This window comes from Oenanthe melanoleuca, chromosome 26 (assembly GCF_029582105.1).
Source record: "Oenanthe melanoleuca isolate GR-GAL-2019-014 chromosome 26, OMel1.0, whole genome shotgun sequence".
Classification (NCBI taxonomy): Eukaryota; Metazoa; Chordata; class Aves; order Passeriformes; family Muscicapidae; genus Oenanthe; species Oenanthe melanoleuca.
This window is the reverse complement of record NC_079359.1, coordinates 298,089-439,196: the sequence shown is the minus strand read 5'-3', so window position 1 is coordinate 439,196 and position 141,108 is coordinate 298,089. Positions and strand designations below refer to the sequence as shown.

General features: G+C 51.6%; 2 protein-coding genes and 1 long non-coding RNA gene across 6 annotated transcripts; 2 read left to right on the top strand and 1 right to left on the bottom strand.

Annotated features, from left to right (window-relative positions):
- The first annotated feature begins 72,404 nt into the window (after window positions 1–72,404).
- Window positions 72,405–93,897, top strand: CTTNBP2NL (CTTNBP2 N-terminal like). Of its 4 annotated transcripts, none has more exons than XM_056511214.1 (5): window positions 72,405–72,481; window positions 77,815–77,922; window positions 87,190–87,420; window positions 89,477–89,584; window positions 90,255–93,897. In XM_056511214.1, exons 2-5 carry the CDS (start codon window positions 77,824–77,826, stop codon window positions 91,662–91,664), a joined length of 1,848 nt encoding a protein of 615 aa, XP_056367189.1. In that variant the 5' UTR covers window positions 72,405–72,481; window positions 77,815–77,823; the 3' UTR covers window positions 91,665–93,897. The 4 variants fall into 4 exon arrangements, with proteins under 4 accessions (XP_056367189.1, XP_056367186.1, XP_056367187.1 ...); XM_056511211.1 differs by having other exon boundaries at window positions 72,475–72,618; XM_056511212.1 differs by lacking the exon at window positions 72,405–72,481 and adding an exon at window positions 73,078–73,454.
- Window positions 93,898–99,654: 5,757 nt separating this feature from the next.
- LOC130263604 (uncharacterized) lies at window positions 99,655–116,314 on the bottom strand. The gene is made up of 2 exons (XR_008842358.1): window positions 116,158–116,314; window positions 99,655–99,854 (listed from the first exon to the last, which is right to left on the bottom strand). It is a non-coding gene; the product is annotated as an uncharacterized LOC130263604 (long non-coding RNA).
- A 2,870-nt stretch (window positions 116,315–119,184) lies between these two features.
- Window positions 119,185–134,359, top strand: WNT2B (Wnt family member 2B). The gene is made up of 5 exons (XM_056511210.1): window positions 119,185–119,686; window positions 129,828–130,048; window positions 131,552–131,829; window positions 132,230–132,494; window positions 133,367–134,359. Exons 1-5 carry the CDS (start codon window positions 119,523–119,525, stop codon window positions 133,594–133,596), a joined length of 1,158 nt encoding a protein of 385 aa, XP_056367185.1. The 5' UTR covers window positions 119,185–119,522; the 3' UTR covers window positions 133,597–134,359.
- The last annotated feature ends 6,749 nt before the right edge of the window (window positions 134,360–141,108 follow it).

Below are 141,108 nucleotides of genomic sequence, written 5' to 3'. Positions count from 1 at the left end.
CCTGGCCTGGAATAGGGGATGGAAATGGAGAGGCCAGCCCTGAGGGAATCCAGAGAACAGAAAGACAGTTGGATTCAAGAAGAAAGTTCAAACAGAAAAATAGTTCATCTATAATTCTGCTATAATGTAGGAAAAATAAGGATAAGCCAAAGTTTTATCTCATTCCTGTTTCATTTCTTGGACTCTGACTGTCTCACAGGAGTCTCTGTGTGCTCTACAAACTTTGTATAAAAAAAAAAAAAAAAGAAAAGGCACCTGCTGGGTACATGAGAGACTTGATGTTTCAGTGGAAGTGTGTTTACCAGGGGTGTCACCTGCCTTGCAGCAATGGAATCACTTCTATCCTTAGTTCCACGACCTATCTATATAAGTGGGGATTGATTCTTTAATAAATTGGCTTTTTGCTTCTCTTCTGCATGAAAGAAGTGCTGCTGCTGCATCCTCCCACAGCCTGACAGCAGGGGCCAAGAGGGGCTGAGAGCAGACCAGGGCAGGAAATGGGATGTTTTTGATTTTATTGCCAGCATCCACACTGGCAGCTTTAACACAGAGCAGCCACTGGGACACACCAAGCCCAGGCTCCCCTGGTTTTACTGCTGGGCAGGAGGAGGATGGATTTTTTACTCCATGATCTCCAGGAAAAAATATTGATTTGGCACTAGAGACATCAATAGATCCAAGTAACTGAATAAAGATTCTGAGGCCAGTCTTAAAAAAACAAACAAACAAAAAAAAACAAACAAAAACAAACAAACAAACAAACAAAAAAAAAACCAAAAAAACAAAAAAAACCCAAAAAAAACCCAAAAAAAAACCAAAAAAAAAAGTGCAGCTGATAAGTGAAATGAGCCATTTATTATCCTGAAAGACACATTGGTTGAACCATTTGAATTCTTTGCTGAGTGTTTCCTTCCATACAGTTTTCTTTTCCTCTCTCCCTATGAAATAAAACAGAGAAGGGAAGGAAGGGTAAAAGCTGTCTTTGTTATCTGCCTGTGTTTCTGGAGAATACTCAATGCATTTCTGTCTTCATCCCTAGGTATTTGAGCTCAGAAATTCCAATGGTGTGTTCTGGAAAATTCATAATTTCGATGAAACAGAAAGAGCATTCTCCTTTTCATACCATTTCATTTCTGGTTTTCATCAAAATTTTATTCTTTGAAGCTTTCTGTTCATCTCCACAGCTTGCAGAGAGCTCTGGCAACTGCAGCTCTGCTCTGCTCCCAGTTCTCAGCCTGGTGTGAAACAGAGTGTAGGAAGAAGTCAGGAAAACATCTCGGTGAGTTTGCACTATTGCTGCCTGGGTGTGAGTGCAGAGCAGCCCATCTCAGTGAGTTTGCACTATTGCTGCCTGGGTGTGAGTGCAGAACAGCCCATCACAGTGAGTTTGCACTATTGCTGCCTGGGTGTGAGTGCAGAGCAGCCCATCAGTGTGAGTTTGCACTATTGCTGCCCTGGGTGTGAGTGCAGAACAGTCCATCAGTGTGAGTTTGCACTATTGCTGCCTGGGTGTGAGTGCAGAACAGCCCATCAGTGTGAGCTTGCACTATTGCTGCCTGGGTGTGAGTGCAGAACAGCCTATCACAGTGAGTTTGCACTATTGCTGCCTGGGTGTGAGTGCAGAGCAGCCCATCACAGTCTGTGCATCCTTCACACTTCACCCAGCCCACATCAGCTCTCGGCACGTTTGTGAGCTCAGGCTGTAAAGCAGTGACATGGAATGAGTGATTATTGGGATAATCTGTTGTAATCTGTGAACCAGGGGGCTCTGGCCAGCTCTGGGTGTTAAACCTGAGCTCTGCTGGTCCAGAAATGCTCACTCCATTCCCTGGGATTCCTTGTGCTCAATCCATTCCCTGGGATTCCTGCTGCCTCCCCTTCAGCTCTTCTGCATCTCCACCTCTCCTCTGACCTCCCAGCTGGGACCAGCTGCCCTGCAGAACCCACTTCATTTCGATATTTCATTGATGGAAACTCTGAGGGATGTGCCCCTGGTCAGCCTGGGGGCTAAGGCTGGGATGGGCTGGGATGGGATAATGGGATGGGATGGGATAATGGGATGGGATGGGATAATGGGATGGGATACAGGGATGGGATACAGGGATGGGATGGGATACAGGGATGGGATGACTCTTGCAGTAATGTATCTGAATAGTCTAGGCACAGCCCCCCTGCCTGGAGCACCCTGTCCTCTGCCAGCCCCAGGCAGATGCAGATTGTAAACCTCATCCTGCCAGATTTTATGCAAGATGTTTTATTTATACACTCTTCCTCCCTGATTATACCCTGCTGGAAATAGAGCAATGCTTTTTATTTCCACCAGTGCTCACCAGTGCTCTGTGCTGGCTAATTTGCCTTCAGATGGTGAAAAGAAATGAAAGGGATAAAGATGTCCTAGGCCATGGCTGGGGTCTGCAGGCAGGTAGGGAGTCATCTGTCCCTGACAACTGTACAAGTGTCCCCAGGGCAGGAACAGAACAGATCCCTGCTGCAAAGGAGAAGGGTCAGATGGGCACAGAAGGACCTGGGTGACAGCCCATCCCATCCCATCCCATCCCATCCCATCCCATCCCATCCCATCCCATCCCATCCCATCCCCATCCCATCCCCATCCCATCCCTGTATCCCATCCCTGTATCCCATCCCTGTATCCCATCCCATCCCTGTATCCCATCCCATCCCATCATCCCATCCCATCCCTGTATCCCATCCCTGTATCCCATCCCATCCCATCCCCATATCCCATCCCTGTATCCCATCCCTGTATCCCATCCCATCCCATCCCTGTATCCCATCCCATCCCATCCCTGTATCCCATCCCATCCCATCCCTGTATCCTATCCCATCCCATCCCTGTATCCCATCCCATCCCATCCCTGTATCCCATCCCCATCCCATCCCATCCCTGTATCCCATCCCTGTATCCCATCCCTGAATCCCATCCCATCCCATCCCATCCCATCCCATCCCATCCCATCCCATCCCATCCCTGTTCCCATCCCATCCCATCCCATCCCATCCCATCCCTGTATCCCATCCCATCCCTGTATCCCATCCCATCCCATCCCATCCCATCCCATCCCATCCCATCCCATCCCATCCCATCCCATCCCATCCCATCCCATCCCTGTATCCCATCCCATCCCATCCCATCCCTGTATCCCATCCCATCCCATCCCTGTATCCCATCCCTGTATCCCATCCCTGTATCCCATCCCATCCCATCCCATCCCATCCCATCATCCCATCATCCCATTATCCCATCATCCCATCATCCCATCATCCCATCCCTGGATCCCATCCCATCCCACCATACCAGTAGCCCTTACCTTCCCATCCCATCCCATCCCATCCCATCCCATCCCATCCCATCCCATCATCCCATCCCATCCCATCCCTGGTGTCACTGTGCCAGCCTCTGGTGGCTCTGACTGGCAGGACCAGGCAGGGCTTGCTAAGATCTCTGCTCATTCACTCTGTGGGTGGAATTTTTCCATTCCTCTCCAGTGCTACCACAGACTTTTGAAATCCAAACATCTTCATTAATGCCTGCTTTACCCCCTTATAAATGTACTAAATATAAAGGGGAGAAACAAAAGGAATATAGGCTGGGGGAAAAAACAACCCTGTAATTAAGCAGTGTCAGATGCCTGCAGTGCGAGTGGGAAATCTGAATAGAGACAATGGCTGTGTGAGTTAAGGGTGTGAGTCAGCCCAGAGTCAGCAAGGATTGTGAGAGCTGCCTCTGGATTGTCTCCAAGGCCTGGAGCTGTACAAAAATAGGCTTCTCTTCGTGTTACAGTAGTGAGGGACATCCTACACTGCAATTTGGCCTCAGAGACAGTTTACACTCATTGACTGTGAGCATGAGATGTTTCTCTGTGTAATATCCATGAACTTTGAAGGCTTTGAGTTTTGACTCTGAGTTAAATGTTCAGGCGTACTCAGATGTGAATTTAATGAAGGACATGATTTTGTACCATGAAAAGTTGCAGCTGGAGTACCAAAGCAAACAGGTTTGAAGAGAAACTTTGATGTTTGTTGAGATTTTCTTTTCATATTTCCAAATGTTTCCTGAGAGCCTGGACTCTGGACAGAGCCCTGGGGCATGGACAGAGCCCTGGATACAAGGACAGAGCCCTGGATACAGGGACAGAGCCCTGGCTGCAGGGACAGAGCCCTGGATACAAGGACAGAGCCCTGGATACATGGACAGAGCCCTGGATACAGGGACAGAGCCCTGGATACATGGACAGAGCCCTGGCTGATGGACAGAGCCCTGGATACAAGGACAGAGCCCTGGATACATGGACAGAGCCCTGGCTGATGGACAGAGCCCTGGATACAAGGACAGAGCCCTGGATACATGGACAGAGCCCTGGCTGATGGACAGAGCCCTGGATACAAGGACAGAGCCCTGTATACATGGACAGAGCCCTAGCTGATGGACAGAGCCCTGGATACAAGGACAGAGCCCTGGCTGATGGACAGAGCCCTGGCTGCAGGGACAGAGCCCCGGATACAAGGACAGAGCCCTGTATACATGGACAGAGCCCTGGCTGCAGGGACAGAGCCCTGGCTGCAGCAGAAGCAGCCCTGGATGCAGCAGAAGCAGCCCTCGATGCATGGACCAGCCCTGCTGAGCACAGGAGCCGGTGGGATGATGATCTTTGATGAACTGTCACAGAAACCACAGGAGGAAGCAGCTGCACTGCAGCAGCTGAGTACAGAATCCTCCCTCGGTGTGTGCAAGAAAATTGGATTGTTTAGCCCATGGAATGATTCCTCCTGCTTCTCTAGAAGCCTCCAGTGAGCTGGTTTCTTGTCTCATCAGCTGAAAATGAGCTGACATGTTTCAAAGTCCCTGTGACATCTTGACAGCTGCAGTGTTGAGGTCCTTGGGCTTTTTCAATGATCGCTGTCTCAAAGGGGCCAAGGAGCCACTTTGTCTTCAGATTAGAGGAACATTTGTGTGGTGGATGCTCTGGTGGAGAAGTCTGCAGGAGAGAACAAGCAGAAAAAGCAATCAGGTCATAACTGAACCAAAGAAGCCTGAGTGGAACCAGGAGAAGAACTGACCCAAGGGACAGCAGGGAGAAGGGGCAGCACCTGCAGTCACAGAATCACAAAATCACAGAATCACAGAATGACTGGGTTGGAAGAGACCTTCAAAGTCATCAAGTCCAAGCCACGGCCCCAACCAGACCATGGCACCCAGTGCCACATCCAGTCTGTTTTTAAAGATCCAGTTGGAGGGGATGCTGAGACCCACAGGGAAACCCCTCAGAGACAGGCTGGGAGCCTGGGGTGACTCCAGGGCACTCAGACACCAAAGCTTCTTCACCCAAGAGTCATCTGAAAAATTCCAAAAATCCCCTTGGTTGTTGTAAAAGAGCTGCTGCCATTCCAACCTCCCTCTTGGGCACTGCAGGGCACAGGAGGGAAGCAGGAGGAAGCTCAGGGAGCCAGGGGTGGTTTCTGTGGCTCCCTGGTAACAGCTGAACCTTTCCTGGCTCAGGTGGCCAAAGGAAGGGATTCAGAAGCCAGAAAGCCCAAATGTTTTCCTCCAGTGTTTGCTCCTTCCCAGTGTCTGCCAGGGCAGAAAGAGCTGAACCTGCTGCTCTGAGGAGAGCCCCAAAATTAACCCCAGGGACCTTCCCCATCTCGAGGCAAAGCACAGAACAAGAGGTTTGTAAATAAAGCAGCAGACAGAGCCCCCTCAAATCCCAGCCTGTCACGATGTGGAGCTGAGAACTGCAAACAGATCCTGGCTGGGAGAGCAGCAACAGGCAGAGGCAGAGCTGAGGCTTTGCACAGACACTGAATTATCTCTGCCATCTGCTTTTTGCTAACACCCATTTATAGAAGAAACTAACATTTGGAAACACTGAGTGCTGGTTGTTGTGCCTGTGGGATAATCTTCCACTGGGTACAATTAATCATTAAGCCAAGAGCAGACTGGTCCCAGCTGCAGCCAGAGCACCTGCTGGAATGTCCGAGTGCAGCAGCAGGAATCTCCACTTAAACTCCCCTAAGAACGGAGAGGGAAGCTGGGATGATGATGTGAGCTCTGGGAGGAGTGGAGGAATTTTTAGAATGAATGCGTGCATTTCTGCTGCTTGTCCCAAAAGTCAGGCTTGGCTGGGGGAATGAGGAAGGCAGGGATGAAGAGGATGAAGGAACCTCACACACTGAGCAAAGGAACCCCTGCTTTGAGCACCTGCAACAAGCCAGGCAGGCTGGAGAGCAGCTACAGGTAATCACAACTAATTACAGTTGATTAAAAGCCAATATATTGCAAAGAAAAACAAATAGCAACTCTGCAAAAAAAAAAGTTAATCAATAACTAGCCAAGCAGCGAACAATTAAAAGGGGGGAATTTGCTCATTCTCCCTGAATTGTGTAACATTCCTTCCTCAGCCTCTCAGGATGAGAAATTCAAATTTCTGATTTTGGATTTTTGTCCTAAATTGGGCTGCTGTTATTGGGGCTGTGCATGGCCATGGGTCACTATGGGAGGGATGCTGAGTTTTGAGGTCACACAAAACACCCCCACAGAGGTTTCTACCCAAAAGCCTGGGCTGCCTTGCTAAATTAATGTGATAGAAGAGTCTACTCTCTGGCACGAAGTGACAAAGAGAATTTTCTATGAAGAAAACTGAAAGTGAACAAGACATTATACAAACCATTAAAAATTTGCCTTTTTTTTTTTTTTTTTTTTTTTTAGTTAGCAACAGCTTCTGGCAAGACAAATAATTTGGAAGTGAAAGTCATATTTTGAGACAGAGTGGGAGCCCTTGATCTGAAACTAATTTGTTGTCAAAAAGAGTTAAGGGATTTTAAGCTGGGCTTTATCTCAAGCAGAATAATGCAATGTAAATACAAAAACCCGCTCAGCTCCTTCACTGCCACAACAACTTCAGGCTGCTGCGAGTCCTCTCTGGGATGGTGTGAAGGCAATGAGGCAGCTCCAGCTCCTCAGCTGTGCTGAATATCTCCAGGGGCAGCTTTGGAGCAGAGGGAAATGAGCTGAGCAGAGGGGGGAATGGGGAGCAGCAGGGATAGGAGAGGCAGGAACCCCAAGGCTGACCCCCCTGAGTCCTTTGGGGGTTCTGTGCCCCTGAACCCCCTGGGCAGGGCAGCAGGGCTGAGCTGGGGGGCACTGAGCACTGGGACAATGCTCAGGCTGAGATTTGGGGGGTCCTGTGCAGGGCTGGATTTGGATGATCCTGGCTGGTCCCTCCCAGCTCAGGGGATTCTGTGATTCTATGAAAAGAGCAAAGGAGCTCAGAGGGGTTGCTCAGATAATTTATTGCCAACGCTTTACACAAATAACTCAGGTGGTTTTGGTCAATACATAATTTGTGTTGTTTTTCTGTCGTTACTGTTCAACTACTGAGGCACTGGCACAATCCTTTGATGTGGGGATGCAGATGGGGGGTGTCCTTGGAGCAAAGGGAATCCCTGGAGGGCAGCAGAGGGGAGGGATGAGATGGGATGGGATGATGGGATGGGATTTGGGATAGGATGGGATGGGATTTGGGATGGGATGGATGGGGCTGCACTCAGTGCCAGCTCCATATCAGGGTTATTTTGTGTTTCCTGCTGAATTTGCCTCCTCCTGGCCCAAGAGGGATCTCTGGGGCTGTCAGAGCAGCTCAGCCATCGTTTGGAAGTTGCCCTGTGACACAAATGCACTTCTGGCCTGGCACCACGGGGCTGCTGTCAAACCCCAGCGTGTGCTGAGCAAACAGGATCACCTAATAAAGACCTAATTATAAACCCAATGCTGTAAGACTATTCTGATTTGTGGCAAATTGGTCATTAACTGCAGGAGTATGAAAACCAAACATTTTCCCTCACACTTCCTCTCAGCCACATTGAGCAAACACATGCCAGACAATTTGGAAAGATCACACATTGCTCCAAGTGGTTAAACACCACGGGCTGGATTTCCCTGGGCTGGTTTCTGGTTGTGGATGGAGTTTGGCTGCCACATGTGCAGGGCTCCACAGTTCAGCCACTCTTCCACACAGCAAGGCAGGGAGCTGGGGGCAGAAAAATCACTTAATGAGGAGCCAGAGCTTCACCTCTCTGATCCCAAACACCTGTGCCCTGCCATGAGAGTGGGAAACCAGCACCTCCTTCCCCCAGACAAAGCAGGAAAATTCCCAGCTGCCCTCAGCTGGGGCCACACGTGCCCATGGTCCCAATTAGCCTCCCAGATTCGAGTTTGTATCCAATAAAAAAGATTATTAATGAGAATTAGGTCACTTTTAATTAGCTGCTGGTAGCACAGCAGCTTCCCCTCTCCCAAAGACATCACTTTTTCTCCTGTTAACCATCAAGTAGTCTTTCTCCCAGCAATTATCCCATCCAAAGTGGTTGCTCTCACAGTTAACAATTTTCATGCTAATGCATTAATTGCCCCTGGCTTACCCACTGTCTAATCAGCAAGGTGGGTATTAGTTTCTGGAAGTGATTGATTTCAAGGGACTTTGTGCTTAATTACATTTGAGCAAACTCTGTTTTGAATCCTTAGAGAAGAGAGGCATTTTCTGCTTGCTTTGAACTCGCTGTGTCGGAGGGATCCCAGTATCTCAATTATTCCATTCATTCCTAAGCTTGCCATGGGATGGTGGAGTTTTGTCACTTCTGATTCATCTCTGCCCAGAAGAACTCACCCCAATTGTAGGGTTTGCATTAATAAGTGAGTTTGCTTTAAAAAATAATGATTACATTATATATATATCTGCATGTCAGGCATGGAGAGAGGAGTGATCTCTCAAAATGGAATTTGTGTATCAATCGCTCAACTCGATGGCTGGGGATGAAATGTGCTATATAAATGCAAGGCCATAATTTATCTTCTTTCTTCTTGTGTCTCAATTTAATTGCACCCTTATTGGCCACTCTCAGTCCCAGAGCCTTGAGCTGAAGGCTGGGGCAGAGCAAGGCCCAGCTCAGGCAGTGCCTGGGTTCAGGGTGCTGTGGAATTTCCATGGAATCACAGAATTCCAGGAAGGTTTGGGTCAGAAGGGACCTTAAATCCCATCCCGCCCCTGCCATGGCAGGGACACCTCCCACCCTGTGCCAGGAAAGGATTTATTCCCAAATCCCACCCAAACCTGCAGCCCCAGCCCTTGGCTCCATCCCACAGACACCTGGGGTGTTGATTTTCCAGTGGTAGAAGATGATCTGCAGGGGCTGATCTCTGACTCCTCTTTACTCCTAAAACTCATATTTGTTGTGAGTAGAAAGACTTTGGTATTCTCTGCAACCCCAAAGCAGGAGATCTCCAGTGACTGCATTGATTTCTGGTGGAGGTGGCCTGGGGAGGAGGGACAGGGAGATGGGAGGAAGAAAACCACTTTGTTTATAACCTTCAGGAATTTCTTTACAGTTGGGGCCCTTTATGAGGATGTACAGACAGATCTCACTGTTCCTGTCATATTTTTGCCACAGGCTCATTATTTCTGCTCAGAAATGGTCTCATTAATCAGATGTTCTGGGAACACACATGATCAGTAGTATCAAAACCACTAATCCTCACTAAGAAGCAATGAAAATTCATTTTTGCCTGCGGTTTTCTAGACCTTCCTTGCAGCAGGAGACATTTTCCCACCTTCTCCCCAGCTCTGAGCCAAGGGCTGGCAGGAGCAGCAGGCAGCTGCAGGCTCCAGCTCAGGGCTGCCAAAATTGCAAAGAGAAGACCAAGAACAGCAGGTCGTGGGCTACACCAGAAAAGCTGGAAATAACTGCAAGGCTCAGTGTGGAGGGAAAAATGTCTGGGAGCAGCTGATCCCAGCCCAGCCCCAGCTGCAGTGCCCTGTGTCCATCCAGGTGAGCAGCCCCACCTGAATTCCCTCTGGCTGAGCTGCTCCAGCAGCTGGAATTATTTGGATCAAAGAATTAACAAATGTACAAGTGCAGGAGGAGGAGAGCACGAGGAATTCAGCAATTTCCAGCATCCTCCCCATGCACCCAGCACCTAGAGCACACCCTGGGGTGGTGGGGGGACATGGAGCTGCCTGGGTTTGGGGCTGTGGAGGAGCTCAGAGCATCAGCAGAGCTCCCCTGCCTCACCTGAGCCTGCAGAGCTCTTCCCAGTGCCTTGAGCATCAGCAGAGCCTCCCCACCCTAAACCCTGCAGAGCTCTTCCCTGTGCCCTCCCAGCTGGGACAGGCAGGAGCAGACCCAGCGCACCCAGCAGGGCAGGAACTGGGGCTGGGGCTCTGCAGGCTGGAGGAAAATGCTGGAACTGGGCTGGGGGGTGCAGAGGGGGGGCTGGAGAAAGTGTTTTTCTACTGGAAAAATGATAAAATTTTGATAAGTTCAAGCCAACTGAAGCAGCAGACAGGCAGCTCAGACAAATGTATAAAACATCAAAAGGCACAGGATGGAGAGCTCCAGATTTAGAGCCTGCAGTGGAATTCATTCCTGGAGCAGAAAGGGAAACTTTGCCATAACGTGTTGTGGTGCAGCCCCATTTCCACGTGTGCAACCAGCCAGGATGAAAGGATTGCAGAGACCTGTGCATCAGCCTCAGAGACTGAATGAAAAGCCCCACAAAAATTAAACATGTGCATGAGAAGTTAACAGGAGGATATGCTCAAAGTGTGCTGAAACATTTTACAGCTTGTGAAAAGAGAGAGAGAGAAAAAAAAAACCCACCCCAAATTCAATCATGTGAAGACTTTGAAATCATGACAAAAATAGAAAGGATGGATTTGAAATTCAGGTTCTGCAGCTCTCAGTAGAAGGTGTTTAACTGTCCCATTTGTTGCAGTTCAGCTGCAAGGGGGATGTTTCACTGCTGCGGGGGCAGGGCAGAGCCCTTCTGGAGGGATAAACTCTGCTCCTGGAAAAGCAGGAATGCTGCGGGGGCTGTGGGACTCGGGGCTGGATTCCTGAGCTCAGACTCAGGGGGCCTCGAGTCCTCTCAGCATCCACTCCTTAAAGGGAAAAAATAAAAATAAAAATAAAAAATGAAAATAAAAATAAAAATCAGTGGAACTTGAAGAAGCTCTCCCAGCTCCTTTGCCCTCAAAGGTGCTTGAGTGTTTTTTTTTTTTCTGAGCTCACCCTGCAGCTGAAGAAGAGACCCCAGTGCTGCTGGGAGCCCCCCAAGGGCCATGGCCTCTGGCAGCATAACTGCACACTGGGCTTCTCTGGACTTACCAGAATTCTGGAATTTCCAGCTAATTTACTCCTCCTGACTCAGGCAATCTTTTTCCATAAACTCTAAATATTACTGATTCATCTGGCTCTGATTTCTGTATCCATCAACAGCAGAAGTTCTCTGGATAAGCCAGTGGGTGTAGGGAGAATCTCATGATTAGTCAATGCTAATTAATGTCCACTTCGAGTAATTGTTAGCAAGGTTTAATGATTTGTACATCTGCTCTCACTAAATAACCAGAAATGATTACAAGGAATGCTCAGCTGAGAACTCAGTTAACCCTTGGTGGAATGAATCTTGTTTGGGAGTGGTGAGGCACCCACAGGATCCCAAAGGCTGCCAGCAAACAGCACTGCTTTGCTCCTTCCATCCATCTGCAGATATAAACACTACTAATCTGTTACTAATTCCAAATTAAAGGCTTAATTAGGCAATTTATAATACTGCTGTGTATTTCACAGGATCACAAACTGGTTTGGGTGGGAAGGGACTAAAGCTCACCGAGCTCCACTCCTGCCAAGGCAGGGACACCTTCCACTGTCCCAGGCTGCTGCAAGCCCCCTCCAACACCCCCAGGGATGGGGAACCTTGATCCCAAACCAAGGCAAATGTCCCAGGGCAGAGTCCCAGAGCTGTGCCTGGGGCAGCTCCAGCCCTGCAGGGCTGGGTGTCCCTGGGACACAGCAAATTCCTGCCCTGGGCTGCTGCCTCCATCCCCAAACTGCAGCAGAGGTGCAAGTGCTGCCACCCACAGCAGCCTGGGATCCCTGTGTGCTCTCTGGAGGGTCAGGACACAATTCTTTCCCTGTTCCTGCGGAGGGGTGCCCAGGACACTCCAGCATCCCCCAGCCCTCTGTGCCTGGGCTCATTTGCTCAGTAAGGAGGCCAGGCAGCCCCAGCCCGGGAGATGATCTGTGGCACATCCCAACCCCCAGGGATTACAGGGCTTGATGTTCCAACTGATGATGAGTTAAACTGTGGCGTGTTCTTGCTGAGTAATTGCCATTCCCCAAATCCTCCTCCATCAGCAGCCTGTGCTGGAAATGCCATGCACCAGAAAGAAGGGCTTTAGTCTGGCTCTTTTCAGCAACCCCTGCAGACAGGAGAGCAATTGATAACAAATTTAAGAGTGGAAGGTCTCAGGCTGCTTGAGCTCCTGAAATCAGAGCCCCTGAACACGGGCTCTGAGACACCAAACTATGAAAATGTTGTTTCCACATCCACTTCACTTGGTGCAAGCTGGATTAATATCTCTCTGCTCTCACAGGTGTATGGGAGGTGCAGGCTCCAAACATTCTTTGTGAATTGGGATTATTCTGGTTTGGTTTGCCTGCAGAAGGTCCCTGCCTGTCCTCCAGCAGGATGTTGCTGCTATTTTAGGTCTGTTATCCTCCCCCTGCTCACACATTGCTGCCATCAGTGTTATAAATGGGCTGAGAGGAGAAGGGACCCCCAGGGTAGCAATTACCAGAACTGAATTGTCTGATGCACAAGGCAGCATCACCCTGATGTAATTTGATCATAAAATAAATTGCATTGCCCATAAACTTGCTGAATGCTGGAGTTTCCCCCCGAGTTGTTTCCATGCTTTTGGAGCCAGAAGGGCTGCAGGGCATAGCTGTGGCCACTGCTGTGCTAAAACTCCAAGGAAAACTGCCATGGAGCCAGTGAATATCCACAATAATTGCCATGGAGCCAGTGAATATTCACAATAATTGTCATGGAGCCAGTGAATATTCACAGTGACTGAAATGGAGCCAGTGGATATTCACAATAATTGTCATGGAGCCAGTGAATATTCACAATAATGGTCATGGAGCCAGTGAATATTCACAGTGACTGCAATGGAGCCAGTGAAAATTCACAGTGACTGTCATGGAGCCAGTGAATATTCACAATAGTTCTCATGGAGCCAGTGAATATTCACAGTGACTGTCATGGAGCCAGTGAATATTCACAGTAACTGCCATGGAGCCAGTGAATATTCACAATAATTGTCATGGAGCCAGTGAATATTAACAGTGACTGCAATGGAGCCAGTGAATATTCACAGTAACTGCCATGGAGCCAGTGAATATTCACAATAATTGTCATGGAGCCAGTGAATATTCACAGTAACTGCCATGGAGCCAGTGAATATTCACAATAATGGTCATGGAGCCAGTGAATATTCACAATAGTTCTCATGGAGCCAGTGAATATTCACAGTGACTGTCATGGAGCCAGTGAATATTCACAGTAACTGCCATGGAGCCAGTGAATATTCACAGTGACAGTCATGGAGCCAGTGAATATTCACAGGGACTGTCATGGAGCCAGTGAATATTCACAGGGACTGTCATTAAGCCAGTGAATATTCACAGTAACTGCCATGGAGCCAGTGAATATTCACAATAATGGTCATGGAGCCAGTGAATATTCACAATAATTGTCATGGAGCCAGTGAATATTAACAGTGACTGCAATGGAGCCAGTGAATATTCACAGTAACTGCCATGGAGCCAGTGAATATTCACAATAATTGTCATGGAGCCAGTGAATATTCACAGTGACTGCCATGGAGCCAGTGAATATTCACAGTGACTGCCATGGAGCCAGTGAATATTCACAATAGTTCTCATGGAGCCAGTGAATATTCACACTAATTGTCATGGAGCCAGTGAATATTCACAGTGACTGCCATGGAGCCAATGAATACTCACAATAATTGTTATGGAGCCAGTGAATATTCAGAATAATTGTCATGGAGCCAGTGAATATTCACAGTGACTGCCATGGAGCCAGTGAATATTCACAGTGACAGTCATGGAGCAAGTGAATATTCACAATAATTGCCATGAAGCCCGTGAATATTCACAGTAACTGCCATGGAGTGTCCTGGGTTGATGTTTTGACTGGCTCCTCACCCTGACCCCTTGGCCATGAAGCTGTCTGCTCCCGGGGGAGGGGCCGCCAGGGCTGCTCGCTTGGCTCTGGCTGCTGCTGCTTGTAGCTTTTCGTTGCTGTGGTAGTAGTTCGTTGCCTGGTTTGTTAGTTAGCTGGTTTTTTTTTCCTGATTTTTTGCCTTTATATTTCTTGAATTATTTGGTTTAGCTCGCTGCTGTTTAAGGCTTGCTGGCTATTTTGGCTGTTTTTTCTTTCTCTCTCTCCCCCTCTCCCTTCCCCCCACCTCACCTCCCGAGGATCAGCACCAGCTCGCTCTGGAGGAACCCTGCGGCCTGCCTCTGGACACCGGCCAGAGAAGCATCTCATCCTTCTAGTGAAGATCGAATCGTCCACATCTCTCTCTCTCTCTCAGTGAAAATTTTATTGTCATCTGGATTTGTGCTGGGAAGTGTTTCTCTTGTATGTGTTAATAAATAGGTTTTTTCCACTTTTCCCCCTGAGTGAAATATTTTTTCTTAAGTCCAGTGGGATAAAGAATTGGGGGTTTATTCCCTGGGGAGCTCTTCTGGGGGTTTTTTCCCCTAAGTTTGTCCAAACTAGGACATTTCTTATTTGGTGGCCCGTACGGGGAGGAGAAAGTGGAAAAAACTTTAATAACATCTTGTTTTTAATTTGCCTGTATTGATATCAGTATGTTTTTTGAAGCCATGATGTCTTTTGGATTGGAAACCTGCCTGTATGTTTGCTCTTTAGAGTTTTGTGAAATCTTAATACCCCTGTGGTCTTTGGGCCTGTTCTCTTACTCAGAGATAGCCCCAGTGTTGTCTCTAGCACGTAGTTTTTTCATGAAAGGGGTATTAACCAAAATACTCATTGGGCTAGGCTTGGTTGTTATGATCTGCCAGAAGTTTATGAAGGTGTTAGAATCCACTTCAGGGATGTACAAGTCGTGGTTTGTGTTGTGCACTCAATTCATTAGAGGAGAAGCAAGCAAAGAGGATCTCTTGCCTTTATTTTCCTTCTTCTCCCCTGAATTATTTACATCTCTGTTAGAAAATGTTCAGCTCTCCTTGAGTGTAAAGGAAACCATCTTTCTGGTATTTAATTTAGTAAGTTTTTTCTATACTGTCTGCAGTTTATACAGAATGAAAGCTGAGATTTCTAGGGATGCAGGTGTTACAACCCCTGATTTGGTAGCAAAGCAGAGTGGGAAGAATTCTGAGTGGTGTGGCAAATGGGAGGAACTGGGCCTAAAAGAGTTTTCTGAACCTATAATCTGGGATTTTTCATCTGAACAAATTCAAGACCCAGTCAAGATTGCAAAGTACTTAAAAGAAAAGTGTCAGGACAATTCTAAGGAAAAGAAAATCACTGCAGTGAGCTGGGCTCTGGCGTACGCTTATCGAACCCTGTTAGATAGTGTAGGACAACAAACAAAGGAGAAGGAACAGGGAGATAACGTAGCTACTATTCCAGTTACTCAGACTGCAGTTAACACCTCAGGCTCCAGGACAGGGGCAAAATTAGACAGCAAGCTTCAACCTATGGCTGTGGCTACCAGTACCAGGAGCAGAAAGTGCACAAAGAAAACAGATCGGCCGGGGGAGGATGATGATGAGGAGGATGCAGGAGAAGGACCTTCAACTCCCCCTGATTTAAAATCCGAAGTTAAAGTGACTGATGTGAGATCAGAAACTAATAATGAGTCCCTTTCCCTGAAAGATCTTCGTGGTCTAAGAAAAGATTATACAAGGCGACCTGATGAATCCATAATTAGTTGGCTGGTTCGGCTTTGGGATGCAGCAGGTGAGGCAACTATCCTGGATGGCACAGAAGCGTGACATTTGGGATCCCTGTCTCAAGATCCAGTCATCGATCAAGGTATGATGAGGGGAGCTAATGCTCAGAGCCTCTGGTCACGCGTATTGGACAGTGTGACACAAAGATATCTCTGCGCTGATGACCTGTACATGCAGTAGACCAGATGGAAAACCATCGAGCAGGGAGTCCAACGTTTGAAAGAGATGGCGGTGACAGAAATTATTTTCTCAGATGACGTAACAACTAGAAATCCAGATCTGGTACCATGCACACCGATTATGTGGAGGAAGCTGGTGAGGCTTGGACCATCTGAATATGCCTCAGCTCTTGCAATCATGAAATGAGAAGACATATACGAGACAGTGCTTGATATGGCAAAGAAGCTTCGGGCGTACACTGATGCTGTGCATGGCCCAACGCATGCCAGGATTGCAGCCGTAGAAACACGTTTACAGAAGTTGGAGGATAAGTTGGAGGAAAACCATAAGAAGCTGAGAGAGGAAATCAAGGAGGATCTCCTCCAAATCTCAGCTGTGCAAATCAGACGTCCTGGCAGTCAACGCAGACGCTCCTCTGCTGAGGAGAGAAGGTACACCCCACGTGCGGAGTTGTGGTTTTTCTTGTGTGACTGCGGAGAAAACATGAAGAGGTGGGATGGAAAGCCCACAGCTGTTCTGGCACGACGAGTGCGTGATTTGAAGGAAGACAAGGCTCAACAAGAAGGTTCCATCAGAAAGAGAGCAGCTCCAGTCGCCCGGAATCACAGTGCCATGTATGAGGAGGATGATGATGACATGTCTGATTCATTTGAAGGAACTTCTAAGACCTATGCCCCCGTCAAAAAGGTTAAACAGGCTTAGAGAGGCCCTGCCTCTAGCCAGGGTGAGGCCAGGGAAAACCGAGTGTTTTGGACCGTGTGGATTTGGTGGCCTGGCACATCGAAACCACAGAAGTATAAAGCTTTAGTGGACACTGGATCACAGTGTACTATATTTCCATCAGGATGTGTCAGAGAAAAGACCGTTTCTATTGCTGGTGTAACAGGTGGATCACAGGACTTTACCATAGTGGAAGCGGAAATGAGTCTAACCGGAGGAGAGTGGAAGAAATACCTGATTGTGACTGGCCCAGAGGCCCCGTGTATTTTGGGAATAGATTTCCTTCGAAGCGGGTATTTTAAGGACCCAAAAGGCTTCAAGTGGGCATTTGGGATAGCGGCTGTGATGGCGGAGAGAATCCAGCAATTGAACACCCAGCCCAGACTATGTGAGAATCCAATTGCCGTGGGACTCCTTGAGGGTAGAGGAGCAGAGGGTACCGATTGCCACTTCAATAGTACATCACCGGCAATATAGGACAACTCGGGATGCTGTGATCCCGATCCATAAGATGATCCGGGAGCTGGAGCACCAAGGGGTGGTGAGCAAAACCCACTCACCCTTCAACAGTCCCATCTGGCCTGTGCGCAAGTCTGACAGAGAATGGAGACTGACAGTGGACTACCGCGCATTGAATGAAGTCACCCCACCGTTGAGCGCTGCCGTGCCGGACATGCTGGAGCTGCAGTACGAGCTGGAGTCCAAGGCAGCAAGGTGGTATTGCCACCATTGACATTGCCAATGCGTTTTTCTCCATTCCTTTGGCAGCAGAATGCAGGCCGCAGTTTGCTTTCACCTGGAGGGGCATGCAGTACACCTGGAACCGACTGCCCCAGGGGTGGAAGCACAGTCCCACCATCTGCCATGGGCTGATCCAGGCTGCACTGGAAAAGGGTGAGGCTCCAGAACATTTGCAGTACATCGATGACATCATTGTGTGGGGAAACACAGCAGAAGAAGTGTTTGAGAAAGGAAAGGAAATTATCCGAATTCTCCTGGAAGCCGGTTTTACCATCAAGAAAAACAAAGTTAAGGGACCTGCTCGTGAGATCCAGTTCCTAGGAGTGAAGTGGCAAGATGGAAGATGTCAGATTCCTACTGATGTTATTAATAAAATCACAGCTATGTCTCCACCTACTAACAAGAAGGAGACACAAGCTTTCTTGGGTGCTATAGGCTTTTGGAGAATGCACATCCCCGAGTACAGTCAGATTGTGAGCCCTCTTTACCAGGTTACTCGGAAGAAGAATGATTTTCATTGGGGCCCAGAACAACAACAAGCCTTCATCCAGATTAAACAAGAGATCGCCCATGCAGTAGCTCTTGGCCCCGTCAGGACGGGGCCAGATGTGAAGAATGTGCTCTATTCTGCAGCTGGAAACCACGGTCTGTCTTGGAGTCTGTGGCAGAAGGTGTCAGGTGAGACCCGAGGCCGACCCCTGGGATTCTGGAGCAAAAGTTACAGAGGGTCTGAAGGTAATTATACCCCGACAGAAAAGGAAATCCTGGCTGCTTATGAGGGAGTCCAAGCTGCTTCAGAGGTGATTGGCACAGAAGCACAACTCTTTCTGGCACCCCGGTTGCCAGTGCTGGGGTGGATGTTCAGTGGGAAGGTTCCCTCCACCCACCATGCCACCAGTGCCACATGGAGCAAGTGGATAGCCCTCATTACGCAGCGCGCCCGGATCGGGAAATTAAATCGTCCAGGGATCTTAGAAATAATTACCAACTGGCCAGAGGGAGAAAGTTTTGGTGTGACAGACGAGGAACAAGAACCGGTGACCCGGGCTGAAGAAGCACCACCTTACAACCAGCTACCGGCAGAGGAAATCCGTTATGCCCTGTTCACCGAGGGTTCCTGTCGCATTGTAGGGACAAATCGGAAATGGAAAGCAGCTGTATGGAGCCCTACACAACGGGTTGCAGAAGCTACTGAAGGAGAAAGAGGGTCTAGTCAATTCGCTGAACTCAAAGCTGTCCAACTGGCTTTGAATATTGCCGAAAGAGAAAGGTGGCCAAAGCTCTGTCTTTACACTGATTCCTGGATGGTAGCCAACGCTTTGTGGGGATGGCTGCAGAGATGGAAGGAGACGAACTGGCAGCCCAGAGGAAGACCAATCTGGGCTGCAGAAGAGTGGAAAGACATCGCTACTCGGTTAGACAAGCTACCCGTGAAGGTTTGCCATGTGGACGCCCATGTCCCCAGAAGTAGAGCTAACGAAGAATAGCGAAATAACCATCAAGTAGATCAAGCAGCAAAAATAGGGGGGTTGGAAATAGATTTAGATTGGAAACATAAGGGAGAGTTGTTCCTGGCTTGATGGGCCCATGATGCCTCAGGCCATCAGGGGAGGGATGCCACCTATAAGTGGGCACGAGACCGAGGGGTGGATCTTACCATGGACAGCATTACTCAAGTTATTCATGATTGTGACACTTGCGCTGCCATCAAGCAGGCCAAGTGGGTAAAGCCCCTCTGGTATGGAGGACGGTGGTCCAAGTACAGGTATGGGGAGGTTTGGCAGATTGATTACATCACCCTGCCTCAGACCCGCCAGGGCAAACGTTATGTGCTGACCATGGTGGAAGCCACCACCGGATGGTTGGAGACTTACCCTGTATCTCACGCCACTGCCCGCAACACCATCCTGGGCCTGGAAAAACAGGTCCTTTGGAGGCATGGTACTCCTGAGAGGATCGAGTCAGACAATGGGACTCATTTTAAGAATAACCTTGTCAACACCTGGGCTAGGGAACACGGTATTGAGTGGGTGTACCACATCCTTTACCATGCACCAGCTGCAGGTAAAGTGGAGAGGTACAATGGATTGTTAAAGACCACCTTAAAGGCATTGGGTGGGGGATCCTTTAAGAATTGGGAGCAGCATTTGGCAAAGGCCACTTGGTTAGTCAACACTTGAGGTTCCACCAACCGAGCAGGTCCTGCCCAATCTGAGTGCCTTAATACAGTAGATGGAGACAAAGTCCCAGCGGCCCATGTCAGAGGATTGCTAGGGAAGACAGTATGGATTAATCCTGCCTCGAGTACAGGCAAACCCATTCAGGGGATTGCCTTTGCTCAAGGACCTGGATGTACTTGGTGGATAATGCAGAAAGATGGAACAACCCGCGGTGTACCTCAGGGAGATCTGACTGTGGGATGAGACAGAAGGAATATGTAAATGTTGAAGGTTTGAGCAAGTCACAGGAAGTGTTCATATTGTGTTTAATGAGTGTATATCCCAATCGTGTGTCAATGATCACGATATGGGATAAGGGGTGGAATGTCCTGGGTTCATGTTTTGACTGGCTCCTCACCCTGACCCCTTGGCCATGAAGCTGTCTGCTCCCGGGGGAGGGGCCGCCAGGGCTGCTCGCTTGGCTCTGGCTGCTGCTGCTTGTAGCTTTTCGCTGCTGTGGTAGTAGTTCGTTGCCTGGTTTGTTAGTTAGCTGGTTTTTTTTCCTGATTTTTTGGCTTTATATTGCTTGAATTATTTGGTTTAGCTCGCTGCTGTTTAAGGCTTGCTGGCTATTCCGGCTGTTTTTTCTTTTTCTCTCTCCCCCTCTCCCTTTCCCCCACCTCACCTCCCGAGGATCAGCACCAGCTCGCTCCGGAGGAACCCTGCGGCCTGCCTCTGGACACCGGCCAGAGAAGCATCTCGTCCTTCTAGTAAAGATCGAATCGTCCACGTCACTCTCTCTCTCTCGGGGTTTTTTTTTTTTTTCTGGGGGTTTTTCCCCTAAGTTTGTCCAAACTAGGACATGGAGCGAGTGAATATTCACAGTGACTATCATGGAGCCAGTGAATATTCACAGTGACTGCAATGGAGCCAGTGAATATTCACAATAACTGCCATGGAGCCAGTGAATGTTCACAGTAACTGCCATGGAGCCAGTGAATATTCACAATAATTGTCATGGAGCCAGTGAATATTCACAATAGTTCTTATGGAGCCAGTGAATATTCTCAGTAATTGTCATGGAGCCAGTGAATATTCTCAGTAATTGTCATGGAGCCAGTGAATATTCACAATAACTGCAATGGAGCCAGTGAATAATCACAATAACTGCAGTGGAGCCAATGAATATTCACAGTGACTGCCATGGAGCCAGTGAATATTCACAATAATTGTTATAGAGCCAGTGAATATTCACAGTAACTGCCATGGAGCCACTGAAGATGCACAATAGTTCTCATGAAGCCAGTGAATATTCACAATAATTGTCATGGAGCCAGTGAATATTCAAAGTAACTGCCATGGAGCCAGTGAATATTCACAATAATTGTTATAGAGCCAGTGAATGTTCACAGTGACTGCAATGGAGCAAGTGAATATTTTCAATAATTGTCATGGAGCCAGTGAATATTCACAGTGACTGCAATGGAGCCAGTGAATATTCACAGTAACTGTCATGGAGCCCGTGAATATTCAAAGTAACTGCCATGGAGCCAGTGAATATTCACAGTGACAGTCATGGAGCCAGTGAATATTCACAGGGACTGTCATGGAGCCAGAGAATGTTCACAGTGACTGCAATCGAGCCAGTGAATATTTTCAATAATTGTCATGGAGCCAGTGAATATTCATAGTGACAGTCATGGAGCCAGTGAATATTCTCAATAATTGCCATGAAGCCAGTGAATATTCACAATAATTTCCATGGAGCCAGTGAATATTCACAGTCACTGTCATGGAACCAGTGAATATTCACAATATTTCTCATGGAGCCAGTGAATATTCACAATATTTCTCATGGAGCCAGTGAATATTCACAGTGATCGCCATGGAGCCAGTGAATATTCACAGTAACTGCTATGGAGCCAGTGAATATTCACAATAATTGTCCTGGAGCCTGTGAATATTCAAAGTAACTGCCATGGAGCCAGTGAATATTCACAATAATTGTTATAGAGCCAGTGAATATTCAAAGTGACTGTCATGGAGCCAGTGAATATTCACAATAATTCTCATGGAGCCAGTGAATATTCACAATAATTCTCATGGAGCCAGTGAATATTCAAAGTAACTGCCATGGAGCCAGTGAATATTCACTATAATTGTCATGGAGCCAGTGAATATTCACAGTAACTGCCATGGAGCCAGTGAATATTCACCGTGACTGTCATGGAGCGAGTGAATATTAACAGTGACTGTCATGGAGCCAGTGAATATTCACAATAGTTCTCATGGAGCCAGTGAATATTCACAGTAACAGCCATGGAGCCAGTGAATATTCACAATAATTGTCATGGAGCCAGTGAATATTCAAAGTAACTGTCATGGAGCCAGTGAATATTCTCAATAATTGTCATGGAGCCAGTGAATATTCACAGGGACTGTAATGGAGCCAGTGAATATTCTCAATAATTGTCATGGAGCCAGTGAATATTCACAGTGACCGTCGTGGAACCAGTGAATATTCACAATAATTGCCATGAAACCCGTGAATATTCACAATAGTTCTCATGGAGCCAGTGAATATTCACAGTAACTGTCATGGAGCCAGTGAATATTCACAATAATTGTCATGGAGCCAGTGAGTATTCACAGTGACTGTCATGGAGCCAGTGAATATTCACAATAATTGTCATGGAGCCAGTGAATATTCACAATAATTCTCATGGAGCCAGTGAATATTCAAAGTAACTGTCATGGAGCCAGTGAATATTCTCAATAATTGTCATGGAGCCAGTGAATATTCACAGGGACTGTCATGGAACCAGTGAATATTCACAGTAGTTCTCATGGAGCCAGTGAATATTCACAGTAACTGCCATGGAGCCAGTGAATATTCACAGTGACTGTCATGGAGCCAGTGAATGTTCACAGTGACTGCCAGGGAGCCAGTGAATATTCACAGTGACTGTCATGAAGCCAGTGAATATTCACAATAATTGTCATGGAGCCAGTGAATATTCACAGTGACTGTCATGGAGCCAGTGAATATTCTCAATAATTTTCATGGAGCCAGTGAATATTCACAGGGACTGTCATGGAACCAGTGAATATTCACAATAATTGTCATGGAGCCATTGAATATTCACAATTACTGCAATGGAGCCAGTGAACAATTGCTATAACTGCAGTGGAGCCAGTGAATATTCAGAAAAACTCCTTCCCAGAGTCGTTCCAGCTGCCCACAGCTCTGTTTTGGGTCCCCCATCTCCTGCATTGCTTTCTCGGGTTCCTTTTTTAATCCATATCATGCATGCAGCTCCCTTTCTGGGAGATTTCCATTTATAGTCCATGGTCTGTGTTATCCCAGGGGTTTTGTATGATGCTCGTTAAAATCTGAGGCAGAAACTGCAGCAGCAGGGATGAGAATTCACTCTCAGACAGGCAGGGGAGCTGGGTCTGACCAGGTAACAGCCTCTCTCTGGGAAGAAATGTGAAAAATCCCATTATGCAGCAGCAGAGACAGAGCCAGAGCCCACAGAGATGGGAAATGAAGAGCCTGATCCCAACACCACTCAAGGTGAGGTGTTTAACTAAGAGCTCTCATTGGGGAAGTTTTGCTGCAAGCCATGGAACAGGAGGGTCAAGAGCTTGCCAGGAAAAGACATCAGCATGCATAAATAAATAAACCTGAGTGGAGAGGAGAGATCTAAAGCATCTGAAGTCTCCGTGACTGCATTGCTGTGTGTTTGATCTGCCAGAGGAGCCCTGAAATGGGAAGGGCGACAAAGTGAAGAATGAGGATTAGCCTGAAAAACTCAGTCGTGCATTTGGGAGGATCACACATTTTAATTACAGACGGCTGTGGTAGTTAGAGCTGCCTTTTACAGGGCAGGTAAAGCTGCAGCCTGAGCTCTGATGGGACAGTCCCCATGTTTTACCCCCCAAATGTCTCTGTGACTGTGCTAGACTCCTGGAATCGTTTAGGGTGGAGACCTCCACCACCATCCTGTCCAATGGTTTTAGCCTGAGAGCTGCAATGAGGAATTCCATCCATCCATCCATCCATCATCCATCCATCCATCCATCACCCGTCCATCCATCCATCCATCCATCATCCATCCATCCATCATCCATCCATCATCCATCATCCATCCATCCATCATCCATCTATCATCCATCCATCCATCCATCCATCCATCATCCATCCATCCATCATCCATCCATCCATCATCCATCCATCCTTCATCCATCATCCATCCATCCGTCCATCCATCCATCCATCCATCCATCATCCATCCATCCATCATCCATCCATCCATCCATCCATCCATCCTTCATCCATCCATCATCCATCCATCCATCATCCATCCATCCATCCATCCATCATCCATCCATCCATCCATCCATCAACCATCATCCATCATCCATCCATCCATCATCCATCCATCCATCATCCATCCATCCATCATCCATCCCTCATCCATCCATCCTTCATCCATCCATCCATCATCCATCATCCATCCATCATCCATCCATCCATCCATCCATCCATCCATCCATCCATCCATCATCCATCCTTTATATGCCCAGCACTCCTTTCAGTGGGGGCAGTAGTTATTTTGCCTCTTTGGTGCTTATTAATCACTAATTTAATAACTCATTAGAATTAATGAATTCAGTTGGAGGTTACTTCCAGGTTAACCTCATGACAAAATGAATGGCATTGGAAATCCAATTAGACACAATCATACAATAATTATGTAGGAAATAATCCCTCTGTGTAAGAGCAGGACAGGTGCAGCATTTCAAACCTTTTTCCCATGAAAAACCACTGGATTGCACACAGCCAGATGGGATTTGCAGCTGTAAATTCATGCACTCGTGCTTATCCTAAAAGGGTGGTGGAATAACGACTGCTGAAGACAAGCCCAAAGACAAACACACTTTCAGGGTCACAGGCAGGAGGCCTGAGCTTATTAAAGTATGTTCTAATACTTTCAAGTTATTTTCCTTTCCCTGGTGTGCTGTGCAGGCCATGGACACAGAGGTTCAGAAATTCCCTGGTATTTTTATAGAGATACTACTAAATCTGTTGACCCTGAACAGCTCTTGCAAACACAGAGATTTTTATAAAAGGCAAGTGAAAGAAAAAAAAAAAGAGAAGGTTCCAAATCTTTGAAAAGAGATCATGGAAAAGCTTCTAAGGGCTGAGCATCTCTCAGTGAATAAACCCCAGTGCTGCAGGCACAGAACTGCCTTGTAAGACACTGCTGGCATGCTGGGATGGAGGTGCCAGGGAAGGGAGGGACAAGGAAGTTTAAATGCTCTGAGAATGATGAACTGATTTCCCCAAAAAGCAGCTGGGACCCAGAGAACACCTGAAAGATGAAAGAAAATTAGTGGCTACAACTGAGAGAGAAATACATTTATTTTGTATGTATTGCACATGCATTTATAAATGTCTATTTTATACATGTTCCTGTCCTCAGAGGGTGCTGAGGCCCTGGCACAGGTGCCCAGAGCAGCTGTGGCTGCCCCTGGATCCCTGGCAGTGCCCAGGGCCAGGTTGGACATTGGGGCTGGAGCAGCCTGGGACAGTGGGAGGTGTCCCTGCTATGGCAGGGGGAAGAAATGAGATGGGTTGTAAGATGAGTTTTAAGGCCCTTTCCAACCCAAACCATTCTAGGATTATGTATACATATTTATATTTAATATTTTATATTTATTTATATATATATATGTATGTATGTATATACCCCCCAGGGAATAACAGCATCAGGAGAAGCTGCTGCACAACCCTCCCAGCACTGGCAGAATGTCCCTGTACTTTTGCAGTGGTTTTTGACCCAGAATGATCGTGCCTTTCCCTCCAGCTCCCCCAGCCCTTCCCCGGGCAGGTTACAGCAGAGGGACAGTAACCAGGAGCAGCTGAGCTCTGCTGTCAGGTGCAGTTTGCCTCGTGTGGGAAGCAGGTCCCAAGGAGGGATTGGCACTGCCTGGAGTTATGAACAAACACAGGAGTGGGCAGCCTGTGGGGTTGTTGCCTCCTGCTCCTTCCTGCCAATTTTCTGATTAATAACATCCCAAGCCACTTGATGCACTATTGACTCTAAATTCAATAAGAACTGGCAGCTGCTGGCAAGATCACGTCATTTTTCCTCAAAAAAATTTTGGTTCAAATCCACCCTGCCCCTCCCCTGGCCCAGCCTGAGCTGTTCCCTCTCCTCCTGTCCCTGTTCCCAGATCCCAAATCCCCCCCCGCTGCCCCCTCCTCAGGGAGTTGTGCAGAGCCAGAAATTCCCCCTGAGCCCCTTTTCTCCAGGCTGAGCCCCTTTCCCTTCCCCTCAGGAATTCTCCAGCCCCTTCCCAGCTCTGCTGCCCTTCTCTGGGAAGAGGAGCCCAACCAATAAACAAAAGCTGTTCAGATCCATTAACAACCCGGGAGAGAAAGGCAAATACATAACAGTGAGCAGAAGGCGGCTCAGAAAATGTAGAGAAGCCAAGAAATATTGAGCTTTGATCCAGAGAGAGTATTTCAACAAATGCTGAATGCTTTGCAAATATTCTGTGTCTGCAGGAGCCAAAACACATGGCGAGGGAGGAGCAGTGGTGCCCAAAGCTCCAGGGTGGGCAGCAGGAAAGGGCCCCACACATCTGCTGCCCCTGGCACTGGGAAATCATCCTTCACCTGAACCTTGGCCACAGGAGCTGCACCAGTGCAACCCCAACCTGGGAACAGGCAGCTCCTTCTCCAAGCTGCCCCTGTGCAGTGCATCTCTGAGCAGGGGGATATTAAGAATATTGTTGCTCAAAATTAGGCAGGAACCAGCAAAGTGAGTTTTTTTCTCTTTTTTTTTTTTTTTTTTTTTTTTTTTTTTTTTTTTTGGCAGAGAGATGCATTCAGCCCGGGCTGGATTTTCAAGCGTTTCTGCCTCTGCAGGCACAGGGGGGCTCAGAGCAGGCAAATACCCCACAGCTCCCAGATCCTGTTCATCCCTTCTCAACAGCCCCAAACACCCCACAGCTCCCAGATCCTGTTCATCCCTTCTCAACAGCCCCAAACACCCCACAGCTCCCAGATCCTGTTCATCCCTTCTCAACAGCCCCAAACACCCCACAGCTCCCAGATCCTGTTCATCCCTTCTCCCACCAGCCCCAGGACTCTGAGCACACAAACACCTCGGGTCTTCCCATTTGGAAGGAAAGAGGCAGCTGTGTCCTGCTGATGGGAATGCAGTTCTGCCCATGGTTAGATTTTGGCCAAATTCAGCAAAGGGAAGCCATGGTTTTCTGTGAGCTGTGTTTTGGTGTGTTAAAACTAGCCAAAAATATTAATTCTGCTCCTTTATTTATTTATTGTTCCTGATTTTCAGCAGTCTGTGGGCTATGAATTATGGAGAAGATGCACAGCAAAGGAGCTGCAGCTCTGGCAGATTTAGCACAGCTCCCTGAGCCGGGTGTCCAGATCCATCTGTCTGCAGCAGCTCCTGCAGCAATTCCTGCATCAGTCCCTGCATCAGCTCCTGCAGCTATTCCTGCAGCAATTCCTGCAACATTTCCTGCAGCAGTTCCTGCATCAGTTCCTGCATCAGCTCCTGCAGCTATTCCTGCAGCAATTCCTGCAGCACTCCTGCAGCAGCTCCTGTGGCATTTCCTGCAGCAGTTCCTACAGCAATTCCTGCATAAATTCCTGCATGGGTCCCTGCAGCATTTCCTGCATAAATTCCTGCAGCAATTCCTGCAGTAATTCCTGCAGCAATTCATGCATAAATTACTGCAGCAATTACTGCAGCAATTCCTGCATCAGTCCCTGCAGCATTTCCTGCATAAATTCCTGCAGCAATTCCTGCAGCAGCTCCTGCAGCAGCTCCTGGTGGTGTCAGTGCTTCCATTGCCACTTGGATCACACATACACGCCCTGTGTCCAGACCAGTCGAATCTATCAGCCCAGTCATACAAACCTCACCAGGAAATCAAGGCCATGAATTTTCTCCTTAAAATTCAATTCTTATTTGTGCCTTGGAGCCTGGAAGCTGCACTGACTTCCTCCTGTTGGAGTAGATGGCACTTAGCACTTGCTTTTTGTTTTTAAACCCGCAGTTCTACCTTTTTTTTTTGTTGTTAAATCCACATTTTATCTTGCATTTGTGTGCACCAGGGAATAAGTGAAAGGTTTTATTACTTGCATTATTTATGAATAGTATAATTTCAGGGCATCTGTATTAAACTAAAGTTCTGAGCAGAAGGTAATATTTAACAAGACAAGTGTGTGTATTTGTTTCATGAATCCATAAACCCTGGTTAACAATGCTGCTCCTAAAGCTGGGTTCATCATCAGAACCTGGACCTGGGCCAGGGTGTTGCACTGGAGCCTTTGCTGCATTAGGACAGAGCCCTGCAAAGCCTGCAAACTGTGCTGCAGCAGGGGTGACTTAGCCAAGGCTTTGCTTTGGGGGTTTTAAATATTTTTATTACTTTTTCTTTCTCTGTGATCTCAGAGCTGATTAACAATACAAGAGACGGAAAGTTTGCCCTGTTCTGCCAAAGCAGCTGCTGGCTCCCAGAGCAGGGCTGCTGCTTTGTGTTTCCTCTTCAGGTCTGACTGAAATTGTAGCTGTTTCATCCCTCTGCTCCTGGGAATGGTTTCCCGTGGACATCTCCCCTTCCCCTGGGGTGCTCTGGGATGCATTTCTCTAAGTGCCAGCCCTGACAACCAGCGAGCACTGGGACAGCCACAAAATAGAGTTTTCTATCAATTTCCCATTTTATCTGGTGGCAAAGACAGAGTTCCACAGGAAAACCTGCAGAGTAAAGGCAGATTGGGACATTTCCTGGGTACAGTAATGAACTGTCAGCCCCCTTTTGGTCTCCTCTCAGTGCTGAGTGCTGGGCACTGATTTCCTTGAGAAAGGATTTGTCAGTCTGGAGGGGACAGTCTGCGAGCTCCAAGGGTTTCCCAGAGCCTGTGTGACAGAAGGGGGTGATGATACCAGATCCTCACCTGCAGAGTTCCACCTGACCAGATCCTCACCTCCAGAGCCCCAACCTGACCAGATCCTCACCTCCAGAGCCCCAGCCTGACCCAGATCCTCACATCCAGAGCCCCAACCTGACCAGATCCTCACCTCCAGAGCCCCAGCCTGACCCAGATCCTCACATCCAGAGCCCCAACCTGACCAGATCCTCACCTCCAGAACCCCAGCCTGACCAGATCCTCACTTCCAGAGCCCCAACCTGACCAGATCCTCACCTGCAGAGCCCCACCCTGACCAGATCCTCACCTCCAGAACCCCAGCCTGACCAGATCCTCACCTGCAGAGCCCCACCCTGACCAGATCCTCACCTCCGAACCCCAGCCTGACCCAGAGCTCTCACTGCTGGTGCTCCATGCTCACTGAAGCCTGAGTGATGGTGGCAGGGGCCCTAGGTGCAACAACACACCTGGGGGGCTGCAAGCAGTGCCTGCTCAGGGAAAAACAAATGTTTTTGCTAAAAAGAAGAAAAGGATCTCAGGAAATTCATATGCAGCTCAGTGACACAGCAACTCCCTTGCAGTGAGACGCTCCATGTGACTCCTCCACAAGTGGTGATAGGGAAAATTTTCTGCTGAAAACATTAGCCTGGAGGTGAAAACTTCAAAGGGGCTGAACTCTGAATGCAGCAAGAGCCTTGTGCAAGTCTGGAGCTGAGAGGAGCAGTGTTGATAAAGCACCTGAGAGCCCTGCCAAGGCTGTGATCAGCTTCATCCCACAGCAGAGCCGGGCTGGGGCAGCTCCAGGGGGAGGAAAGGCTGGGGAAAGGATCTGAAATCCCCCAAATTCCCCTGAGCGGGAAAGGAGATGGCAGCAGAGCCGAGCCCGGGGCAGGGAGGGGTGGGCAGGGTCAGGGCACACCTGAGAGCAGCAGGGGCCAGGTGACAAGGCAGTGACACAGCACAGGTGACACAGGACACAGCAGTGACACCGGACAGGTGACACAGAACACAGCAGTGACACAGCACAGGTTACACGGCAGTGACACAGCACAAGTGACACAAGACACAGCAGTGACACGGGACAGGTGACACCGCAGTGACACAGGACAGGTGACACAGAACACAGCAGTGACACGGGACAGGTGACACAGGAGACAGCAATGACACAGCACAGGTGATACAGGACACAGCAGTGACACACCAGTGGTGTCACCTGGACACAGCAATGACACAGCACAGTGATACAGCAGTGACACACACACCACAGGTGTCACAGGGCACAGCAGTGACACAGCAGTGACACAGCAGTGACACAGCAGTGACACAGCAGTGACACAGAACAGGTGTCACACACAAAGCACAGGTGTCACAGGGCACAGCAGTGTCACACCACAGGTGTCACACACACCACAGGTGACAGCAGTGTCACACACACCACAGCCTGTGCATCGCTGCTGCTTTTCCCAGTCCTTTCCCCGTTGGAAAATTGGAATTTCTGTATTGCTGGCACATGAAAGAAATAGGAGTTTTCTTGCTGCAAGCCATAGAAAGCAGGCTTCATTCAGTTCCTGAATAATTTAGAATACAAGCCTTTGATTAATTTCATGAGAAAAAGGAAACAAAGTTAGCTGTAACTATGGGCCATTCAAAGTATGGATTGCCAGAAAAATGTGCAAAGCGCTGTCATGAGAGGATTAATTACACAGATTAAATATTTTATAAGTTAAATAATGTGTATTTTTTGGAGACAAAATGGAATGTCATTTTTTCCCCCAAGACAGGGAAAGTAACTGTATTCACTTCCATTTAGCCCACAGAGCAACACAGACTGCAGTGACAGAGGAGGATGGATCAGGGCTGGAATTCCCAGCTGGCACCAAAATCTATATTCTGAGCAGCAGTTTATCTTCTCCCTGAGAGCCAGCTCTGAGCTCTCCAGACTCTGTCACTTGTGAGGTTCTTCTGGGGGAGAAGAAAAGGGTCCTGGCAATTGTTATTCTCTCTATTATAGTCTCCCAAATCTGCAAGGAAAATGGACTGTGCAGAGTGATTTTAATTGTTGTGTTATTGTCCTGCAGGATAATGGCAGAGCCTTTCAAGCTGTCTCCCTTTTTCCCTCACACAAAAGAAGACCTGAGGCCAGTTTCTGCCTCTGAACTGCTCAGAAGGCTGAACTTGCTCCATGGCACTCAGGGCACGTCCAGCCCCTCTCCCAGGGGAGAAGTGCCAGAGAAATGGATGCAGGAGAAGGTTTGGCCTATGATCCCATGATTCCATGATTCCATCCCAACAGCAGCACCAATCTTTATGCTGGTTTTTATTGCTTGACTCAAGTCCAGAACATCTGACAGCTACTATGTTTTCTTCCTACTGAAATTGTTTTATTTCCTAAAAGTTAGAAATGAACAGACCCCCCATGGATGCACAATCTTCTCCACTGGGAGCTGATGTGCATCTCAATAAAGGCATGGAGGAATTCACCCTTGTGAGGCAAAAAGGGGACAGAGCCCAGCAACGAGCCTGAGCCACGGCTGTGCTCGCTGCTGGCACTCTGTTTTAATCTACAGCAATTAAAGTGTCTGCTTTGCACTCAGCAACCAGAGCTGCTGAGGAATGGTGATGCAGCCAGAGACACTCTGAGCCTTTCTTCTTGCAGTGCTTCTTCTGGATTTTGAAAAACAAAATGTTGATGCTCTCTAAGTATTGGAACAGAAGGTGGGTCTTAGCTCCATGTGAGGGAGTAGTTTATAATGATTAATTCCTTTTCAGTGTGATGCCCTGGAACTTCTGGTGGTGCAGCTCAGAATGTAACTCAGGCTTCCATAAGGTTTAGATGGGATAGAAGGGAAAATTTCTCCCCTGGAAGGGTCAGGCACTGGAAGAGGCTGCCCAGTGAGGTGGAGGAGGCAGCACCCCTGGAATTCAAAGAGAGAGTGGCTGTGGGGTGTGAGGACTGCAGCACTGCTGCAGGTTGGAGCAGGGGTCTCCTCCAGCCTCCATCACCCCACGGTTCTGTTCCTGGGCAGATTCAGGGAGCACAATCAGTGGGAAGTCTGCTCAGATAGAAATAACTCCCTGCTCTGATCTGCATTTGGAATCTGTGATTATCCTGTCCTGCCACTGCCTGTTCTGTCCCTGGGGGAGGTTCTTCCCACCTTGAGCTCTGGTGCCAGCTCCTCCTCGGTCCCTGTACCCTCCTCCACCACCTTGCTGCACTCCAAATTCCACTCAGCCCTCGTTATCCCCGGCAGAGCCTTTCCCTGGGAGCCTCTCCTGTCCCAGCTGCTCCAGAGCATCCTCTGGCAAAGGCTCTAAAGCCATGTGTGGGAAGCTGCAGCTGAGATGGAACAGAAAATCCTCCAGCCCTGCTCTGTCTGGGTGTTTTCCATCCCTGCATGAACCAGACCTGCTCTGCCTGATCCTGCTGGGTCCAGCTGCTGCTGCTGGAGCAGGGAAGGGTTCCCCACAGGTGAACACGACTCCTCCTGCACTCATTGCCCATCCCTGACCCATTTGTGCCACTCTTTCCTTGAGGAAAGGGACTTTAGAGGCAATTTGCCTTGGAAAATTACAATTACATTATTGATTGGGTGAAAAGGAACTGTTCTATTAAAGCTTGGAATCCTGCATGTTTCTTTTCCTTACAAATATCCTATTGCATGCTCAGAGACCACCCACACGCTTTGCTGCTTTTACATTTGCCCAGCAATCTTTCATGCCAGTTGACTTTTCATTTCCAAATCCCTTTCTGCATTAAACACAGACCCACACACTCTGACCCATTTTGCTTTGAAATAAATCATAAATCGTGCCAGAAACGACTCGGGGTGTTCTTTGGAATTTGTAAACAGCTCTAAAGTCTTGTGGGAAATGTCACTAAGTGTTGCTCTGAATTTATTAAGTAGTTTCTCATATTAAATGTCTGTACTCCTGTACACAGCCTGACAATGTTTCGACCTGTAAGGGCATCTGATGGGTGGGTGGATTTTGGGGCTCCTGGAAAATCCCACATATCCAGAAAGGGGAAGGAGCTCTGAAGCTGTGCAGGCTGATTTCATAAAAGGACAAAGAATCCATTTTGCAGCTCACTATTAACATTTCACTTGATAAGAGAGGAAAAATTGCAATTCCTTTGGCTGTGCTCAGGATTTGCTGGGCCTTGCCTACTCAGAGGACACCCTGGCTCAGAAGTTAAAGCAGCCACAAGCAAACCCCAAAGGAAACCCCAGAACCCTCCTGGTTCCCCATAAGGATGGGGGACAGGGCCACCTCCCCTGCAGGACAGCTGAGCTGGGTTTAGCAGCTGGAGAAGCTGCCAGGGTGGCTCTGCTGCCCTTTCCCCTCTCATTTCCCTTCTCTCTGCTCCCCAGCACTCTGCTCTGCCAAGCCCTGTGCCCCCCTGAGCTGCCTGCTCACAGGCAGTTATCCCAGGAGGTAGGCAGCCCCACAAACCCCACCAGGCAGAGGTGAGGAGGATTTTCAACCCAAAGGCAGAGGGGTGACCAGGCTGTGCCCCTGTGGCCACCCCCAGGCTCAGAGCAGCTCAGGGCTCACTCTGTGCTGTGGGGGAACCTCCTCCTGTTCAGCTCCTGAGGCCAAGGGGGATGGGAATTTGGGAGATTTCCTCCTAACCCATGAAACTCTCCTCTGGCTCTGCAGGGGAGCAATCCTGTATTTATTTGAGACGTTTCCAGTGTCACTAAATGAATTGCAGGTGGCAGAGGTGCTGGTGAGGAGGGGCTGGGCTGGTTTTTTAGCACTTTCCCCTGATCTCCAGGCCTGGAGCCTTGTTTTCCCAGGACCCCAGCTGGGATCCTGCCCTGCTGGAAAGAGCAGCAGAGGATGTTGTGGCCACACCAGGTGGTTCCCATCAGCTCCCCACTCTCACTCGGGGCTGCCTGGCAGCAGCTGCTCAGAGGGTGTGAGAAACACCAAGCAGGCAATTCCAGCATCAAAAAGATGTATTGCCAGCTGAAGCATGTTGGACATAAAAGCAGAACAGCTTTTAATTAAATTTTTTTTCCACCAGCCATGGAGGGCCTGAACAAGGAGCAGGAGTGTTTTACAGGAGTAAAAGCTCTCAGTGCTTCACTGCAGCAGGAGAAAAGCAGAAGTGAAGATGGGAGGATGCTGATGGAGAGCAGGCTGTGCCTGGGGAGAGTCTGTGTTCCATGCAGGTTTGGGGCAGGATTTTCCTGACACAAACCTTTCCCTGAGCCTTGTGGCCATCAGCTACAAATGTTCTTCCACCCAGGGATGGAGGAAGAGCCAGCCCACTCTGCCTTCATTGCCATTTTCCCTACATTTGTGCAAGTACCAGAAGAGATGTGGCTCAGGCCATGAGACATCTTTGAGGAGTTTTGAGCCATGACAGCTGCTTGGAAGGAGCTGGGGCTGGAAGGGAAATCCCAGCCCAGCCCCCAGAGCCCCCAGGTGTGCTGGAATTGCTGGGATCGCTGGAATTGTTGGAATTGAATTGCTGGAATTGCTGGAACTGCTGGAATTGAACTGCTGGAACTGCTGGAATTGCTGGGATAGTGGAATTGTTGGAATTGAATTGCTGGAATTGCTGGAACTGCTGGAATCGAACTGCTGGAACTGTTGGGATTGCTGGAATTGCTAGAATTGAATTGCTGAACTGCTGGAATTGAACTGGTGGGATTGAGCTGCTGGAACTGCTGGAATTGCTGGAATTGCTGGAATTGCATTGCTGGAATTGAACTGCTGAAACTGCTGGGATTGAATTGCTGGAATTGAACTGCTGGAACTGCTGGAATTGCTGGAATTGATGCTGGAATTGTTGGAATTGCTGGAATAATTGTGGAATTGTGGGAGCCTGCAGTGCTGCCCTGTCAGAGACCTGGCACAGCTCTCACAGTGGCCACTGCCTGGAGCTTGTCCTGCTTTGCCATGGGGCTGCTTTCCCTGGCTGTGGCCAGATGGGAGCAGAGCCCTTTTCCCTCCTGCCCCCCGCAGATCTGACCGTGCCTGCTCTGGGCAGCTCAGGGAAGGTGTCCTGAGGGAGCTCCCCGACTCCAGGGGCACTGTGAGCCAGCTAAGTGCAAATACAGGCTGTGCTGCTGAGATCCTCCAGAGAAACCTGCGTCAGTGCCCTGTGCAGAGAGAGAGCTGAGGGAGGGGCGGGGCGTTACCTGAGGCTGCCAAGGGCCTGTGAGGAGCCAAGGGGACCCTGCAGCACGCAGGGCTCAGGGGGTTTGGCTGCTGGGGTCAGCCCCAGCTGTGCCATCCCCAGCTGTGCCAGTCTCAGGTGTGCCAGCCCCAGGAGTCCCCCCTTGCAGCAGCAGTGGCTCTGATGGTGAGGGGAGGGACAAGAGGAGCTGGTTTTGCTGGGATCAGGCCCCACCCTGATGCATGAGCCTGTTCCCTTCCCAGAACTCCTCACCTCACACATGGAGTTTTCTCCTCCATCAGGGCATCAATTACTGCTCTAAGGCAGCATTCATCCAGCCCAAATTCTTCCACACTGAGCAGAAGCTTTAAACAAATAGAAATGAGAAGGTTTCAGGTTTCTGGGTCTGTGCAGAGAAATCCATTTCCCCCTGACACTGCCATCTGGGCAGCTCTCTGGCCCAGGGAATTCTTGCACTCAAATTAATTGACATTCTGTCTCTTAGTTTTCTGTCTGCTCCCAAGACAAGCTTAATAATGCCAGAGCTGCCTGACACAGAGTTCATTCTCAAATCTTCCTGGTTTGTATCAATTTATCTCCTCTTGGCAAAGGCAGCCAGTGGTTCTGAGAGCCAGGGCAGAGCTGCCATCGTTCCCTGTGTCCCCCCAGGACGTGGCTGTGTGTCCCTCACCCCTCTGCTGCCAGGGGCTCCCAGCCCAAAGAGCAGCAGCTCTGTGCCATCACCCTCTGTGGGGCTTCCACACCTGGGTGACAGTAAAGCAGCTCCCAAATATTCTCCAAACATGTGAAAGTGTCCATCATCCCCTCCTGACCTCTGCCAGTTATTGCAAAGAGGAAATTGGAATTTCCAATTTAATTGGAAAACTCCTCTTGCTCCCCTCTGCACCAGGGAGGTCTGGGGTCAAAGGCTGCCTGCAGAAAGCAGAACAGGACAAGCCAGCTCCTCCTGACAGCTGCTCAGGCACTATGGGAGGTTGATATTTCACTCATATTAAATTCAAACCAGCTCAGCAGCGTGCAGGGTGCTTGCTGCAGCCATAACTCCGATATTTATGTGGTGGCAGTAAAGCAGAGGACACAGGAGCTCCAGGGCTTCAGGAACTGGATCTGTAAGGAAAATTCTCTGCCTCATTATAAAGCAGTGGATGTTGAGTCCAAAATTCCATTTCACATGTCCAGTGTTGTTGCTGAATAATTTTATCCTTGGAAAATCAGTTTTCTCTTCCACCTCACATTGCATCCCAGTAGCATCATTTTAATGATAATTTATGTGCTGTCCTAAGGATGGAGCAGTAGCTGGGGAAACACCACCCTGGGGGTCTGTGTGAGGGGTGGCAGGGCTTGGTAAAGTCCACTTTGACCTCTGCCACTGAGGGGGTTTGTTGTTTGGGGTTTGTGCCCCATGTGTTACTGCTTAACCCCTTTGCCCTGGGGCAGATGTTGATAAAAATGTTCTTGGAAAGGCCAGACCCTCAGAGAGATCCTGGGCTGGTGGCTGCTGCAGTGCCCCATCCCAGCTCCAGGACAGCCCTGCTCGAGTGCTCCGGCAGCTCTGGGACCTGGGTTTGGAGAAAATCACTTGTGGGGAAAGAGAGAATGGCTCTGGCTGCTCCATCCCCTGCAGCTGCCCAGCACCTCAAGGAGCAGCTCCTGCATCCTGAGCATGAACTGCAGACTGCTCACTCCCTAAGAAAGCCAGTTTGTATTTGAGGCACTGGCAAAGGATTGCAGAGAGCAGGGAGGAAAGTGAGGAGAGGGCCCGGGGCTGCCAGGGCAGAGAGTCTGAACAAGCTCCTTGTGACAGTGATGAGCAATCCCAGTTTTTAACTGCCCTGTTTCTAAATAAAGGATTTTTATTACAATTACAAGTTATTTCTCTACATGATTTTAACTGGGAAACTGAGGCAGGTGTGTGGGAGTGGCCCTGCAGTGATCACCTGTTCACCTGCTCAAGGACACGGCAACAGGTGGGCTGGGAAGTGAGGGGTTAATGGCTGGACTCGATGACCTTTAAGGTCTTTCCAACCTAAAACATTCTATAAATCGTTTGATCATTGTGATGGGACAAGGAATGGCTTTAAACAGAAAGAAAAGATTAACGGGGTTAATCTCCTTTCTCTTATTTCTGAACTTGTCACATTTTTCTAGCTGGGCTTGCATTGGATCTATTTCTATTTTCCTTAATCAGATCTCGCTTTATCTCGGCGTTTCCTGCCCAAAGCCAAAGGAGTGAGCTCTGGAGCTGTCCCAGCACTTTGGCTGCAGCACAGAGACACCAGCAGGATAAAAGGAGCTGCTCACAGCCAAATCCAATGCACGGAAAAGGAAGGAAAAATTTCAAAGCACCAAACCCCCGGACTGATGAAACTTGTTTTTCTATTTTCTTCTCCTTTGTTTCACCAAGGGAAATTTATGAGATGTCAGAGCTTGTTAATGTTGTTGATGCTGGAGAAGCAACAAGCACCCTGGGCTGAAAGGCTCCAAAGAAATAAAAATAACCAAGCGAAGGAGGTGTTTGCCCAAGGCTAAACTCATTAGCTCTGATCACTCCTGATGCCAGGAGGAGCCGGGGGAGTCCTGGGGGAGAGGAGGGGACGGGACCGGGCTGGGCTCAGGGCTCTGCCCCAGGTGTCCTGGAGGAGAGGAGGGGACAGGACTGGGCTGGGCTGGGCTCGGCTTCTGCCCCAGGTGTCCTGGAGGAGAGGAGGGGACAGGACTGGGCTGGGCTGGGCTCGGGCTCTGCCCCAGGTGTCCTGGGGGAGAGGAGAGGATGGGACCGGGCTGGGCTGGGCTGGGCTCGGGCTCTGCCCCAGGTGTCCTGGGCCCCGGGATGCTGCAGCAGAGTCCTTGTGGGACCTGTTCTCGCTGTGGAGATGGAAGTGAGAGCAGGAGGGAGAAAAAGCCAGGCTGAGAGCCTTGATGGGAGCTCTGTAAATAATTCACGTCGCCCTCAACATGAGAAACAACGTCGTTAATTCTCCTCGTGTTTCAGCAGGACAGCAGCAGGAGCTGCTCGTTTGGGCTCATTTCATCCTGTCTGAACCAGGCTGGAGGATGCAGCCTCCTCCTGGGGATCTGTCCTGGAAGGGCACTGAGTCCTGAGGGCTCTGTGATGACCCCAAGCTGACCAGTGACTTCTAAACCATGGGACAGGGACAGCCCAGTGCTCCAAACAGGGGATGTGACACCCCACTGCTCAAAGGACAGGATGGCGACACCCCAAAGCAGAGGGCAGTGACACCCTGGTGCCCCAGGACAGTGACACCCTGGTACCCCAGGACAGTGACACCCTGGTGCCCCAGCACAGTGACACCCTGGTGCCCCAGGACAGTGACACCCTGGTACCCCAACACAGTGACACCCTGGTGCCCCAGCACAGTGACACCCTGGTGCCCCAGGACAGTGACACCCTGGTACCCCAGGACAGTGACACCCTGGTGCCCCAGCACAGTGACACCCTGGTGCCCCAGGACAGTGACACCCTGGTGCCCCAGCACAGTGACACCCTGATACCCCAGGACAGTGACACCCTGGTGCCCCAGCACAGTGACACCCTGGTACCCCAGGACAGTGACACTCTGGTGCCCCAACACAGTGACACTCTGGTGCCCCAGCACAGTGACACCCTGGTACCCCAACACAGTGACACTCTGGTGCCCCAGGACAGTGACACCCTGGTGTCCCAGCACAGTGAACCCTGGTGCCCCAACACAGTGACACCCTGGTGCCCCAGCACAGTGACACTCTGGTGCCCCAACACAGTGACACCCTGGTACCCCAGGACAGTGACACTCTGGTGCCCCAACACAGTGACACTCTGGTGCCCCAGCACAGTGACACCCTGGTACCCCAACACAGTGACACTCTGGTGCCCCAGGACAGTGACACCCTGGTGTCCCAGCACAGTGAACCCTGGTGCCCCAACACAGTGACACCCTGGTGCCCCAGCACAGTGACACCCTGGTGTCCCAGCACAGTGAACCCTGGTACGCCAACACAGTGACACCCTGGTACCCCAGCACAGTGACACCCTGGTACCCCAACACAGTGACACTCTGGTGCCCCAGTACAGTGACACCCTGGTACCCCAGGACAGTGACACCCTGGTGCCCCAGGACAGTGACACCCTGGTACCCCAGGACAGTGACTGTCCCCTTCCCCCAGGTGAGGGGGGATGTTTCACTCAGAGTGCTCTCCCAAAACTCCTCAGCTCACACCAGCAGGGGAAGGTTTTCCTCGGAGCTGATGAGTATTGATCTGAGGATAATTAAAAGCCTCACATTAAAGAAGTCCAGCCTGCATAATTAAAAGCCTTGCACTAAGACAGTCCAGCCTGCAGCGATGAGGAGAAGCCAGGCTGCTGGGAGGGAACTGGGGGAGCAGCACCCCTGAGACACAAGATGTCAAATTACTCCTTGCCATTAAACTACCTGATTAATTTAACCACTGCTGTGTGTGGCTGAGCCCCATTTCCATGGATGCACTCATTATTCATCAAGACTGACCTGAATATTTGAAGCAAATAATTTTTGTCCTGGGTTTTTGGTGCTGTTGGGCCCCTGCAGAACCCCCAGCACAGCTCAGGAGCAGAAATGTTCCCTCCAGGCTGGAAATGCCTGCAGGACTCCTCAGCTCTCTTCTGCAGGATTGTACCTGAGCTGTGTGTAATTAATTGCACAGTGGGTTATTAATAGGCAAACCAAGAAACCAGACAAAGAGGGGCTTGCAAGAGAATCTGTTTTCTTTTCAGTGCCCTTCAGATCTTCTGTTGGTGTGTTATGGCAGCTTGTGTTAGACACAGCAGCTGCAGGATGATGGTCTGCAGAACACAGATATTTTCATACATTCATTGTTACATTATGGCCACAGCCCTTGAAAGTGCAAAGTTATGGGTTTGGGGTGGAGGCTTCATTCCAATCACTTATTTTTAAATGAAACTTGAAATATTGCAGCCAGCAAAGGCTTTTGCATAGTGTACAAAGTTTCTGTTCTATTTATTTAGCTCTGATTACTCAAAACATCATCACTCTTTAAGTGCATATATTTGTCTATGTTTTGAGGGTGAATATGTGAATAAAGCTAATTATTGTTGTGCTTCATTAAAGCACATTTCCAGCTCTGGTTGTTTATCACCCAAGCTTCCCTGTGTATAAATGACTGTATTTCCATGCTGCAGCTCCTGGTGACCCTGAGAGAGCTGCACCAGCCCTGGGCAGGGTCTGGGGAGCTGCCCTGTCCTTTGGGGGCAGGAAAGTGGATTTATGCACTGATGGTACAGGAAACCCATGGAGAAGGTGCTGCAGGGGGGTTTTATTCACTCTGAAAGCTTTTCTCACAGTGGTGCCATCTGTGGAGACAGACACATCTCACCAAGGCAAGGATTTTTCACCCCACAGCCTCTGGGGATCCAGCACTGACTCACAGTGGAAACAGTCCCCCAAACCCATCCTCTCCCTCCAGGGACAGTGTTGACATTTAAATTCTTTGCACCTCTGTCTTTGAACAAAAATATTTTGTACATTTCTCTGGATAAAAGAGGCTCACAGGGTTATTTTGGGAATAGTTTTGCAAGCTGGTTTCAAATTCAGCAGTGCACTAAAGGGCTGTGAGCCATGACTTTGCCTCAAGGCTGAATTAAATACATTTCTGGTTCACAAATACAAGACAAGTGCGTGTCCTGGTGTCACTCAGAGGTGACAGCAAACACTTGCAGGGCCCTTGGAGCAGGGCACAGAGTGTCCCATCCTCCCCAGGGCCCCAGCAGGGGACAAAGGCACTGCTCATGTCATTGACTGGAAATTTTCAGCAGAATGTTTACTGAGATACTTTCACTGTGCCATCCATGCAGTTTGGTTGCTGTCCTGTTTCAGTGCAGCACTCAGTGCTGGGGTGGGCTGTGGCACCTGGAGACCCTTCAGGCACTGAAGGGACCCGGAGGTCTCCCTTCTCTTCTCCAGACTGAGCAGCAGGTTCTGGTCTAAGCAGCTCCATGGAGGCTCCTCCTTGCCCAGAGGTGGCACAGGGAAAGAAATCTCTGAGTCCAGGCTCACTCTGGGGTGGCTTCCCCTGGTCCAAACCTCTCCAAGCACTCTGCGAGCAGGAGGGCATCCATGGGGGAGGCGCTCACATCCATCAGAGACAATGAGATCTGCCTCATGCTGTGTTTGGGGCTGTTTTGGGGGATTTCTGCACCTCAAAGCCAGTTCTGTTTGTGGAGCGGCTCAGCTGTGCCAGGGCTCACGGGTGTGCACGGCAGGACACTTCATGCAGCTGGAGAAAGGCTGCAAGGTCAGATGTGTCAGTGGCTGCAGGGTCAGTGTGAGTGTCAGTGACTGCAGGGTCAATGTGTCAGTGGCTGCAGGGTCAATGTGAGTGTCAGTGGCTGGAAGGTCAGTGTGAGTGTCAATAACTGCAGGGTCAGTGTGAGTGTCAGTGGCTGCAGGGTCAGTGTGAGTGTCAGTGACTGTAGGGTCAATGTGTCAGTGGCTGCAGGGTCAATGTGAGTGTCAATGACTGCAGGGTCAGTGAGATTGTCAGTGGCTGCAGGGTCAGTGTGAGTGTCAGTGGCTGTAGGGTCAATGTGAGTGTCAGTGACTGCAGGGTCAGTGTGAGTGTCAGTGACTGCAGGGTCAATGTGAGTGTCAGTGGCTGCAGGGTCAAGGTGTCAGTGGCTGCAGGGTCAATGTGAGTGTCAGTGGCTGCAGAGTCAGTGAGAGTGTCAGTGGCTGCAGGGTCAATGTGAGTGTCAGTGGCTGCAAGGTCAATGTGAGTGTCAGTGGCTGGAAGGTCAATGTGAGTGTCAGTGGCTGCAGGGTCAGTGTGAGTGTCAGTGGCTGCAAGGTCAATGTGAGTGTCAGTGGCTGGAAGGTCAATGTGAGTGTCAGTGGCTGCAGGGTCAGTGTGAGTGTCAGTGGCTGCAGGGTCAATGTGAGTGTCAGACACTGCAGAGTCAGTGTGAGTGTCAGTGGCTGCAGGGTCAGTGTGAGTGTCAGTGACTGCAGAGTCAGTGTGAGTGTCAGTGACTGCAGGGTCAATGTGAGTGTCAGTGGCTGCAGGGTCAATGTGTCAGTGGCTGCAGGGTCAATGTGAGTGTCAGTCACTGCAGGGTCAATGTGAGTGTCAGTGACTGCAGGGTCAATGTGTCAGTGGCTGCAGGGTCAATGTGAGTGTCAGTCACTGCAGGGTCAATGTGAGTGTCAGTGACTGCAGGGTCAGTGTGAGTGTCAGTGACTGCAGGGTCAATGTGAGTGTCAGTCATTGCAGAGTCTATGTGAGTGTCAGTAGCTGCAGGGTCAATGTGTCAGTGACTGCAGGGTCAATGTGTCAGTGGCTGCAGGGTCAGTGTGAGTGTCAGTGGCTGTAGGGTCAATGTGAATGTCAGTGACTGCAGGGTCAATGTGAGTGTCAGTGGCTGCAGGGTCAATGTGTCAGTGACTGCAGGGTCAATGTGTCAGTGGCTGCAGGGTCAATGTGAGTGTCAGTGACTGCAGGGTCAATGTGAGTGTCAGTGACTGCAGGGTCAATGTGAGTGTCAGTCATTGCAGGGTCAATGTGAGTGTCAGTGGCTGCAGGGTCAATGTGGGTGTCAGTGACTGCAGGGTCAGTGTGTCAGTGGCTGCAGGGTCAATGTGAGTGTCAGTGGCTGCAGGGTCAATGTGAGTGTCAGTGGCTGCAGGGTCAATGTGAGTGTCAGTGACTGCAGGGTCAATGTGAGTGTCAGTGGCTGCAGGGTCAATGTGAGTGTCAGTGACTGCAGAGTCAGTGTGAGTGTCAGTGACTGCAGGGTCAATGTGAGTGTCAGTGGCTGCAGGGTCAGTGTGAGTGTCAGTGGCTGCAGGGTCAATGTGAGTGTCAGTGGCTGCAGAGTCAGTGTGAGTGTCAGTGGCTGCAGGGTCAGTGTGAGTGTCAGTGGCTGCAGGGTCAATGTGAGTGTCAATGACTGCAGGGTCAATGTGGGTGTCAGTGACTGCAGGGTCAGTGTGAGTGTCAGTGGCTGCAGGGTCAGTGTGAGTGTCAGTGACTGCAGGGTCAATGTGAGTGTCAGTGGCTGCAGGGTCAATGTGTCAGTGACTGCAGGGTCAATGTGTCAGTGGCTGCAGGGTCAATGTGAGTGTCAGTCACTGCAGGGTCAATGTGAGTGTCAGTGACTGCAGGGTCAGTGTGAGTGTCAGTGACTGCAGGGTCAATGTGAGTGTCAGTCATTGCAGAGTCAATGTGAGTGTCAGTGGCTGCAGGGTCAATGTGTCAGTGACTGCAGGGTCAATGTGTCAGTGGCTGCAGGGTCAGTGTGAGTGTCAGTGGCTGTAGGGTCAATGTGAGTGTTAGTGACTGCAGGGTCAGTGTGAGTGTCAGTGGCTGCAGGGTCAATGTGAGTGTCAGTGACTGCAGGGTCAATGTGAGTGTCAGTGGCTGCAGGGTCAATGTGTCAGTGACTGCAGGGTCAATGTGTCAGTGGCTGCAGGGTCAGTGTGAGTGTCAGTGGCTGTAGGGTCAATGTGAGTGTCAGTGACTGCAGGGTCAGTGTGAGTGTCAGTGGCTGCAGGGTCAGTGTGAGTGTCAGTGACTGCAGGGTCAGTGTGAGTGTCAGTGGCTGCAGGGTCAATGTTGAGTGTCAGTGACTGCAGAGTCAGTGTGAGTGTCAGTCACTGCAGGGTCAATGTGAGTGTCAGTGGCTGCAGGGTCAATGTGAGTGTCAGTGACTGCAGAGTCAGTGTGAGTGTCAGTGGCTGCAGGGTCAGTGTAAGTGTCAGTGGCTGCAGGGTCAATGTGTCAGTGACTGCAGGGTCAGTGTGAGTGTCAGTGGCTGCAGGGTCAGTGTGAGTGTCAGTGACTGCAGGGTCAATGTGAGTGTCAGTGACAGCAGGGTCAGTGTGAGTGTCAGTGACAGCAGGGTCAGTGTGAGTGTCAGTGGCTGCAGGGTCAATGTGAGTGTCAGTGACTGCAGGGTCAGTGTGAGTGTCAGTGGCTGCAGGGTCAATGTGAGTGTCAGTGGCTGGAAGGTCAGTGTGAGTGTCAGTGACTGCAGAGTCAGTGTGAGTGTCAGTGGCTGCAGGGTCAGTGTGAGTGTCAGTGACTGCAGGGTCAGTGTGAGTGTCAGTGACTGCAGGGTCAATGTGAGTGTCAGTCACTGCAGGGTCAATGTGAGTGTCAGTGGCTGCAGGGTCAGTGTGAGTGTCAGTGACTGCAGGGTCAGTGTGAGTGTCAGTGGCTGCAGGGTCAATGTGTCAGTGGCTGCAGGGTCAATGTGAGTGTCAGTGACTGCAGAGTCTGTGTGAGTGTCAGTGGCTGCAGGGTCAATGTGAGTGTCAATGACTGCAGGGTCAATGTGATTGTCAATGACTGCAGGGTCAGTGTGAGTGTCAGTGGCTGCAGGGTCAGTGTGAGTGTCAATGACTGCAGGGTCAATGTGAGTGTCAGTGACTGCAGGGTCTATGTGTCAGTGGCTGCAGGGTCAATGTGAGTGTCAGTGACTGCAGGGTCAGTGTGAGTGTCAGTGACTGCAGGGTCAATGTGAGTGTCAGTGGCTGCAGGGTCAATGTGGGTGTCAGTGACTGCAGGGTCAGTGTGTCAGTGGCTGCAGGGTCAATGTGAGTGTCAGTGGCTGCAGGGTCAGTGTGAGTGTCAGTGACTGCAGGGTCAGTGTGTCAGTGGCTGCAGGGTCAATGTGAGTGTCAGTGACTGCAGGGTCAGTGTGTCAGTGGCTGCAGGGTCAATGTGAGTGTCAGTGGCTGCAGAGTCAGTGTGAGTGTCAGTGGCTGCAGGGTCAGTGTGAGTGTCAGTGGCTGCAGGGTCAATGTGAGTGTCAGTGGCTGCAGGGTCAATGTGAGTGTCAATGACTGCAGGGTCAATGTGGGTGTCAGTGACTGCAGAGTCAGTGTGTCAGTGGCTGCAGGGTCAATGTGAGTGTCAGTGGCTGCAGGGTCAATGTGGGTGTCAGTGACTGCAGGGTCAGTGTGTCAGTGGCTGCAGGGTCAATGTGAGTGTCAGTGGCTGCAGGGTCAATGTGAGTGTCAGTGACTGCAGAGTCAGTGTGAGTGTCAGTGACTGCAGGGTCAATGTGAGTGTCAGTGGCTGCAGGGTCAGTGTGAGTGTCAGTGGCTGCAGGGTCAATGTGAGTGTCAGTGGCTGCAGAGTCAGTGTGAGTGTCAGTGGCTGCAGGGTCAGTGTGAGTGTCAGTGGCTGCAGGGTCAATGTGAGTGTCAATGACTGCAGGGTCAATGTGGGTGTCAGTGACTGCAGGGTCAGTGTGAGTGTCAGTGGCTGCAGGGTCAGTGTGAGTGTCAGTGGCTGCAGGGTCAGTGTGAGTGTCAGTGGCTGCAGGGTCAGTGTGAGTGTCAGTGACTGCAGGGTCAATTTGAGTGTCAGTGGCTGCAGGGTCAGTGTGAGTGTCAGTGGCTGCAGGGTCAATGTGAGTGTCAGTGGCTGCAGAGTCAGTGTGAGTGTCAGTGGCTGCAGGGTCAGTGTGAGTGTCAGTGGCTGCAGGGTCAATGTGAGTGTCAATGACTGCAGGGTCAATGTGGGTGTCAGTGACTGCAGGGTCAGTGTGAGTGTCAGTGGCTGCAGGGTCAGTGTGAGTGTCAGTGGCTGCAGGGTCAATGTGAGTGTCAGTGACTGCAGGGTCAGTGTGAGTGTCAGTGGCTGCAGGGTCAGTGTGAGTGTCAGTGGCTGCAGAGTCTGTGTGAGTGTCAGTGACTGCAGGGTCAATGTGAGTGTCAGTGGCTGCAGGGTCAGTGTGAGTGTCAGTGACTGCAGAGTCAGTGTGAGTGTCAGTGGCTGCAGGGTCAGTGTGAGTGTCAGTGACTGCAGGGTCAATGTGAGTGTCAGTGGCTGCAGGGTCAATGTGTCAGTGACTGCAGGGTCAATGTGTCAGTGGCTGCAGGGTCAATGTGAGTGTCAGTGGCTGCAGGGTCAATGTGAGTGTCAGTCACTGCAGGGTCAATGTGAGTGTCAGTGACTGCAGGGTCAGTGTGAGTGTCAGTGGCTGCAGGGTCAATGTGAGTGTCAGTCATTGCAGAGTCAATGTGAGTGTCAGTGGCTGCAGGGTCAATGTGTCAGTGACTGCAGGGTCAATGTGTCAGTGGCTGCAGGGTCAGTGTGAGTGTCAGTGGCTGTAGGGTCAATGTGAGTGTCAGTGACTGCAGGGTTAATGTGAGTGTCAGTGGCTGCAGGGTCAATGTGTCAGTGACTGCAGGGTCAATGTGTCAGTGGCTGCAGGGTCAATGTGAGTGTCAGTCACTGCAGGGTCAATGTGAGTGTCAGTGACTGCAGGGTCAATGTGAGTGTCAGTCATTGCAGGGTCAATGTGAGTGTCAGTGGCTGCAGGGTCAATGTGTCAGTGACTGCAGGGTCAATGTGTCAGTGGCTGCAGGGTCAGTGTGAGTGTCAGTGGCTGTAGGGTCAATGTGAGTGTCAGTGACTGCAGGGTCAGTGTGAGTGTCAGTGGCTGCAGGGTCAATGTGAGTGTCAGTGACTGCAGGGTCAGTGTGAGTGTCAGTCACTGCAGGGTCAATGTGAGTGTCAGTGGCTGCAGGGTCAATGTGAGTGTCAGTGACTGCAGAGTCAGTGTGAGTGTCAGTGGCTGCAGGGTCAGTGTGAGTGTCAGTGGCTGCAGGGTCAATGTGTCAGTGACTGCAGGGTCAATGTGAGTGTCAGTCATTGCAGAGTCAATGTGAGTGTCAGTGGCTGCAGGGTCAATGTGTCAGTGACTGCAGGGTCAATGTGTCAGTGGCTGCAGGGTCAGTGTGAGTGTCAGTGGCTGTAGGGTCAATGTGAGTGTCAGTGACTGCAGGGTTAATGTGAGTGTCAGTGGCTGCAGGGTCAATGTGTCAGTGACTGCAGGGTCAATGTGTCAGTGGCTGCAGGGTCAATGTGAGTGTCAGTCACTGCAGGGTCAATGTGAGTGTCAGTGACTGCAGGGTCAATGTGAGTGTCAGTCATTGCAGGGTCAATGTGAGTGTCAGTGGCTGCAGGGTCAATGTGTCAGTGACTGCAGGGTCAATGTGTCAGTGGCTGCAGGGTCAGTGTGAGTGTCAGTGGCTGTAGGGTCAATGTGAGTGTCAGTGACTGCAGGGTCAGTGTGAGTGTCAGTGGCTGCAGGGTCAATGTGAGTGTCAGTGACTGCAGGGTCAGTGTGAGTGTCAGTCACTGCAGGGTCAATGTGAGTGTCAGTGGCTGCAGGGTCAATGTGAGTGTCAGTGACTGCAGAGTCAGTGTGAGTGTCAGTGGCTGCAGGGTCAGTGTGAGTGTCAGTGGCTGCAGGGTCAATGTGTCAGTGACTGCAGGGTCAATGTGTCAGTGGCTGCAGGGTCAATGTGAGTGTCAGTCACTGCAGGGTCAATGTGAGTGTCAGTGGCTGCAGGGTCAGTGTGAGTGTCAGTGACTGCAGGGTCAATGTGAGTGTCAGTGGCTGCAGGGTCAATGTGTCAGTGACTGCAGGGTCAATGTGTCAGTGGCTGCAGGGTCAATGTGAGTGTCAGTCACTGCAGGGTCAATGTGAGTGTCAGTGACTGCAGGGTCAGTGTGAGTGTCAGTGACTGCAGGGTCAATGTGAGTGTCAGTCATTGCAGAGTCAATGTGAGTGTCAGTGGCTGCAGGGTCAATGTGTCAGTGACTGCAGGGTCAATGTGTCAGTGGCTGCAGGGTCAGTGTGAGTGTCAGTGGCTGTAGGGTCAATGTGAGTGTCAGTGACTGCAGGGTCAGTGTGAGTGTCAGTGGCTGCAGGGTCAATGTGGGTGTCAGTGACTGCAGGGTCAGTGTGTCAGTGGCTGCAGGGTCAATGTGAGTGTCAGTGGCTGCAGGGTCAGTGTGAGTGTCAGTGACTGCAGGGTCAGTGTGTCAGTGGCTGCAGGGTCAATGTGAGTGTCAGTGACTGCAGGGTCAGTGTGTCAGTGGCTGCAGGGTCAATGTGAGTGTCAGTGGCTGCAGAGTCAGTGTGAGTGTCAGTGGCTGCAGGGTCAGTGTGAGTGTCAGTGGCTGCAGGGTCAATGTGAGTGTCAGTGGCTGCAGGGTCAATGTGAGTGTCAATGACTGCAGGGTCAATGTGGGTGTCAGTGACTGCAGAGTCAGTGTGTCAGTGGCTGCAGGGTCAATGTGAGTGTCAGTGGCTGCAGGGTCAATGTGGGTGTCAGTGACTGCAGGGTCAGTGTGTCAGTGGCTGCAGGGTCAATGTGAGTGTCAGTGGCTGCAGGGTCAATGTGAGTGTCAGTGACTGCAGAGTCAGTGTGAGTGTCAGTGACTGCAGGGTCAATGTGAGTGTCAGTGGCTGCAGGGTCAGTGTGAGTGTCAGTGGCTGCAGGGTCAATGTGAGTGTCAGTGGCTGCAGAGTCAGTGTGAGTGTCAGTGGCTGCAGGGTCAGTGTGAGTGTCAGTGGCTGCAGGGTCAATGTGAGTGTCAATGACTGCAGGGTCAATGTGGGTGTCAGTGACTGCAGGGTCAGTGTGAGTGTCAGTGGCTGCAGGGTCAGTGTGAGTGTCAGTGGCTGCAGGGTCAGTGTGAGTGTCAGTGGCTGCAGGGTCAGTGTGAGTGTCAGTGACTGCAGGGTCAATTTGAGTGTCAGTGGCTGCAGGGTCAGTGTGAGTGTCAGTGGCTGCAGGGTCAATGTGAGTGTCAGTGGCTGCAGAGTCAGTGTGAGTGTCAGTGGCTGCAGGGTCAGTGTGAGTGTCAGTGGCTGCAGGGTCAATGTGAGTGTCAATGACTGCAGGGTCAATGTGGGTGTCAGTGACTGCAGGGTCAGTGTGAGTGTCAGTGGCTGCAGGGTCAGTGTGAGTGTCAGTGGCTGCAGGGTCAATGTGAGTGTCAGTGACTGCAGGGTCAGTGTGAGTGTCAGTGGCTGCAGGGTCAGTGTGAGTGTCAGTGGCTGCAGAGTCTGTGTGAGTGTCAGTGACTGCAGGGTCAATGTGAGTGTCAGTGGCTGCAGGGTCAGTGTGAGTGTCAGTGACTGCAGAGTCAGTGTGAGTGTCAGTGGCTGCAGGGTCAGTGTGAGTGTCAGTGACTGCAGGGTCAATGTGAGTGTCAGTGGCTGCAGGGTCAATGTGTCAGTGACTGCAGGGTCAATGTGTCAGTGGCTGCAGGGTCAATGTGAGTGTCAGTGGCTGCAGGGTCAATGTGAGTGTCAGTCACTGCAGGGTCAATGTGAGTGTCAGTGACTGCAGGGTCAGTGTGAGTGTCAGTGGCTGCAGGGTCAATGTGAGTGTCAGTCATTGCAGAGTCAATGTGAGTGTCAGTGGCTGCAGGGTCAATGTGTCAGTGACTGCAGGGTCAATGTGTCAGTGGCTGCAGGGTCAGTGTGAGTGTCAGTGGCTGTAGGGTCAATGTGAGTGTCAGTGACTGCAGGGTTAATGTGAGTGTCAGTGGCTGCAGGGTCAATGTGTCAGTGACTGCAGGGTCAATGTGTCAGTGGCTGCAGGGTCAATGTGAGTGTCAGTCACTGCAGGGTCAATGTGAGTGTCAGTGACTGCAGGGTCAATGTGAGTGTCAGTCATTGCAGGGTCAATGTGAGTGTCAGTGGCTGCAGGGTCAATGTGTCAGTGACTGCAGGGTCAATGTGTCAGTGGCTGCAGGGTCAGTGTGAGTGTCAGTGGCTGTAGGGTCAATGTGAGTGTCAGTGACTGCAGGGTCAGTGTGAGTGTCAGTGGCTGCAGGGTCAATGTGAGTGTCAGTGACTGCAGGGTCAGTGTGAGTGTCAGTCACTGCAGGGTCAATGTGAGTGTCAGTGGCTGCAGGGTCAATGTGAGTGTCAGTGACTGCAGAGTCAGTGTGAGTGTCAGTGGCTGCAGGGTCAGTGTGAGTGTCAGTGGCTGCAGGGTCAATGTGTCAGTGACTGCAGGGTCAATGTGAGTGTCAGTCATTGCAGAGTCAATGTGAGTGTCAGTGGCTGCAGGGTCAATGTGTCAGTGACTGCAGGGTCAATGTGTCAGTGGCTGCAGGGTCAGTGTGAGTGTCAGTGGCTGTAGGGTCAATGTGAGTGTCAGTGACTGCAGGGTTAATGTGAGTGTCAGTGGCTGCAGGGTCAATGTGTCAGTGACTGCAGGGTCAATGTGTCAGTGGCTGCAGGGTCAATGTGAGTGTCAGTCACTGCAGGGTCAATGTGAGTGTCAGTGACTGCAGGGTCAATGTGAGTGTCAGTCATTGCAGGGTCAATGTGAGTGTCAGTGGCTGCAGGGTCAATGTGTCAGTGACTGCAGGGTCAATGTGTCAGTGGCTGCAGGGTCAGTGTGAGTGTCAGTGGCTGTAGGGTCAATGTGAGTGTCAGTGACTGCAGGGTCAGTGTGAGTGTCAGTGGCTGCAGGGTCAATGTGAGTGTCAGTGACTGCAGGGTCAGTGTGAGTGTCAGTCACTGCAGGGTCAATGTGAGTGTCAGTGGCTGCAGGGTCAATGTGAGTGTCAGTGACTGCAGAGTCAGTGTGAGTGTCAGTGGCTGCAGGGTCAGTGTGAGTGTCAGTGGCTGCAGGGTCAATGTGTCAGTGACTGCAGGGTCAATGTGTCAGTGGCTGCAGGGTCAATGTGAGTGTCAGTCACTGCAGGGTCAATGTGAGTGTCAGTGGCTGCAGGGTCAGTGTGAGTGTCAGTGACTGCAGGGTCAATGTGAGTGTCAGTGGCTGCAGGGTCAATGTGTCAGTGACTGCAGGGTCAATGTGTCAGTGGCTGCAGGGTCAATGTGAGTGTCAGTCACTGCAGGGTCAATGTGAGTGTCAGTGACTGCAGGGTCAGTGTGAGTGTCAGTGACTGCAGGGTCAATGTGAGTGTCAGTCATTGCAGAGTCAATGTGAGTGTCAGTGGCTGCAGGGTCAATGTGTCAGTGACTGCAGGGTCAATGTGTCAGTGGCTGCAGGGTCAGTGTGAGTGTCAGTGGCTGTAGGGTCAATGTGAGTGTCAGTGACTGCAGGGTCAGTGTGAGTGTCAGTGGCTGCAGGGTCAATGTGAGTGTCAGTGACTGCAGGGTCAATGTGAGTGTCAGTGGCTGCAGGGTCAATGTGTCAGTGACTGCAGGGTCAATGTGTCAGTGGCTGCAGGGTCAATGTGAGTGTCAGTCACTGCAGGGTCAATGTGAGTGTCAGTGACTGCAGGGTCAATGTGAGTGTCAGTCATTGCAGGGTCAATGTGAGTGTCAGTCATTGCAGAGTCAATGTGAGTGTCAGTGGCTGCAGGGTCAATGTGTCAGTGACTGCAGGGTCAATTTGTCAGTGGCTGCAGGGTCAGTGTGAGTGTCAGTGGCTGTAGGGTCAATGTGAGTGTCAGTGGCTGCAGGGTCAATGTGAGTGTCAGTGGCTGCAGAGTCAGTGTGAGTGTCAGTGACTGCAGAGTCAGTGTGAGTGTCAGTCACTGCAGGGTCAATGTGAGTGTCAGTGGCTGCAGGGTCAATGTGAGTGTCAGTGACTGCAGAGTCAGTGTGAGTGTCAGTGGCTGCAGGGTCAGTGTGAGTGTCAGTGGCTGCAGGGTCAATGTGTCAGTGACTGCAGGGTCAATGTGTCAGTGACTGCAGGGTCAGTGTGAGTGTCAGTGGCTGCAGGGTCAATGTGAGTGTCAGTGACAGCAGGGTCAGTGTGAGTGTCAGTGGCTGCAGGGTCAATGTGAGTGTCAGTGGCTGCAGGGTCAGTGTGAGTGTCAGTGGCTGCAGAGTCAGTGTGAGTCTCAGTGGCTGCAGGGTCAGTGTGAGTGTCAGTGACTGCAGGGTCAATGTGAGTGTCAGTGACTGCAGGGTCAATGTGAGTGTCAGTGGCTGCAGGGTCAGTGTGAGTGTCAGTGACTGCAGGGTCAATGTGAGTGTCAGTCACTGCAGGGTCAATGTGTCAGTGGCTGCAGAGTCTGTGTGAGTGTCAGTGGCTGCAGGGTCAGTGTGAGTGTCAATGACTGCCGGGTCAATGTGAGTGTCAGTCACGGCAGGGTCAATGTGAGTGTCAGTGGCTGCAGGGTCAGTGTGAGTGTCAATGACTGCAGGGTCAATGTGAGTGTCAGTGTCTGCAGGGTCTATGTGTCAGTGGCTGCAGGGTCAATGTGAGTGTCAGTGACTGCAGGGTCAGTGTGAGTGTCAGTGACTGCAGGGTCAATGTGAGTGTCAGTGGCTGCAGGGTCAATGTGGGTGTCAGTGACTGCAGGGTCAGTGTGTCAGTGGCTGCAGGGTCAATGTGAGTGTCAGTGGCTGCAGGGTCAGTGTGAGTGTCAGTGACTGCAGGGTCAGTGTGTCAGTGGCTGCAGGGTCAATGTGAGTGTCAGTGACTGCAGGGTCAGTGTGTCAGTGGCTGCAGGGTCAATGTGAGTGTCAGTGGCTGCAGAGTCAGTGTGAGTGTCAGTGGCTGCAGGGTCAGTGTGAGTGTCAGTGGCTGCAGGGTCAATGTGGGTGTCAGTGACTGCAGGGTCAGTGTGTCAGTGGCTGCAGGGTCAATGTGAGTGTCAGTGGCTGCAGGGTCAGTGTGAGTGTCAGTGACTGCAGGGTCAGTGTGTCAGTGGCTGCAGGGTCAATGTGAGTGTCAGTGGCTGCAGGGTCAATGTGGGTGTCAGTGACTGCAGGGTCAGTGTGTCAGTGGCTGCAGGGTCAATGTGAGTGTCAGTGGCTGCAGGGTCAATGTGGGTGTCAGTGACTGCAGAGTCAGTGTGTCAGTGGCTGCAGGGTCAATGTGAGTGTCAGTGGCTGCAGGGTCAATGTGGGTGTCAGTGACTGCAGGGTCAGTGTGTCAGTGGCTGCAGGGTCAATGTGAGTGTCAGTGGCTGCAGGGTCAATGTGAGTGTCAGTGACTGCAGAGTCAGTGTGAGTGTCAGTGACTGCAGGGTCAATGTGAGTGTCAGTGGCTGCAGGGTCAGTGTGAGTGTCAGTGGCTGCAGGGTCAATGTGAGTGTCAGTGGCTGCAGGGTCAATGTGAGTGTCAATGACTGCAGGGTCAATGTGGGTGTCAGTGACTGCAGAGTCAGTGTGAGTGTCAGTGGCTGCAGGGTCAGTGTGAGTGTCAGTGGCTGCAGGGTCAGTGTGAGTGTCAGTGGCTGCAGGGTCAGTGTGAGTGTCAGTGACTGCAGGGTCAATGTGAGTGTCAGTGGCTGCAGGGTCAGTGTGAGTGTCAGTGACTGCAGGGTCAGTGTGTCAGTGGCTGCAGGGTCAATGTGAGTGTCAGTGGCTGCAGGGTCAGTGTGAGTGTCAGTGGCTGCAGGGTCAGGTGTAAAGCTCCTGCTTGTATCTGGGAACTGTCCTTGGGGATGAATTCTACTGTTCACAGAGGTCCAGGCCTTGGGCACTGCCAGGGACCCAGGGGCGGCCACAGCTGTGCCAGGGCCTCACACCCTCCCAGGGAAGGTATCCAACACTTGTCCTCTTCTGTCCCCAAAACCTGTCCCAGCAGAAACCTCAGGAGAGCACAAATGTTTCTGCAGCAGCTCTTGCTCCTGCAGGATGTGCATGTTCTGAACACCCCTGCATGGCCAGCCGACCATTGTAGCTTGAAATCAAAATTAACTAAACCTTGTTTACCATTTGGAATTACTGAGCTAATGAATATCATACCTCTGAGGCATCCATCTTGGTCAAATATATTGTGCCTCACAGCTGTTGTTTTCATCTAGATTAGGTTTGCTCCAGGTTTTATGAAGACATCTACAAAGTAATAAACCCTGTGCTTATTTGACTCCAAAAAAAATTATAAAATTTTTATTAGCTTCCAAGGAATTAGGTTTTCTGGTTTTTGCCTGGCAATAAAAGTTGATTTGTTCTCTATCTGCCTGATCGAATGCTTGGGTGCTGGCTATTACTTAAATCTAATGACTTTTAAAAAGACATTAGGGTTGTCTCCTGTGAGCAAACACACTGGGTTTGTGGAATTACACACTGATTACTCTGTTATAAATGCAGTCACACCTCTGCTATTAAATTTTACCTGCATAAACAATTCCAATATGCAGAAATGCTGCTGTACAGTTATTTATACCCACTTCATTAAGGTCATTTTTTCAGCAATTGCAGTGCTTTTAAATCTGCCCTGGCTTATTTAGTACCAAGTGACAGAAAATCCAGTGTGGCATGGGAAGCATCACTGCCAGCCTCTCTCACCTGGATTCATTTGCTGCTGTGGTGATGGCAGAGGGCAGACAGACAGCAGTCTGTCCTCCCAGGGTGGTTCAGGCTCCCAGGGCAGCACCTGGCCAGGGCAAGGCAAGGCAGCGCCTCCCTGCCCCCGTTTCTTGTGTGCAGGGAAATACTGACCCAAGGGCACACCAGGATCTGTGGGGATGTGTATGTGCTCCTGGGACAGCCCTGGCAGGAGCAGCAATTCCTGGCACAGCAATTCCAGCACCTGAGGGGCTCCAAGGGCCAGGGAGGGACTTTTGTGAGTGATGGGACAAGGTGGAATGGCTCAAACTGAAAGAGGGTAGGTTTAGATCACATATAAGGATGAAATTCTGTGAGAGGGCTGAGGGTCTGGCACAGGGTGCCCAGAGAAGTTGGGCTGTCCCTGGATCCCTGGGAGTGTCCAAGTCCAAACCCAGGCTGGATGGGGTTTGGAGTGCCCTGGGACAGAGGAGGTGTCCCTGCCCAGGGCAGGGGGTGGGGATGAGATGAGATGGCCCAGGAGCAGGGGCAGTGCCCTGGCAGGGGCTGCAGGGACACTGCCCTGTCCCTTGGGGACAGCCAGGGGACAGACCCCAGCACACACCAGACTTCCCTTGGCCAGAGCAGCCAGGGTGTGATCCCAGCAGCTGGAAAACCACAAGCCGTGATCCTGCAAAGCACCTGGGTCTCAGTAATGTGGATTAAGGTGGGCTCCCCTTCTTGCCACTTCCTGCCAGAGCAGGGATATTTATCCTAAATAAATACATATCCTAAATAAATATCCCAAATGACCCCCCACTGGGCCAGGCTCTGAGAGTAATGTGCCAGCCCTGCAGAGCCTTGTGGAGACCAGCTCTTACATCAGTGGTCTCTGATCAGAGCAAAGCCAGAGCAGGGCTGGTGTTGCTTAGCACTTGTTGCCATGCTACAGAGAGCCAGGAGCTGCAGGCCAGGGGCCACCAGGCTGGGCTGGGCTGCACTGGCACTGCAGAAGCAAAAACACTGTGCTGGGAGCACAGGAGCTGTGCAGAGGGACACACAGAAACATCTCAGTGTGCACAGACATCTCAGTGTGCACAAACATCTCAGTACAAACAGACATCTCAGTGTGCACAGACATCTCAGTGTGCACAAACATCTCAGTACACACAGACATCTCAGAGTGCTCAGACATATCAGTGCACACAGACATCTCAGTGTGCACAGACCTCTCAGTACACACAGACATCTCAGAGTGCTCAGACATATCAGTGCACACAGACATCTCAGTGTGCAGACATCTCAGTACACACAGACATCTCAGAGTGCTCAGACATATCAGTGCACACAGACATCTCAGTGTGCACAGACATCTCAGTGTGCACAGACATCTCAGTACACACAGACATCTCAGTGTGCACAGACACCTCAGTGTGTACAGACATCTCAGTACACACAGACACCTCAGTGCACACAGACATCTCAGAGTGCTCAGACATATCAGTGCACACAGACATCTCAGTGTGCACAGACATCTCAGTACACACAGACATCTCAGTACACACAGACATCTCAGTGTGCACAGACATCTCAGTGCACACAGACATATCAGTGTGCACAGACACCTCAGTGTGTACAGACATCTCAGTACACACAGATACCTCAGTGCACACAGACATCTCAGAGTGCTCAGACATATCAGTGCACACAGACATATCAGTACGCACAGACATCTCAGTGTGCACAGACATCTCAGTACACACAGACATGTCAGTGCACACAGACATATCAGTGCACACAGACATATCAGTACGCACAGACATCTCAGTGTGCACAGACATCTCAGTACACACAGACATGTCAGTGCACACAGACATATCAGTGCACACAGACATATCAGTACGCACAGACATCTCAGTGTGCACAGACATCTCAGTACACACAGAGATCTCAGTGCACACAAACATTTCAGTACATACATCTCAGTACACACATTTCATGTACACACAAACATCTCAGTGCTCACAGGCATCTCAGTGCACACAAAAATCCCGTCCTGGTGCTTCCCAGAGCTGCAGGGGCAGAAGGGGAGGACAGAGAGCAGTGAGCTGTGCTCAACCCTAGCTGTGCCCTGGCCACTGCTTGTCCTTGCCTTGGAGCTTCCCAGTAAAGCAGACACTTATCTCTGCTCATTGCTCATCCCAGCCCCACCCGAGCTCGGGCCGGGCTCACACGTGTGAGCAGTGAACGGTGACACAGAGCCCTGCTGGGGACTGGCGGCTCCGGGCAAACATTACCCGGCCATCTGTTCCCAGCAGCTGAACTCCTGGCTGCAAATGTCCTTTTGTGCATCAGGAGCAGATTTCACACCCTCGTAGCCCCTGCGAGCTGGGGACGGCTCCTCCCAAGGGCACCTTGTCCTCTCTGGCCCCCAGGCATCCTCAAATCCATGGGGGGGATCTGCAGCCTCTGGAGCTGCATCCCACGGGGTGCTGGGCTGAGGATGCTCAGGGATCTCTAGGGGTGTTTCTGCAGCCCAGCCCATGGAGAGCAGCCCTGCACAGGTGGCATGGTTTCCTGCATGAAGCTGGCCTTGCTTTTCCCAAACACCTGGGTCAGGTCACTGCTCTGGGTCAGGTCACAGCTCTGGGTCAGGTCACAGCTCTGATCAGGTCACAGCTCTGGGTTAGGTCACTGCTCTGGGTCAGGTCACTGTTCTTGGTCAGGTCACAGCTCTGGGTCAGGTCACAGCTCTGATCAGGTCACAGCTCTGGGTCAGGTCACAGCTCTGGATCAGGTCACAGTTCTGGGTCAGGTCACAGCTCTGATCAGGTCACAGCTCTGGGTCAGGTCACAGCTCTGATCAGGTCACAGCTCTGATCAGGTCACAGCTCTGGATCAGGTCACTGCTCTGGGTCAGGTCACTGTTCTTGGTCAGGTCACAGCTCTGGGTCAGGTCACAGCTCTGGATCAGGTCACTGCTCTGGGTCAGGTCACTGTTCTTGGTCAGGTCACAGCTCTGGGTCAGGTCACAGCTCTGATCAGGTCACAGCTCTGGGTCAGGTCACAGCTCTGGGTCAGGTCACAGCTCTGATCAGGTCACAGCTCTGGATCAGGTCACTGCTCTGGGTCAGGTCACTGTTCTTGGTCAGGTCACAGTTCTGGGTCAGGTCACTGTTCTGATCAGGTCACAGCTCTGGGTCAGATCACAGCTCTAGATCAGGTCACAGTTCTGGGTCAGGTCACAGCTCTGATCAGGTCACAGCTCTGGATCAGGTCACAGCTCTGGGTCAGGTCACAGTTCTGGGTCAGGTCACAGCTCTGATCAGGTCACAGCTCTGGATCAGGTCACTGCTCTGGGTCAGGTCACTGTTCTTGGTCAGGTCACAGCTCTGGGTCAGGTCACAGCTCTGATCAGGTCACAGCTCTGGGTCAGGTCACAGCTCTGGATCAGGTCACAGCTCTGGGTCAGGTCACAGCTCTGGGTCAGGTCACTGTTCTGATCAGGTCACAGCTCTGGGTCAGGTCACAGCTCTGGATCAGGTCACAGTTCTGGGTCAGGTCACTGTTCTGATCAGGTCACAGCTCTGGGTCAGGTCACAGCTCTGGGTCAGGTCACAGTTCTGGGTCAGGTCACAGTTCTGGGTCAGGTCACTGTTCTGATCAGGTCACAGCTCTGGATCAGGTCACAGCTCTGGGTCAGGTTATTGGTCTGGGTCAGTTCACAGCTCTGCTCTTGGTGTTCAGTCTGAGCCTGACTCCTCAAGAGCCCATTCCCAACAGGAATTGCCCCAGCCTGTGCCCCGGGGCTGTTTGGGGGTTTATCACAGAATCCCAGAATGTTTGGGGCTGGAGGGGACCCCAAAGCTCAGCAGGGACTCCTCCCACTGTCCCTGTGCTCAGAGCCCAGGTGAGCGATTCACCCCAAAGCCTGCGGGAAAACCACGAGAAAACAAACTTTCCTTTAAACACTAAAGCTCCACTTTCATGATCATTATGATTTTCAGCTCCCTTACCTGCTCCTGCATTCATTTCCATCCAGGATAATGAGGGTCGCATTTGCAGAAAGTGATTTAATTACAGGAACTTTTGCAAAGAAAGGAGTCTTTTGTTCTTTAATCCAGAGTGTTAGCAATTCTCCACATACTTATGTTCATTTTAAGAATCAATAAAGCGCAAACATGTCTAATTACCCTAAAATATTTTGCAATATCAGAAGTCAGTTTAGATTTTGCTTGAGCATCAAATAGAAATTTTAATGTCCTCCAGAATCGATATGTTACCCCCGGGTCCTGAGGTTTTCACTTACATGCTTGACCATACATTATAATGAAGGTTTGTAATAACATTAAAACCTTCCTGAATGCATTTTCTGTGTAATTTACTTTTCCCCCCACTTTCTATTGCACAGAGATCCAAATATCATTACTCAGAAAATAATGCACAGCTGCTTTTCTTGTCCTGTTCCCTGGATTTACTTGCTGATGAACATCAGCCTGAAATATTTTTATTACTTAATTAAGGCCTTACTAAAATACTTTGACTGCATTGTAATTCTTCCAAAAAGGGGAAGTGCACAGGGAATGAGGCTGGGCAGGAATTGAGCCCTGTCCTCTCCACAGGAGCTGGGTGCTCCCTTCTGCTGTGGCAGGGACTCACTCTGGTGCAGTGTGGGTGGTGGCTCTGCCTCTGTGTCCCCAGCATCACCAGGGGGAAGAGGGACACTGGCTCTGTCAGCTCAGTACCTCAGCTACTTTAAATAAGCTCTGGCTGAAATGCAGAACTGCAATTTCCCCCTTCTGTTTTAGAAAAGGGACAGGATCAAGTAGCTGCAAAGCCTGCTCTGCCAAGCATGCAGCAGCCAGCCATTATTCCTCCCAATTAAAAACCATATTAACATTTGTAGAGCTGTCACTGCACTGGGAACAATCCCTGCTGGCTCTGCTTTACGTATGGATGAGAACCTAACAGTGCTTTGCAGACAGATGGAAAATGACTTTTCTATCTCATCTGCTGTCTTCAGAGATGTGGGAGCATTAAAGGCTTTAAGCCCCTTCTCAGAAAGCCACATTAGTAAAGCCTGTCCCTGTCCCCAGTGGGACCAGTCGCAGCAGCTGCAGCAGAGGAGGAGGGAAGGGACTTTCCTCCAAAACAGAAAATCTCTGCAGGAGTGACTGTGAGTCACAGAACCACAGAACAGTTTGGGTTAGAACTGACCTCAAAGCCCATCCAGAGCCACCCCAGCCATGGCAGGGACACCTCCCACTGTCCCAGGTGACTCCAAATCCCATCCAGCCTGTCCTGGGCACTGCCAGGGACCCAGGGGCAGCCACAGCTGCTCTGGGCACCTGTGCCAGCCCTGCCCACCCTCACAGGGTGCATCCCTTCCTGATATCCCATTGAAATCTCCTCTCTTTCAGCTTAAAGCCATTCCCCTTGTGCAGACCTTTGTGTCTGTCCCTGAGCAGGAGGAGGAAGAGGATGTGAAGAGAAGCTTTGCAGAGCCCAGAGGAGGAAGGGGATGCAGAGAAGCTTTAGCAGAGCCCAGAGGAGGAAGGGGATGCAGGTTGCAGATTCCCCTCCCTGCTGCCAGCTCCCATCTCCCAGCTCAGCTGCAGGCTCTGGCTCTGCTCCCTTGGGCCCATCCATCACTGCCACTCGTTCTGAAGTTTCCCAAACATCACTGGGAGCAAACCCACGATGTGTTTCCTCCAAAGAGCACAAACAAATTCCACTCCTCACAGCCTTGGAGCTCCAGGTGCTCTATTCACACTGAGGCTGAGTCACACCTGTGCAGTCACTGGTCTGGCTGGGAGGCTGACTCACCTCTCTGAGCTGCTGCTGTCACAGCTCCAGTGCAGCCCCAGCATCTCCCCAAGAGCTGGAGCAGCTGTTCCAGCCCAAGGCACCCAACCTGGGGCTTGCAGGGCTCTGCAGTGCCAGATGTTCCCTCCTCCCGCTCAGTGCCACTGCCAGTCAGTGTGAGCAGCCATGGCAGGAGAGCTTTGCCTCGCTGCCCTTGGATTTTCCGAGCCCTCACAGCTTAAGAGATAACTCAGTGTTGGGCTGGTTTTCTGTAAAGTGCAAGTGACCCTCATTTCCACGTCCCTCCTTCCCCTTAATTGCTTCGTTCTCTTCCAGCCTCTCAGCCTGTTAAACCCAGTGGTTTTGCTCTGCACATCACAAGCTGATCCTGATCTTGAAAAGATTCAGTCAAATTCTTTTTGCTGCTTTTGTATTGCAGATTTATGCAAAATTTATAAACAAAAAAGTCCCAAGCAGAAATCTCATTTTTTAATTCTAAAAATATTCAGAACGAGACTTGTGGAACGTCAGGAATAATGATTCAATGATTCAATCCAGATAGATTTCAACAGCAAGGAGAAAAAAAAAAAAGAACTTCTTGAGAATGGCAGATTGAGAAATGACTATATCAAGTATAAAACAAGAGTGTGTTAAACTTCCTAACTTATTAGACTTCCTGCCACAGATCTATTCAATGGGATGCAGAGGCAGAGGGTCCAAATCAAAGCTTTTCTCTGGATGGAGGCACCAGGGCTGTGCCTGTGCTGTCCCCATGTCCCCATGAGTGCTGGGGCCAGGGAGGTGACCCCAGCTCACCCAGGTGAGCCCAGGAGAGGCTGTGCCAGGCACAGATCCACACAGCTTTACCTCCTTGCTCCAGGCTGAGCTCCAGCCAAGGACACCTGGGGAAGTGTTCAGGGCCAGGCTGGAGGGGCTGGGGGCAGCCTGGGACATGGGGGGAGACCCTGGGCATGGCAGGGTGGCACTGGGTGGGATTTGAGGTCCCAAACCATTCTGGGGCTCTGATCTTCACCAGGACCCCGAGCAGAGCCACGAACAGACCTCCCTGGGAAGGAAAAGAGGCTTTGGGGGTTGCAGAATTTCTTTCCTTTGTGGGAAATTTATACCTGGGGCAGAACTTTGCACATCAGGAGGTTCAGCCAGGCCCCTAGTGGGGTTTTCAGAGGTCCCAGGCATTGACTTCATGCCCATCTACACCTTTCAGGGCCTGAGCACATTTTGGAGTCTGGCTGAAGATCTCTGCTGCAGCTTATTTTGGCAGAGTTTTCACTCGAGATGTGGGGCCAAATCCTCAGCTAAGATAAATCACTGACACAAGTGGCACTGTGCTGATTTGCACCAGTCACAGAGTTTAAATTAAAATTTAATTGAAAACTTAAGCTGTCATTAATTCTCAATGAATGTCTTTTGCAATCATGCAGCCAGATCTCCACCAGCTCAGTCTCCTCCTGGCCATGCCCAACAAAGGAACAAAGAGAAGCCAATTGCCACAGCCATGCCTGGTGCATTTGATCCTCTGCCTTTTCCTCTCCCTCAGCACTGTCTGCCAGCACAGCCCCTGAGATGATTTCTATCAGGAGATCAGTTATTTCCATGCAAATCTCCTTAGTGATCCTCACCCTCTCCTACAGAATAATTGACTTTCTGGGTCTGGGTCGTGTCGTGGCTGCTCTGGACACTCCCCCCATCCCCAAACCCGGTGGATTTCAGGCTAAACTCAGCTCTGTGCTTCTCACAGCCTCAGCACAGTCTGGTTGTCCCTGCAGCTCGCTGGCAGCAGCACTGGGTGGATGGATGGTGCTGTGAAGTCAAGGGCATTGATTTCCAGTTTAAATCAGTGTTAACTTGGAAAACACTTCCCTAATTCGGCAATTTTAGGCAGAAATGGATTGAACAGCTGGGAGAAACAAATAAAACAGCCAGGGATTGGAGTGGAGTATTTATCCTCCCCTGGGCTGCAGGAGGGGCTGGCTGCTCTCAAGCCACCCTTGCAGGCACATCCTGGGAATTCCTGGAAGCCTCAGGGGCAGAGCTCTCCACACCTTCATCTGTGGTTTTATAAAGGACAAGGAGGTGACCCCGAGGGTCCCCTGGATGACAGAACCCATCAGCCAAGTGCCAGGTGCTAGTGCCAATGCTCATTGACAGGGAGATCACTATTCCCCTCTCCACAGCCACCAAATTCCTGCACAAACAATATGATTATATCTCAATTGCTTTGAAACCGTTGGAGATTTTCTTGCCTGTCTGCAAAGTTTTCCTGGTTTGAGGAAATTCCCTGGTTGGTCCAAGTTCCCCAGCTGGCAGAGGATGGGCAAGGTGTGATGACAATGATCATTGCTTGGCCAAAAACCTGCCAAAGGGGAGGAAAAAAGGATGAAAACAGGGGAGGATGGAAGTTGAAGAAGAAGCTGTTGTTCTATGTATGCTTGTGAGAGGAAAAGAGGACAGAACTGATTTTTCCAGCAGGTAGGAATAGGAGGAAAAAAAATTCAAATTGATCAAAAAATTAAATATTCATAGGACATTATTCATCAAGATTCATCTTGCCAAGTGGGTGAAATGAGGCAAGGGAAGAAATTAGCTTGCTTGAGAGTGTCAAAGTGATTATGTGATTAAATTGCAATTTATAATTTCTCCTTCAAAAGTGTTACTCCTTGATTTGTGTTTCTGCCCCTGTCTATTCCCCAAGTCTCCCATGATGTGTGTGAGCAGTGAGCAGTCAGGGCTGCTCTGACTCCAGGCTTTGGTGCCATCCCTGGCCCAGCACCTCCTGCCAGCTTTCCCCACTGTTTATTCTTCTAGAGGGCACCTGCACTTCTCATCCTCCCCATCCCCACAGACCCACAGCTTTATTTCCCCATTCCCCATTCCTCTCTTCTCCTCTCAGCCTGCTGCCCTGTGTAATCCATCCCCCCCTCTGGGTCTGTGAGGAGATTTGGTGCAGAAAACCAAGTTTTGGTGCTTGTTTCTGTAATCCCCCAGTGCTAAGGAGGCTGCAGCTCCTACTGACACAGCCCTGGCCCCAGCACCTCCCAGATGTGCTCAGTACAGGCAGCAAAAGCACGAAACCAACTCCTTCTAATATTTTACTCTCATTTAAGAACTCAGCCTCTCACTGCTGTTGCAGTTCCTACCCTAGGAAGGGGAGCTATTTCTGTTTTGCTGCCCAATAAAGATTTACTGGCATATGCTGGCTGTTTAAAAAAAAACACTATTAATTCCTGGCTTGTTTATGAACAGCACAAGGCTTGCACAGGTTAATTAGTTGAAGCAGGCTTTTCTTCAAGTGAATGAGCAGGCGCAGGGTTTATGGCTCTGTCACCCAGTTTATTTGCTCACTTTCTGCTTTATTTGGAAATACACTTACACAATGATAAATAAAATCAGCCATGACAAGGCTTATGTCTGCAGCAAGCACTTAAGCCCTGCCAGGTAGCAATCCACAGAGGAGTTGGAGTTATCAGCTGCAGGAGCTGGGCTTGTCACCAAAGCAGTGGCAGAGATGCCTGGGGGGACAGGGACAGTGCCCAGCTGCAGAGAGGGTGGGGGACAGGAAAACTGCTGGGAAATGAGAGTGGGGTGGGCAGCAGGATCCCAGGAGAGGGCTGGAAGGGAGCTCTGGACAGCACCCAGCCCAACACCAGCCCAGGCAGGGGCACCTGGAGCAGGGCACAGGAACAGCCAGGGCTGGCTTGGGGTGACATAGACAGGGACACTCCCGGCTCTGCCTGCTCCAGGGCTCTGCCACCCCCCTGGAAATTCTCCAGGGTGAGGGCACAGGGCTGGGAGGAGGGGCAGCTGTTGAAAGCCAAGTAAATCTCACAAAGCACAGGTTTGGGCTGACAGAACACTGGGATGGGGCTGAACTCAAGGAAAACTCAGGCCAATGAACCTGCTTTAAACCCACTCACTTGGCTGTTCCTGCCTCACTTGCAGGACATGGTTATAATTACTTGGCATTGGCAAGCCATTCCTCACAGCTTCAGGGCTGGGTGGCAGAGGATGTGATGGTGTCACAAAGCTGAGCTGTGTTGATCCGTGGAGGATGAGGATGGGCAGGAACAGCCCATTTCTTTATTTGCCTTCCTGTCAGGGCTGTGCTTGCAGCCCGGCTGGACAGTGAGCTATGGGCTGAGCGGTTTTGTATCACCAATCACAAAACACAGCTCAGCATCTGCACCCCCTCCCCTTGTAACCAAATCAGCAGCAGCAGAAAGTGAATTTGGAGCTGCTTGGAGTGTCCCTCGGGACACAGCCAGGGTGTCCTGAGCAGGGATAGGGGCACTTGGGGAGCTGTGGCACAGCTGGAACGCCAGTGAGCGACCTTGGATGTTGTGTTGATTCATTATTGGTGCAACGGGAGCTGTTTGCTGCCCAGACAGTAACAGGGGCTCTGGGGGTGGGAGGGGTCCCTGGGAGGGGTCCCTGCCCAGAGGGCCCCGCAGTCCCCAGAGCGGGGGGGGAGCCTCGGGGCAGCCCCGGTGCATTGTTCCTCACTGCATCCCGGGGTTTGGGGGTGCTGAGGGAGCAGCATCGCTTTGGACACTCGGGGGATGCAGACAAGATCCTCACCTGCTCCCCAGGGCCACGTTCAGGAACGCTGCTTGCACTAAACAGCACAAACGAGGCAGTAGGAAATTAAATATGCTTATTAGAGCTAAAAATAGCAGCTCTGTTCTTTGGTGATGCATGAAAAAAAAAGCCCCTTGTACCAGAAAAATACTTTGGGTCCCTGCCAGGCAACAGATGCGAGGAACCTCTGGCAGCCCCGCTGGCAGAGCTGCTGCTGCTCCAAACCTGGGGCTCCTATTTTTAGCAGCAGATCAATGCAGGGTTTCTGCCCACCGAGGAAAAGGCAGCCCGGGCTGCCCGGGTAGCAGGACAGGTGTGAGAAATATTAATTCCTGTCAGACAGAGAGCCATTCATCTCTCCGGGGATGAGGATGGAGGGGGCAGGGACAGGGGCGGGTCCCTCACTACCTGGCAGCAGGAGGCACTGCCCACCTGGAGAGTCCCCTCTCCCTGAGCCACGCTGAGGATGGATCCATCTGTGGGCACAGGGGTGTGGGGGTGTGAATCTGCCGCCTGAGAGCTCCTTCTGCAAACTGATATTAATTAACATTGGCAGTGCCCTTGCTTCTGCACTGCCAGCGCTGCCATCCTGGTACCTGGTGTGGGGGAACTGAGGCAGGCGGGGATGGCACATCTCTTCTGTGCCCTCCAAAAAGCCACAGAGCCCGTGGTACCCCCGTTCCCAGTGCAATAATTCAGTGTGCACTGCTCCTACAGCCCAGGCTTATCCAGGCTGATGCAAAGCTGCTGCTGCTGCTGTCCCTGGGATGCAGGATGCTGTGAGCCTGTCCCTGCAGCAGCAGCAGCAGCAGCAGAAGAGCACGAACAGCAGCAGGAACAGCAGCAGCAGGAGCAGGAATAGCAGCAGCAGGAACAGCAGTAGGAGCAGGAGCAGCCGCAGCAGGAGCAGGAACAGCAGCAGCAGCAGAAACAGCAGCAGCAGCAGGAGCAGAAACAGCAGAAGAGCAGCAAGAGCAGCAGCAGGAGCAGGAACAGCAGCAGCAGAAGAGCAGAAACAGCAGAGGAGCAGCAAGAGCAGAGGAGCAGCAGGAACAGCAGCAGGAGCAGCAGGAACAGCAGCAGGAACAGGAACAGGAACAGCAGCAGCAGCAGGAACAGCAGCAGGAGCAGGAACAGCACAGGAGCAGCAGGAACAGCAGCAGCAGCAGGAGCAGCAGCAGGAGCAGGAACAGCAGAGGAGCAGCAGGAACAGCAGAGGAGCAGCAGGAGCAGGAGCAGGAACAGGAACAGCAGCAGCACAGCAGCCCAGCTCCATCCCGGGCAGAAGGAGCAATGCTGCACCCCTGTGGGAGCTGGGAGCCTTGGACACCAAACCTGGCAGCTCTGTTTGCACACACAGCAGCTCTCTACAACCCCTACATCAGCCCCAGGCACCAGAAGAGGGGGAAAGGGAGTCCTGGGTGTGCAACTTCTTTCTCAAACCCTGGAAGTGATGTCATTCCCCGGGGGATGAAGAGAGCTGAGCTTCTCCAGCTTGCAGGTATCCTGGGATTGTATTTTGGAGATGACAAGCTGTTAACATTATCACTTCTTGCAGGCAGGTTAATCCTCTAAACTGGAAATACATCTGGAACTAGATATATTTGATCCTACAAGGGGTGGAAAATTCAAACAGGAGCTCCATGCAAATAGGAAATTATGTAAATCACCTTATACATGAGACTGATCAAGTTTATGTTGCTGTTTCAACTCCTATTGTCTGAACCCAAATTCTAAACTAATCTGCTAAATCTGAGCAAGCCTGACATGCAGGACAGCGTCAGGCCAGGTCCCCTCTGTGCCCTGGGGCTGAAGTGTCACTCCCCACTCGGGCACTGGGCTCCCTCCAGGAGCCTTTGGCATTTATTGAGCACCCCCACAACCCCACAGCCTTTCCTCTTGCTGAGGACATTGAATTTTGGAGCCCCAAGGTGCAGCCTGGACACCCCCTTTGCTCATACTGTAGTGTGGGGGTGCAGGGCTCCATCCTGTGTCAGCTGGGCTGGGGCACAGAGGGTCTGGGGTGCCCCTGTGCCCCCACCCTGCTCCCCACACCAAGCTGGGTGTGCTGAGAGGAAACATGATCAGTGACTGGTTGGAGTATCATGACTGTGAGCAGCACAGAGCAGGAATCGTGTCCATCAGCTGCCTCCAGGACTCTGCAGCATGGTTTAATTGGGTGTGAAATCAAACTGATTAATCAGTGAAATCACACTGATCCCAGAGCCACCTTCCAGCAGTTATTTGTAAGTGAAGTCCTAATGCAGACAGGGCTCTTATTATTCCTCCTGACTTGTCTCATTGCCCATGGCCTTTAAATGTTGCTTTCACATCTTCTTATCTTCCATCCCTCCTCTGCCAGCTCAGAAATAATCCAGGCAGGACCCAAGCTCTGGGTGATGAGAGTGCAGAGTTTCCCTGTGCTCCTACAGCGAGTCAGGCACAGGGAAGGAGCCCAGGCCATTGCTGGGAGGTCTGCTCCTCCTCTGGAGGGGCTGCCTCCTCTCCAGAGCTGCAGAGCTGTCCCTACAGACACTCAGTGCCAGGAGCAGTTGGTGTTTCTCGTTTTTAGGCACTTCCCATAGAAGGTATAGCAGGTTTCTGCTCACTCCCTCCATGCCCTGAGCACATCAGTGTAATTTCTCATTTCTGCCTCCCTAGTACACAGCTCTGGCTGTGCTGTGCCAGGATGTCACGGGGGGTTTGGTGGGTGAAGCCCCCCCTGTGCTCCCCAGATTCAGCTCTTTGTGGTCCCAGTTCCACCTCTGGTAGGATTACAGCAGGTTCCTCTCCTGGGAATCCTGTTCTCTGTGATTCCCCACTCAGAGCTCATGCAAGGCCACACTGCTGTGTGAAACCCTTTCTCCCTGCAGTGGGTTTGACCAACCCCCCCTGTGCTGAACCCCAGAGCTGCTGTGGGGCTGCCAGCCTTGCCCAGGAATGCCACAAGGGAGGGTACTCCTGCTTCAAATGTGAGAGAGATGCCTCTCACAGGGAAATTCTGCACTCACATTACCCAGAATGTGGGTATTTATTACCAGTATTACTGCAAGTGACCCCACCTGCTCATTTCCAGCCTCAGCCATCCTGTGCCTCTCTGAATGCAGGCAGAGTATGAGAGGTCCTTAGATCTAAACATGACACATAAATGTATGTGATATGCACATATAAAGATAAAAAGACAAATTTAATTTCCTCTCAGCAGGTATTTCCATTTATCAAAATACCAACAAAATTTCTTCTCGTTTTTTCGTAGACAAAATTAGTTATTATGTTGAAGTTGCACCAAAGCAGTCATTTGAAAATAACACAGAATGGGCTTCCCAAATGAGAAATCTCCCTCTTGTGTCATAAAAAACACTTTTCTGTATTACTTTTGGAGAAGTGATGGCTGTTAAATCTTACATAATGTAACATAAGCCTTCCTGAAGTGCTGAGAAAGCCAATTCAGATGGTGCTGGAGTGCCAGGGAATGGAAGAGAACACTTAGCAATTGAAATTACAAACTGCCTGATTGGAAAAGGGGTTTTCCCAAAGCCCTTGAGCTGGAGCTGCCTCTTGGCTGCTCGAACACTGTCACCCCAGCTCTTCCCAAAGCACCTGGAAGGAGAAGGCTGTGAGGAGCCCGGGCTGCCCCGGGGCGGGAGAAGCTGCAGGAGCTCCGGGTGGAGCAGCAGTGGCATTGAGCTCTCCTTCTGTCCCTGTCCCTCTGTCCCTGTCCCTCTGTCCCTCTGTCCCTGTCCTTCTGTCCCTGTCCCTCTGTCCCTCTGCTCCTGTCCCTCTGTCCCTGTCCCTCTGTCCCTGTCCCTCTGTCCCTCTGTCCCTCTGTCCCTGTCCTTCTGTCCCTGTCCCTCTGTCCCTCTGTCCCTGTCCCCTCTGTTCCTCTGTCCCTCTGTCCCTGTCCCTGAGCAGCCACAAGCAGAGGAAGGATTTGTGCTGCTGAGGAAGGGCTCCCACTCCCTTGTGCTCCCAAGGGAGGGCATTTCCTCCAGGGACAATGCTGAATGGATTCTACCCTTTCTTTGCACACTCCTTTTGGAAGACTGAGGCTTTTTTTGCTTACATACCATATATTTTTATGAAATGCTTTATTCCCATTTCCCTTTGGTATAATTGGATTTTTCTCAGTAAGCAACAAAATAAAAAAGGAATTTAGAGCATCTTTTCTGCATTCACTAGTTTAAGAGCAAACAATATCTTAACACTTAAAATCAAGAGTGCATTTTGAAAAGCAAGGCAAGGCAGTAACTCCTACTTTAAAAAGCCCCACAAGTTTTATGAAGCTATTTTATGCAACTCCAGAGTTTCAGGAGGGAAGGAAAAAACACTCAGTCAAATCCATAATATATTTTTATAGCCGCAAATTTTCTAAAATGAGACTATAGATCTTGTGTTAATATGGGGAGCCTTCAGAAGTACACACCCACATGCCAGCACAAACAACACACAGCTCTAGAGATGGATGTCATACAATATTTAAAAAGAAAAAATACATAATTCCCAGGGAGGCAGGGCTGGCTCTTTTCCCAGATGGATTCTCATTCCGACAGCATCAAGAACATGACAGATGTGCTTCTTCTAATTGTTTGTGTTTGTGGTTTATCTCTCTTGCCTGTGATACTTCAGGAGAAATCTCTCTCTCACCACCTGGTTCCCTCCTGGGAGTTTGTGGTGGTAGATCCTCACCTGCCCATCCGGTTCTCCTTGGCCTCTCCAGGAGCTGAGCCCTCCTGTTCTGGTCCCACAGGACCTGCAGCCCCCAGAGCCCCTGGCCCTGCCCTGGGACCCGTGACAGGCACAGGAACCAGACCCTGCTGCTCACACGGGGCTTGTCCTGGTCCCTGTGAGCTCCTGGAGCCACCTGCACTGTCCTCTCCTTGCCCTGGTCCCTGTGAGCTGCTGGAACCACCTGCACTGTCCTCTCCTTGGCACTCTCTGGGTTTCCTTCCACCAGAAATCCATACTCTCAGCGTACCTGACTTTCCTGCCTGAATCTGACACACCTGGCAGTCACAGAATCACAGCCTGGGTTGCAAGGGACCTCAAAGGTCACTTCTGTCCACCTCCTGCCCGGGCCAGGGACACTTTCCACATCCCAGGCTGCTCCAACCCCCGTCCAACCCGGCCTTGAACACTTCCAGGGATGGGGCAGCCACAATTTCTCCGGGCAGTCTGTGCAGTACTTTTATTACATGTTAAAAAATGAAAAGGATAAAGTGACCAAACAGCCTGGAGAGAGATGTCTTCCAGACCTGGAAAGCCTCCTCCTCCTCCTGTGCAGATGATTTATTGCTCCCTCAGTGCAGAGCAGTGGGCAACTGAATATATTCTTTATCTTTTAATATATTTTTTCTGACTCAGCTATGAAACTTTTTTTTCTCTGTTGCACGAATTTTCAAGGCTGTGATTGAGACATGAGGCTACCTAGGAGGTTTAGGACTCTCAGTCCCTTCAGATTGCTCTGGGTCCATCAGGTGTCCTCACCAAGCCCGAACAGAGAAGCTTTTGGTGCCAGATGTTCCCCGATGTAACTCGTGCATCCGTGACCTTTTCAGGCTCAATTCATCACCGGGCAATCAGCCTCACGCAGAGCTGTCGCTGCACAAAGCTCTCCTTTCTGCCGCGCTCCAGGAGTGGGGCTGGGCAGCAGCAGGGATGTCTGATCATCCCGTGAGAGCCGTGCCAGCCCGGGAGCGCGGGAGCCACAGCCGCTGCCCGGCTGTCCGAGGTGGGAATGTGCCACGGCGGTTTGTGGAGATTGGCGAAACAGCGCCGGTATAGCGGCGATCCGAGCTCGGGAAAACATCCCCGGGACAGCGGCGATCCGAGCTCGGGAAAACAGCCCCGTACAGAGGCGATCCGAGCTTGGGAAAACAGCCCCGGTATAGCGGCGATCCGAGCTCGGGAAAACAGCTCCGGTATAGCGGCGCTGCGGGCGCGCGGGGGCGCGGCGGCACCGGAGACGGGAATGGCACCGGGAATAGCACCGGCACCGGAGCCGGGAATGGCACCAGCACCGGAGCCGGGAGTGGCACCGGACCCGCGGGGCGCAGAGCTCTGGGGCCGCACCGCTGCCTGACACTGCACAGCATGACAGAACCCTCACAGCCAACGCACAAGTGCGGGTGGTGGGGACGGTCTGTGTGTTCTGGGAACAGGAATGTTCTGGGAACGGGCGCTCACCGCAGCGATGAGCCGTCCGCTGCCTGTCCCCGCTCAGTGTGGATCTCTGTCCCTACACCCTTTTCCACCCAAAGCCCATTTTTTCCAGGAAGAAGAGATGCTGTGCCAGCTGGCAGATCCCCGTGCCAGACTGCACGTCCTGCGCCCGCGGGATGTGGTGAGTTGAGTCAGCTTTTTTTCCCTCAACTTCCTTCATTTGTGGCTCTCCGGGAGCCCCTTCCCCTTTTCTCCAGCTGCAGACGGAGTGAGCTCAGAGCGAGCAGCCCTCCTGCAGACAACCCGGATAGCAAACACCTTCCTCAGCACACACCAAACCACCTCCTCCCTGCACACACCCGGGGCCTTCCTGGAGCATCCCCCTCCTCTCCAGCCCATCTCTGCTCTGCCAAGCCTTCACCTCCAGGTCCTAGCAGGGGTGAAAATGGTGTGCAGGAAGTAAAACAGACCCGTGATATGAGCTGCCACCTTTTTTCATGTGCGCCTTTATATCTGCCCTAAAATTTTATTTTAAGGAATAAAGAAGAGACAACGGGTGAAAAGCAGAGACAAGAGAAGCACAGGGTAATCACAATTAGATGTTTTAATGTACCAATGCCACAGAGGCACTTCCAGCCTGGCACAGCTCAGAAGACACAATCCATGTGAGCTTTTTCCTTTGCAGGCTGAATCTCCATGACCAGAGGCACTGCAAAACTTCCAGTACTTATCAAGGCTGGGAAATAACACTCAGACAATCTTGTCTATACAAAAGCATCTCCTGAACGTACCAGGCAGAAGACCACAATGGTTAGAGGTGGATTGTTGCTGTGTGCAGTGACATCCTGTCACTGTCACCATGTGACACCTTTCTGCAGTGGATGTGGACGCTGCTGGTCTCATGTCGTGTGTCACAGGCCCTGTGCTGCCCCTCAGTCACACAGGGAATCACAAAATCAGTCAGGCTGGAACAGACCTCTGAGATCATCGAGTCCAGGCTGTGACCCACGAGTGAGTGCCATGTCCAGTCCTTCCTTAAACACCCAGGGATGGCGACTCACCACCCCCCGGGCCCATTCCAATGGGTAATCACCCTTTCCGTGAAGAATTTCTTCCTGCTGTTCAAACTAAACCTCCTCTGGTGCAGCTTAAGGTGCAGGGACAGAAATCCAAACGCTGGTTTTATTACAGCACCTCCACGCAGAGGAGCTGCTGGCTCCTTGCGAAAGCTCCTCAGACGGAAGTTGTGCCCCAATGAGGGCTGAGCCCAGGTGAGGCGGTGCCCGGGTGAGCCAGTGCCCGGGTGAGTCAGTGCCCGGGTGAGTCAGGCCGCAGAGCAGCGCTGTTAGAACAAACAGAGATGTTGTGAACACCTTCGGACAAATAATCGGTACCGAAAGCGAGGCCAAGCTCAGGTGCCATGAGGGGAGCAGGACCCGGAGCTGCCAGGGCAGAGGGACCGTCCGGGAACCGTGAGGGCTCAGAACAGCTGTGAGGGCACCGCTCTGCCCCGGGCAGTCACCAGTCCCTGCCCGGGGTTCGCACAGCCCTTCCTGCCGCTGGGACCGGCACTGGCACCGGGACAGGGACGGGGATCGGGATCGGCACGGGGACCCGCCCACACACAACCGGGACCCGCCCGCACACACCCACGGCCCGGCGCACAGCCCTTCCTGCCGCTGGGACCGAGATCAGAACCGACACCGGTATAGGGACCGGGACCCGCCCGCACACACCTGCGGCCCGGGGTTCGCACAGCCCTTCCTGCCGCTGGGACCGAGATCAGAACCGACACCGGTATAGGGACTGGGACCCGCCCGCACACACCCGCGGCCCGGGCGGTGCCGCGGCCCCGCCCCGCCCCGCCGGAAGTGACGCACCAATCACGGCCGCCCGCTCACTCCGCCGCGAACAAAAGGGATTTTCACACGAGGCCCCGCCCCCCGCGCCGTCTCATTGGCTGCGCCCTCCCAGCCCCGCCTCCCCTGCTGAGGATTGGCCCGCACCAGCGGAGGAGGCGGCGCTGATTGGCGGGCGCGCTGTCGGTCAGCGGGAGGGGCGGGGCGGGGCGGGGCGGCCGATGGGGAGCGGAGTGGCGGCGGCGGAGCGGGGCCGGACAGGTCGGTGCGGCGCGGCGCGGGCGCGGTCCCGGTCCCGGTCCCGGTCCCGGTCCCGGTCCCGGTCCCGGTCCCGGTCCCGGTCCCGGTCCCGGCTCCGGGCCGTGCTGGCGCGGCGCTGCCCCTGCGGGCGGGCAGAGGCAGGTGCAGGGTGGCCCGGCCCGCGGGGGCTGCGAGGGGCGGCGGCGGGGCCGAGCCCGAGCCCCGCTGCGGGCGGGGGCGGCTGCGGTCAGGACTGGGGCGGGGGTGGTACCGGGGGGAACGGGGCGATCGCGGGGCGGTGCCGGCAGGCGCGGGGCCGGGGGGCGTTACCGGGATCGGGGCGTCGCTGCCCGGTGAGGCCGGGCCCGGCGGGCCGGGAGGCGGTGGGGCCGGGCCGGGTCTTGCTCCGCGGACCCGCCCTCCTTCCCGCGGCTCCGGTGCGGTGTTTCCCTTTGTTTGCCGCGCTTGTACCGGGCCGGTGCGGCGCGGGAGCCGCCGGGCCCGGCCCCTGCCAGCCCTTCCCCGGTGCCGGTGTCCCCGGGCGGTGCCGGTACGGTTCCCCGAGCAGTGCCCGTGCTGGTCTCAGACACTGCCGGTGCCTGTTTCGGGCAGTGCCGGTCCCTGGGCAGTGCCGGTGCTGGTCTCAGACCCTGCCCGTGCCGGTCCCTGGGCAGTCCCGGTGCTGGTCTCAGACCCTGCCCGTGCCGGTCCCCGGGCAGTGGCGGTGCCGGTCTCGGGCAGTCCCTGTTCCCCCGGCTGTGCCGCCGGCGCTGCAGCAGTCCCGGTGTCCCGGGCTGCCCCCGGGGCTCGCCTGGGCCGGGTCGGGCCAGCAGCGATCCGGCGGCTCCCGCGCAGGGGTGAATGTCAGAGTAGCCTGCCATGGTGTTTCAGTTCTCTCTCAGCTCCAGTTGCTGCAAGGGGGCTTCACACAAAATCCATGCTCAAAATTCTTCTAATTGGCTTCCTTCTGGGTATTGCTTCCAAAACTAATGTGGTGAGGATGGAGTTTTTTTGTGGTGATGCCCTTTATCCTTTAGGGCTGAGATACAAAGGCGAAGGAAATATAAACACTTCTCATTTTAACCTAGTTCTCCACGGTTGTGATGCAATGCCAGGTAGCATTGTGGATACACAGTTATTAAGTCTGTGTTAGCTTTTTTTCATTACATAAGCATATGTAATTATCGGAACAACCCAAACACCACCCGATAGATGCAGAAGCAGTTTTGGGAACTTGTCTGTCAGGACTTCTTAAACTGGTCATTTGGGTTCTCCATGAATGCGATTTCGTGGCTGCCCTGCTGGCTCCTGGAAAAGGTCAGTTCCTCTTCAGCAACACAGGAAAGACGTTTAAGCTGATTCAGGATTACTGACATTGTGGCATTGTTGTGTTGGTATAGGTTTAGGAAATACCCCCTTTCAGAGGAAGGAACAGCAAGCTTTGTTCTTCATGGTGTTTTGTTTTTTTTTAAAGCAGAAGAGTTTTGAGCCGAGGGTTTGCAGAAGATCTTGAAGCTGCCAGCTGCCCTCGCCATGCTCCGGGCTGTGCTTTGGTTCCAGCCCTTGCTGAAGTGGTGGGTGAGGCTCTCCTGTGCTGGCAGCATTCTCTCCTGGGTTCGTGCCCCTGTGTGTGTGAGAGCAGTGCAGTACAGCCTGGCACGGTTTCACAGCCACTCAGCCGTGACTGGGGGAGCTGCCAGGGCTGCCAGATTATCTCCTGTGTTCCTCAAGTGGCACATGCCACAGATAACTCCCCTGTTTGCGGCTCGCCTGCCCCGACGTCCACTCAAGCTGCTCTTGATGGCTCTTTCCAGTGAAATAGTGGGAAATAACTTTCTTAGAAAAGCTTTATCTCCCTGGAGGGTGGCTGTGGGTCTGCCCAGGACACTCCAGAGTCCCACAGCTGAAGGGAAACTCACCTCTGGGCAAGCAAAAAGTGAATATCTTTGCTTATGCTCTAAACACTGGATTATTGTCCAAAAATGGTTGTGTATCTCAGACTCAGGGAAAATATTTATGTCATCAGACTAAACAGCAAGGTCTTTGTGGTTTTGATCTGTGTGAGTGCACTCAGTATATTTCCCTGAATGTAAAGGGATAACGTGCCCTGGGAATTGCTGGATCTCCTTTCTGATGCTGGGAAACTGTCTCTTGGTTAAAGGTTTGGAAATAGAGGGTCAGGTTCCCCAGCTGGAGTGCCCAGATCCCTTTGGTGGAATGGGGCTGTTTGCAAGGGGGAGAACGGGGTAATTTATTAGAGTTGGCATGATCTTCTGGTAGAAAGTGGGATGAGGGAAGGCACAGGGATGTGCAGCTTGAAAAAGCCTTGGAAAGGTCAGCTCAGGAGCCTGAGGGCTGGGAATGGATTTGGATTTAGATTTGGATAGGGGAAAAGGAGCTCAAATACATGCTTATTGGCCCTTTGATCCAGAGATGCTTCTTGTTCCTGTAAAATAATAACATCAAATGAATAGGGCTTGTTTTCCCCCAGTTCTCAGCTCCCAAGTGCAGAGTGGCCCTTAAAGGCAGTGCTTGGGGCTGTGGTCCCTTCAGCACAACAGACATCTGCCTGGGCTGCTCTAAAAGTTCCCTGCAGATCACTGGAGAGTACTGGTATGTTTTGGTGGGGTTTTTTAGAGCAGTGACTTTTTTTTGTTGCATCTGCTCCCTCAGCAGTGTGCAGTAACTGGTGCAGACAGAGCAGGTGGAGATCTTCTCTTGCACAAGAGGAAGCTGAGGCTGTACCACTTCTGCACCTTTAATATTACCTCTTGTTCTTGGATAAATGATTGCTGTGCAAACTGGCTCCTGTTCTTTATTTCTCTCAGGTATTTTTACCTGTGTATTTTAGGATGGAGCTTGTTTGTTTTTAAGCTCATTAAAGACTTCAGAGGCAGGGTAAGAATAGCATGGCTTATTCCTACAACACTGGGAAGTACAAGTCACAACGGGAGTAGTTAGAATATAGAGTAGAAATTATTGCTGCCCTGACTAATAGCTTTCAAATACCAAACTGCAGCTGGTAGCTGTCCTTGCTATAAGCTGAGCTGCTTGGTAGCTCCTGGGGAGATGCAGCTGCACATTTCCACATCATCTCTTTTTGAGGGAAAAGTGTGGATGCAGTCATGTTGAAAGTCCATGTTCAGCACTGGGGTGACAGAAATATATGATATGCTTTGTTCTAAGATGTCTAAGGAAACTTCTTTTTCATTCTGGTTTATAATGCCTCAGCACTACTGTAACTTGGTGAGTGTCTGGCAATAAAAGTTGTTTCCCATTGGTATTGATCCAGTCTTAGAACCTGTAAATTCAGTCTGAGGACTGGGATGGTTTTGGAATCGAGCCGTGCATTGATGAGCAGATGTTTGGATATTCCTCATGTGAAGGTTGCCCAGGGAGGAGCTGCAGCACCAACACAAACACAGGAAGTATCAAAGAACAGAACCAGGCTACCTCTTTTCTCAGTGTGGCTACTTTTTATGCTTTAGCATTTCTTTGCTGCTTCTGTTGCCATCCCTTCCCATTTTTCTAAGATGACAAGTTGTAAATCACACTCCTTGCATGTGGTCTCAGCTAGCCAGGCTCCCACCCTGGAGCTCTGTCAGGGTCCATTGACTGACCACGAGTGACCAGTGCTGAACAGTGACCAGCACTGCCCTGGCCCACAGAAATGTGGTTTTAATCAATCCAGGGAGTTTCCTAAGTTCTGCCTTTGTGTCAAGTCTTGATCAGGGTTTTTTGGCCCAATGACAAATAGGAACAGATTTCCCAAACATTTCCTCTTGCATATGTGACTGGATCTGCAGTAGGGAGCAGGAGTGTGATGCTGGCAGATCTGTGGTGTCCAGTTCAGTGTGGTTTGGGAGCAGCCAGTCGTGGTCACCTCCAGTGGGGTTCCCTGAGCAGCCCATGGCAGCAGGAGGGAGAGCCAGTGGGAAACCTGCTTCATGGGATTTGATGGCAAGCACCGTGTGAGGCAGGAATGGGAGTGGGTGAGGAGACTCTTCCCTGCCTGGCACAGGGGCACACAGTAGATTTCTGATTTCTCTGGCTGGATGAAGACTACAGAACTTTCTGTTCCCAGTGACTGGAAAACTGCTCTGGCACAAACAAGACAGAACTCGCTTTTGTGTATAACTCTCCAAGGCACAGTTATGCAAATCAGTTGTAGAGGAGCAGTGACTTCAGACAAACTAGACTCCAGCTGAATGTTCTAGCTGGCTACACTTCCCCAGCAGGGGCTGATTTAACTCTTTATCACTTGCCACTGGAGTTGGGTATCTCTGAGTAGCTTCCTCATGTTGTAGCATTTTCTGCTTGACAGTGTGGTGAAAAATGGACATGACTTGGACTCTGAAAAGTGTATTTGATGGTTGTGCAAAGAACCAGACTGTATCAGTGGGTGTATTTGCATCAGAGACAAGGATTTAGTCTGAAATTATTTCCATTTTTAACAAAATAATGTAATAAAAATACTTATTACTGAACAGTTTTAAGTGTATCAGCAAAGATGCAAGGGAGTATAAAGCTGCTTTAGGTGCAGTTCAGATGATGGATCTCTTATGTAGGCAATAAAATTGTATTTAATAAATGATGCTGATATTGGAAGAGTTTTAAAGAATAGTAATTAAGTGCGTATTTTCAGTGGCATTGATTTTTGAGGAGTGGTTTGGGGCTGTTCCATCAGTGGATTATGGCATTCCCAAAAGTGTATCCCAGCCCTGCAGCATTCCCAGAAGTGTATCCCATCCCTGCAACATTCCCAGCCCTGCAGCACTCCCAGAAGTGTATCCCATCCCTGCAGCATTCCCAGAAGTGTATCCCAGCCCTGCAGCATTCCCAGAAGTGTATCCCAGCCCTGCAGCATTCCCAGAAGTGTATCCCAGCCCTGCAGCATTCCCAGAAGTATATCCCAGCCCTGCAGCATTCCCAGCCCTGCAGCATTCCCAGCCCTGCTCAGCTCCTGTGGGTGGCCCAGTTTGGCCTCCATTCATCACAGCTCCTCAGTGATGTTTGCAGCTGTGTGGGACAAATGTGTAATCAATATGACTTTTAAATATCCTTGTTTTTCCCCCTCTCCTGTTAACTTTGGCTGCTTCTTGGTGAATATTTTCCAGTCCTGTTAGCCTGCACATTCCCCCAGCACCATCTGGGTGTGCATGTGTTCCGTCCCTTGGCAGAAGGGAACAAATGCATCTTCTACAACTGGTCCTGGAAAATCATCCCCCCTCAGGGCAATTTGCAGTCCAAAAAGCTGGAATCTGGAGTTAAATGGAGATTATACATCATAGCTTCAAACACTGATCTCAATGTCCAAAGAAATACCTACTAAACTAGGTTTCATTATTTTTCAGGTTTTCAGGATGAATCTGGAAAAACTCAGCAAACCAGAACTACTGACACTGTTTAGCATCCTCGAGGGAGAATTAGAAGCAAGAGATCTTGTCATAGAGGCTTTAAAGGTAGGTTTGAGGTACCAGGATAAGAAACAAACATGGCAACAGTACTACTGGAAGTTCTGCAGAGTGCTTGTATTCAGAGGTGAAGATTTATTACTGGTTCACAATCCCATTTTAATATTGGCAGGATTACATTATAAATTCTGTGTATAATTTTTGTCTTGGAGTTCACTGTTGGAAGCTGGCTGCAAGAAGCATTTTGGTATTGAAATGCAGTGTTACATGTCTTCTTTCTTCTTTCTGATAAAGACCCATGAGTTTGTGCTGTGGAAAAGGTCTGCCAGAATTCCTGTGTAGGTTCTTTTCTCCTTTAGCAAAGAGGGCTGCTTGAAGCAGGAGCTCTTCTCTCCAAGAGGGATCACAGATTAGTTTTCAGTGGCAATAAGGTCACACTGAGTAAAAAGCACCTGTGGCTTTGTGCTGGCTAAGCCACCATGAGCTGGCACTGCTGGGAGCAGCAGCCCTGAGTCCTCAGCTCTTATTCTTTCCCTTTGCTGGCACATTAGTGTAACCTTTCAGTGAGGCAGTGCCACTAAAACTGCTCCAAAAAGCCATTTTCAGTCCATGTCAGTGCAGCTGAGCTGGTGCTGCTGTGGGAGCTGGGATGGGGCAAGACAGGGGTGGTGCTGGAGCCTCTTCTTGCAGGTGCAGGAGAACTGGCTGTGCTGTGAGCTCTGGGTCAGGGAGTGCTCTGCACACTTTGCTGTGTTCACATTGAGCCTGGAAATTATTTTAGAAAATACATTGTCTGTATGTAATTCTGCTTCTCTTTGAAGGATGCCTGGTTGGCACTCAGCCTCAGTGAAGTTAAAATCAAAAACACAGTGGTGTAAATGATGGCAGGTGTCAATTTTGGAAGAAATTAGTTGTGTCAGGGTTGAGTCTTCAAGGCTTTTCCAAGCTGGCCTGTCACTGCTCATGATGTATAGACTTGCAGCTCTTTCAACAGAGGAATGGCAGCTTGCAGGCCTGAGAGCTGCAGGGGCTTGCTTTTCCAGCAAAAGCTTCTCCTGCTTGATTCCAAACATCTTTTAGGGGAGTGAGGCACATCCTTCTCCAGAACAGGAGATGCTTATGTTTGTTGTTAGTTGCTTTTGCATTTAGATAATCCTTTTATTTTGGAGGAATATTGTTACTCTCTTAAAACTGTTGATCAGGTGAGAGGTTTGTTTTGAAACATACTTGCAGGTTTCTGCTCTGTCCTGAGATCAGGTTTTTCACTGTGTTTGGTAAGAATATGTTACCAGAAGAAGCCTCCCTTCAGTATTTTAGTGTGAAATGTGCACAGTGGGACCAATGGGAAGAAATGTAGCAGCTCCATTCCAGAGGCTTTTTATTGCCTACCTTCAGTAGTGTAAAGCTGTTATCTCTGCTGTTGAAATTTAACCTGCAGTTCCCTCGTGTGAGATTATTACAGTAAGAATACCCTTTGACATGATTTGTCAAGCACTCATGACTGAGAAGAAATTAAACAAAATTGTAACCTCTGCTTGATAATTATGGAGTATAAAATACTGAGCTAATCAAAGGTTAGGGCTGTTTTCCCCTTCCTCTGCCAGGGATGTGCTGTAGTTTCATCTCAGGCTTGTGAGGAAGGCTGGAGATGGTGGGAAAGGGCAGTGAAAGCTCCAGATCCAGGCTGGCTCTTGCTGCCTCCTGAGAGTGATTCCAGGGAAGAATTGTCGCCCTGGACTGTGGGTTCCTGCAGCACTGAGAGGTGTGGTGGTTCTCCAGCTGTGCTGCCTTGGGAGTCTCCAGCTGTGCTGCTCTGGCTGTGGGTCTCCAGCTGTGCTGCTTTTGCTGTGGGTCTCCAGCTGTTCTGTCATTGTTGGGGTTCTCTAGCTGTGCTGCTCTTGCTGTGGGTCTCCAGCTATGCTGCTCTGGTTGGGGGTCTCCAGCTGTTCTGTTGTTGGGCTTCTCCAGCTGTTCTGCTGTGTCTGTGGGTCTCCAGCTGTTCTGTTGTTGGGGTTCTCCAGCTGTGCTGCTCTGCTTGGGGTTCTCCAGCTGTGCTGCTCTGGTTGGGGGTCTCCAGCTGTGCTGCTCCTGGGTCCCAAAGCTCATCCTCAGACTGCTGCAGCCCAGCCCTGCCTTCCTGCTGGCAGCAGCTCTGCTGCCCTTTCCATGGAAGGAAAAGTCGTGTAACTGCTTCATCTGGAGGCTGGGCAAAGGTTCAGCAGCAGAGAACCTCCAGCTTTGCTTTGTCCATTTATTTGGAGTATACAGCTCCAGAAGTTGTGGCCTCTCTCTGTTTTCCTCCTTGTTTGCTGATAGTAGCTGTGGTAACAGCTTTACCATGGCTGAGAGACTCTGTGTGTGACTAATTAAAGGAAACCTTGCTAATCTGTTTACTCACGTTTTGATGCATACAAGTGCTGCCCTGAAGAAAAAACAGCTTCTAAGACTGTATTAAAGATTTGCCCTTGCATTGGGCAAGTGGATTTGTAGTTTCACAGAGAGGGGCTGGGGCAGGGGCTGGGGAAGCTGCTTGTCCCACTCAGAGGAGCTGAGCTCTCTGCCATGGCTCCAGCTCTCACTCCTGGCTGTGGGGACACTGTGTCCTGCCCCAGCAGCTGCATTTCCCTGGAGCTGCCATGGCTTTATGTTAAATGTGGGTATACGCTGGGAGCAGGTGGAGTTCAACCCTCTGAACTTTCTCAGGGGATTGCATAATCCTCAACCACAGCAGTGATTTTCTGTGTTAAACATGTAGATGTCACTGTTGGAAATTTGACTTTTATCTGCCTATTTGCTTCTCCCATAGTAACTAAAACACATTTCCCTTCATGGGTTAATTTTACTCCTCCTTCAGATTGAAATTATTCTGAGTTCTGGTTGTTTGAGTCAAATCCTTTGGTGCATTATAGAAAAGGACAGGCACTTGCAGAGGAAGAGTCCCTTAATTTGTAAACATGTCATCTGATCTAGTACAGTCTGCAATAATTAATATTCCTGCACGCTTAGAGACAAACATTTTGCATCTGGCATTTAGCAGAGAGAATGCATGCAGATGACAAAGCTTAAAATAGTTTTCCTCTCCCTTATAGTATCAGCACTTGTTGGCTGGCACTGGCCCTGTTCCTCTGGGTGTTCCAGGCCCTGCTTGTTGAACTCACTTCTCTTTTCTCCTTTTCTTCACCCCCTCTCCCCAGACCTTCACTCTTTCTTCCTTGCTGTCTGACAAACTGACTGTATTCAAAATATTCTTTCCCAGTGTTTCAGTTTGCTTCCTCTGCTTTAAAACCTCTTTGAAAAAAAAAAAAAAATTTTTTGTTTTTCTTGTTTGCCTGAAAGTAGCTTCCTGTCCAGTACATAAATCTCAGTGTTGTCCTTGGAACAGATTTTAAGCCTCACTTCTTATTGTGCTCCTTTTCCTGTAGTTATAATTGTGTTTATATCATCCAAAAAACCCAGATGCTGTCAGAGGGTTGCATAATCTAAGAGTCAGACTCTTGGTCCTTATTGCAGTGTAGGAGGGGTTGCATGAGCCACAGGTTTGCCTTCTGAAATAGCACAGCAAGCCTGGAAACAATTCCATAATTAAATGGATCTCTATTGCTGTGGTAAAGCACTTTGTTCCCTCCCCCCTGTTCTTTTAAAGAGTTTTCCATACATTAGAACTGAAGTTCTGTTTACTTTTAGAAAAACAGGAAACAGTTTTCTGGCTTATTCTTTTATGTCAATAAGGCCTCAGGCAATTTACATGAGGATAGAAACTATTTTGTGTTAATGACTAGGAGCTGGTGTTCATCTCTGCTTCTGAGTTCAGTGATTCACATAAAGCAATATTAATGCAAACCTAGGTGCTGTTTGTTAGTGGGCTTAGAAATTCAGTTTACAGTGCAGTTTCAAAAACTGAAGTCTACCTCCTGTTTAAATAAAAAGAGAAGTTCAGTAAAACAAAACCTTCACAGATGGATCAAATTGGGCTTTTGCATCCCTTAGGCAGCAGCTGGCATGGAGCAGTGCTCCCCTGGGTGCTGTCCTGCTGCAGTGCAGCCCTTCCTCACAGCTTTTCCTGCAGCTTGGGGAGGATTTTGTTTGTTTGAGGCAGCAGGGTTTGCTGTATCTGAAAAACTGCCTCTCCTCACCTTCCTCCCAGGTGTGTGCTGGGAGAGGGAACCAGGCCCTGGGAACGAATGTTGAGCTTTGTCTGTACCTGCACAATCATCACAGGATAAATAATAGGATTGTTAAATGTAATGATTGTTTGGTAATTGAATATAATCTTTGTTTAATCATAATAAGAATCATGAGAAATTATGTAATCGTAACAAGAATCATGAGAAAGGATGTTTGGGGGGTCCTGATGAAAATTACAAGAATACATGCTTGGATAAGATCAGTGTATGCAATAGAACAATATGGATTTAATAATTAATATACAGTTATGAAAACATGTCCATGTGGAATCCATGTGGGAGTCAGATTTGGGGTTGTGCCCCTGATTCCCAGAGCTCTTCAATAAAACACCTGCATACAATCATCCTGTGATTCTGTGTTTCCACACTGACATGGGGATAATTTCCATGCTCTCAGGCTCCTGCTCTGGTTCCTGGTGCTGCTGGCTGGGTGCTGCTGGGTTCCCCAGTTTTGGGGGCCCAGGGTGCAGCCCTGGAGCAGCACCCCAGGCTGCTGGGAGCCAGGCACTGCCAAACTTCCACCACGAGCTCCAGGGGAAGAAGCTGCACTTGTGTGCTGCTTGACATTTCCTGAGAAAGCTTCCTCTGTTTCTGCCAGCTGATAGCAGCTCCTGCTGGGGCAGATGTGGGCAGCTCTGGTCTGTCAGGTCTGCTCACTTGCTCTAATGATGCAATTACCCAGCTGCTTTTTTGGGCAGTTTGCTGGGTGGCTCCGTGCCTGGCATCGCTGCAGAGCTGGAGCTGGTGCAGCACTGGAAATCCCACTCCAGCATTCTGACTTTTATTTCTGGGCAAAGCAAGTGGTCCCCACCCCCTTTTCCCTTCTCTCAGTGCTTGCTGTGACCTCAGCCTGCCTTTATTCCCAACTTCTGTCTCTGGGGAGAGAAGCTAATAAGGAAGTTCAAGGCAGTAAGGAGCTATTTAAAGCTTATTCCACTCTCTGCTACATGAAGGAGGAACTTCTGTGCAAATTGTTGCTGGAGAACTGCAAACTCAGTAGCTAGAGTTAATTAAGACTGTGTTTGTCTTGTACTCAAGGTTAAAACCTGAACTCTGAAATTACAGGGAAGAGAAATGCTCCACTTGATGTCCAAAAAAACACTTGAAATAAGTCTTGGAAATTCCCTGTTTGATGTTCCAGTAAAACAAGTTGTAAAGATTACTGAAGAGAGAGAGGATATTCTGTCACATAAACAAGGTTTCAGTAGAAGGAAATATTTTATTTTAAAAAAATACAGAAATAGGCTATGGGAACCATTCATCCCAAAACAGATAGAAATCCCAAGAGGAAACAGCAGCTTTTTCCTAACAAAGCAAAACCTTTGCTTTGCCTCCCTGCACAGGAAACATCTTTTCAGTTGAGTCAGATATTGCTTCTGCCCCATAAAACCAGAATTGTCTCTTCCCAAACAGACTAGCAGTGGTCCATTACCCCAGCTTGAGCTCAAAGCCAGCCAGTTTCACATGGAGGCCTCTCTGCTTATGCCAAATTTTCAGTCTTCTGGAAATTTTATTTTACAGGGTAGTTCACATATATAATACCTTCTTGTTTTTAAAAGCACCCTGAGCTTATATGTTGTCTTCTTTTCTTGTTGGGGGAGGTCAGTTTAATAGTCTTGAAAGCTGCTGAATAATCCATTGAGTTGCTTCTGGAATTTGAGTATTTTGGTGGGAAATTCACAGTTCTGCATGTTTGATCTGGTAGAGGTGGAGGTACTAAATTAGAAGATGTAATTGCACAGAATTGCATTTTCTGTCAAAGCACCATTGCTGGTGTTGGATCATGTATGTCATTTCTGGGGGTCAGATGAAATCTTCCCTTCCTTAACTAACACTGCATTTTCTAACCTTATTTCCTTTTTATTTAAATTTGATTTTCTGTGGATTTGTGTTTTCTGTGCTGGGATCTGAGATCTAGGTTGATTTTTTTTTTTTTCACTTTGGGCTCACTAATAGAGTGTTCCTCTTCCATCATCAAGTTCCTTCTGTTCTGAAAGTTGAACAGCAGCTGCATTGAAGGTAGCATCCAGTTCAGACAGGACAGAAGCAGAAGTGTTGAAGATTTCTGTGTGGTCTCAGTGGCAGAGCTGTCTCATGGCAGGAGTCACTTTGGCAGTCCCAGAGCTGTGTGAAATGCCCTCTGCAGTTCTGGCCCTGTGCTTCATTCTCCCCCAGCTGCTCTATGATTTGGGGACAGAGGTGGCACAAGCTGGAAATTCCCTGCCTGCATTTCCAGGTGCACAGGGCAAAGCCAGCACCAAAGCACTGGGTTTGCTTTTTTAAATGTGTGGCCAGTGTAGGATGACCTGGTTAAGACTTTTTCTAGTCTAGACAACTTTAATTAAATGTTTATGCTCTGCTGGCTACTGAAGAAGAATAGCTGGACTTGAGAAAGCTCTAAATGTTATGATAGTCTCATCTGTTTGTCATGCTAGTTCAGGAAAATACTTAATTGCTCAAAGAGCAAGGAAGAACTTCTTGTTCTTTCCCAAACAGGAAATAAAACCACCCCAGCGAATTCAGTTCAGGGCCCAGTGCTGTGAGGAGCAGAGGAAAACATGGCTTTGTCACACCTTCAGTACTGCAAAAATCACCTTCACCTCTGTTTGTGCAGCTCTGACTTGGTAGCACTGCCCAGCAGTCAAGGCAAGGTGTGTTTGCACAGGTGAAGCTCTGGTGCCCTTCTGAGGCTCTGTCCCAAATTTGTGTTGGATAACAGCACTGGGATCATCTGTCACAGCTGGATGGACATCCCAGTTCATATTTACAGACTTATTAATGCTTGAGTCACTTAGAAATTCCCTTTACACTTACATGGAGCTTTCACTGAGTCATTTTTATAAATACTTCAGAAAAACAGACGATTCCCTGTTCTAAAGAAACCCAAACCTGTAGTTTTTCCTGTGATTCATTAAACCAGGGCTGCCCTATTATCCAGGGCTTCTCTTTTCCTTCCTCTCCTTTTTACTGTTGTGTAAAGTTAGAACAATATCTGAAGCTCTGATCAAAGGTATCCACAGTTCCTGATGGATGTTGCAGATAGGGAGGGAGGGGTGTCTGTCAGTGTGTGCTGTTCCTCTGGGTTTGTTTACTGCAGGGTTAAAATCCAGCTCCAAACTGGAATCACAGGACAGATGTCTCTAATTTGGTCATGGAGAAGATATTTTGGATTGGGTATTTTATGCCTCCTGTCAAGGTAGTGCATACACTTTTCCTTTTAAGAGCAAAAACCGGATTTTTTGGTTTATTTCACGTTAATCACGTGGCTGCATTTCAGAGTGCAGGTGGGACCAGAAAATCTCACCAGCTCTTTGAGTAAAGCCAAGTTTTATTATTTAACTCTCTCTGTTGCAGTGTAGCTCTGCCAGCTGCTGTATGGGGATGCTCACGATTCTGTGACTCCTCTTGTGGCATCATTTGTGGTTTGGATCCTGGGACATGACAAAAGAGCCATTCCAAGCAGTACTGGCTTCTGAGCTCTTTTCATTGAGTCAGGCTCAGTCTCTCCTTTCAGTGCCAGCCTTGTGCAGTGCCATGGGACATGGGTGGTGCTTTGGCACTCCTGTCCTGGGAGGGGTTCTGGGAGGGCTCAGCGAGGCTGGCACGGCTGGCTCTGCTCTCAGAGCTTTGTGCAGCTCAGTGCCACTCCTAGCAGCAGCTGGGCTGGCTTTCTGTGGGACTGGAGCCCTCCAGAGAGCTCCTGAGCCTGCCTGGGCTGGGGTGTCTGTGTATGCCCTGCCCAGCTGGGAGCAGGAGGTGAGGCACACCTGACAGCACAGTTTGTTTGGAGCAGTGTTTCAAGGAAAAAAACACATCCTGGGTGTGCTCTGGCAGGAAAATCATATTTAGGGTCAGAACCCTCCTGCAGGTCACACTGCTAAAGCCTGGTCTAAAGTAAACACTCTTTGGTATTAATTAAACACTCTTTGGTGTTAATTAAACATACTTTGGTGAAGGTCCTGGGGTTCACTCTTGCATTTCAGTGGTGCAGAGGAAAAGCCCCATTTTTGTGTGTGCCCTCACTGAGGACCCCCAGTGCGGAGCAGAGCAGTCATTCCTTTACAGTGCACCAAAGAAAAGGTGTGACCTGGCATGGGAGCCTTACAGGGCTGGAATGAGGAGAACCAAGCTGAAGTCTCAGCTCAGCTGTTATTTCTTGGCAGGTGCATCCCCTCTGGGTGTGGGGCTGTGCTCTGTGTCACAGGTTTGCACAAATGCTCAGAATTCAGCCCAGAACCATTTCACTGGAAATCAGGGATTATATTTCTCTGAGCCAAGACACCTCTGAAGGCTCCTTTGAGTCTGGGTCTGGTTTTCCTCCTGTCTCCTTTGTTGCACAAATATTTGGTTTTATATGGTTTCTTATAATGGTGGTAAACATGCAGATAATACTTTCATATCTGTCTGTTTATGAGATTTCATTTTGTTTTTAGACCTTTACAGTCATCACTGAATAGGATAAGCCTGTGGGTATCCTAACAAGCAGATTTCCAGCTGGAATGGCTGATTCATGGAATAACTGGGGCTGGAAGAGACCTCTGAGCTCATCAAGCCCAGCATTTAGTACTGTAAATGTAGAGCCTGGGACATGTGAGTTGTCTTAATTCTCACAAGCACCAAAGGAAACCTCATCAATCCTGCCTTGCTTCTTGAGAAACTGAGCTCTGTTTAGTCTGGATGAGAACTTTAAAGATTTTATTAACAACTCACAGATTTATGGCTCTTGCAAGAATGAAACTCTTTAATTGCCCAACATGAAATTCTTTGGTAACATAGTCAAGGAAACCACTCAACTGTTTCTTTCACTGATGTGACAATAAATGATTAAATCTTTTGTTGAGCAAGAGTTGGTTCTTACCTTCTTTCCTTTCACACAGCTGTGGGATGGAGGTCATGGCCCTGGCAGGTAGCTGTGGTATGAGGATGTTTGTAGACTGAATATATTGTGGAGATGCTGTGTTTTTAAGCAAGATTTGTCTTTGTTTCCTTTATTTCTAGCAGATAACAGGATATGAATCAGACTGTGTTAAATTCTCTTTAACTGGAAAACTGGGGAAAAGGAATATTAACTCCAAAGCCTTTTTTAGCTAGTTTAAGTATATTAAAATGCAGATTTGTTTTTGTGTTGCAGGCCCAGCACAGGGACACATTCATTGAGGAACGCTATGGGAAATACAACATCAGTGATCCACTGATGGCTTTGCAGAGAGATTTTGAGACCCTGAAGGAGGGGAATCATGGTGAAAAGCAGCCAGTGTGCTCCAATCCTCTATCTATTTTGAAAGTGGTGATGAAACATTGCAAGAACATGCAGGAAAGAATGTTATCCCAGCTAGCTGCTGCAGAAAGCAGACACAGAAAGGTAGGTTTTGCCTCAGTTAAACGTGCAGAAGTTGTGGTTGTTGCATTTTAATAACACGTTAACTTCAGCAAAAACACTTAAAGTTCCCTGAGGTTTGGGAACTGAAAGGACTTTGCACCTTTGTTTAAACTTCTCACTGTAGATAATGCAGCTGGAGTGCATATATATGTTATATAATATATATATATATATATATATATATATATATATATATATATATATATATATATAAAATATATGTTGTAATTCCAGAATCTGAAATTTACACAAGATGTTTTTGTTAGGACACACCAAAAAGGAGCTGGCTTACAGCTGGGAGTTGTAATGCTTCCCAAAATGCACAGAAGGGTTTCTGGAAGGTGGGATTCTCAGCAGAGCTGTTGCTGTTCTGCTGGGATTCGTTTTCTGTGGTTATTGAAGAGCTGCTCCAGGGGAAGGCACCTCCTTGTGCTTCCCTGAGGAAGTACAGACTGACCAAAAGTATTTTTCTTGCCATTTGGCCTCTTTACTGAAGCACCTGTTATTCTTCAGAATAATTTGATGTATATTGGCACCAATTAAGTGCTTGGTCATGTGTCAGACCATACCACCACAAAAACTGAAGTCACTAGAAGTAAGAACAAAGCTGTGCTTCACTTTTCAGCCAAATATTCAACTAAGTCATACTGTAAAATTAGGTATTTTTCTTCTTCCTGTCCACTTCTGTGAAAGCTTCCTATATACTTGATGATATTTAAACAGCATTGGGAAGTTTAAATTTCAGGAGGACTGAGGAGCTGCTAAATTCATAGTGGGCATGTGTTGGGAGAGCTTAGTTTTGGTGATGAGATACAGCAGAGCCTCTTGGGAAGTTTGTATTCTGGCTTTTTTGTTGAGTTAATAGCATTTCAATTATTCATGTAATTCAGTGTTAAAGCTGAAGGAGCTCCTTCACTGGGTCCTTATGGGAAGCAGTTTCACTTCAAGAGCTCATCTTGTTCTTAAGTGGAAGAACAAATTAATGTTCTTTAAATAAACTTTTCCCTGCAGTCCTCAAAGCCCTGTGAGGCTCTGGGAGAAGCTGTGTGGGGATTGCTGCTGGAGCCACAGCAGGGCTGTGCTGCTCTTGTGCCCTGTGTGTCCTGCAGGCAGCACCTCTGCTCCTGCCAGGAAACTGTGAGCTGCAGGGGACAAGAGGCACAAGCTGAAACAGAGCAATTTCCAGCTAAATGTGAGGAAAAACTGACGTGCTCTGAGGGTGACAGAACACTGGAGCAGGCTGTGGAGGGGCTGGGGATTCTCCTTCCCTGCCAATATCCAGAACCCTCCTGGACTGGTGTGTGCAGCCTGCTCCAGGGCAAGGCTTTGGCCAGGGAATTGGGCTGGATGAGCTCCAGAGATCCCTTTGAGCCCCAGCCTGGATCCCTGAGCTCCAGAGATCCCTTTGAGCCCCAGCCAGGATCCCTGAGCTCCAGAGATCCCTTTGAGCCCCAGCCAGGATCCCTGAGCTCCAGAGATCCCTTCCATTGCAGTTCTGGAATGAGAGCACCATTCGCAGCAGGAGTCTCTCAATGATACTGCACAGTCTGGGGGAAAAGTGTGCAATTTAGATATTTGATAATAAAATGAGTGTGGATCCAGTGTGAGGTTTCCCTAGTGCTCTCTACAAGAATTTGATTATCAATCTGATAATATCATGTATTGAACTCGTCCAAGAGCTGCTTTACTGCGAGCTGCCTGGAGCTGCCCTGGCGGCTCCCTGGTGTCCTTCTGGTCAATGCAGAGGCTCTGCTGTGTCCCTGCTGCCAGGGCTGCAGGCACTGAGCTGTGTCCCTGCCCTGCTGTGTGTGGCCCTGCTCTGCTGTGTCTGTGTGTATGTCCCTGCCCTGCTGTGTGTGTGTCCCTGCTCTGTGTCCCTGCTCTGCTGTGTCCCTGCTGCCAGGCTCCTAGCACTGACCTGTGTCCCTGCTCTGCTGTGTCTGTGTGTGTGTCCCTGCCCTGCTGTGTCTGTGTGTGTCCCTGCTCTGTGTCCCTGCTGCCAGGCTCCTGGCACTCAGCTGTGCTGCTGTTCTGGCAGGTGATCCTGGACCTGGAGGAGGAGCGGCAGCGGCACGCGCAGGACGCGGCCGAGGGCGATGACGTCACCTACATGCTGGAGAAGGAGCGGGAGCGCCTCACCCAGCAGGTGCCACCTGGAACCAGCCCTGGGTGGGGATGTGCTCAGAGAGCAGCAGGAACTCCCTCTGTCAGGCACTCCCAGCTCCGGTCACCTTGACATGGAGAACAGCCTGAGATTCCCCAGTGTGAGCAGTGCTGGGAGGTGTTCACAGGCATCAAATGCTTGGAAATCTGACTTCAGCCTGAAATCTGGGGGGCTCTGCACTTGAAATTGATAGCCCACTGCAGCACTCAAAATTCAGAATAAGTCATTGCTCAGAGATGCTAATAAATATTTAAGCCACTGTTTTCTGTTACTCAAGCACTGTGGCCTTTGTTAAGCACACATAACACATCAGCATTTTAAAGCCTAAATGCTTTTAAAGGCAAACTGACAAAGTAGTCAATGAGGTGGAAGGGAACTTTGCTTGTTCCATCAGTGCATGGCAGACTGGGTATGTATCTCATAGAGGCCAATCGAATTTCACACAGGATAAAACTACTAGTAAGTAATAATTGGTACTGTGTGCAGGCTGAGTTGTTCTAGCCTGTTTTGCAGATTTCTGGGGCAATAATCAATTTCTTAGCCATGTGTCATTTCTCCAAGATACAAAGTAAACCTGTTCCCTTTTGGGGTGTTGCCCTTCATTTACTTTCAGAAGGTACCCTTAAAATCTTTTTTTTTTCTTTACTTCCAGGTGGAGTTTGAAAAATCCCAAGTGAAAAAGTTTGAAAAAGAGCAGAAGAAGCTGTCGAGCCAGTTGGAGGAGGAAAGGGCACGCCACAAGCAACTGTCTTCCATGCTTGTTGTGGAGTGCAAGAAAGCCACTGCCAAAGCAGCTGAAGAGGGCCAGAAGACAGCAGAACTGAGCTTGAAATTGGAAAAGGAGAAGAGCAAGGTGAGTAAACTGGAAGAGGAGCTGGCAGCCAAGAGAAAGCGGGGCTTGCAGATGGAAGCACAAGTAGAAAAGCAGCTCTCAGAGTTTGACATTGAAAGAGAACAGCTGAAAGCTAAGCTGAACAGGGAAGAGAACCGTACAAAAGCACTCAAGGAAGAGGTGGAGTGTCTGAAGAAAGCCCTGAAGGAGCTGGAGGCTTCTTGCCAGGAGCAGAGTCCTTGTGGGGCTGTGCATCCCAGCCCGTCGGTGACATCCAGGGGGGTCACGACTGAGAGTCCTGCAGTGAAGTCTGTGTCGTGCCAGACCGACGGGCTGCAGGCAGAGCGAGCCAGCAGCAGCAGCAGAGCTGCTCAGCCCGGGCCTGCCAGCCCCTCTGCACCTGCTCATTCCTACTCAAAATCCAACGGGCACTGTGACACAGACGTGCCGGCAGGGGAGAGCAGCGCCGCAGAGAGCGCGGTTCCCAGGGAGAGATGTGCTGCAGCCTCCGAGAGCGCCGCGGAGAACGGCAGCTCTCCCGTGAGAACCGAGTCCCCGGTGCCCGCCGCAGCGTGCCTGTCCCCCGGCAGCACCGCCCCCGCGCTCAGCCCCTCGCCCTGCTCCTCCCCCGTGCTCGGCAGGCGCCTGCTGGCAGCCTCGGCCGGCAGCCCCGGCTACCAGTCGCCGTACCAGGTGGGCATCACGCAGCGCTTCCAGGCGGCGCGGCACCGCTTCCAGGCGCAGGCGGAGCAGGAGCAGCAGGGCGGGGGGCTGCAGAGCCCCCCGGCCCGGGACCTGTCCCCCACGCTGGCCGACAGCGCCGCCAAGCAGCTGGCCCGGAACACGGTGACACAGGTGCTGTCCCGCTTCACCAGCCAGCAGGGCGCCGCCAGGGCCGTGTCCCCCAACAGCTCCCCCTTCGGCACGGACTACCGCAGCCTGGCCGGCCCCCGCGCCGAGCCCGCGCACGCCCCCGGCCCCGCCAAGGTGTCCAGCCCGCTCAGCCCCTTGTCTCCCGGGGTTAAATCACCCACCATTCCCCGAGCAGAGAGAGGGAACCCTCCACCCATTCCTCCAAAGAAGCCCGGCCTGGCTCAGTCCCCTGCTGCTGCTGCCCCGCTCACCAAACCCCCCCTGGGCGCCCCCACGGACGTGGCCAGCAGCTGCTCCAGCAGCACCGTCCTGTCAAACGGCAAAGACCTGGACATCCTCCTGCCCAGCAGCAGCTAGTCTCCAGAAAATGGGAATGTGACATTCCACAGCTTAGCTAACCCTGCAGCTAAGACACTGTTTTTCCACTCCATGTTATTTATTTCCATAGTAGCAGATTCTGTCTGTATAAAACATTTAGTATATATTTTTTTTCTTTTTAATAGGTAGGAAAATATTTTTGTTTATGAAGAAACCTTAACTACAGCTATACAGTAGCCTCCAAATGTCTCATGGCAGCAGTCAAATCATTAGAGATAACAGCCATAATCATGTGGTGGGACCTACAACCTCTAATGGGACTGAAATGCGACTTTTAAATTATGCAGAAATAATTTTTGCAGACTTTTTACTCCAGATGAACATTTTATAAAAGTGCCTGAACTAAGCCTGCAATATGAATGTGATTCTCGGGAAAAGGTGAGGAGGGGAACATCTAGCTGCAGAAACAAATTCTTCTGAGTCCTGAATGTTGAAACCAGCACTGGTTTTCCTTTTAATTCTTTCCATTTGCTGAGATGAGTTAGCAGATGTGCTACAAATTCTGCAAGGTGGCCAGCAGACTGTGCAGCCAGCCAGGCTACGTCCTTCAGGACATAGCTCCCACTATTTGAGGAAGCACACATGAGTTTCTTGGGGTAAAATTTAGTTGTGATAGCACCCAGATCATTTCTCTGTCAGTATTCCTTGTCCATAAAGTTCTGCTTTCCTGCCGAGATGCCTGTGTGCTTTAACGCCTAAACTCTGGTTTCTGGTGGATCACCTGGAATTTTCAAGCTCTTCAAGCATTCTACTGCTGTGTGTAGAACTTCTGAGAAAAGGATCTTGCTGTTACTTGAGAAAGATCTCACTATTACTTGAAAAAGTAACTCATCCATACAATACAGGTTTTTTCAACACCTGTAGCTTGGGATCTTCAACTTTAAACAGAAGCAATAATTTTGTTCCTCATCTGTTGCTGGCTATCCTTGGCTGCAAATACAGAACCAAGTCATTGCTGCTGTGGAATTAAGTATGTAGATCTGTGTGTGTGTATGTCACTCACATATGTACTGAACACAGTGTGTTAGGGAAATATTGATCTCTTCTTGATCCTCTGCCTCATATGAAGAAAATATGGCAATTCACTGAGATTTTAAAAAATTCCTCAGTGAGGAATTGCTCAAGTTTGAGGCAGATTATGTGTGTGGAGAAGTATTTGGACCCAGGAGAAACAGCTGATGCCTGTGCAGAAATGTTTGCTGCAAGAAAACCAAGGGGCACAGCACAGTGGTTTTCTGAGTCAGTGTGCTGAGAAATACAGGACAAACAGCACAGATCAGTGGCAGAGGCTGAGAGCACGACCCTGAGTTAATGATCTCAGGTGTTGGATGTGAGCTGATCCTAAATTTAGAAACTGGACTTGCTGCTCGGTGTGGTGCAGCCCTGAGCACTTCCCTTGGGAGGGTGGTGTTTGCTCCCAGACACATTCTCCTCTGCCATTCTCCCTGTGCCACTGGGCAGGGTCTCTCTGCTGGTTCCTAATCCAGTGGAACAGTTTGTGTGTTAACAGCAGGGGCACAAAGGCAGCCAGAGCTAAATGGGCAATGACTCTTTTGGAAGCACATTTATTACTTTTTTAACTAAGTGTCTGTGGCAGGCTTTTTCCTCTTGCTGAGAGTTAATGTAAAAATGGATGGGCAGATGGATTTTGCCCCATGTATCCCTTCTGGTTGAAAAGTGAGGCTTTTGTATACACTGCTTTAATGAGTTTCTTTGCTTTTACATTAATCTGACTGGTATTATCCCCTTTCTTTATTGATAGCCCTAGAGAGAGATACTATGATGAAGTCTAATAGGAAATGCACTGAGTACTGTTTCTTCTGAAATATAATATGGGAAGGGGTATGCAAAAGAATGTATTTTTGCTAGCAGACTAACTTCTGAAAGAAACTAAGCACAAGGGATTAAAATTAATCCAATTAATTCAGTAAGACATTTAGAGTTAGTATTTAACTGTTGATGTAGATTCTGTGTGGAAGCAACTAAATATTTCTTCTCTAACTCACATGTCCTAAGCAGACATTGTTGCAGAGTTTGTCACTGGCTAATGGAGTATAATGAAGTGCAAAACATATAACACTAGTATTAATTCATTAACACTTGTAAATTTGTAAAGCCAAATGTACCAAGCTGAAGTCTTTAATCATTTTTATAGCTGATGGCATTAAACATGTTAAACATTCATATTATCAATAAAGGATTTTATTTTTAAGATGTGCAAATTGCTTAAGGAAATGTTTGGGGTTGGGGCTGCCCAGCAGGAGCAGTCCTGCTGGTGGTAACTGGGTGTCTGTGCCCACCTGGAACCTGGAGCTTTAATGGAAGCTCTGAAATGTCAGGAGAAATTGAATTTCTTGGGAGTGTGATGGATCCTGAGCAGCCTTGGGTGCTGCAGCAAGAGCATATTGCTGCTCCATCCCCACCCACCTGCAGCTGCTGGTGCTGGAGGTTGGGAGGTGCCTGGGGTGCCTGCTTCAGGTGGCACAGCACACTCTGGATGCTCCAGACAGATCTGCTTTTAGGTATTTTAAAGTAAAAACAGTTTTCCTCTTTGCCACAGTGTCACATACTGAATGGATGGCACTTTATATTAAAGAACACTTTGGGGTTGGGGAAGGAGATTCCCCAGAGCTGAAGGCTCAGGAGGGTGCAGCCTCATGGGAATTCCCTCTGCCCCAGCCTCAGGTGTGTGGCAGGACACCAGGGGTAGACCCTGCTGCAGGAAAAGCTGTTTTGTGTGGGTGCAGCACAGAACCATCACCCTTGCCCAGGGGGGCTGGGGCTGCTCCTGAGCCTCCCTGATGTACCTCAGCACTGACCTGCTTTGCTTATCTTTACATCCGTTCAGCTGAACAGGTTTTTCGGCAGTCTGGGAAGAAGCTCTTTGTTCATCTCTGCAGGCTCGATGACATCCCGAGGTGGTGCCAGTGCTGGGAACAGCCAGAAGCCACCGAACTGGTGCTGCTGCCTCCGGGGGAGAGGAGCCCTGCCCGGACAGGAGCTGCGGTGGCTCAGCCACAGCCCTGATGGATTTTTACAGCAGCAGCGGTGGCATGTCCTTGCCCAAGTGTGGAACGCTGACAAAGCCTTGGGGAACAGCTCCGAGCGCCCAGCCCGGCGTTATCCCGGCCCGGGCGGAGCCTGGAGCCCGAGTCCGGCGGGAGGAGCCCGAGCCGGTCCTGATCCTCGTCCTGGAGCCGCTTTCTGGAGCTGGGGAGAGGGAGGCTGCTCCTTGGGCACGAGAAGAGAAGAGAGAACCCCTGAATCGCATCCGTGAAGTTCGGCTCCTGTGTGCGCGGGGCGAGGAGAGGAAGGGATGCTCAGGGACGGGCAGGGATGCTCAGTCCAGTGCAGGGAAGCTTAGGGCAGGGCAGGCATGTTCAGGACAGGGCAGGGATGCTTAGGGCAGGGATGCTCACTGCAGCTCGGGAAGGGCTGGTCCCGTGCCCGGTGCGTGGCGCAGCAGGGCCGCTGGAGGGCGAGCGGCGCCCGGGAAGGGGAAAGGGAACGGGAAGGGGAAAGGGAACGGGAAGGGGAAAGGGAACAGGAAAAGGAAAGGGAAAGGGAAGGGGAACGGGCCGGGGCTGCTCCGTGCAGACCGCGCCGGGAATCGCGGCCCCACTCTGGGTTCGCACCCCGCAGGGAGCCCCAGCAAGGGCAGATCCGTCACAGCATCATCCCGTGCAGGGATCCTGCACATCCCGGTTGCAGGACACCCCCATCACGGGGAATCCCCCGGGAAGCGTGGTTACCCCCAAATGCCCGAGCTGTCAGGAAAAGCTCTTTCCCTCTGTTGTGCGCTCAGCCTGAGCGGAGCTCGGGCCGACCCGTGGGGGCTCCGTTTGTTTGCACAGCCCGGCCCCGGCTCTGCCTCTGCCGGGCGCGCTCGGCCAAGGGAGGCTTCAGGAGCTGAGTGTTGTGAAAAGTGTTCATGCTGCAGCTTTAGCACAAGCAAACATGCCAAGGAGCTGAGCCGCGCTCACCTCCCCGCCCTGCCCCGCTAATTCCGCTCGGCCACCGCCGCTGATAGCCCCGGGCGCCGGCGGGGAGAGCAGAGCAGGGGAAGGACTGGGAAAACCACCCTCGTGGCCGTCATCTTCCTCGGGATGAAGGCAGTGAAAGCAGCACTCACAGGGCTGGATTTGGAGGCTGAAACACAGCGTGCTTGGGGTGCAGCTCTCTGCTTGCAGTTTGTCCATCCTTCCAACCGTTTGTCCATCCTTCTGCCGTTATTTCCTGGTCCTGCTTCGTGCCGGGTTCCCTGCTCGTCCCTGAGTGTCCGGCGGGTGAGGAGCAGGGTCCCCAGGGTGTCGTGGAAGAACAGGGCACGTTTTGGCTCAGGGACAGCGCTCGGGGTGTTTTAATGCGAGGTCACTGTGACAAAATAGACCGAGACGGGGACAGGGGAGGGGCAGGGACAGGGACAGGGCCTGGCCATGAGGGAGTAGGGGCAGGACCAGCCCCGCTGTCTCTGCCCTACAGCCGCTTCCCGGGGGTTCCTGGGGATCCCTGGGAGAGCAGTCTGCCCAGAGCACGATGAGGGTTCAGAGGGCACAGCCCGTCCTCCCGGGCACAGCCGAGGCGAGGGGGGAGCCCGGCGCTGGCACAGCCGCCTCCCATCTGCAGGAGCCGTACGGCCAGAGCAGCTGATGGATTTTTCGTCACACAGGAATAGGCAGAAGCAGTAATTAATAAACCCCTGGCTAAGGCAGGAACATCGCCCGTCCCTGGCGGGCACGGGCGGACGGGCCGCGGAAGCGGGGTCAGCGCTGTTTAACGAGCAGCAATCAGCAGCGCCAGCATGTTTGTTTTTGGAGCAGCTGGATGTGTCTCGGGGAGGGATGGGAACGTCTCCTGTCACTCGTGGGCCGGGAGGAGCTGCCAGGGCAGGGATAAAGCTCCTGACAAGTTTGGACTAGCAGGCGAGTTGATTAGCTGAGAGATGAAAATTCACAGCTCGGCTCTTGCCGGGGCCGTGAGCTGCTGCAGAGATGTTTATGTGAGGGGAGAGACCCCCGAGGTGTCACCCCTCCGCTCGGCCCGAGGCTGCTGAGCCGGGCACGGAGCCTGGTACAGCCCCGAGTCCCCTGGGCAGGGACACCCCCGTGTCACAGCCACGGACCCGGCTGGAGCCGGGGCTGTGCGGGGACAGCGGGGACAGGGGAGACAGAGGGGACCTGGGGCAGCCCTGTGGGGACGAGGGGACCCCGACTTCTCCACAGGCGCTGGGCACCGCGGCCACCTGAACGCCACCTCAGCAGCCTGGACATGCCCCACGTCCCCCGCCACCGTGGGCACCGGGCTCTGGACACCTGGCACTGCCTCGGGAGTTATTCCAGGGGACGGTGACAAAGAAACCCGGCCTGGCAAGCTGAGAGGCCGGGCCGGGCTGTGTCTGATGGGACCGATTAGCCGATGATAGACAGAGATAAATGTGTACAGCTGGAGGCAGAATAAATCGACGCTATATGTTGTATAATTGTCTTGAAAATAAGGTAATGCCGGGCTCTTGGAATGCTTTGATCTTATCAGAAAGACAAGGAATACACTAATGGCTTTAATTAGACTTCAGGGGTGGAATGAATTCAGCCTCCTGGGTGAGCTGGTTTCTGGAATTGACCACTGGTGGGGATAGAAAGGCTTTAATCAGATTTAGGCTCTTTAATACCCACAATAGTGTTTGTCTGCATGTGTGATACAGAGCTGCTGCTCAGGGTTTTTGGTGGGGGCTCTGAGGGCTACATGTGCTCGGGCTTCCAGTGCCACTGAGCCGTGTTTCAGCACTCTTTTCCAGCTGAGTTTAAGCTCAGCAGAAGCTGCTAGTTTTATTTATTGACTTCTAAGTTGAAAACAACTTGTCAGAAAAGCAGTGGAAAGCTGGGAATCGTTTCGTTTCCCAGCAGCAGGATCATGGCAGCTGCTCGTGTATTTAACTGTTAATTATTACATATACTGGCTGCAGCTGAAGCAGGAGGAAAGTTTCTCGTCTCTCCAGGAACACATCTCTGTGCTGTGCCCGGGAGCTCTGGAGCAAGCAGCATTCAGCGCTCAGAGGATGAGCGAGCTGTGACTCAGCGCCGTGACTCACCGGTGATGTGGGGAGGGTGGGGGTGTCCCAGCTCTGGGGGGCTCTGCCTCTGCTCCCCCCGCCCCGAGTGTCCCCGAGCAGCCTCACAGCAGCCGGAGGGTTTGGCTGGGGCTGGGATGTTCCGGAGGCTGCACCTGACCCTCCCTAATTTATTTCCCAGCAGAACTGCAGTGCTTGCTGAGCAGCAGCTGCCCAGATGCTGACGCTGAACACGCTGCAGTCATCCCTCCTGGGCTGTGTTTGTGCCTTCCCTGCTGTAACTACAGACTTGGATTATTTTGGTCGGTTGACATTATCTGTTGTGCTTCCCTTATGTTAATTTGTCGGGCTTAGATGAGCTCCTGAAAAGGATTTAATAACAAGAGCTGCTGCCAATGAAAGCATAATCTTGTTCAGAACTCCCTGAGCAGCCAAGCCCTCGGAGCCTCCAGGCGGGGATCAGCTCCCTGCGAGCGGCTGAGGTTCCGTGCGAGCGCAGCGAGAGCGCGGCGAGGTCAGCGCTCGCCCCACGGGCAAAGGGGCCGGGACCCAGCTCTGCCGGGCCACGAGCCCCCGGGACCACCCCGATGGTGCCACCACTCAGCCTCATGCAGAGGCACTCAATATCCGGCAATTCTGGCTCAAAAGCAGGGCCGTGGCAGTGGCCCCCAAATGAGGGAGCCAGGATGAGGCCCCTCCTTTCCCAAATCCCCAGGGATGCCCATTCTGTACTCCCCCACCCCAGCGTGGGGCTGGGATCCCCCCTGGTCCCCAGGGGAGAACCACGGGCCAGGGACAGCCTGGTGCATTCCCCAGCATCTCTGACAGGAGAGGAGGATGCAGGAGCTCCAGGGGAGGAAGGGCATGAGTGCCAGGGCCAGGCAGCACCAGGGGCTGTCCCCCCGCAGCACCCCAGGGTGGGAGATCACCCGTGTGTGTGAGAAAGCTCCTCACCTCTGCACAAACACACACGTGCTTAGTAACATAATCTCTTAAAAGCAAAATCTCAGAAATTCCTTTTTCTTCGTGGAAAATGTTGCCTGGGGGAGAAGCTCATAATGAAGGATGAAAGCTTAATCCTTGAAGCAGAGCAGGACTGGGGGGGAAGAGTATAAACATGACAGTTGTTGCTCAGTGAGTCGGAAAGGAAAGGCGAAGGGATAAAAGTTGTGGTGGGGAGGGAGGGGCTGCGAGAGCCTCGGCAGAGCTTCCTCCCTGCCCGGGGCACACCCATCACCCCGGGCTGCCCACGGCACATCACGGCTCACCCCGGCAGCCCCAGGAACAGGAAAGTGCTCTGTGCTCTGGTGGGTGAAGGTGGGAGAGTAAATGATGCTCTGGACTTGTGTAATTCAGTGCTGGAGACTGCCTGCATTACAACACTGGGAAGGAGCTTTAGTCAGGATCAGGCACTGGGCAGTATAAAATGAAGCACCAGTGTGTGTCAGACTGATTTATCCCTGTTTTCTGAGCTGTCAGTGTGGACAGTGATGTGACCATGCTCAGAAGAAATGCTCTGGAGGAAGCAGCACTTCACTGCCAACCCCCAGTAACCACCACCCTAACCTGCCTTCTGCAAACCAGAGAAAACCTCTTTAAATCCAAGTTAAACCCCCTGCAGTGCTGCCTGCTTTCAGCTGATCCTCTCTGCCAGCAGGAGGAGAGCACAGCTCACAGCTGGACAGGGCATGGGGGTCGTGCACTGGTGACCACATTTATGGCAGTGGAAGGAGTTGGGCTGGTGGTTTGGGGCAGAAATGGGAATTGGCTGCTGGTGGCTCTTGGCAGGTCCCAGAGGGCCAGGCCAGCTGGGAGCCACTGTGTGTCCCAGGAGGGACAGAAGCTCCCCAGCCTGTGAAAGGGGCATCCCAAGCCCAGGAGGGAAAAACAAACAAGCCTCACTTCTCTTCTTTACTTTTAATTGGCAGTGGAGCAGCAGAGGTGGGGTTACACTCTCCAGAGCCCAACCTGCTCTGTCTTTGCTCACTGCACAGCAACGCTGTTTATGGACTCAGATTCCAACCTTCTCCTCTCTCGAGGTTGTGAAGATGTATTTCCTCTTGTGCCATTTCTCCTTCTGGCAAGCAGGCTCCCAGGTGGGTCTGGAAATTGTCAAAGTGGGAAATAAAGTTGTTCAGTGTAAAAGAAAAAAAAAAAAAAAAAAAAGGGAAAGACAGAAAGGAACAAGCCCCAGAGGTGCAGTGTGAGTTCTGCTGGGAGCAGACACCTCAGGCAGGAGTGTGAGGACTCAGACATTCACAGATGAAGCCCCTCTCTGCACCACAGCTGCCACGTGCCCAGCACTGAGTACCATGGCTCAGCACAGCTGGAGGCTCTGGATTTTTCATCCCTGGAGCAGCCTGAAATCACAGGGCAAGACAAAAAGAAATGAAAATAACCCAAAGCTGACCTGTCTGGATGAACAGGGCAGCAAACAGCAGGCAGGCTCTGGTGATGGGGTGCCCTGCACCATCCCCTTGCCCAGGTGCTGGAGTCCCCAGCACTGAGGTGACAGTGACAGTGACACCATCACAGTGTGGCCAGGCTGGTGCTGCCAGTGCCACCTCACCTGCCTGGCAAGGAGAGCTCGAGCTGCACGTGCTGGTGAGCGTGAGCTGGGGAGGCCACAGGAGCGTGGGGCTGGGCACAGATGCTGCAGATTAGAGAATGAGAAGCTGGGAGGTTTCTGCTGAAGACATTTTTCCATTCGTGAGGCCATGGGGTGGAGCGGGCGAGGGGGGGCAGCGCCTGCAGCAGCAACAAAAGGCAGAACAAGGGGGAGGGGAGCACCAGGGAGAGATTTTTGATTCATACTCAAAAATTACCCAAAGTTTATTGCCAGAATGTCTACATTTTTATGTGCTTAAGCACAGTGAGTTATGGAAATCTTAGAACAATGGAATTATCTCCTTCATTGCCCTCAACGTGTTCGAAGTCACCACCCCTCCTCACCAAGAGTAATCTCTTTTTCTGTTTTACTGACTTACAAAAATGCCTCTGCTATCAACACCCTCCATGTGCATCTCATAAATACCAGGGTGGGACGTGGGGCTATTGTGGGTGTTTTTTATAAACCCATCTCTGCCCCAACCCTTACTCAAGAAAGTTTTTGTGGCATTTGGTTGATTTGGCAAATTTTCTGCTAGAACCTGCCTGAACAAGAGGGGCTGTGAATTCCTTGATTCGGGTCCAAGCTCAGAGCTTTGTGGTTCCCCTGCCCTTGTCTTTGCTCTGTGGGAGTCCCTTATCTGTCAGTCACGTACTGATCTATAAATCCTCTGCCTCTCCATGTGAGAGCAGGGCAGGGTGTGCCTTACACGCTCCATCTGCCAGGTGAGGAACTGCAGCGCCAGCAATCCAGCTCCAGCACGTGTTCTGCAGCCCCGGACATGCAGAATGCAGCGGGTTGGGGTGGGTTCAGCAGGCAGGGAGCAGAGCCACTCATTTCTGAGCACAGCAGGGGCACAGAGCCGTGGGTGCCCTCCCTGGCACATCCCTGGGCAATGCCTGGAGCAGGGGAAAGTCCTTCCCCCAGCAGCTGTGCCTGTGTGAGAGAGTGCAGCAGGGCCACAGAGAGCACACACAGGGTGGTTTCCTTCTCTGCAGAGATCATTCCTCCCCACCCTGTGAACCAGCCTGGCCACACAGGCCTGGGCTCTGATTTACAGCCTGCCAACTGATGGAGCTGAGGCACAGAAAGTGCTGAGCTGGGAGAAAATGAGCAGCAGAGCAGCAGAAGTGGGACAGGGGGGTCCTGGGGAGGTTTGGGGAGCCAGAACCCAGAACTCAGAGCCCAGAACCAGAATTTAGAGCTCAGAACCCAGAACCATCCCACCTATGGCTGAGAGGAGACAGGGAGCACCAGGGCTGCCAGGGGAGGTTGGGACAGGGATGGGGACCCCCAGTGTCTGCTCAAACCCCTCTGATCATCCCTCACTTCCCAGGCTCATCCTGCCCAGCTTCAGCTCCAGGAGAGGGAAGCTGAGCGAGGCATGGGAAACCTCTCCAGCCCTATAAACAGATACTATTGTTTATAATATTCCTAAGTGCCATTGCATGATGATAGCAGTGCTCTGACAGAGAAAATTTCCTTTTTTCCTTCTTTTTCAAAGAAAGTTAGGAAGTTGCAAGTCCCCCAGAACACGTTTTGGCCATGATGCTGGGTTGGCTTGGGCTGCCCACAGTGGGGGGTGGGAAGGGAACTTGCCGTACTGAGGGATGGGAGATGGAGCAGGAGCACTGGAACAGCAGGAGGTGGAGCAGGAGCTCCCAGCAGACTCCTACAGCTCCTTGACCAGAGCACCCACAGCCTCTGGAGCCACCCACAGCTGAACTTCTGGGAAATAGGCTTGGATTTGAGGGATGAAAATTAAACTCTGCTGATCCACTGGATGAGATTTATCAGTGCACATTTCACATCCCAGGGGGTGAGACCATTACTTTGTCTTTACTATATTTGTGTGCAAACACTCCTCCATAGGAGTCAGGCACTCTGCTGAGGACACTGCAATTTCCTCCAATCTCCAGTTTGCTTATATTGTGCTAAAACCAAACAAACAATCCCTGAAAGGCAGCAAGAGCTGCAGGAATCTTCTTAAAAAAAAAAAAAAAAAAAAAAAAAAAAGCAAGCAGGGATTTGTCAGGGCTTCAGTGCAGGACACAGCAGGGATTCTGTGAAGACATTGAACCCACTGATGGGCACCTCCAGAGCACCCAAGCTCTGGGTGTCAAAGATATGGCTGTTTCCCACGGTCACGGATGGGGCTGACACTTCATTGACCTGCCCTTCCATCAGCTGAGCATGAGAAATCACAGAATTAAAGAAATCATAGAATTATGGAATCACAGAATATGCTGAGTTGGAAGGAGCCCACAAGGGCCAGCAAGTCCAACTCTTGGCCCTGCACAGCACAACCCCAAAACAAGAAACAAAGGACAGAGACTTTCTAAACACACTGAAAGTGGTTTAGGGAAAAAGGTTATGAAATGCAATTAAAGGTTTTATAAAGTGTCCTGATCACAGTCCTTGGTCACTCCTTGGTATGACTTTGATCATAGATCAGAAAATGAGCTGGAGAACTGAAGGGAAGGGAGTTCAGTGGATTGGTGTAGAATCAGTGTGGACATAAAAGTGAGTTTGTCACAGTGACTGAGCCATGATGCGCAGTCAAGATCCCCAGTATCTGGAAAAACGAATTGCAAAACCCACAGACACTGAGTGCAGCACAAGCACAGCGAGTCTGATGTTTGGCTTCTCATTGCTGAGCCGCTGCTCCAACAGCCCACAAGACAGACGACAAGATTCCCTGTTGCTCTTTTTGATACGCATCATTCTCGTTTTTCAGGAAGTTAAAATCCCCTCAGAACGAGCCGGCAGGACGAGACTCGGACTGCTGTCCCAGCTCCTCCCTGAGCAGGGTCCGGCACCCGCTCATCCCAGGGGAAAACAGGACAAGGGAGAAACTGCTGCAGTTTGGGGTGGATACAGAATATGGGAAGGTGCTGAATGTGAGAGCACAGCCCGGAGCTGCCCAGCCCTGTCCCTGTCTCTGTCTCTGTCCCTGTCCCTGTCCCTGTCCCTGTCCCTGTCCCTGTCCCTGTCCCTGTTCCTGTCCCTGTGCCCAGCGCTCCCAGCCCCCCGTGCACGGGCAGACGTGTCCATGTGCATCACCAGTGAGTGCAATGGAACTGCTGACAATGGGCTCAGACACTGCCAAAATTCAACATGAGGGCTGCAGATGTCCCCGGGGCCGGCAAACCCTGCTGAAGATCCCTGCGGAGTGAAAGGTTCCCCTCAATTCGCTTCAGATGCTGCTCGCCCCGTCCGACAGCCGTCATCGGAGGAGGGGCCTCCACCCCGAGAAAAGATAAATCCAGCTCTGCCTCCAGACTGTTATTGTCTCCTCTGGTTCAAATTAAGCGGCTGGGGTAATTTTTTATACCTTGCCATTTGTCTTTTACCTGAGGGCACTGCAGAAAGGAAAGAAGAAAAGGTGAATCTAGCACGAAAGCAGGGAAGGAGCAGAGTCTTTAACAGACAATTAACTGAACTGACATCGGGTTCTCCCTAAAACATCAAACTGGATATTAAATGCAGCAGACACAGCTAATTCCCTGCCAGTGGGCCCAGGGATAAATCAGCAGGGGTGGCCGTGGCTGTAGGGAGCATCCAGCCCTGATCCCAGGGGTGTCACAGAGCAGGGGCTGCAAACTTTGGGCTCAGCCCAGAGCAGTGCTGGGGGGTAAGACGTGAGCTGTTTTCAGATGGTTTATAAAATTAACATCCCCAAGGTATCCTGATGTTTGCCAAGGTGAAATCTGTGTCTGCCCTGGGTGATTTCATTACTCAGTGACCCCTTACATGATTCTACTTTTCTTTTAAAGCAGAGAGACTTCCACTTCCAGCCCAGCTGGGCACCCCACAGCCCCCTGCAGCACCGAGAGCTTTGCCAGCATTGTGTGGGAAGGGAAACTTTGCTTCCAGCCCCTGAGAACCCAGCCACCTGCACTGCCTTCCTGCAAGGGCATCAGGGCAGCTGAGCCCCACAGTGCCACAGCCCTGGGAGTGCCCTGGCACAGGAGAAAAAGCATTGCCTTGTCCTGAATTTTCTATACCAAAACCAAACCAAAACAACTACTTCAGTGGAAATATAGAATGGAATTTAGGCCTAAAGCCTGTGATCTCTGCTACTTTTACTAGAACACAAGCAGCTCTATCTCAAAGCAGTCCTTTCTCAATGTATTTGGTGATTAAATAAAAAAAAAATAATTCTCTTTGTCAAAAGCAGATGCATCTCATGTTTCCACTGAAAGAAAATGCAATTTTTTAGAAAACAACAGTTTGTTGAGAATCTGTTCCTCCTGCCCTGTTTGGAGCAGTCAGGGAGAGCTCCATCCCCACAGCCAGCACTCGACCTGGCCAACCACAAACCACACGCCTGCCTTGGGTCAGGCTCCTTTTTTCCAGCACTCTGATTATTTTTTCTCCTGGGGATAGGGCTGGAAAGGACTCAGCCTTCAGCTCAAGACAAATCCTGCCCTTTCAGTAAAGTGTAATAAACTTCTTCCCCTGATACATAGGAAAATGTTTTAAGGCAAGACTTTATAGAGAGCATCAATCACTTTGGAGGTGATGGAATTGCTGCAGAATTATAAGCAAGTCTGAAGTGTCTACAGAGGACTCTAAACACAGTCTTCTATTTATTCTCTGTGTCCTTTGTAAATGTAAACTTCTGTGGAGTTCAGAGGCCCTTCCGTCTCCACGGCCTGTCAATCCAGCACCTTTCACCACTGCTAAAATCACAATTAAAAAAAAAAGGGGATTACAAAAACAAACACAGAGCTCACGTGCGAGTGATGGCTGCGGACTGCTGTGGGATCCTGTGCCCTGTGCCCGCCTCTCCCAGCCCTGGGGAGCAGAGCAGGAGCCCTGGAGCCTCTCCCTGCCCTGGGAAGCAGAGCAGGAGCCCTGGAGCCTATCCCTGCCCTGGGGAGCAGAGCAGGAGCCCTGGAGCCTCTCCCTGCCCTGGGGAGAAGAGCAGGAGCCCTGGAGCCTCTCCCTGCCCTGGGGAGCAGAGCAGGAGCCCTGGAGCCTCTCCCTGCCCTGGGACTGCCTGAGTGAAGGGCAGGAGTGAGGATGGAGCAGAGCTCTGGCCACTGCACCCACTCCTGGGGGCTTCTCTGGGAGCAGGACAGAGGCAGAACAAGCAGGACTAAATCCCAGAGAACACAGGGATGCAGATCCGGCCGGGTGCAGGGCAATTTCCCCCTTGGATTTTATCTCCCCCAGGCACAGGCAGAGGAGGGGTCACGGTGCCCTCCTGCACAAACACCCAGCTGGGCTCTGGGCGGCTCAGAGGATCACGCAGAGGACAGTGCACTGACAGCAGGATGGAGCTGGGTGTGGGAGAGCCATCCCAGCTGGAATGCTGCTCAGGGGAGCAAGTGGGAAGTGACTTTTTCTTCCACAGAATAAAAAAGGAGATAAAAGCCCTATAAAGTTAGAAGATAATCTATATTAAAACTTCTCTTTGACAAAATACTTTATACAAAATTACTTTATACATTGAAATATTCCACAGCTGCTTCAGGGAGAAAAGAAGTCTCCTTTGAAAAATACCTTCCATGAGAGATTTCCTCTGACCCTGGAGCATCCTAATCCCAGCACACCGGACACAGAGACTGCAGGGGGGACAATTTGCAGTGTTTTGTCCCTGCCTATGGAGGGTCAGGAAATAAACAACTGGGAGCCCTTTGGTTATTTGCATTAGCAGAGGGTTTGGTAGGTACAAACAGCTCTTATGCAAAACTACACTTCCCCAAACATCACTCTGGCACCAGTTCTTGCCAGCATCTCTAGTCCTCTCAAAAGCCCTTTGTCTGAAAACCCAAACCAAAATACGATTATTTCGGCAGAAAAGCAGCATTTTGGAGACTCCCCTGTAGCACCCTCACAAAGTCATGCTGGCAGGTCAGAGGTCAGGAAGGCAAAACGGGGCACAAGCGAGGAGAGATCCCCACGCACCTGCTGACGCTCACTGGGACCCCCATCCCCTGTAAGGCTGGGCTTTCGGAGCTGTGACCCGGTAGCCAGCCCTGTCGGTAGCCAGCAGAGCCGGTAGCCAGCCCGGTCGATAGCCAGCCCGGTCGATAGCCAGCCTGGTCGGTAGCCAGCCTGGTCGGTAGCCAGCCCGGTCGGTAGCCAGCAGGGCCGGTAGCCAGCCCGGTCGGTAGCCAGCAGAGCCGGTAGCCAGCCCGGTCGATAGCCAGCCCGGTCGATAGCCAGCCTGGTCGGTAGCCAGCCTGGTCGGTAGCCAGCCCGGTCGGTAGCCAGCAGGGCCGGTAGCCAGCCCTGTCGGTAGCCAGCAGGGCCGGTAGCCAGCCCGGTCGATAGCCAGCCCGGTCGATAGCCAGCCTGGTCGGTAGCCAGCCTGGTCGGTAGCCAGCCCGGTCGGTAGCCAGCAGGGCCGGTAGCCAGCCCTGTCGGTAGCCAGCAGAGCCGGTAGCCAGCCCGGTCGATAGCCAGCCCGGTCGATAGCCAGCCTGGTCGGTAGCCAGCCTGGTCGGTAGCCAGCCCGGTCGGTAGCCAGCAGGGCCGGTAGCCAGCCCGGTCGGTAGCCAGCAGAGCCGGTAGCCAGCCCGGTCGATAGCCAGCCCTGTCGGTAGCCAGCAGAGCCGGTAGCCAGCCCGGTCGATAGCCAGCCCGGTCGATAGCCAGCCCGGTCGGTAGCCAGCCCGGTCAGTAGCCAGCAGAGCCGGTAGCCAGCCCGGTCGATAGCCAGCCCTGTCGGTAGCCAGCAGGGCCGGTAGCCAGCCCGGTCGGTAGCCAGCCCAGTCGGTAGCCAGCAGGGCCGGTAGCCAGCCCGGTCGGTAGCCAGCAGGTAGCGCTGCGGGTCCGTCCCTGGCCCCTCCGACTCCGCCGCGTCCCCGCGACCGCCCTGCGGGGTCCGTGTATACTGCACGAGTGACAGCGAGCGTGGGGACCCGCCCGGCTCCGGGGGTTTTCTGCCAGGACCCCCTTAGAGGGACCCGATCATCGGGATTCCCAGCTTGGGGCTGGTGTCAGGACCCTCGAACAGAACCTGTCCATCGGGATTCCCAGTTTAGAACTCGTATCGGGACCCCCGAACGGAACCTGTCCATCGGGATTCCCAGTTTAGAACTCGTACCGCTCCGTCGGGATTCCTGGTGGGAGCGCTGCTGCTGCGGGACCCCTGCGCACAGGGAAAGGGAATTAGAGCCGCCTTTGCAGCAGGTCTTTTTCCTGGCGTGCTCCCGAGCGCTGAAACATTCCAGCATCCCGCTGCCCCCTGGCTGCCCTGCGCACAGCTGATCCCTGTAGGATCGCACTGAGCCTTTCCCAGGCTGACCTGGAGCATCCCTGCCTCCCAGCTCGCCCTGCCTCAGCTGCTTTGTGTGCGCTGAAGAGTTGCTGCAGCAGAAGTGCAATTCCAGCAAAAGCTGGCAGGGAATCCAGGGGCCAAGTCCGGAGTAAATTCTGATAATGCTGTGTTTACATCAGGAATTTCTTTGGCAGATTAATCACATGAATGAAGTAACAGATGGGAACTCGTTGGAGACACTGCAGCAGGAATTCCAGCACAGGGCCAGGCTGGCAGCTCGGCCCTGGAAGCGCCACTGCCGGGACCTCCTCTGCACGGAATCAGGGATGAGGTCAAACAGGGATCAGGGATGGGGAAAAGCAGCTCCCTGAGAGGAACTCTCCTCCAAGGGCCAGGAAGAGCAGCCTTGTACCTCAGCACACGGCAGCCTGTCCTTCCAAGGGTTGTGACATGCAATAAATGATGGGTATTGAGGGCATCACATGCAATAAATGATGGGTGTTGGGGGAATCACATCCAATACATGATGGATGTTGGGGGAATCACATCCAATACATGATGGATGTTGGGGGAATCACATGCAATAAATGATGGGTGTTGGGGGAATCACATGCAATACATGATGGGTGTTGGGGAATCACATTCAATACATGATGGGTGTTGGGGGAATCACATTCAATACATGATGGATGTTGGGGGAATCACATGCAATAAATGATGGGTGTTGGGGGAATCACATTCAATAAATGATGGGTGTCGGGGGAATCACATTCAATAAATGATGGGTGTTGGGGGAATCACATGCAATAAATGATGGATGTTGGAGGAATCACATCCAATACATGATGGATGTTGGGGGAATCACATGCAATAAATGATGGGTGTTGGGGGAATCACATTCAATAAATGATGGGTGTTGGGGGAATCACATTCAATACATGATGGGTGTTGGGGAAATCTCATTCAATAAATAATGGATATTGAGGGCATTGCATTCAATAAATGATGGGTATTGGGGGCATCACATTCAATACATGATGGGTGTTGGGGAAATCTCATTCAATAAATAATGGATATTGAGGGCATCACATTCAATAAATGATGGGTATTGGGGGCATCACATTCAATAAATGACGGGTATTGGGGGAATCACATTCAATAAGTGGTGGGTATCAAGGGCATGGTTGCAGCAAAGTTCTCATGCTCCTGCTGCCAGCCTCAGCCAGAGGGAGCATTCAGGACCCTTTAGCTGGGAGGACACAAACCCCAGCTCTGGATTAGTCATCAGCTCCTCATGCTCCTTCCAGTGCTGAGGAACTCTCACAGCAGTGTCTGACAACTGCCTGTGCTTCTGTCAGCTCCAATAAACAACCGTGTTTAATGCCACAAGGGGAGAGGGCACTTCACACTCCATCCAAAAATAACAAGTTTTCAGCATTCTCTCCTCTCCAGCTCCATGGCCCCGTGTCCCCAGCAGTTTGCCAAGCAGCACTGCCTTGGAGCAGGGTCAGAGGATGAGCCAGCACCAGTAAAGCTCTGTCCCCTGCCCCAGCGCCCACCCACATCCTCCTGCTGCACAGCCCTGCGTGTTCCAGCTCGCCAGGCCCGCTGAACCACGCCATTAACATTCTCACAGTGACATCTCCAAAATATTTCAGGGATAAATTGGTTGCTGGCTGATTTGCAAAGCATTTAGGCAAAATTATTAGGAGGAAGGTTGGTGGGGAGCCAGGAGCTGGACCCCGAGGGAGGCTGCATGCTTGTGAGTCGCTGGGATGCTCATGCCATGGCCCTGGGGAGCTCAGGCTGGGCCCCACAGGCTGCCAGCCAGTAAACACGGTATAACTCACCCTCATAAAGGGCTTAAGTGCCCTGGCGCTGTTGGATAAACAGGACTGTGCTGAATGCACACAGCAGCCTGGTACAGCCCTGGAGGCATCTCAGCATCTCCACAGCACCCCCTGTGACTGTGAGTGGCACCAAAGGGACCCAGTGCCCAGTGCCATCCCACTGTCCTGGGTCATGGACAGGTCCTGGTGGGCAGGATTCCGACACCCAAGGGGGAGTTGCTCAGAAAAAAGCCAGGCAAGAAAGCAAAAAGCCCTCATCACGTTTTGCATGGCCACAACTCCACATAGCCCTGTCCTGCCCGCAGACCAGACCCATCAACCTCCTCCTGCCCACCCTGGCTGGAGGACATGTGGAGTTCCAGGCTGTTAGAGGGCTGGAAAGCTGTTGCTGAAAAACCTGAGATAGGAAGAGAAATGTCGCCCCAAATTTATTGTATTTACTTTCCCCAGTGTTTTCAGAATTTTTTAGTCTTCAATAGTTTATATTATACACATTTATCAGCTTTCCTTCAGGCTTTTAACCCCAGATTCACTGTCTCAGGTTATAGTGGAAAGTGATGAAATGGGCATTCCTGGAGCATCTGCTCAAGGGAAGGTTTGTGGCCAAATTCAATCAAATAGCCAAAATGAACCCAGTGCAAGGCTGCTGCACAGAGAAACCTTCAGTATCCCTGGCACTGTGGACTTCTCATGGATCTCCACACCCCCACAGTTGCCAGAAGCACCCACCCGTTTTATTACCAGCTCTATCCACATATTTCTTGTTCATCAGCTCTGGATTTTAAATTTTTTTTCAGTGGAGAAATAGGCAAACTCACGTTATCAAAAATATTTGCGACTAAAACGGTCTTTTCTGTAGCAATCTTATTTTAAGAGCATTTTCAGCCCTCCAAGCAACACAAACCGCACCAGACCATGCCCTGCCCGCAAGACCCAGCCACTGCAGGAGAGTGATAGTCCCTGAAATGAGGGGAAACCACACAAGTTAAGGGAGGACGTGAGCAAAAATGGCGTTTAAATCCCGGCAGATGCGTAGGTAATGAGTAAATTAACTCCCGGCTGCGATCTGTTGAACAGCACAGTCCAGAAGCGGACAAAGGGATCAAAGGCGGAATTTCCCCACATCAGGCCGGGGTGCCCGGGGCCCTGGGCGGCTCATCAGAGCTCAAAGGAAGGTGGCCCTGCCCACAGCAGGGCTGGCAAGTAGGTGAGCTTTAAGTTCCCTTCCAAAAAAATAATGTGAAGATTTCTATGATTTGGGCTCCTCTGCGTTCAAGCTGACCCCAGAATTCCAGCTGCCCCCGGAGAATCTCACCGGCCGGGAGCAGGAGCTGCAGCACCGCAAAGGCTGGAGCAGCCAATGTCACCAGCACCTGTGTCACCAGTACCTGTGTCACCAGCACCTGTGTATCCAGCACCTGTGTCACCAGCACTCTGTGTCACCAGTACCTATGTCACCAGCACCTGTGTCATCAGCACTCTGTGTCACCAGCACCTGTGTATCCAGCACCTGTGTCACCAGCACTCTGTGTCACCAGTACCTGTGTCACCAGCACCTGTGTCACCAGTACCTATGTCACCAGCACTCTGTGTCACCAGCACTCTGTGTCACCAGCACCTGTGTATCCAGTACCTGTGTCACCAGCACTCTGTGTCACCAGCACCTGTGTCACCAGCACCTGTGTAACCGGCACCTGTGTCACCAGCACTCTGTGTCACCAGCACTCTGTGTCACCAGTACCTGTGTCACCCAGCACTCTGTGTCACCAGCACCTGTGTCACCAGCACCTGTGCATCCAGCACCTGTGTCATCAGCACTCTGTGTCACCAGCACCTGTGTATCCAGCACCTGTGTCACCAGTACCTGTGTCACCCAGCACTCTGTGTCACCAGCACCCTGTGTCACCAGCACCCTGTGTCACCAGTACCTGTGTCACCAGCACCCCGTGTCACCCAGCAGCACACACTGCCATCACCTTCAGCACACACCCAGACCTGCCTGCACCTCGGGGATGTCCCAGTGTCCCCCTTGCAGTAGGGACAGCCAGAGGCAGTGCTGGTGAGCTGGATCCCATCCCAGGGGTGCTGGAGCCCCTGGAGCCCAGAGCTGCCCCTTGGAGCACTCACACAGGCACTGGGCAGGGAAGGGTGTCTGTGGGGACAGGTCCCACAGCACGGGCAGGACAAGAGCTGGTGAGTTTTCACTGCCTGGGTTGGGGGCACTGCTACCAACGGGGGTCCTTCAATACTCTTTATTAACTCTGGACTAAACCTTCCATTTCCATGGAAACACAAACTTCAGGTGCCCAACCTCAGGGTCTGTGCATTCCTCCAGAGGCTGGATGCTTCTCAAGTCCCACTCCTGTCCCAGTAGGATTAGCTGAATAACCAGGTCAAAAGCAGTGCCTGAATTCAGCTCAGCAAGAGGCCGCTCTCATTACATCTCTATTTCCTTGAAAAGTGGATTTGCACCAGACCAGATATTTTTAAGATATGGGGAAGCACCAAGCTAAATAGAAATGAACGTTTTCCAGGTTAACAATGATTTTCACCTGCTCCAGCCTGGAATCACCACAATAGCTCTTGACAGCAGCACACAGGTTATCAGAGCAAAGGCTGAAAGCACAGCTTGCTGCCCTGACTCCTTGTTGGATTTCTGAGAGGCTGGCAACAGAAAAGCTGATCCAATTTATCCACAGTTCATTATCCGACATAGCATGACATTGGGACACTCGCAGACACAATCCAGCTTCCTCCTGCCTTGCAAGATGTATTGACAAAAGGCAAGGAAACAGAGCATTAATAGCTCTCTGCTGTGCAGCTGAATCTGGGCACCAGCAATGAGATTCTTTGGGCTATTTCTATCCAATCTCACACAAGAGTAAATCAGAAGCTTCTACAGACTTTCATTAAATTTCTCCCATTAATACCAGCATAGCAGAGATCAGAATTTGTCCTTTTTAGTGTTTTTCTGGTATTTTAAAAAATGCTAAAACTCTTCAGCTTCTAACTGAGCTTAAGATAAAAGTTAACCTCTGAACCAGAGCAGTATCTTTCATGTAAGGCACAATACAGAGAGGGTTTTTTACAGCAGGTTTCGCTCAGTAATGTGTGTTTCAGACTGCATGTTACCCCATCCTCACCCGACTCTGGGAGCCTGGGTACAAGGAACCACTAAACTTCACAAGAAATTTCTGAAGGTGGCAAGAGGGACCAAGACTGCCCATGGAATGAGACTGGCCAGGACTGAGCATGAGCCTTGCTCCATCCCTGGAATTCTTCTAAGCCAGTCTGGACATGCCATGGAGCACCCTGCTCTGGTGGGAAGTGTCCCTGCCCAGGGCAGGGGGTCAGAACAGGATGATCTTTAATGTCCCTTCCAACCCCAACTACCCTGTGATTCTATGATCAATAAGAGGAGAAAGAGGCCCTGTTCTCCAGCCCCTGACCACCTGGACCACACTGGAGAGACCAAATTTTATGCCTCCCCAGGCTGAGCAGCCCTGACTGCTGGCCTGGCAGGTGCCCCACGGCAGCGGCAGCGTGAGGGCTTTGTAATAACCTGTTATCTGATCTGAGCCCTCTGGCCTTTCCTCTCCAGCAGACAGTCCTTCAGACCCATTCAGGGATGATGAGTCACTGAAGAAGCACTTTAAATCCATCCTGGATGATAAGGGTAGAGCTGTGTGTGGTGCATTTCCTGCCCTAGTTTGGACTTATGCTTGGGCTCTCTGCACTTCCCCACTTATTCCACCTTCTTTCTCCTTCCAAATTCCCCACCATGCTAAGCTGCAAAACCTCAAGCAGTTCAGTGGAGATTCATCAGGACTCAGTGATCACACTGGGCTTCAATAGGGAGCAGGCAGCAAGGATGGGTCAGCTTTGGAGAGGCACAGCAATACCTGTGGGAGCTTTGCCCAGGAAAGCTGCTGCAATGATGCACCAGCCCAGGAGCAGCTCCTCGCTCGGCTGAACAAAGCAAATAATCCCAACCACGCCTTGCATGGCTCCCTTGGACCTTTCACCACCCTCACATCCCTCATTTGGACACCCTCTAACAGCTCTATAACTTTCTCATGCTGAGGTGCTCAAGGTGCAGCCGGGACTTGAGGTGAGGCTGCACGAGCACCGCAGGTCACCTGTGCCCAGGTGGGTCAGCTGCACCAGGAGAAGGTGACCCCTGTGTCCAGGAGCTGAGCTCATGACAACAGCACAAATCCTCATCCCTGTCAGCCCCATCTGCCCCACTGCAGAGGTTTGGGTCTCAGGAAATCCTTACAAACCCCCACACCAACATCCATGGCTCTCAGCATGCCCCTCGCTATCAGCAGTGCACGATAACAAATTTGCCTTACATTAGTGAAATGATTACTCTTAATACTCAGACACTGATCATATTCTTGAGGAAAAGGAAACATAAATCCCTCCCTGCACTGACAGCAACAGCCCACATCCCTAGATAGGAGGGCTAATTAAACCTGGCCATTCCAGCCAAGGCCCAGCCAGCATGTTTGGACAAGCTTTGTGGTCAGAGCATGTGCAGGATTTGGCCCTATTTCCCCATTTTCATTAATCACAGGGAAAATTCTCCACTTAGAAGCAATGCTAGAGATAAACCTGATAGGGATTTTTTTCTCCCTTGGCCACTTCCCACTTGGCAAGAGGGATGAAGTTCTGCCTTTGCAAAACATTTTGAAACCTGTTTCTGTTCCAATTCAGAATCACCCACCCCAAAGCTTTCCAGGTTATCTGTAAAATAAAACCTAGAGAAATGGATGGCTTGAAATGCTTCAAACTGATAAACTCAAAATACATTATTTCAACTGTAATTTTGGTTTGGGTTATAAAGCAGAGTGAAAATGTTAAAATCCACAGAACAAATAGCTATTGGAAATGGGAAATGTTTTGAAATTGAAGAAATAGAATGTTTTTGCCCCAGGGACCACCTTCCCTTTCCTCCAAATCTTGACAGAGTTTCACGAAGCACTTCAAGTTTGAAGTGCTGTGTTTTGGGGGGAGCTGGGCTGTTTCTTCTGGGGAGGGTGAAGAGAAACTCCAGGAGCAAAGGAAACCTCTGGAATCCAGACAAGGTGCACCGGTGCCACAGTGGGAGCTGGGCTCCAGTGCTGGTTTAGGCTTGGCTTTGGTGGGCCTGAGCCCCGTTCCAGCTGCTCCAGAGCAGGCAGAGGTGTGCGTGGGAAGGGCAGGGATGAGCAGCAGGCAGCCCCACTGATGTAAAAACCCACCTCAAACCCTTCCCTGGTTATAAATAAAGCAGCCACTGACCTGGGAGATCAATCAGTGGGCTGGTGTCTCTGTGTGATGTCACCCCGTGTTTTTCCACAGGCCTGTCAAGTGTCAGCCCGTCGGATCTGCTGCTGGCAGCCGGGTGGGAGCGCAGGATTTGTGGCTTTGGGGATTTATGGCCGGTTCCTGCCGCTCTCCCGCACACACAATGCACAGATGCCTCTGCAGGATGATGGAAACTGGAGCTGCTTGGCGCTCTCGGGGTATTTTTAGGTGTTATTGCACCATTCCTGGCCTTCGGTGACTCCTATGACTAACACAGCTGGATTTGCAGCCTTCCCTCTGAACCTGGGAGCTCAGGCACATTGAGCTGCTCCAAAAGAAGCCCGTGGGTCTGGTGGGCAAGGAAGGGAGGGATGGAGCCAGGTCCCAGCTGAGGCCATAGCATGGGATGGATGTCATGATGGGAAACCAGCTCAGGAAGGCACAAAACCCAGGTCTGACATCAGGGTTTTCATTTCACTGCTTGACCTTTACTCCTGTTTGCAGTAGAACCTGCAGCCTGATCCCCTTCCCATGTTTACCAGGCTCAGCTCCAGCTGGGCACCAGTGGGAGGGGAGGATGTCCCCACAATGTCTGTGCCAGGTAGCACAGGGTTACACACACCACAGGGCTGCACACAAGGCACTGCATGTCCACACAGCAACTCATCAATTAATCTGAGAAGGAACAAAGCAATTAACACTGGAAGCAGGGGACAGACTAACTAAGCACATGCTGCCACTCTGCTAACAGGGCTGCCATGTGCCTGTTTGTTTGGCTTCTGTTTCTATGGAGGTGGGGGCTGTACAGCAGGGTCAATTCATTGCTCGGGTTATTTGCTTCTATCCAAAATGCATTCTTAACCTCTCAGAGCCGGGGGACATGGCCAGGGACTAACTGGGGACTGCTCAGCCTTTGGGAGTTGCGTTCTTCTGGGGGAAAAAGAACTTTTGGGGGATAAAAGACCTTCCCTCTGCCTGTCCTGTGCCAGGCACAGCCCCAGTGCCAGGCACAGCCCCAGTGCCTTGTACTGCACAATCAAAGGTGAAATCCCAAATCCTGTGTGCCTGGCACAGCCCCAGCAACTGTGCTGCACAATCAAAGGTGAAATCCCAAATCCAGTGTGCCAGGCACAGCCCCAGTGCCTGTGCTGCACAATCAAAGGTGAAATCCCAAATCCAGTGCCACAGCAGGACAGACAGCTGCACAGGACAGGGCAGGTGAGATCACACTGCCTTTCTCTCCACAGAGATGGAGTGATTTCTGCAGGGCAGGTGAGATCTGGTGCCCACCCATGGCATTCAAACCATGTCTGAGGGTGCCTGGAGCACACTGCAGGTGGGTGCAGGCTGGATGTCATCTACAGAGCAGCTCTTTGGGGCAGGGAATACCACAGACCAGTCTTGCCCATGCATTAACTCACCCTGTTCTTCTCCTTAGGCGTTGCACTGACCATGGACTGTCCCTCTGCCCCTCACGGCAGCTCTGTGTGTGACACAGGGCCCTGCCCCAGCTCCCCAGCATGGTCAGTCATCACCTTCAGCATCCAGAATAAGTCTGTGGAATGACCAACCTGCTAAGAAAACAGCAAGCCCTTTCCTTTGAAGTTAATGAATTGTGAAAGCCTTTGAAAGCAGAGCCTTGTTTATTTACTCACCACAGCTCATGTGGACAGAGCACCCAGACACCCTGAGCACTGCTAATTTGAAAGGAAGATCAAACATGAGACTCTGCCCAGTTGGAGTAGTGAGAGCTGCCCTCGTCTCTTCACTGCCCAGCCCAGGGAGAGCCTGGAACAAGCCCAGGGCAGTCCATGGGCTGTCAGCCGGGTTTTATGGACAGGACCACCAAACAAACCACCAGGCTGACAGAGAAGTTCAGTATCCTGGATGCAAAGCTCTGACACCCGGCCTGAGCATTTCACTGCAACACCAAAATCTAGCTGTGATCCCTCCTGCAGACACCATCCCCTCACAGGGCTGGCACTGCTGCCTGCACTGCTGACCCTCGCTCTCATCCTGAGTTTCACCCCGAGCCAGAGGTCTCCTGCCCAGCCCCACATCACAGCCACATCCACATGAACATGGTGCTTGTCACCTCTTCCCTTCCCCTCCCCATTAGAGCAGGACTCAGAGTACTCAGACTCCTGTCTTTGTGTAAAAACAACCCAGTAACAGAGAAAAGCCCACAAAACGACCACAGCAGACCCTCCAGCATTCTGCCCACTGTGATGGGTCTTCTAAACAAATTCACTGCCTTCCACAGTCTATAAATATCAGCCTTTTCAGTGCCACCACTTTGGGGCTAAGCTGTAATGCAATATTCTGTGTGGGCTCTTGGACAAAAGGACAGCACCCCACCAGCACCAGCTTTCTGTCACTGCAGTTTTCTGAAGTATAATTGGATTATAACCATGTGTGAGTTTCTAGTCCCTGTTTCTGCCAGGCTGGGGAAGTTGCTCTCTGATCTGCACACCAGGAATAGGAAGGAAAGAGCAGAATGAGCTGAGCTGGCTGGAGGGGAGGGGGTGGCTGGGGGCTCTGGCTATGTGGAAAGGACTTTGTTAGATAATGGGATTTACAATCCCAGTAATTAATCAGGTATATCACAAAAGTGCTGACAATGAGAGGTTACTAAATGCCTCCTCACCTCCATGGTGTGGAAGGACCAGCCAGGGACCGCATGGGGAAGAGGGAACTGCCAGGCAAGGCTGGTCTTCACCAGCTGTCAGTCACCAATTTTAGGGATGAAGGGAGGAAAGCTGAGAGCCCAGGGCAGCTCATGCACTAGCTCCCCCTGTCCCACAGCCACAGAGACACAGATACCTGTGAGAAGAGAGAAGGGAGAGCCCTCGCCAAATGACTGCAAAGGGCTGTCTGAGCTTGGGCACTGGTACCCCGTGGTGGCCATCACCGTCCCAGGAAGAGTATTCCCACTGTCTCCCAGACCACTGCCTGCAGGTCCCCGGGCACCTGTGGGGTCTGCACGGCTTCCTCCCCATGGCTGGGACCCTCCCGGCCGGCCGATCTCGGTGTGATGCCCGCTCCTGCCCGCACTGGGCAGGCACAGCCCTGCGCTTCCCACCCAGCACTGACATCTGGCGGGGGCGAGCGCGGGCGGGGCCGGCCCCGACTGCCGCATCCCGCATCCTGCATCCCGCACCCTGCATCCCGCACCCCGCATCCCTCATCCCGCACCCTGCATCCCTCATCCCGCACCCTGCATCCCGCACCCTGCATGCCGCACCCCGCATCCCGCATCCTGCACCCTGCACCCTGCATCCCGCATCCCGCATCCTGCACCCTGCATCCCGCACCCCGCATCCCTCATCCCGCACCCTGCATCCCGCATCCCGCATCCCGCACCCTGCACCCTGCACCCTGCATCCCGCATCCCGCATCCTGCACCCTGCATCCCGCACCCCGCATCCCTCATCCCGCACCCTGCATCCCGCACCCTGCATCCCGCACCCCGAATCCCTCATCCCGCACCCTGCATCCCTCATCCCGCATCCTGCATCCCGCATCCCGCACCCTGCATCCCTCATCCCGCACCCTGCATCCTGCACCCCGCATCCCTCACCCCGCATCCCTCATCCCTCATCCCGCACCCTGCACCCCGCATCCCGCACCCCGAATCCCTCATCCCGCACCCTGCATCCCTCATCCCGCACCCTGCATCCCGCATCCCGCACCCTGCATCCTGCACCCCGCATCCCTCATCCCGCACCCTGTATCCCGCATCCCGCATCCCGCACCCCGCACCCTGCATCCTGCACCTCGCATCCCTCATCCCGCACCCTGCATCCCGAACCCTGCATCCCTCATCCCGCACCCTGCATCCCTCATCCTGCACCCTGCATCCCTCACCCCGCATCCCTCATCCCGCACCCTGCATCCCGCACCCTGCATCCCGCATCCCGCATCCCGCACCCTGCATCCCGCACCCTGCATCCCGCATCCTTCATCCCTCATCCCGCACCCCGCACCCCGCATCCCGAACCCTGCATCCCGCATCCCGCACCCCGCATCCCGAACAATGCATCCCGCACCCTGCATCCCGAATCCCACATCCCGCTGAGTCCCTGCTCCGGGCCTGGCCCGACGGGGCGGCCGCCAGCGGCGGCTCCGCATCCCCGCGGATGCGAGCGCGGCGGTGGGAGGGCCCCGGTGCGGGGCGGCGGCGGGGGCAGGAGCCCGGAGGGGGCAGGAGCCGGGAGAGGACAGGATCCCGGAGGGAGTAGGAACCCGGGGGATCCAGGAGCCCCGAGGGGGCAGGAGCCCCGAAGGGACAACAGCTCGGAGGAGGCAGGAGCCCGGGAGATCCAGCAGCCCGCAGGGGGCAGGAGCCCGGAGGGGGCAGCAGCCCGCAGGGGGCTGTCCGACTTGCCCTCGGGGAGGCGGGGGTCGGTCCGGCCGGAGCGGCGGCTCCGCGTCTCTGACTCTGCCCAATGAGAGCCCGCAGCTCGCCGGGCGCCGGCAATATTTGGCCGCGGCCCCCGCGCTCCCATCCCCAGAGCGCGCTCGCCCTCCGCGCACGGACCTCCATGGCCCGGCCCGGCCCCGCGCCGCTCGGGGGGTGCGGGCCCCGCTGAGCGCCCCGCGGCCCGGGGAGCCCCCCGCAGCAGCAGCAGCATGAGCCCGGGCGCGGGGGCCCAGTCGGGGCTCTCTCGGCAGCGCGGAGCCGGCGGACGCGCCGCGGGCCCGTAACGGGCAGTGCCCCGAGGGGAGCGCGGGCAGGACCCCCTTCCCCCGTCATTTCTCCGTCTGGACCCCGCCCCGGAGAGATATGCTCAGCTCAAACCGCCTGGAAGCGTCTCCTGGGATTGCCGTGGCCCCCGGGCGTGCGGAGTGCGGAGCCTTCCCTCGGACGGCGGGCGCGGCCCCCCGGCTTTGCCTTCCCCTCGTCCTCCTGCTGCTCGCCCTGACGCCCTGCGCCGACTCCTCGTGGTGGTGAGTGAGGGAGTGAGTGAGTGGTGGCTAGTCCCCGGCCGGCGCTGCGCGGGGCGCGGTCCCGGGACGGGGAGTTGGAGACGGGCATGGAGATGGGGATGAGAACGGGGTTAGGGTGGGGACGCGGATGGGGATGGGAAAGGCCGACTAGGGGTCGGGGCAGCGGCGGCAGGAGCGCAACGAGCCCCGCAGCCCGGAGCCGGCGCCCCGCGCCCGACGTGGGGGCGGCCGGGGCTGTGCCGGCTCCACCTGCGCGGCTCCGGCGCCGTCCCGGGCTCCCAGGGCAGAGCGGCGGAGAGGAGCCGCCCCGGGCCCGGTACGGAGGCTTTCCTCGGTCACCGCGGCGGTCACGGGCACCCCGCGGCCCGAATATGCCGCCGCTCCTTCCCCGGAGAGGGACTTGCAGCGGGGAGATCTGGTTCTGCCGGGGAGCCGAACCCCGTGCGCTGCGACACCTCTGACAGCATCGCTCCCCAAGCACGGCGGGGATGAGCAGGATGAGCCACTCGGTCCGGCTCGGACCGGGGCAGCGGCAGCAGCTTGGATCCCCCGATCCACCCCTATCCCGCCGGAGCTCTCGTCCCCGCGGGCTGCCGTGCTGCCTGCACTGTTATATTGCTTTACTCCTCGGAAGCGAAGTTGTTGATGTCCCCCTTCCTTTAGATAAGATGAGACTTTGTAACAGACAGAAATTACTGTAACAAAAACCTCCTGGAAATTAGTGTCCTCCTGCCCCGGTTCGTGTAACAATGAAAATTCATCTAAGCAGAATGACAGTAAACAAGGATCGAGAAGTTTTCCAAGCGACCCTGTGCTGTATCAGTAGTTCAGCAACACTGGAGAAAAAAAAATAGTCGGCTGCAGAAAAGTTCTCAGTGTCCCCCACCCTATAAAAGTCTTCTCTAATCTTGTGGAAAACAGCGTTTTCCATGCCAATCTCATCATCATCAACAGATCAAGGCGGATGAGACAAAACTTAACCAAGTTCAACCCATCTGCCACTGAAAGAAAACTGCAGTTTCTGGAAATTCTCAGCTACCGTGGAGCGCTCTGTAAGGGGCCGGGAGCACTTAAGAGTCGTGCCGATAGCACAAGTATTGGCGGTGTTTGAGAGAACGTCTGGGCGTGCGGCAGCCCCGGCCGGGCTGGCATCCCCAGAATGGCGAGAGCAGGGGGAGAAGGGCGGCTGGGAAAGCTGCGGGCCAGGAGGAGCGGGGAGCCCAGGGCACAGGCTGCGAGGGCAGCTGCTGGCAACCAAGAGCACGAGCAGCTTCTTCAACAGATGAGAAAATGCTTTGAGGGGCAAATGGGAAGCAAAAAAGCAACGCTGTTCACAGCCCTGGTCAGCTGAGGGGAGGTGGAATCACTGGGAGAGAAAATGAGTCAGCGCTCAGTGCTGGGGAGTCTCAGGTTGATACAAGCACTGACCTGGCTTCCAGAGCCGGCTCTGCCCCAGCCCAGCACGGCAGGTGAAGGCAGGACGGCTTCTGGGGGCAAGGTGAGGTTACTAAAATGTGAAAAGCTGAGGAAGTAAAGGAGGGAAGGAAGGAGGGAAGGAAGGAGGGAAGGAAGGAAGGAAGGAAGGAAGGAAGGAAGGAAGGAAGGAAGGAAGGAAGGAAGGAAGGAAGGAAGGAAGGAAGGAAGGAAGGAAGGAAGGAAGGAAGGAAGGAAGGAAGGAAGGAAGGAAGGAAGGAAGGAAGGAAGGAAGGAAGGAAGGAAGGAAGGAAGAGTGGAGAAGTTGGATTATTTCCATTATTGCGGAGGCTGGAGAAAGAGAGGATGGTTAGAGCTGAGGTGTGGGTACATGCGATAACACGGCTGGGAAAAAGGAGGAATGGAGCAGTCACAGCATCATCTGCTTGGAGGTGGGCAGTTCTGGTAACACACGTGGATGCTGCCTGAAGGGTGAAAATTCCTTCTTTAGGAGGAGTGCTAAATCTGCCTATTTCCCTTGCTGCCGTACCCTGCTCTCCCCGCAGCGGCTCCGCCGCGGTCTGCCCTCATTCCAAGTGCGTGTCGCTTCCCAGCAAGCGGGAGGAAAACCAGCCATGTTTTAAGCCTCGGTAGCTGTGGCTTGTTTGGAGGAAGCTGGATTTAGCTCCCACAGCAGTTTGTGCTCTCAGCTCGCAGGCCGGTCCCCGGCTGGCAGCTCGAGGGAGAGGAGAGCAGGGCAGGGCAGCCCCACGGCCCCGGGGCAGCCGGCACGATGCCTTGGGACATTTCTGCCAAGCAGCACTGGTCCCAAGGACCTTAAATATGTGACTTCTAAAACAAACAAAAAAAAAATTTAGAAACGGAATATATTACACTCTCAAGATTCACACTTTCAATTGAACTTTCTCTTCTGGAAAGCAGAACATTCCTAAGAAAAGCCTAAATTGAACCGAGTGCTGTTGTGCTGGATGTGTCAGTCCTGATAAAATAGCATGTTTAGATGAAATTGTGTTTTACTGAAAATGGTTTCAGCCAGCTGCGGTTTGGGAAAAAATTTGTTCAGTGATTTGCATAGGTTTCCAAGCTCATCTTTAGCACCACTGATATTACAGTAAATACATTTGGTGGTGCATCATCGTTCCTTATTTTAATTATTATTGCCAAATTCTTCTAGGGATTCACACACAATAAACTTGTGGAACTAGAGGAAATGCTTCTCATTTTCAGAGTCAACTTTTTAAGTAGTTTAATAGGAAAAACTGGGTCCCCTCTGATCACAGTACATGGAAAGGAAATATCAACCAAATGTTTCTTCTAAACAACTGCAAATTATTAATTTTCAGTGACGTCAGGCATGGCCCAACAGCCTCACATAAAGGCCAGGAATTGGTGAACTTTGGCATCCAAAAGAGTGGCTTGGGTGGGTGGGTGTGTGCGTGTGCACGTGCTCAGAGCACGGGCACAGGGGACAGGTTGGGGACACTGTGGTTTTGGCCAGCGTGGTTGTGGCCGGGCTCCGCGGCCACCGGGACTAACAGGGACAGCGGAGTGACTGTGGGGAGCAGCACCCTCGCAGAAAGGCTTCCAAACTCCAAAGTGTTACTTAGCAACAAAATACCAGCTGAAACACGGACAGAAATTAAGAAGGAATGCAACGGGAAAATCCCTAAATCCCGTTTACACTTGCGTGCGCTCGGCAGCGAGAGCAGCATCGTCGGGGGATGGCCGCTGGCAGGGCTGTGCCCCGCCCGGCCCCGAAAGTGGCCTCCGAAATTCCTCTGGAAAGATTCGGGAGATTAGACAAATGTTGCTTATAAACATAAACTGTGCAATAAACAAACTTGCTGTAAATAACTAAGTAGGTTTTAGTTGCTATTCGGAGCCCAGCGAGCTGTTCTGGTTTGGAAAGCCATTCTGAAATTAAAAGTTTGGTTAAAGAAAAATGCACACAAAGCCCTGTGTGTCCCCCTGCATCCCACCCTCACACACCCCCACACTCCTGCGACCCACACAGACTCCCCCCAGGTCCCCAGCTCACCAAATCCTTGTTAGTTAACTTGTTTATTGCTAACCACAGCCCTTGGAAACTACAAATATTTAATTTCATCTGGCATTGGAACAGATGGGAGGCATCAGGCTCCTAAAGAGATAAAAGAAATCTGTGGAAGGAAGAGAATCGCAAGTTTGGGTGTGGGTTGGAGAGGTTGTGGGAGCGTGGCAGCCACATGGGGCAGCCCATGGTGCTGCCAGGATATGGGGGCTCCAGGAGAGCTGCTGTGTGTGATGCCCATATGGGGATCTTGAGGAATGACCAGTCTGGAGTCAGGCATACATCATGGTCCAGCTCCCTCCTCGGCCAGGGAAAGAGGAGTGTGTTTATGGGCATGGAAACCATACCCAGGGCAAATCATGAAGCAGGAGTGCCCACGGCTCTGTCTGTGCCAGAGCAACCCCTGGACATGGTGCCAGGCTCTGGACAAGGGTTTGGCAAGGACACCCCCACTGCAGATGGAGAAGGGCACATTCCCACCACGATGGCCTCTTGGCTGTGCTCCCATCAGTGTTCCTCTCCAGGATTTGCCATGTGTTTCCACTGTGACACCACAGAGGTCCAGGTATAGTGGATGGGCACAAGGAGTGATGGAAAAATGGAGTTACACATGTGTGTGGATCTAGGGTATAGGATACAGGAGAGAGAGGCTCATTGAAGCAGGCATCATGCTAAGGTGTGTGGGAGGGGAAATAGCATAAATAGGAATGTTTGACGTGAAGCCAAGGGTAAGACAGCTGCACGGAGGAGCTCCAGAGACGCCGTGGAACCCTGGGGCGCGGGGGCGCCGCTCCTCCCCTCCATTCCAGTCTCAGCTGGGCAGACCTGCAGCAGCCTCCCCAAAGGAGGGCTTTGCCAGCAGAGGGTCTCTCAGGCTGCCTGGGGGCTCTGGGGGCTGTGTCCCTGTGGCTGTGATCCCATCCTGTGCTGTGAATGAGCCATTGCCTCTTCCACCAGCGCTCCGGCATCACCCTTTGTGTCTCGGCACTGCTGCAGATACAGAACACAGAACCACAGAATCACAGAATCACAGAATCACAGACTGGGCTGGATGGGACCCTAAAGCAGCCAGTTCCAGCTCCCCCTGCCATGGGCAGGGACAGGGGACAAAGCTGCAGGAGCAGAGCTTGCCGTGTCCGAGGGGAGAGGACGTGCAGTGCTCAGGACACAGAGATCCCTGCTGCTGTCAGAGCTGTGCAGAGCTGTGCAGAGCTGTGCAGAGCACTTTGCATGGCAATAAAAGCACGAGGTCAGTGACCAGGAAGTCTTTATCCCGAGGCGCTCCCCAGCTCCGGCTGTCCAGGCAGCCATGCTGTGAAAAATAAGTTTTAAAGTAATGTCAGGCTGATGGAGAATGAACCCCGTGGCCTTTGCAGCAGCCCTGGTGTTCTTGGTTAGGGTGGATGGAACAGATGGGTTCTCTCAGTCACTCTGCGCCGTTATATTAATCCTAACTGTGCTGCTTAGTCCATTTTTCATTAGGGTCACTTTCACCTATGGGAAATCTTTCTTAGAAAGAAATGCAGAAGCAAAAAATCCTTCCGTTCTTCCAAACTCATTAGCTTTTACTATTACCAAAAGTGATTTCAGCAGTGCCATGAAGAGATCTGTGCTGGGCCAGAGCCCATGGAAACACAGCTTTTTCTTAGAGCAGCTCACACCCAACACACAGGATGTGCCATGGAAAAGAGAATTGTACATCCAGCTTTATTACCAGAGGCTGTCTTACCTCCCACCTTTTACCAAAGGACTTTGACATCTGGGGAGAAAAAAATTTATTCTTAAGGCTAAAGCCATTGTCAATATGGCATATTTTTAATGAGCAATTATTTTGTATTTATGCACCACTAACAATGTCCGTGAGGAACAGCTTTCATCCACTGCAGACCAAAGTTTTCAGACTTCAGTTTTCAGACTGCTGTTACAAAAAGCCTCCCACATCTGCACAGGACCACAGAGTTTGAGTCCTCCTCACAGAAAATTCATCCCAGTGACTGTACAGGGTGCAGAAAAATCACAGAGAGCCGGCTCTGACCAGGATCTGAAGGCAGACAACTTTAAAAGAGGGATGCACAAGAAAGAGAAAGATACCAGTGCAGAAAATGTCCCTTGAGTGACACTGGTAGTGGCTCAGCATTATGATATTAAAAATTATTGAAGTGAGACTAAAACTCTCAACATGCAGAGTAGTGGCTCTAAGTGAGGAAATTAGGACTATTAATCACTCAAAGGCGTTAACAATTCCAGCAGGCCAGGATGGCCCTGTTCCCAGTGAGGCTTAATAAAATACCCAGGGCTTGTAATACTAAAATAATATCTCAGATGTTTATAGCACCTTGCAACCCAAAGTGCTTGGCAGTTGGCTGTAAATCGTCTGCCACAGCAGGGAGAGCAGAGGAAGGAAGGTGCAGCATCCTTGGGAAGTATGCAAAGAACTCCAGGAGGTGAAGTGCTGCCAGGCATGATGGAATTTGCTCTTTAGCAGGCAAAGAGGCAGGGATGTTGGATTTGATCCAGTCTGAACTAGCTGTCTCTGTCAGCTGCCTGTGGCTTCCCAGTCAGATGGGCACCAGGAGATGCCAGCCCCTGGGCTCTGTGGGGCAGGATGGGCCCCAGGAGATGCCAGTCCCTGGGCTCTGTGGGGCAGGATGGGCACCAGGAGATGCCAGTCCCGGGTCTCCGTGGGCAGCACGGGAGCAGGACCCACCCAGCACAGAGCCGAGCAAGGTGGCGAGCACAGCCTGCACCCTGCCAAGTCAATAGATGCGTCTGCCTCTGGTTTGCATGTTTATCTTAGAAGCAATTTAGGTTTCTCCTTGTTTACAAGAGCCAAAGTCAGCAGGCTCTCCACAAGAACAACAGCTTGGAAGGCAGCGCGTGACGGGTGTCTCCTGTTCCCCCAAGCATCGGCGCTGGCCGAGGTTGGGACGAGCCTCTGGCTGCATCTCTGCGGCTTCCAGGGATGAACAGAGCAGGGCTTGGCCCCTCAGCCTCCAAAGCACCTGCCCTTGGAGCATGAGGCCTCCATCCTCTGCTGTGGCTGCTGCCCTGGGAGGAGGCAGGGAAGGAGGGAGGGGTCAGCACACACAGCCCTGCAGAAAAGCCCCTCACACCCCGCTCCTGGCAGCCAGCTCAGGGAAATGGGAAATGCCCCTGGCTTGTGACTGCACACGGATCAGCAGGAGGAGACCTGCAGTGCCCTGCAGCCCAGGGCTCAGAGCGATTGTGCCAGCCCCCCACAGAGCTGCACAAACAGCTCTGCGCTCGGCAAAGGGCGATGCCAGGGCTTTCTGCACCCTCAGGAGGCAGCAGCAGATGGAATCCCATCAGACAGGGTGGGGGATTGTTATCCCCACATGCACTTAATTATCCACTCCCTTCTCCCTGCCTCCCAGCTCCTCCTCACTGCAGGCTCCCTCTTCTGCCTCTCCTCCCAGCCCTGAAGTCCGGCCCTGAGCAGCCTCCAGCATCCGAAGTTTTGTCTCACAGACTTTTCTGAACTCAGGGCTTGGGTTTTGTGGGATTTTTCAAGCTGGAAAAATGCAGATTCCCCCAGAGCACAGCACTGCAGAAGTGTGCCGCTTCCAGCATAGCTTCATTTGTTTGAAACCAAAGTTCTGATAAGGCAGCTGGGGACTTCTCAGAACATCCATTGTCCTTCCCATTACAGTGTTTTTAAAATGTCACAGAATTTGGGAAATAAAATTAGAAGGGATGCTTTCATCTATCCAAAATAAATGTTTGGGTTTTTTCCTTCCCAAAACTCTGTTTGGCAGAATTTTCGGATGTTTCTCGTCCTGCTCCATTTCAGAGTAACTGAACCCAACTTCAGCATTTCTCACCAAGTGGAAGCTTTCGTCTTTGCCGAGATCCTTTGCCTTTCCAGGACATGGGGGGAATTTTCCCCTCAGTTGTGTTAGATTTCAGTACATAAACTCTGATGGAATGCTGTAGGCACTGCTGTACATCCGCTGTCCCAGGCAAAGGGGAGATGCAGGCACTGACCCTGGCAGCTCGGGGTGCACATGGCGAGGTGCTGCTGCAGCACTTGGTGCCCTTCACTCTCCTTCCACTTTCTCCTGCTGATAATGTTTACTCTGATCTGGGTATTTGGCAGGAGAATTAAGGAGAAGTAATTAGCTTCCAGTGTGAAAAAGGGAGTGCCTAGTGTTTATCTTGTCTGGAGGGTTTCCCTTGATCTCAGTCTCCCAGGGGATGTGTTAGTGCTTTATCCATCACTCTCCAGCCCGGGAGGCAGCTCTGCTGCCAGCTGCTGTGTCCCAGCCCGCTGCACTGCACTGGACACCAGTGCCCCAGCCCCACAAGCTCCCTGGTGACGTGGCCCATCAGAGAACATTTCCCATTTCTAGCTTTCCCAGCATCACTTTTCTCCAGCAAAGAGGAGCTTTGGCTACTTCTGAAATCTCCATGCTGCAGCTTGCTGCCTCCTAGCATCTCACCACTGCTCTTGCCTGCACAGGCAGGGATAGCTCAGCCATGCCCATCCTGCTGGGCAGAAAGAATTTAGGGCTGGGGAGCTGACCATGCTTCCCCATAGGAGCTGTGCAGTCCCACTCGATGCCACTGTGCCATCATCCAGCTGTGGGATGCCCCTCTGCCCTGCCCTGGCCCCAAGCCCCCCACAGCCTGGGGCTGCTTTCACAGCCTGGGGTTACTCTAACAATCTGGGGCTGCTCTCACAGCCTGGCACGAGCAAGGCAGTGAAACATCCACGGTCGGCAGTGCTCAAGGAGCTCCTGTTGGCTTTTCTTTCCCAAACAGCTTCTGCTACTTCTGTGCCCCTCTGCTTCAGGATGAAAGGCTGGGGAGCATGCCTGTGACAATAATGCTCACTGCCCCTTGGAGTGTGGGCTTGCAAAGCCATGGGGAGCTGAGTTTATTATCCTCAGCTCCAGCCTGAGATGAACTTGTGCTTCTGCCAGCATTTAAACAAAATATTTTAAATGAGGGAACAGATCCCATTGCTTTCTGTGCTCGCAGGGTTTTCCTCAGCCTGGAAGCTCTCTCTGTGGTGGATAGAAGTGAGAGAACATGTCCAGAGAGAAACAATGAAATATTGTCCAAGCTTATTGCTTTTTATTATTACTGAAGGAAGGTTTTTGCTTCCAGTTTGGAGGTTAGGAAAAAATCTGAATATCACCCAAACCTCATCCCTTCCAGCCAGAATCCCAGCTCCGTGCTCTGCAGCAAAAGTCATGCTCAAGCACAAGCAGCCAGAGGGGTGAGCGGGTGGTCAGGCGGGAGCTGACTGGGATGGAAAATTCCATGTTGCTGCCATTGTCCGGGATGGTGTGAGAGTGCGGGGCAGAGCTCAGGGCCCTCCCTCCCCCGTGGCTGTGGAACACTGCCCATGGGCTCAGCCAGGCTCTGCTGGGCTGCTGTTGCCTTTCTGCTCCGAGTTCCTTCTCTCTCCCCACAGCTGCAGGGAGGGGACCAGGATCCAGGCAGGATCCAGGCAAGAGAGGAGCTACAGCATGGTTCTATTGCTTATGGAGCTTCAGGGCATGAGAATAAATGTTCAGGAGATGCACAGAGAGGAATGGACAGCTGGGGGATAACAGTGCGAGTGAGGAGTGCAGCACCAAGAGGTGAAGCCTGCTCCTCTTCCTCCCTCACCTGTGCATGGCACAGGTATCTGTGCCAGGGCATTCCTGATGAATGCAGGCAGGAGACAGGGCAGAAGCTGCCCGAGCCAGCCTGGCTCAGCTGGGCTCCATCCTGCTGTGCTCAGCAGGGCCGGGCGACAGTGCAGGGCTGGGACCTTGGGATGTGGCTGCGAGGGAGGTTTTGCACATCAGCAAGTTTCTCTGCTGCTGCCCCAGGAGTTGACACAGCCCAGGCTTATGGGAGGCATCCCATGATTCACAGCACCCCGAGCTGGCTGTCTGCTGGGGGAGACAGGCTCCACAGACTGCCTGCTCCTTCTGCAGCCGTGCACACGCTGAGAGCAGCTCTGCCTGCTCCTGGCTGCTGCATCTCGGGGTTATTGTATTGAACAAAAAAACAGTGATGGCTCAGCTATGCCCTGTCCCTGCACCCTGTTCCTGTGTCCTGCCTGTGTGAACCACAGCCCCAGGCAGCCCCATGCCAAGGGGTTGCTGCAGGGGGGCACATTGCTGTGTAGAGACACTCTGAGCAGAGCCTGCAGCAGCTCTGACACAGCTAGAAAGGAAAGAGGGAAAGCTAGACTTCAATAGAAGACCCACCAAGCAGGGTGAGGACCTAGAGTCACTTGGTTTGTTCAGCTGGAGAGGAGGAGACTGAAGTCAGACCTCCCTGGAGTCTGCAGCTTCCTCCTGAGGATGGTAGAGGGGCAGCTCTGACCTCTGCTCTCTGTGACCAGGGACTGGACTCAAGGCAATGCTTGGAGTGCTGTCAGAGGAGGTTTAGGCTGGATATTGGGAAAAGGATCTTCTCCTAGAAGGTGGTCGGGGCTCCCCAGTGCAGTGGTCATGGCCCCAAGGCTGCCAGAGCTCAAGAAGTGTTTAGACAATACTCTAAGTCACAGGGTGGGATTTTGGGGGAGTCCTGTGCAGGCCAGGAGTTGGACTGGATGATCCTTGTGTGTCCCATGGCACTGAGGGTGCTGAGGGGCTCTGTGGCAGGGCAGTGACGCGGTGCCGCTCTCCCCTGCAGGTACATCGGGGCCCTGGGCGCCAGGGTGATCTGTGACAACATCCCCGGGCTGGTGAACAAGCAGCGCCAGCTCTGCCAGCGCTACCCTGACATCATGCAGTCGGTCGGGGAGGGAGCCAAGGAGTGGATCCGGGAGTGCCAGCACCAATTCCGGCACCACCGCTGGAACTGCAGCACCCTGGACCGCGACCACACCGTCTTCGGCCGGGTCATGCTGCGAAGTAGGTTCTGCCTGTCCCCTTCCCACCACGGGTCTTGTCCTCCTGGAACAGTCTCTCCTCCCACTGGGCTGCCATGCCCAGTGGCTTGGATTACTCCCTGAGGGGAGCTTTGCCTTTCCTTGTAAATTAATCAAGTAATAATGGGAGCAGAGCACTGCATTTGGAATAGCTGCACCAGATGAGATGGAGCAGGGGGAGCACTGGGAGAGAAGGGGGAAGGAGGAGACACCTCCAGAGAACAGGCTCATATGTAAACAGTAATGGGATATATAAATATTTGGAGACCAGGGTTGGCCAGGACTCAGCAATTCACGTGGGAACTGGCTGTTCCCTCGCATGGCAAAGGAGGCAAGGCACAGATGCAGCCCCAGTCCTTGCTTCAGGCTCCCAGGTGGAGCAGGACCGTAGCTCTGGGGCAGGTGCCAGCCCTGCACAAAGAACTGCCTTGGAGAGACCTTCCCACCCCAGGTGAGGGACAGATACAGCACAACCTGGGATGCACCCAAGAAATGCACCCAAGGAACAGAGGAAAGGCAGGAGGGTACAGGGATGGGGTGGCCCCAGAGCAGGAGCAGCATCGTGGGCTGCAGCAGCCTGGCAGTGCTCTGGGAGCAAACAGGCCCTGGGAGCCCCGGCACAGGCAGCAGCACTGCAGGGCAGTTGCTGCTGCATCCCATGACGTGCCAGGAGCATCCAGCCATGTGGCCTCCAAATCAGCAGCGGCTGGGAGAGTCTTCCCAGCCGCAGCTCGTATGGAGGACACGTGAGCACACAGAAGGAGCTGGTGAGTGGGGGCTTGCTCTGAGCTGTCAGGGGGAAGGGGCAGCTGCCCGTGGGTGGACAAGCAGCAGAGCCACAGGCCAGAAGCCTGATCTGACTGCAGGGAAGGGGACTGGAATGCTGAATGCAGCATCCACCCTGCCATGTGCAGCCTGCCTGCTCAGCCTCCCTGTTCCCAGCACGGCACCTTTTCTCCCACTCGCATCCTCTCCTGGCAAAGGATGGGGAATGATGAAAGCTCCTCGCCACAGCCCCATCCTGCGAGGCCCAAAGAGAGCTCTGCAGCCTTTGAAGTTGCTTTCAAAGGCTCTCAAAATGAAGACTAACATGGTTTTGATTTGCAGCTTCTTTTACAACATTATAAAAACAGCTGCGAACTTGAACCAGAGACATAAAATAGCAGGCAGCAAGCTGTGCTGTGCCGGGCGAGCCGAGCCCGGGGGGCTGGGGCTGTGCCTGCGCCCTGCACGGCGCTGGGAGTGGGGACAGTGGCCCTGGCAGAAGGAGCTGGCTGGTCTCTGCACCCCGGGCATGTACCCTGAACATTGCAATGAGCAAGAAGGGCTCCAGGGAAGCCGAGGCTGGATGCTGTGGGCACCAGAGGTGGCTGGGCTTGGCTTGCCCGCTGGCAGGATGGTCTCGCTGCCCATGGCCCAGTACTCGGCACAGCCTGGCACACTCACTCCCCATGCCTGTCTCTGTCCCTGTCCCTGTCCCTGGCAGGCAGCAGGGAGGCCGCCTTTGTCTACGCCATCTCCTCGGCTGGGGTGGTCTATGCCATCACGCGCGCCTGCAGCCAGGGCGACCTCAAGGTCTGCAGCTGTGACCCACTCAAGAGGGGCCGCGCCAAGGACGAGCGTGGGGAGTTCGACTGGGGCGGCTGCAGCGACAACATCAACTACGGCATCCGCTTTGCCAAAGCTTTCGTGGATGCCAAGGAGAAAAAAGTGAAGGATGCCCGGGCACTGATGAACCTGCACAATAACCGCTGTGGGAGGATGGTGAGTGCAGCCCCGCAGCAGAGCCCAGCTCGCCCGTCCACCGTCCACTCGCCCTTCAGCAGGGACTGGGCAGCCAGAACAGCATGGCCAGAGGAACGGGACCTTGTACAGCTGGGAGGGCAGTTCCTGCTCTGGGCAAGGCTGGGTTCTGCCCTGCCTTCCCAGCGCTCCCCTGCCTTAGGGAATGGCCCCACGGGGATGGCAGCACATCCTCACCTTTGCCTTCTGTGTCCTCACAGATGTTGTCATCAGTGACCTCCACACACAGCCCCCAGCTCCCATCAGGAACCCCATCCTACACAGCCAAGGGCTGATAAGCTGCACCGGGAATGAGTAGACTCTGGTGCAGGATCTGATGCCCAGGGTGCCCACTGGTCCTTACCCATCCTTCTTCCCACAGGCTGTGAAGCGCTTCCTGAAGCTGGAGTGCAAATGCCACGGGGTCAGCGGCTCCTGCACACTAAGGACTTGTTGGCTGGCAATGTCAGATTTTCGAAAAACAGGGGATTACCTAAGGAAGAAATACAATGGGGCCATCCAGGTGACAATGAATCAGGATGGCACTGGCTTCACAGTGGCCAACAAGAACTTCAGGAAGCCCACAAAAACAGACCTGGTGTATTTTGAGAACTCACCTGATTACTGTGTGATGGACAAGTCAGCAGGTAAAACCCAGAGCTCCAGTCATTACCCAAAAGCATCTCTTCCTCTCTCCCCAACAGGGCAGCAGCTCCCAGCTAGCCCAGCCTGGGGGCTCAGCTCCCCACTCAACCCCAGTCTTTGGAGAGGGGGTAACCCAGACCCAGAGTCCCTACAGCACCTCACATCTGCACAGGCAGGGCTGAATTTGTCCAAAATCCCCAGGCTTTACACTAAGGCCCCAAACCCCTCATGTTTCTGTCATCACAGAAGTGGATGTGATGATAGCCTGTTCCATGCACAGAGGGGCTGCAGAGAGCCCATTCCTGTCTCCTGCTGCTCCCATGCTCTGGTAGCAGCCAACACAGGTTCTAGCAGTGAGTGTGGGAAGGGGCCATGCAGATTGCCATAGAAACCCAGAACGGTTTGGGCTGGAAGGGACGTGAAAGATCATCTCATTGCAACTCTCCGTCATGAGGGACATGAGAGACACCAAAGCTGCATCCCTGGCTGGGCTTGTGGCATCCCATGTCCATAAAGCACAGCAAATGCAGGCTTCAAATGGTGCCTTTGGGGACCCCAGTGCTGCATTGTGACAGGAACAGGACTGTGACAGGAACAGTGACAGGGACAGTGCAGTTACAGGGACAGTGCAGTCACAGGAACAGTGGAAGTGCAGTGACAGGAACAAGCAGTTTCCCTAGTAACGAATTGCACCAAGGTCCCCCTGCAGACAGAGGTCCCGTGCCAGCAGCAGCCCCGAGCGGGTGGGTGGGTGGGTAGGGCAGGCTGGCACGGTGGCCCCTGACCCGTGGGTAGGGCAGGCTGGCACGGTGCCCCCTGACCCGTGGGGAGGGGATGCTGGCATGGCGCCCCTGACCTGTGTCCCTCCCGCCAGGCTCCCTGGGCACGGCCGGCCGCGTCTGCAGCAAGGCGTCGCGCGGCACCGACGGCTGCGAGGTGATGTGCTGCGGGCGCGGCTATGACACCACACGCGTCACCCGCGTCACCAAGTGCGAGTGCAAGTTCCACTGGTGCTGCGCCGTGCGCTGCAAGGAGTGCCAGGACACTGTGGACGTGCACACCTGCAAAGCGCCCAAACGGGCCGAGTGGCTGGACCAGACCTGAGGAGACGGCGGCGCCGAGGGAAGGAGCCGCTACCACCCCCTTGCAGTGTTTTTAAACCCCCGTGCCCTGAGGGCCACGATGTTCTGGGAGCTGTAGTTCAACTGCATGGCTTTTATTTAATTAATTCTACGAAGCACTAAGGAAAGGACTGCAGTTCCCAGGAGGTACTGTGGGCCCTTCGGTGTGCTCAGCAAAACTAATCCCCGACCCAGCAGGAGGCTGCAACCCTCGGGACGGTGCCACCAGGTCGGGCTCGAGGACTGACAGTCAGGAGTGATGGCTGAGGAATCCTGCACCTGCCTGGAGAACCTACCTTACAAGACAGCTTCACCAGTGAAAACACTAGTTCAGAATAATCCGCTCTTGCAAAAGCATTCCTGCTTTTTCTTTTTTGCAAGGCCAGAGGAAGGGTGCTGTGAATCTGTAACACAGTTCCACGGTGCCTGTGTTTCCCTCGAGCAGACCTGGCACATCTCACTAACCCCACTGAGCAAGTCACCTCTGCATGAGGCTTGTCCCCATGTCCCCAGCACAGGGAGCAGGTGGAGCTGTGGCTTGGAACTGAACCCTGCAGGACTGCACAAAGTCCACCTCTAGATGCTGGTGGACACAAGGGCTTGAGAGAGCAAGTGAAACCTGAGAACTTCCTGGTAGGTTCTGAAGTCAATGATACAGCAGCATCTCTGTACAACTCACGTGTATGTTGTGTTTACTGCTTATTATTTTAAGTCAAAATTCATTATAAACCTGTATCAGAAAATTATGTCCTTTGCTTTTTGAATTCCTACACACTCAGCTGGGCACGTCCCCAGAGCAGGAAACAGCCTGCAGTGTTTCTCTTCCCCACTGTCTGCAGCTCCTGCTCTCCCAAAACTTTCTACAGAGCTGAGCATCCAAAGCCCCAGGGGAATCCATGCCCCATCCCCAAAAGTGTTCAAGGCCAGGTTGGACAGGGCTTAGACCAACCTGGTCGAGTGGAAGGTATCCCTGCCCATGGCAGGAAGTGGAACAAGGTAAGTTTTAAAGTCCTGTACCACCCAAACCATTCCATGGTAACACTGAGTCAAGCAGGAGATGCTAGACAAACTTCCAAATCTTTCCCATTAAAAAACCCCAAACGCTTGAAACAATCAACTAAAATTGAAGCTGATAAGAGGAGGGGAAGGCAGCTGCAGAGCAGCTGGTAGGTAAGTTACAGGGATCCACCCCTCATCTCTACAAATCTCCTTTTTTCTCCACCAATTTGAGCAAGCAGACATTACAAAAATGCTTTATTTAGTGTACAGATATTTTATAGGGTCTGGTCAAAAGGTCCCAATCCACACAAACAAATGCAATGTATAATAGCTGAACCTGGAAACTAAACTGACCCAGGTAAAAAAGAAAAATTGCCTTAATCATTGCAATTCCTGAGGCTGAGGGTGCTCCTGCAGCTCCCCCACCAGAGCTGCACATTGCCCCAGGCAGGCTGTGCCTCCTCCCTGAGCCAGGAAAAATGGGGTTCATTTTCCTAACACTGCTCAGCATTGTGCTGAGGAAGTTTTCATGGAAGTTCCAAATTTAGAACAGTAAGAAAGGCCAAGTCAACAGGGACATTCATCTGCAAATACTTTTTGCTGGGGTCTGCCTTTCTGCTGCCAGAGGACATCTCAGAGGTCTCTGAGGAGCTGGGGCTTTCTCCTGGAAGCAGTGAGATGTGTGAGCAAGAGGAGCTGAGCAGGCTACAGGAGCAAAGGCTGGAGGAAGGTCAAAGGAGCAGGATGGGATTAAGGCAAAGAAGATTATTGTGGTCCTAAGCCACCCATCGGCTGTGGCACCAAGAGCATCTCCAAAGAGGGGTTTACTCTATGGCCCTAGGAAACAATAGTTTGAGTGGGGAGAGAAATCCACTTTGAAACCGGCTTTGATGGGGGAACTGCTCGAAGAATTAAGAGGCTGCCATGGGCTGGATTAAGCACCTTCCTCCATGCCAAACATGAGAGTGCTCATGCAGAAAAAGGATCTTCAGCAGAGCTGCTGCAAAGCCACAGCCAAGCCAAAATGGAGACATCTTAAAGGAGCTCTTGAGAGAATTACAGGAATCCCACTTCCTCACTGCCCTAACCTGTTCCTTACAGAATTAAACCAATTCACTGACAGCACATGAGAGTTGTGCAGCACCTTCCCTGCTCTTGCATTGGAGCTGTGTTTACTGAGGAGACTTCTGATCTCCCCAAAGATCCTTCCAAGACACTGAATTTTGGTGATAGACAATTCTCCAATTCTGGCTGTACTCAGGAACACTGGCAGGTGAGCAGGAGGTCTGAGGCAGCCCCAAGGCATCCCAAGGCAGAGCAGCATCTGCGAGCACAGGCTGATCACCTGGGAAGAGCCCCTCATTTACCCCCACTGCTGCTCCACCTACTCACAATTTACCACAGACTTGGAAAGAATGCCATCGACCCCAGGCTCCCTCCCAGAGCTGGACACACTCCCTGGGCTGGAGGGACCCAGTGCCTGGGGACCTGGGGTCAGCTGCCAACAAACACTTCTTCTTTCACACAGAACCCTGGGAGTGTCTGCAGGAGATCTGTGGTTCCACCTGATGGATGACACCTCAATCAATGGCTGCTGCCCAAATATATCCTCCCCTTGAATGCAGATGTTCATATTTGAAAACTAAGAGGGAAACCCCTGAGGACAGGTTGTCTTGGCTTTATTGGCTTCCCCCCTTTCTGGTTTCATCACTGAGATGCTGAAGTTGGATGCCTGCAGTGCTCTGCAGAGTAACCACAGCTGTGACAGGAACCCTCCCTAGTCCTGCCAGGCCCACCTGTGCAGCTGCATTCCTCTGTCACAGCAGTAAATAAGAGTAAAAAGAATCAAGTGCAAGTGCTCCAGAAGTACCTGGAGAAGCAGTCATAGAGACAGCCCATCGAGCTTGTCACCTGCCAGAAGTGACAGTTTCTTCTGCAAAGGATTGTGCAAGGTTACACCCATTCATTAACAGGCAATTAGCAGAAAACCACACAACTGGAACAAAAATACAGCAGTCAGCCAGAGCAAACTCCCAGTGCTTGAACAAGACGAGGTCCCACTGTGAGCTGAAGGATTTCAGACTGCTCAGTGCCCTGGTGCAGGTGAGCCCCTGGAAGCTCCTCTCAGCATACTCATCCTTGGCAAGCAGGTGTTTTCCATCTCAAAACATTTCTGAAGGCTCCAGTCTCATCAGGGAACACACAGTCCCTCTCACAAGCCCCTCTTAAGTAATCTGCCTAAAATATGGAGCAAATTCATCTTCTAATTATCTTCCAGTCAAAAGCATGTCTGCACTCAAGGACAAGATGCAGAATTAATTGTTTAATGAGCTTCTGAATATATTGCCTTCTCTGAAGCAGCTGGGCAGGACACACAGGAGACAGAAGGCTTTGGAAACATGAAATCATGTGCAGGGCCACGCACTGGACTTGGCATCCTTGTGGGTCTCTTCCACAGCCCAGGAGATTCTATGATTCTGCTTTTCTCTATGTGGACAGGCCTTAGCTCAGGTGTCACCACTTTTTGGGATGGAGGTAATGACAAGATCCTTAAGTTCTTGAGCTCAGCAATGCAGGTGTATACATTGCCAAGTGACATCCCAATCCCAACACTCCCCTGTCTCCCCATGGGCCTTTTCTAGTGTCCACTGGGTTCATAAAGGCACAGAAGCTTTGCTCAGGTACCTGAGCTCAGTGTAATCCACAGAGGAGCACCTGCTGTAATGGGCCCAGCCCACAGGGGCAGATTTTGGACTAACATTCACCCAGCCTGTCAGGATGTGAGTGCAGCTCTCACATCCCATATCCCCAAAGCAGAGTCAGAGGGCTGCTCCAGCCAGCAGCAGGGGGGCCACTGCTGGAATCACAGCCTGTGAGTCAAGGCAGGAGAATGCAATAGTTACACACTGTGTCACTGCTTTATAACTGATGAAAGCCCACAGCCAAATTAGCAAAGAAATCAAGAGGTTGTTAAAGGAAGGGTCCAGCCATGCTGTGATTGCACAACTCAGTGCACCCAGAGCAAAAGGAAAATGTTCCTGGCCAAAAACAACCCAAGGGGGAGATCCCAGGGGAGGAGCACACTCATCCTGGTGGAGCACCCTCACTCGTGTAACAAGGGTGTGTTATCTTGCCCTCCCCAAGGAGCAGACTCACTGAAGGTCCCACCAAAGAGCACAACAGCAGTGGAGGCTGGAAATGAGGAAAATTCCAAGCACATGAGCAGCATCCCTGATCATGGCCTTGTCCCTCAGTGAGGGCTGGGGCGTGCAGAGCACACCCTGCCAGGAGGCTCCAGACAGGGAGAAGGCAGAGCTGCAAACTGCAGCTGCCTTTCCTCTTCAGCCACCTTCATTGTAAGAGGGGTGAATTCACAGCACAGGACACTGAACACAGAAGCTCACTGTGATTGCTGCTGTCACCCTAACTGATCTGCAGAGATCTTCTTCGACCCAAAACAGGTGACAACAGCTCACACATCACCTCTGCAGCCATCCTAACTAAATGCAGACAAGAGGAGTCTGTCCCTTTGAACAGCAAACCAGGGCAAGCTGGGCACTGCTCAAAGCTGGCAGCGTACCAGTGCTGGAGGTTTGGAGTGGGTATCAGGGAAAGGCTCCTTCCCCAGAGGGCGGCTGGGCACTGAACAGGCTCACCAGGGAATGGTCATGGTCCCTTGGCTGACAGAGCTCCAGGAGTGTTTGGACAATGCTCTCAGGCACAGGTGGGATCACAGGGGAGTCCTGTGCACAGCCAGGAGCTGCACTTGATCTCTGCAGGTGCCTTCTGCTTTGGATGCTGAGTGACTGCAGGAACCCCCCCTGCCCTGTGCACAGAGCACAGCACAGCCCAGGTGAGCTCCTAACCTGCACAGCTGGACTCACACAGCCCAGCCCAGCACAGCCCAGGTGAGCTCCTGACCTGCACAGCTGGACTCACACAGCCCAGCACAGCACAGCCCAGGTGAGCTCCTGACCTGTACAGCTGGACTCACACAGCCCAGCACAGCCTCACTGCCTCCCCAGCACTCCCCATCCACTGGTGTTTGGGAGCTGCTGCTCCCCTCACTGCCTCACACCTGAGAGGGGGAAGGGCAATATTCATTTATGTCTGGCTGAGCCCCATCCATATATCTCCTTCCCTCAGGGGGTCTGCTCTCATATTTAACCTCTCCATTCTGCTGGCACTGGAGGTGGATGATGCAGCTTGTGGAGAGGTGCAGGCACTTCCCTCTCCCCCTCCTCCTGGAATCTTCCCCTCACTTGTGGTCCTTGGGATTCACCCAACGTTTCTCAGAAAAAAAAAAAAAAAAAAAAAAAAAAAAAGAGGACCTCTAGACAAGTATGCATTTAATAAGCAGTGAGACAAATAAGCTCCAGTTATCCCAGCAGAATTACAACACCAGAGAACAATTTTCTGCATTCCTCTGAAGGTCTGAAGGAACCCAATTGCCTGCTCTCAGGCTAAATAGGTACCAGACACCAAGTGCTCCATAAGCAAACAGAGCCCCCAAAGTGCAAAAATGAAATAAGTAAAAAGCTTCACATTACATATAAACCAGCCGTTTGCACCTTGTTATTAATGGACTCAACTATGACCTTTACACCCTGCCTTGCTCAAAGTCATGGATCTGTGGGGCTTGGCACCCTCACAATTCCAGGATGAGGAGCAGGGAATAAACATGCCTGGCCAGCATTGGAGAGATGCAGGAAGGGAATTGGCCTGTGACAAACCTGGATGGAGGACCACCCCAGGGCCATCTCCATATGAACCTGTCCCCATAACCTCAGCGACCAGGGTGTCTGACAGCATGAAAAGTCCTTTTTCCACATACATACATGCATAAAAGCTGCTAACAGGCATCTATCCCAAATTTCAAAAATGAAGGGCTCTCAGCATGGCAAATCTTTGCCAGAGATTATTCCCCAGGATTCTGATGTGATTTACTGCCCACATGAACTAGGGTTGCAATGAACAGACCTTGTTACCCTGGAATATTTATTAGTCTAAACTGCCTCACCTCTGCTGTAAGAGTTTTATTATTCTACCAGTGCCAGTAGCCAGTGGGAAGTTTTGCTCTAGCACCCACTGTACCATCATGGAACATGACAGTGAAATGCCCCTACTCCAGTAACTACATGAAATCCAATGGCCAACAGCATGTAAGCAGCAACTTCCAACACCTCCAGTCTGACATTAGGAAGCTGGTTCATCAATGTGTTAAATCACATTTGAGTCATTTCTCCACATGCACATGCAATAAACTCTTGAATTAAAGATCTTTAGACACTTTTCATTCAAGTCCATGTAAAAGAGGGCAAATTCACACAAGAATTCAGCTGCTTAATTGCTTCACAAACAATAGTTTCCTTGTGGTAACACATCCCCCTTTCCTACCCTTCCTGTCCTTTTTGGAAAATACGCCTGGAGAAGTCAGAGGTTGGCAGGAAGAAATGCAGCTACATTCTCTTCCTGGACATGCTGCTCAAGAACCAGCCTGTTGTGAGACACCCAAAACTACCCAACAAACAAAACTCTGCCTAAATGACCAAAGAGTCTATAACCACCCTGGTTTACAAATACACACATCCAGGTATAGAAATATATGCTGATCTTTGACTTTCACTGGCTACTCTGAATGAACTGAAAATGTGAGAAGTGTGTCAATACCTCATGAAGAAAGCCTTGTGGAAAAGCTATTGCCATCCCAATGGCTGTAAGGTCACCACAGCTCTTGTTTCAAGGAAGTTTCATCAATATTCATCTTGTCCTGAGTCATAACTGTAATTTTTAACGTATATATACATATAAATATATATGTCTATACACACACACACAACATAATTGATATGGTATTACTAAGGCAGGTGTAAGCCCCTGCTTCTAAGGGGCAAAGGAACACTTCCCAAAAGCATGGACAGCCCTCCTGGAAAATCACAGAGCACTCCTTCCTCAAGAACTGTTGGCACTTGTAGGGACAGGAAGATTTTCATTACACAGCCTGCTGCCAGCTCTCTTCTCAGAACAAGCCCATCCCCTTTCTGTTACTGTTATGTCAGGGGAGGACAGTGAGAGAAAGCAGCTCTTGGGATGATACATGGGAGGCAGAGCTTCATTTATAACCCCACACAACTGCTGGAAAAGGTTCAACTTTAAAAAGCATTAGGCTGGTTACCTTATGGGCCCCTGCAGACCACGGAGTGAAATCACATGAACACAACAGGCCTATTAATCACCTCAGTGATTCCAAGTGAGAAACAGCCCCAACGACCAACTGCAAAGAAAGTTGAGAAAATTACATTCTGGTAGTTAGGTAACTCTAAAACACTGGTAGTATCTTTCTGTAGGGCTTCCCTTTTGATTCCTTGATGAATTCAAGTAGTTAACATGGATTTAAGTCCAGTCAACAGAAATACACAGTGGAGAGCAAACAAAAGCATTTCTACCTAAACAAGTATGCTTCCCTTCAGAGTTACAAATAACTTACACTCAGATG

What these genes read in the sequence shown, in the direction of transcription:
- CTTNBP2NL (XM_056511212.1), top strand. Translation starts at nt 73,398, where the DNA reads ATGCTCAAAATTCTTCTAATTGGCTTCCTTCTGGGTATTGCTTCCAAA. An exon ending in TTGCTTCCAAAACTAATGTG is followed by an intron (nt 73,455 to 77,814) that starts GTGAGGATGGAG and finishes ATTATTTTTCAG; the next exon opens with GTTTTCAGGATGAATCTGGA. An exon ending in CAGAAAGCAGACACAGAAAG is followed by an intron (nt 87,421 to 89,476) that starts GTAGGTTTTGCC and finishes CTGTTCTGGCAG; the next exon opens with GTGATCCTGGACCTGGAGGA.
- WNT2B (XM_056511210.1), top strand. Translation starts at nt 119,523, where the DNA reads ATGCTCAGCTCAAACCGCCTGGAAGCGTCTCCTGGGATTGCCGTGGCC. An exon ending in TGCGCCGACTCCTCGTGGTG is followed by an intron (nt 119,687 to 129,827) that starts GTGAGTGAGGGA and finishes TCTCCCCTGCAG; the next exon opens with GTACATCGGGGCCCTGGGCG. An exon ending in TGTGATGGACAAGTCAGCAG is followed by an intron (nt 132,495 to 133,366) that starts GTAAAACCCAGA and finishes CCCTCCCGCCAG; the next exon opens with GCTCCCTGGGCACGGCCGGC.